General features: G+C 40.0%; 7 protein-coding genes across 12 annotated transcripts in view; 1 reads left to right on the plus strand and 6 right to left on the minus strand.

The window, feature by feature from the left end:
• Positions 1-1752: 1752 nt before the first annotated feature.
• Positions 1753-18996, minus strand: slc35b2 (solute carrier family 35 member B2). The gene is made up of 6 exons (XM_066677036.1): positions 18540-18996; positions 14778-14968; positions 13790-13950; positions 12634-12912; positions 7417-7647; positions 1753-6818 (listed from the first exon to the last, which is right to left on the minus strand). Exons 1-6 carry the CDS (start codon positions 18557-18559, stop codon positions 6393-6395), a joined length of 1308 nt encoding a protein of 435 aa, XP_066533133.1. The 5' UTR covers positions 18560-18996; the 3' UTR covers positions 1753-6392.
• Positions 18997-20895: 1899 nt separating this feature from the next.
• Positions 20896-35982, minus strand: nfkbie (nuclear factor of kappa light polypeptide gene enhancer in B-cells inhibitor, epsilon). The gene is made up of 6 exons (XM_066676515.1): positions 35331-35982; positions 31008-31110; positions 29445-29655; positions 27661-27749; positions 24383-24631; positions 20896-23560 (listed from the first exon to the last, which is right to left on the minus strand). Exons 1-6 carry the CDS (start codon positions 35666-35668, stop codon positions 23495-23497), a joined length of 1056 nt encoding a protein of 351 aa, XP_066532612.1. The 5' UTR covers positions 35669-35982; the 3' UTR covers positions 20896-23494.
• Positions 35983-43103: 7121 nt separating this feature from the next.
• tmem151ba (transmembrane protein 151Ba) lies at positions 43104-56172 on the plus strand. The gene is made up of 2 exons (XM_066676512.1): positions 43104-43232; positions 51942-56172. The coding sequence occupies exons 1-2, from the start codon at positions 43116-43118 to the stop codon at positions 53394-53396; spliced, it is 1572 nt and encodes a 523-aa protein (XP_066532609.1). The 5' UTR covers positions 43104-43115; the 3' UTR covers positions 53397-56172.
• Positions 56173-57753: 1581 nt separating this feature from the next.
• Positions 57754-64280, minus strand: tcte1 (t-complex-associated-testis-expressed 1). Of its 2 annotated transcripts, XM_066676513.1 has the most exons (6): positions 64124-64280; positions 63709-63765; positions 62297-62506; positions 61181-61752; positions 60412-60861; positions 57754-58020 (listed from the first exon to the last, which is right to left on the minus strand). In XM_066676513.1, exons 3-6 carry the CDS (start codon positions 62466-62468, stop codon positions 57847-57849), a joined length of 1368 nt encoding a protein of 455 aa, XP_066532610.1. In that variant the 5' UTR covers positions 62469-62506; positions 63709-63765; positions 64124-64280; the 3' UTR covers positions 57754-57846. The 2 variants fall into 2 exon arrangements, with proteins under 2 accessions (XP_066532610.1, XP_066532611.1); XM_066676514.1 differs by lacking the exon at positions 63709-63765.
• A 6658-nt stretch (positions 64281-70938) lies between these two features.
• On the minus strand, positions 70939-79766 carry rnf8 (ring finger protein 8, E3 ubiquitin protein ligase). 2 transcript variants are annotated; one of them, XM_066677734.1, is made up of 8 exons: positions 79218-79763; positions 76929-77057; positions 75915-76589; positions 74114-74176; positions 73930-74019; positions 73481-73588; positions 72516-72720; positions 70939-71232 (listed from the first exon to the last, which is right to left on the minus strand). In XM_066677734.1, the coding sequence occupies exons 1-8, from the start codon at positions 79341-79343 to the stop codon at positions 71084-71086; spliced, it is 1545 nt and encodes a 514-aa protein (XP_066533831.1). In that variant the 5' UTR covers positions 79344-79763; the 3' UTR covers positions 70939-71083. The 2 variants fall into 2 exon arrangements, with proteins under 2 accessions (XP_066533831.1, XP_066533832.1); XM_066677735.1 differs by having other exon boundaries at positions 71096-71232; positions 72509-72720; positions 79218-79766.
• Positions 79767-94323: 14557 nt separating this feature from the next.
• On the minus strand, positions 94324-107872 carry tagapb (T cell activation RhoGTPase activating protein b). 3 transcript variants are annotated; one of them, XM_066676943.1, is made up of 11 exons: positions 107784-107872; positions 103030-103071; positions 101774-101861; positions 101598-101651; positions 100986-101055; positions 100274-100434; positions 99178-99339; positions 98915-99024; positions 97597-97777; positions 96587-96692; positions 94324-96246 (listed from the first exon to the last, which is right to left on the minus strand). In XM_066676943.1, exons 3-11 carry the CDS (start codon positions 101801-101803, stop codon positions 95105-95107), a joined length of 2016 nt encoding a protein of 671 aa, XP_066533040.1. In that variant the 5' UTR covers positions 101804-101861; positions 103030-103071; positions 107784-107872; the 3' UTR covers positions 94324-95104. The 3 variants fall into 3 exon arrangements, with proteins under 3 accessions (XP_066533040.1, XP_066533038.1, XP_066533039.1); XM_066676941.1 differs by lacking the exon at positions 107784-107872 and adding an exon at positions 104814-104830; XM_066676942.1 differs by lacking the exon at positions 107784-107872 and having other exon boundaries at positions 100274-100431; positions 103030-103152.
• Positions 107873-125395: 17523 nt separating this feature from the next.
• The window catches only part of ppp2r5a (protein phosphatase 2, regulatory subunit B', alpha isoform), a 37123-nt gene continuing 18339 nt past the window's right edge, over positions 125396-144179 (minus strand). The window contains exons 3-14 of one of the 2 annotated variants that reach the window (XM_066676409.1): positions 138617-138813; positions 134762-134863; positions 133643-133735; positions 132791-132921; positions 132518-132577; positions 132188-132296; positions 130980-131033; positions 130830-130895; positions 130562-130681; positions 130073-130200; positions 129689-129790; positions 125396-128949 (exon numbers count right to left, since the gene is read on the minus strand). In XM_066676409.1, the coding sequence (XP_066532506.1) occupies positions 128727-128949; positions 129689-129790; positions 130073-130200; positions 130562-130681; positions 130830-130895; positions 130980-131033; positions 132188-132296; positions 132518-132577; positions 132791-132921; positions 133643-133735; positions 134762-134863; positions 138617-138813 (1385 nt within the window). In that variant the 3' untranslated portion in view covers positions 125396-128726. The remainder of the gene's footprint in view (positions 128950-129688; positions 129791-130072; positions 130201-130561; positions 130682-130829; positions 130896-130979; positions 131034-132187; positions 132297-132517; positions 132578-132790; positions 132922-133642; positions 133736-134761; positions 134864-138616; positions 138814-144179) is intronic. The other variant, XM_066676410.1, reaches the window with a different exon arrangement.

Below are 144179 nucleotides of genomic sequence, written 5' to 3' on the forward strand. Positions count from 1 at the left end.
TTTTATTTTCTGCTAAATTAATCAGCTTAGAAACGTGTTCAGGAAATATGATGCACGTCTGAAATGAATTTAAATACAGGTTCAAAGTTGTAAAAAAAATATTCTATTTTGGCTATTTTTGGCTACATCTGCTGCCAGTCAGTCACTCAAGTGTTAAAAAACAGGGAAAGTATACCCAGCCGGTGATTTGCATTACTGAAAAGCCTCGTGACTGTGGGGTTAGTGGGCAGGAGGAGAGCTTCAGAGAAACTAACCTATGAGGCAGTGGGTGTGAGGGTGCGCTTGTGTAGCATGACTTTACTTCAGGGACTCAGTGGTTAAAAGGTGAGATTTCACAGGTTATTATTAATTATGAATCACTCGCATCCAAAACAAGCATTTTACACATACTTCTAGCTTCATGAACCATCACAGTTATGGTAAATGAAATGTCTAAAAGGACAAAAACACCTATTAGTTTAACCTTCCAATGATCGTCTTCTACCATGTAGTAAAACAATTCATAATACATCATCATGGTTGAGACCAGTTTGTCTCCTTTTTCAGCATTCAGTTTGTTAGCCTTTATACTGTCAAATTCTCTTTATGAATAAGATAAATGTGATACTTTTTATTCAGATGTTCATATAGTATTCTGTTATTTTACAACTACTATATTATTTATTCGTCATTTATTATCAATCGTCTGCATTCACACATGTATAAACTCCCCATTCTTAATCCATAGGGTTTAATATGATGTCAGCTCACCCTTTGCAGATATAACAGCTTCAAATCCCTGTTCAGGTTGAGGCCAGGGCTCTGTGTAGGCCAGTCAAGTTCTGCCGCACCAAACTCACTCATCCATGTCTTTACGGACCTTGCTTTGTGCACTGGTGCACAGTCATGACGGAACAGGAAGGGGCCGTCCCCAAACTGTTCCCACAAAGTCAGGAGCATGAAATTGTCCAAAATCTCTTGGTATGCTGAAGTGTTGAGTTTTTTTTACTGGAACTAAATTGCCGAGCCCGAGTCCTGAAACGCAAAACCCACCCCATTATCCCCCCTCCACCAAACTTTACACTTGGCACAATGCAGTCAGACAAGTACCATTCTCCTAGCAACCGCCAAAACCGGACTCATCCATCAAATCACTTGGTGATATGAGGCTTAGTTGCAGGTGTTCGTCCATGGAAACCCATTCCACAAAGCTCTCTACGCACTGTTCTTGAGCTAATCCAAAGACCACGTGAAGTTTGATTGACTCTGGCTGATCCCAATCTGTCATTTTACGTGGCCTACCACTTCGTGGCTGATTTGCTGCCTTTCCCAATTGCTTCCCCTTTGTTATAATACCACTGACAGTTGACTGTGGAATATTTAGTACAGAGGACACTTCACAATTGAACAGGTGGCACCCTATCCTGTTACCACGCTGGAATTCCCTGAGCTCCTGAGGCAAGGCAGGGCAAGGCACGTTTATTTATAGAGCACCTTTCATACAGAAGCAGCCCATTCTTTCGCAAAACGTTTGTAGAAGCAGTTTGTGCATGCCTAGGTGCTTGGTTTTATACACCTGAGGCCATGGAAGTGATTGGAACACCTTAAGTTGGATGGGTGAGTTAATACTTTGGGCAACATAGCGTACTTACTTTGACGTGTTTTAGTATTTGAATGTGATATTAAATAAAACAAAGACCGTTACTGACATTATACAATAAGAGGGAAACAAATTTGTGTAGAAAAATGACAATGACAATGTTGCATCCAGTATTTAAATTAATTTAATTTGCCTAACATAATTAATACATCCTTTTTTAAAGAAAGAAAGAAAAAAAAATACATTAGTCAGATTGCATTTTCTCTTATTCTTTACATTAAACGTGGTGTTCACATTCCTCCAAAGACAGACCCAGAATCATCTTTCAAACATCATGAAACACTTCTAGACACTTTGGGCAAGAACCGGCATCTCTCCTGGAGAGTAGTACGCATCACACAAGACACGCAGTAAGACGCACGCCAAGACACAACCCAAATGAACACAAGTATAGTGACCCGCACAGTGCAGGCAGGAGGAGCTGTAAGCAGGATGCTGTAGTGTGCGACCAGCTTAACATCATGTATGTAGAGATGTCCACTTAAAAACATTTTCCTTCTAATTTACATAGCAACCATGAGTGCTAACCTGGCTGAAAAGAAAAGTGAGCATTTAGAACTCCCAGGGAACCCAGTTAAAAAAAAATACTTAAAATATTAAGACAAAATAATAATAATAATAATAATCCATAGCCAAGCTTCAATGAGGAAAATAATCATTTAAAACACAACACAACTTGAGTGAACAGGCTCTACATATCCATACTCACTCGACTATCCTCAGTGTAGGGCTGGGCAATTTGTAAATGTTCATAGTTATTGTGATAAATTACATGAAATGCTACAACCCACGTTGATGAGCCTGCTGAGGAGAGACCAAGGCTTTAGTAATCACACACACACACACACATTCGGGACCTGACACATCATGGCTTATTGACATAAGCAACATTTTTAAAACTTAAAAATTGAAAAAGCATCAACGTTTAACTAAACTTTTCCAGACCACTATTGCATCTACAGTTTAAATGATTATTTTCTAAACACGAATCACAGCCCTGAACTGTATTTTAGGTTTTGCGTGGGAGGCTTACTGTTGTAATATCACAGCACATGGATGTGTGGTGGCTTCTGATTGGTCTAGCTCCTCCACAGCCAGCTCATCGACACTGTGGTGTTTGGTTCAACTTCCCAACTTAAAACCTGCTGTTGACGTAGACCATACGAGCGATGTACGTGCCCAGAAAAGCAACCTCTCAGCTTTGCATCCTCAGTTACAAATTCAGGTTCCCCGGGGCTTTAAAGGAAAGAAGTAAATATTAAAAATCCCCTTGAAATACGTGTATGAACATAAAGTAAACCCTGGTGAAAGGAAGTGTATTTACAGATGCGTAACAAGAGGAATTAAATGTTTCTATCTCACGAAGCCTTTTCACACTGTTCAGAACCATGTGTATTATTCAAAAGTACGCTGACAAAATGTTTTTATTATTATTATAAACCTCCTTCATCAATACAGGCAGTTCACCCTTCTCATCAGGTGAAAACAGCAGATCACGTGACTACACATACCCACAGAGAGATACGGACAAATTAAAAATGCTGACCACTATCAAACACACACACACACAAAAATAAAAAACCCATAAATGTTTTCCACGCGGCAAAAATCATACACCTTTAACAGAATACACAAACTTTAGTGTTATGCAGAAAATTAACCCTGATTTAACAAAGGATTAATATAATCTTTTATACAGTTTAACGTGGAAGAATAATTTGTTATTTTCTCTAACCGCAGCTAAGTTTCGCCAACCGAAAAGCTGTTTAACATCAGCAGTGTATTTCCACAAAACTTTTACATTTGTTTTGAACTCAGAGGAAACTGTAGCAGCAACAGCAGCTTTACAATCTTAATATCAGAGTTGAAATAATAACCGAGAGTGACAAATAACATTAAAATGAACACGGTGGATCACCATGTCATCTCAGATTTGTTTACTGTAATTGAAAGAATTAACAGAAAAACTGCTGCGTCAAAACCCATGTACAGTAGAATCAAATCGGCAGTTTCGCTAGATGACGTATCACATTAATGAAATGAACAGTCACCATGGCTGCAGCGTTCAAAACAGATTCATACAGCCAGGGTTTCTGATGTCATAAACACAATCCACTTGCATTTTTAAGGCATTAGGGAATTTCGTTTCTTGGAAATAACCTCTACGTCTTTAACTCTGATGATCAGAGGTTTAACCCTAATAAGGTTATTGATGTTTCAAATTTGCACTTCATGCTCAACTACCTGATTAATTCTACCACAGGGGAGTTTTGAATCATTCAGTTTTCTGTTCTTTTTATGTACAGGGAAACAAATAAATAAAACAAAGATATTGTGCGCCTTATAAAAACGCAGTATGACACGGACACAGAAGATAGAGAAAGGTTGGCAAATACTGGAAAATTCCTTTAAGGGTCATTGTGGTTTTTTCCATATATGACAGAAGATACTGAAAAATTTAAAGGATAACAAAACAAAAACAAAAAACTCCATGAAGTTAAATAAATAAACGGTACCTGCTATAAATGGTACTGTGAATCCTCGAGGGTGAAAGGTTACGAACAGGAGAAATCCCCCTGAAACCAAATGAATGAACTAGCACCACTTGGAATGTACCACAAAAATTTCTGTAGGTATCTTGATACACAACGCTGTCCATAATTTTCTTTCCAGCAAACCAGGAACTCAAACGTTATCCGTAGAAAACATCCTTACACTAAGGTCTATTAAAATTCCATGTGCAAACACATACGTAACCGCTGTCAAGATGTACGCTACGCCTTTTCTAAGAATATTCCAACCACGACCCCAAGGCAAACCACAGTTCACTTTATCAGAGAGCAAATAAGGTGGTAAAAATGCACTAAAAACACCCCTCCCAATCACGAAAAAGGGATCTCTATCAAGTTAAAACTTTCACAACGATGTTTAAATGTTTCACAATGATATTATTATCATCTGCAAAATCCTACACCAAGCAAATTCCAGTTTAGAGTTCAGTAGGCACTCGTGGTCTGTGTCTGAAAATCATTTAGCATCGAGTCTACAGGCAAGAATCAACCAATCTAAAAATGTTCAAACAACTCTCTCAAACAATGAGGGGGAAAAAAAATAAAAAATAAAAAAAAGGAACAAAAAGAGAACAGAGCTAAAACTAAAAAAGGTACTGAGACGGGATTTCCAAACAAAATGTCACATATTGTGTACTTGAGGTCATTCTTTTTGTTATATTTATATTCAGGGAAAAACTAAACAGACCTGTCACAATTATTACATAAACATTTGATAATCATTCAAGCTGAAAACACGTAACACATGAACCATAATTACGTTTTTTTAATGGTTGGGTTTCAAAACCATGTATTTTTAATTTCATAAAGTGAATTTGGAGCACCTCGACGAGAGCAGGTACCTTTATTGGGCGGCAGGAAGGAATGATCATTATTTGATGTTTGTGATTAACACCTTAATTGGCGGTGGGGAGTAATATACGTTCACCTGAAAGCCACCAAGCAAGTTAGCAAACCAGCTAATATGGCAACGGCAGGTGTGTACATTATTAGCTGCACATGAACAAAAAATACATTTATATAAATGTAGAAGCCAATTAAAGCCTCATTAAAAAAAACTGAATAAATGTGACAGGCCTACAGATAATGTCAAACAAGTCTCATGAAATGGATTGATCTTAGATTGATCTCAACTAACAGCAACAACAAATAACTGAAGCCAAAAGCTTTGATGTTTGATTAAAGATGCTTATATCACGAATCAAAACCAATACGTTTCAACACTCATCCAATGCACCAAATATAACCTCAGACAAGTTGTGACCAGTAACCGGCTCAGTAAACACATATCGTTGATCATATACACTAACATGCGCACTTAAACTCACCCCTACAGTCATACATAAACGTTCTGTCACCTCTGGGAAAATGACATGGTTTGCTCATTTTCGAAGTGGGTTAACACATCACCTCTCGAGAATAAACTTCTGCACATTCGTTCATTTTCTGTAACAGCTTCATCTAGTTCAGTGTCTGAATCACTGGACTCAAGGCAGGAACACACCCTGGACGGGGCGCCAGTCCATCACAGGGCATCACACATTCACCCAGTCACTCTCACGTTCACATCAGTGGACAATTGTATACAGCCAATCCACTTACCAGCCTGGGTTTCTTGACTATGGGGATACAACCAGAGCATGCAAAAAAAAAAACCCATGGAGACATAGAGAGAACACACCAATCACAGACATATGGAGAAATGAACCCAGGACCCTGGAGCTGTGTGGCAGCGACGAATACCTGCAGCACACCATGCCACCAATCTGTGCACATTTTCATGCACAAATCCAAACTCAGGTTTTCTATTCCTTCTGTTAAGCACATAAATAGATATAGCGTGCGACCATTTTCTGAAAGTCTGATCCCTATATGGACACTTAGAAATACAGCAAAACATGTAATTTGATCATGTAAGGATTATCAAAACGTTTGCATATGACTGGACAGCTCTCACTGCTTCATTGAGTCATTTCTAAATCCCTTTTTCTTTACAAAAAAAAAAAATCCCTTTCTGTACCTTTTATATATAAGATATATTTCATATATAATATATACAAAGAGTAAAAACAAAGATGTATAAGACAGACAGAAACACGCAAACTCTAAATTAAAATAAAAATCCCCAAACAAGCTGAACCACTAAAAACGTGGTACAGATTTGTTTTACCACTGTCCTTCATCTAGACTTTCTGGACAGGCGTCTGTGTGGTGCGCTTGCTGCCCTTCTTCATGCGGCTGCGGGCGTAAACGCGAAGGAAAAGCGCGAGGAACACCACCGCAATGCCAAGGCCACCCACAAAGCTTACGGCGTGGCCATAAAGGAAGCAGGACAGCAGAATGGCAATGGCCTGCCGCAGGGTCATGATGATGGTGAAGGCAGCAGCTCCAAACTGGGCAATGGTGTAGAAGATGAAGAGCTGGCCACAGGCGGAGCAAACGGACAGCAGCACGGCATGAAAAGTGAACTCTGAGTGACGAGACATGAACGCCAGAGAGTCAAAGAACGCACCCTGCTCCAGCAGAGAACCCACAGTGAAGAGGCAGGAGAAAAGATTGACCCCAAACATCATCTGCACCGATGACATCTTATACTTGAACAAGTTGTCCTGCCAAAAATGAACAAAAATCACCGGTTAGCATCACGCCAACTACAAGCATAAATTAGCACACATACCCTGGTCCAGTAATCTTTAATAGACTTCATTACGTTGCTTCTGACACTGTAGGACCATATTATTTTAAATAAAGACACAACTACAGAAAATTACAGTACCATAAAAGTACTGTAAAGGCATTTACTACTGTTTATACTATGCAACCTAGTTATATTTATTTTCTTTCCTATATTCTTCCCAGTCAATCATAGCTCACCCCAACTGCTAGAACCCCTATCACACAATGCATGTTGGGAAAATGAAGGCTGTTTTGTGCTTTGTCCAAGTGACAGACACTGGTGTAATGTCTCTGGAGCTCAAAATGGAGGTGAAACTGCACACCTAGAGATGAACTAAGGCTGTGGCATGACTGGGTATTAAACTTTCAATCTCTGGGACAGGGCAAATGTTTAAGTTGTGCCAACTTCCCGTCCAAGTATCATACAATTACAGAAAACACATAAGCAAGTATGTTAAACATTACTTCACAATTTGAGACAAGAATGTGATGATTGCACATTATTAAATGGTAGAGCTACAAGTTCTCTACCTGCCAGTTGGACGTAAAGCTGTCGAACATTATGTATCCAGCGAGGATGATGACACCGGAGAAGGTGGTGACAGTGGAGGGATGTTTGTTGGTGGAACTGGAGAGCAGGAACATGCTGACACCCACTGAGATCAGCACAGCTGTGAAATACTCCCAGTATTCATAGCTCTTGTGTGAAACAAGTTTCCCCATCAGCATCACTGGAATGACTTTAGAGGCTTTGGCCAATACCTGTTGGAACCAGAAAAACAATATCAACTGCAAACTCAAAATTAACATCATGAGGTTAAAAAAAAAACCTTTCCGAATAGCGTCCATTTGGAAATTCTTTAATACTAATGTATAATACACAAAGTATGAACTCAAGAATTTATACCATGTTTTTAAAGACTTTTTACTCAATCATTATTTGTTTCCATTCCTTATGGCTTTAGCTGAACTTACAGCACTCACAGTGCCACCAACACTGGGAAGTTCACGACAATCATGTGCTTCCTCCAAAACAATTAATGGCAACGTCATTACACTACACTAATTTGATGCCACTGCACATGCCTGTGGAGAATGCCAACTGCCCAGATCTATCACACCAGCTCACAGACATCTGTGCTGGCCATTACTGTGCCATGTGATAATGGGAGGAAGTGAGCCATTATACACAACCAGAAACAGCAAGAAGTAGAAAGTATTTTCTAGTGCCGACAGTCACATGTAGCCAGAGAATCCTTTTAAAAGCTGCATTCAAATAAAAAGATAAGAGATTCACACAGAATGTTTAAAAGGCTTAAAAAGGTTTGTCTCTAAATAGCAGCAACACAGAACTCAAAATAACTTCTATATTTTTCTGCCATTTGCAGAACTTCTCATATCACAATCTTTACAAAATAAAGAAAAATAAAAACCCATCCCACAAATATAGCACAGACAACATAACAGCCAAAGAATTATGTTTCAAGTTAAAATAACTCAAGAATAGCATTTGATGTGCTTAGAAATAAGTAACTGTTTTCACCTTTAATTACTAAAATTGGTAAGGATTTAAGGTTTAGAATCCGTGTGGGTGTGTTTTGTTTTTTACAGCAGTTCTATATTTACAGGAACCAGAAAATTCCAGAAGGTTACAGAATAATAAACTTTTAAAGTGCCTCTGGGCGACACGGTGGCGCAGCAGGTTAGTGTCGCAGTCACACAGCTCCAGAGACCTGGAGATTGTGGGTTCGATTCCCGCTCTGGGTGACTGTCTGTGAGGAGTTGGTGTGTTCTCCCAGTGTCCGCGTGGGTCCAAAAACACATGTTGGTAGGTGGATTGGCGACTCAAAAGTGTCCGTAGGTGTGAGTGAATGTGTGAGTGTGTGTGTTGCCCTGTGAAGGACTGGCGCCCCCTCCAGGGTGTATTCCCTGATGAATGATTCCAGGTAGGCTCTGGACCCACTGTGACCCTGAACTAGATAAGGGTTATAGATAATGAAAAAATGAATGAATAAAGTGGCTCTTAAGGTTTCCGAACACTGTGAGAATTGTTACAGATTTCTACAAAGAATATCAAAGAATATTGGGAAACAGGTTTTTGAAGCTTTTTATCAGAGTTTAAGGACTGGCGATCTGGGGCTGTGTGAGGATTATCAGTGTGTGGGAACTACGGGCAGCAGACTGCAGGCAGAAGGCTTAAGAGGGCACCTGACCGTGAAGACAGAACAGGAACCAAGGAACGTGTGAACAGAAACACTGCCATGAGTACAAAAGATAAAAACAAACAGTGGTAACAAACTGGTTACAAAACAAATCCCAAAAGCCATGCTATGTATATCCCTGTAGTCTCAACTTCTACCCCTGCTACCACAGCCCATCTAGCTAATGCTAATGCTAAATCTAACACTGTGGCTCAAAGAGCACAGCACAAACCAGATCAAAATATCACACTCACTTCAGTTGCTAAATAGTTTTGAACAATTGCAAGGCCTCGGTGAGAATAACACATAACCAACACCTCCTCCCCACACTGAGGACGCAATGTGCATCAGTTGTTGGAGACAACAAAAACCCAAAGAACAAGCCAAACACTCCATAGCCAGTCAATCACCTGAACCTGCCAATACAAAGCTGCCCACAATCAGAAGAATCAGCTCAGCGTCCCATCTACTGCCTAATATCCCCACAATCCTCTACCACATGCAGCACCACAAAGAAATAGTCAAGCTAATCAAACAACAAATAGATGGCTTTTCTAACTTCCCCATCGTCATCAGTAGCTCCACCCAATTTCATCCAACGAAAGGGAAGAGGTCCCTCCATTTTTAAGTAAATTGGAGAATTGAGGTTTTCTGGGTCCAGCTACTAGAACGATAATATCAGCAGTGCATGTTTTCAAAACAAGCTCGGACCCTGGGCGCCTGTAATCTCGTCCATTCCAGTACTTATCAGAAACTGAAAGTACAGTGAGTACAAGTCAGATACTGTAAATGTAGTCAATCTGTAGTATGTTAAAATATGAGACCGCACAATGAACAAGCTACTAATTTATCTCTTCTAAACATTAGATCACTTTACAAAAAATGTCATTTAATCAATGCTTTTATTTTAGTACATGGGCTTGATTTTATGCTTTTAACAGAAACATGGTTGAATTAATGTAGAGCATCAATGATATTAAGTGAAACAGCTCCACCAAACTTTCTCTGTGCAGCTCTGAAAGGGGCACCACAAATATTCCTATTAATTGTTTATGGGCAGGGCGGCACGGTGGCGCAGCAGGTAGTGTCGCAGTCACACTGCTCCAGGGACTGTCTGTGAGGAGTGTGGTGTGTTCTCCCCGTGTCCGCGTGGGTTTCCTCCCACAGTCCAAAAACACACGTTGGTAGGTGGATTGGCGACTCAAAAGTGTCCGTAGGTGTGAGTGAATGTGTGTGTGTGTGTTGCCCTGTGAAGGACTGGCGCCCCCTCCAGGGTGTATTCCTGCCTTGCGCCCAATGATTCCAGGTAGGCTCTGGACCCACCGCGACCCTGAATTGGATAAGGGTTACAGATAATGAATGAATGTTTATGGGCCTTAGAAGTACAATGCTAGTTTTATTGATGAAATTAGAAAGGTTGTTGTTTATTTCTACAGATTTTGACCATTCCGTTATTGCTGGTGATTTTAACACATTGACAAACCTCAGGACAATGCTGCCAAGGATCTATGGGTCATACTGGACTCTTTTATCACATATTACAAGAAGTAAACTCATGGTCACACTCCGGATGTAAAGGGTTGCTACATATCAGTCTCTGTGAAGGATGTCACTTCATCAGATCATTAATGTGTGTTCTTTTTTATGAGGGCATCACTAGATTTCAAGGGCAGATGTGTGTGTTTCCAGAGATAGTTTACAACTGACAGCACACTTCCGTTTCATGAGCACTACACCACACCATCTATCTAACTCTGCTGATGCTCTGCTGGATAATATTAACTCAACCATTATGGATGAGACTGCAACAGTCTATGTCTATGACAGGCCAATGCCAAATGGTGAAATGCTCCTCCTGTTCAAACCCAAAAGCAAAAATGTCGCAAGATACACACAGAAATCTTCAAAAGATCAGCTGCGTAATACCAATACGATAATATGCAACATCTGACAACCCTATTTCTCCAACATCATCATAAATAACTTTAACACAAGCAAAATAACCTTTATTACTGAAAACCATAACATCAGACAAGGAGTTAGAATGTCTATACACACCAATGTAATCTCTCTTATATCCTATATCCTCTCATTCACCACGTAAAGACATCTTGGATAAAATGTAGGAGTGTCTAACAGAGTAGACAGTGAGTGGATACAGGATTTATAAACTCCAGCAGCACTGCTGTGTCTGATCCACTCGCACCAGTAATGTCACTGCAGCGCTGAGAACGATCCACCACTCAAATCATACCTGTGCTGTGGTGGTCCTCAACTTTGAAAATATTGAAAGGGGCAAATACATTATGCAGAGCAACAGACTGACTAGAGTCTGTAATTATACAATGATTATATGCTTCTGTATAGTCGGTAGCGCCAAGAGAATGAAAAGTGAGTGTCAAAACAAGGTGGTGGTGGACGTAATATTACTGAATGCAGCTCAAATGTTATTCACATCTTACTATTAAAAGTACCATATATTTTAAATACTATTAAGCAAAATGACAGCAGTAACTCCAGATATATAAGGAACAAAACTGTTCAACGCTGTGGGTGCTAAAACACAGACTGTCAGCTTTTATTTTAAAACAGCTCCACAAATAACCCACCAGACAAACCATGTACTACAGATTTAGCCCACTTTAGAAAATTCCACGTATCTGGATAGCTTTAAAAAAGCCCCATAAGGAAGTAATATTTAACATACGGTTGCACATCCTTTCTATGATTTGTGAACTTGAAGTGTATCACCTGACCCTGGGTATTTTCCCTGGTAATTTCTGCCACCCCACATGGCAGTGCTTTTATCATTACTTCCTCCTCTTGTCTGAGACTTCAGCTCTCTGTCTGTAATACTATACTGGATTTAAACAGAGTCACACGGCTGCAGAAAGGCATACAAACTTCTAGTTCTTCAGTAATGGTACACTGTGCTCAGAATCAAAGCTGATAAATTGCTTGTGCAGAGCGAGGGTTTTTCTAACTAAACATGATATTAAACTTGAACATATTAATGTCAAAATATGATTCAGAATCTAGCAGTTCGGTGGTCCCTCGTTTATCGCGGGTGTTACGTTAGCGAAAGTAGGGACGCTATATTTATACACTTTAACGCTACATAACCCTTTCCCATTCCCTTAATAACCATTAGTTTCTGAGGGTATATATGCACTATTTACTGTAATTCATAATATTTTATGATTTACAACATTCCTTTATTGTTAGAATTAATATTTTTAATATATTTGTATACATTTTGGGATTTTTACATGTAAAATTTCATCAAATATATATATATATATATATATATATATATATATATATATATATATATATATATATATTATATATATATATATATATATATATATTTTTTTTTTAATTATTATTATTTATTCCCCCCCCCCGCAGATCGAGTTCCGAAGAAAACCCGCGATTTATTTTTCCCATTAATATTTTCTAAAAACCCACGATGCACTGAAGCCGCGAAAGGTGAAGTGGCGAGGGACGACTGTATTGTGGGCTGTCTTGATACTGAAAGTGTTACCTGTGTTGGGAAGCTGATGTATTTCAGAGCCTCATACTGACACCAGCTGCTGAGGATGTTGGAGAGCGAGGCGAAGGAGTATTTGTACATGGGGGCTGCATGTCTGGGCTGTTTGAACAGAACACAGCAGAGTCCAGACACCGTCAACGCCAGGATACGGTTCATGAACACCAGAAACTGAGAGTCTCTGAAGCGTTCTCCTCCGCCCTCTGTCTCAGAGCCGCCGTAAGAACGGGTCATCACTCGCTCCTGCAGGACACCCCATGTCAGGTACGAGGCCTACAGAACAAGAGGAAGTACCACAGAGTCAAGAGTCAAGTCCATATTCAAGTAAAAGTACTGTCACTTGGTTTGAAGCAATTTTGTGGGTAAATATAGGGGTGTCCAAGCAAAATATACCCGAGAACAAGAATATAAAACACATGAGCAGTTATCAACATATAAACTGTGTACCACTATTTTACTCCCTGAACATTTTGGTCTGAAATAAAATGCACCAAAAACACAGGTGACGAGTCTCAAACCTGCACAACTGGTTCACAGAAATGTTTTCTAGAGGGGGGTCAATTAGTGTAGCACTGGGTTTCTTTTAGGACAGCGAGCAAGAGAGAGAGAGCGGCATAAAGCAGCTCCGAGTGAGGGAGAGAGAGTTTGAGCAAGTGTTTGTAATCCTTTATCATCGTGTTTCAGTAATAAATTCAGATGCTGAATGACTAAATATTTTCATGTGTTTTACACAAGAAGTGCTCCTGCACTGTGGGGTGTGTGTGTGTGTGTGTGTGTGAAAATCCTGACACCACTGTGTGTGCGTGCGCGTGTACTGTGCGTGGCTGATATTTTATTTTTAAATTAATTTTTGCCACGGAAAAATGGAATCACAGACAGTTCTCTGCAGAAACTGAAAAACACCCACACGGCAGACGCAGTTGTGTATTTACAGGCGTCAGTGCGTATATTATCGGTTGTAATATCAGCTAAAAATCCAATATCGAATTAATAACTAAAAAAAAACGATAATATAAAATCGGCCGTCGATATATTGTGCATCACTAATAAAAGTCCTTATTTTAATCATAAAATGCATGCAGTCTTTAAAAAGGTTTGACATATGGGGGAAGCAAACAATGCATCTTGGTGCATCATATACAACAGTCACCTGAAGTCCAGCGGCACAGAAGATGAGTTTGAAGGCCTGTCTGGCTGAGGAAGAGGATTCTGACTCATTTCTAGATGCTCCAGGTGCATCATCCAACAGCGTGGTTTTAGAGTCACTCCCAAATACACAAGCCTTTATAACAGGGAAGCAAAGACCTCGCCCTGCAAACACACAAGAAAAAATTTGTCTTTACAGTGAGTTTTCTTGAACTAGTTTTATAAAAAGAACATTAGTACACATTAATAGACACATATATTAAAAATACTATTTTACATGTTTAGAACACTTCATACATACAGTGTATCTCAATGTGTATGTAAAATAGTTTTTATATCATTGTTTATTGAGTTAATTATACACTTATACACTGTAAGTAAATATAAATAATGGTCATAAATATAGAATAAGCAAAAGCAATTATAGCAGAGATATAAACACTGAGGCTTTTTGGAAGTGGAGGTGGGCGTCCCTGACATAGCGCTAATCTGACCACAAAATTTTGGTGTGGACATCATGGCAGGAATATATTTGTATATATACTTAATGGTGCAGCAGTTACATTCTGGTTCCACTATGAATTTATGGCTACTTTAACAACATGGTTCAGTTTGAGGCAAGGTTTTGTTTTGATCGATGTGATGCTAATTAGTGATTCCTGTTTTCATTAAAATGTTAAACACATCAGCTTTGTAGGTCCAAAATGCTGCTTCATACTTCCACAAAGATCAGTGTAAATGTCACATGTAAAGGCCATAGCTGAATGCTAGATATCTTGTACATTCTTATCTGGATGCTGTGTCACAACACACAGATGTTTATAGTGTTGTTTGCAGAAGTATAAACCAGCCTTAAAAATTCAGACTTCAGACACCAAACGTGTACGTTTTGATCCAGAACATTTGCAGTTAAACCAAGTTATTAAAAAAGGAGAGAAGTAAAGAATATCAGAGGAATACTCCATTACATCATGACAGACAATGTACAACACCTGTCTCCAAGTAGTTAGTCCGTTTGAAGTATCCAATGAGGAAGTATCCTGGGATGACTATGGTAGCGTAGCCAAGAATGTTGAGGAAAAAGCGAAAAATCCACAGCTCCTGCCAGCCTTCCAGGAGGGGAGTGTCTCCGGCATCAGCTAACACACACACACTCAGACACAGCAGCACAGCTGGACACACACTGGACACACACAAACACACACATATGGTATATATTAAGACTCAATGACATGTTTACGCTGACAGACTTTAAGGTGTTACTGGACACTGCAAGTTATTCTGTCACACAAAGGATATATTCAACCGTACAAAAGCCTCTTTCATCACTTTATACATTCACTCTAAAACCTAACTCCAGTAGGTGTTTAATCACATTCCGGAAACTCATGCTGTTGGCAAATTAGAACAAGTCAAACAGGAACTGCTTTCACATACACAGAACTAGATCTCCCAGCTTTCGGAAATATTAAAAGCATACTACAGGTATGCCAGCAATGTACTTAAGAGTAGAACCATGAGTACTTTTAAAAAAAAAACAAGAAAAAAAAAAAGCTCCAGGACTTTTCCATAGCTGTCTATTGACACCAATACATGTGCATTCACATAGGTTTATACCTTGCACTGTTGTGGTTTAGGTGCGATAAGAAAAATGTTAAAAACCTGTGAATAACTTTGATGAATCACAGTTACCGTTTGTTTGCATGCCCCTGATCCTGTTTAGTTGATTTCATTTTCATCTGTTACAAAAATTGACCTCCAGAGAGGGGCCCGAACCCTTCACGCCTGCTGCACAGCAATAAGTGGACACTGTTTATTTTTTAAACTCCAGTTACATTTTGCATTTTATGGATATAGTCTAGGATTACTTGGAAAATATATTTACATTAAAATTAATTACAGGTTCAGAGACATGTTTGGAGATTCAAAGTTTTCCTCCAACAATGAAAAAGAGTAAATAACATGCAGAAATAAATGTAAAACTATGCCAAAGAGCAAATGTGTTCACATCTTTGAGTTTAGGAGAAGACTGGGTATTGGTTGAAAAAGGAAGGGAGAACTCATTGGGCTAAAGTCCCAAGGATACATTCACCTACCTCTGCAACACAATTAAAATATTTGACTGCTCTAGAAACATCATCCAACAAGTGCCTATAAAAAAAATAGTGTAAAAAATCGTGGAGTTGTCGAGTGTAACAGTCATTAAGAATGATGCAGCAGTATAAAAATAAAAAAACTCATTCTCTAAAGTCATAACAGCAAGCCCTCTGTGTGTGTGTGTGTGTGTGTGTGTGTGTGTGTATGTATGTATGTATTAAACATTCTTGGAGTGGGCCTTCTCCAAAGCTGGTTTCAACAGAGACTCTTTGTGAATGAGACTCAGGCCACGACAGCACCAACAGTCATCCTAAAAACCAAGGCAAGAAACTCTCTAACGTTTTTAAACTTTTTGGAAGCTGCTGTCTAATAATGGACATGTTTTGGTTTGATTAAAGACCACCACTAATGGCGTCACAACTAATAACAGAATGTTATTTTGGCAAAAAAAGAATACCGCCTTTATTTGCTTTAACATCTCTTCACATAGTAGAAACACAGTCATACTCACACACAAACTACAGCAAGTAAATAAAGACATTTTAACACCCATCCATTACATGGTTAATTTCTTCACATTCAAAAAATAACCTTTACAACAAGGTTTATTAGTTGTTATAGAGAGTTGTATGTCTATACACATGGAGCTTGAGGTAAAAGACTAATGTCTACACTAACGCTCCAAGATATTTGTTTCGTTTGCAATTGCAATCTTCAGTCAACAGACACAAGTTCTTTAAAAAGCAAATATCCGGATCAGCATTGTGTCAAACATATTTTAATCTTGACTTACGACATTTTATAAACATACTAATATATATATATTTGCCCATGTTTCTATTTGTAAATGTATACCATTAGATAAGCACAGCACCAGTTCTTCAAACTGTGTGAAAATTTCCTGGTAAATGAGCAAACAGAGATGGTCCAAAATTACATGGAAAAAAAATAATGATCAGATTTTGACTAAAATACGGCCCTAGGCACCATCTTGGAGATAACTTGTACTTGGACAGCCACCGTATCTCAGACACTCAGAGTCCAACGTCAGATGTGACCTTGTTACAGGATCACTTCTATTCAGCATAAAAAGATTAAAGTTACTCAACCGGACGTGTTATCTGCTGCAGATTTGTAAGATATAACTAAAAATGAAACTGGGATCCTGTAACATGAACCACAAGATCTATGAATATTACTTTAAATTAGATTTCTTCATTTTAAATCTTCCCCTATTTTCTCCACATTTCAATAATTGCCAGTTCCACAGTGAGATAAGGGTCTCCCACCAGGTTCCAATCTGAGACAAACTACGAATCATGAAGCTCCACCACGTCTTTTCTAAATACTGCTGATACAACTCAAATCTGTGAGAATATTAATCGCCCCATTATGTTGTGCTACAAGGCTACCATGATCAATAGCACTGTGCTGGGTGATGGGGAAGAGGGAGGACCGTCCAAACCAAAACAGAGAGGAAAGACAACTGTGCTCTGTTGAAATATCTGGCCTCGGATAGCTGTGGCGTCACTAGGGATCAAACTCCTTATCATTCCTTCATGATGAGGCAAACACTTGGAAGAACAAAATGTATGCACAGGTATTCCAGCCATTTTTAAAAACACACCTCACCAACACTAAATCCTAGCTTAAACACAAAGATAATGCATAAATGTCATGTCCAAACAGTGGAAGGTATTAACTGACTAATTAAATCCATGAGTCAGTGACCACAATATTTCTATATTCACCAGGACTTGAGTTAATAAAACACGCATTCGCAAGCGGGGAACTCCATGACAAGTCATTTTAAACACAGAGTTAAAGAAAAGATAGCTTTTATAAAATATTCAAAATAGTGTATGAAGCCACAGACTTCTGGGACAATTCGTCATTCTGTTCAATAGTAGTGTCTTTGTGGACAACATTTGTGTTCAGTTCCAGGACTGAGTGTATGTTGTATTACCAAAAAACAAATGGATTCAAAACTACTACTACTACTACTAATAATAATAATAATAATTTATTATTAAAATGCTATGGAATAGGAAATGTCTCCTATTTTCTGCAGATAGTTTTCCTTCATTAACTTACTGTTCTGAAACAGTTTTCCTGTGTATATAATAGGCTTTAACCTTATTTTAAATACAAATTTGTACATTTAAATACATTTTTGTGGGACACACATCGCAACCCAACTGTGGAATCAGAAATAGCAAGTTAGTCCGATTGAATTAAGTCTTGTTTGTTTTCTGCATAAATAGCCAACAATGAGTGTTTAAAAAGAAGATAACTAAATACGTAAACTGTTACAGGGTGTGGATAAAAGTGGTACATTTTACGTCAAAGTTGATTTTTAGCTAGATACTTAGCTCTGAACACTAAGGTTTTGTCCAATCCGCTCACCTGTGTACTTCGTAGGACGCCTAGCTAGATCGTTTAATAAAGCGCTAGAACCTTGCACCCTACGCAGTTACCCTAGTGAGAACACAGTGGATTGGACAGCGGCCCAGCCAGCTAAGCTAAGAAGCAGAAAAAAGGAACAAAACCTCTTTCAACATTCACAGCCCAACTACCGAGCTGAGGCAACTTTTTGCGCAGTATAAAACTTTTTAAATAAACAAAAGAGAAAACGTCAAGCACGACAAAGTCCTTACCTCCATAAAAAAGATGTCATTTTTCCACAAGAAAGTTTAGTTTTTGCTGGCTAGTGAGACAGCTAGCCTTAGTTACAGCGCTACACAGCCACGGCGACGAACACAATTAATGCCGTCGGCTTTTAAAAGTCTAAATTCTGTTGAAGTTTTTCTGGTCACAGACAACGGTTGACTTTGCCAGCTCATCAGACAATTAACATAAACACGCAGTACAGCTGTGTGTTTCACACAGAGAGCCGACAAAGATGACCATCCTCCTGCACTAGCAGCTCTACTCCAGCATTAAACAGCCAACAGGGCTCCTCCGCATCTACACGGCCGAGAGAGACAGTCACATTAAATAAGGTTGTATTTTCATTCATAACCAGTCATACGTTCTGCAAAACGCTACAAAAGACGGGGAAACGACAACAATAGCTCCGCTTATTTGAAATTCGTTCGATTCCTAAACATTTCCACGATATATAAAGCTGCGTGACTTTTATTTTGAAGTTCGTTTAGTTCAAGCGCACGAAAATGAAGGAGAGTGAGATTTAAGTGTTTAAACGTGCAATTTTATCATATGTTTAATTCTAATAAAGTTTTATGATCCTGTTTATAACGCAATTACCCTGTCTGGTGAAATAAATTAATAATATACCGTTATTAACTATGGTTTATTATTAAGTATTAAAATGGCAAGTTTTATTTATGTTACACCGTTAATATAATTCTGGTATTTATTCTAAATTTTGTATCGGATTTATGTCACCCAAACTCAAACAAACCCCTGTTTAACACTTTAGCAAACTCCCTAAATATTACGGTAACGGCCATAGCAACAAACTGGAATGCTTTATCAGACAAATGAAATACCATAGCAACGGCCCTCACAACCACCTGGGATACTATAGCAACTATCATAATGTGCAATTGCTTGTACACTTATTTGTAGAACATACAACGAAATACATCTTCCGCATTTAACCCATCTGTGGCTGTGAACACACACACACACACACACACACACACACACAGTAGTGCACTAGGGGCTGTGAATGCACCCAGAGCGGCTGATTATAAATATAATCAGCCGCTAATATATAAATAAATGTATAAATAAATATATGCATATTTATTTATACATTAGGCTAGTTTTAGCTACATTGTAAGCACATTTGTACATAACAAGGTCTGTGTCCAAAACTGTAAAACATATTTTAACAGTGTCAACATCAAATGAAACCTTACAATACGCCTACAGGAGAATATTGCAGCATACTTGCTTCAGTTGAATATTTTTTTTTCTAAAGAGGAACAACCAGACAGTAGTTTTCACAAGACCCTGCTAACAATCACAGACCACTAAGAGTCTGAACAACAACTTAATAAGGATCATGTTTTGTTCAGAGTCCAGTTTTAAATACTAGATAATATTTGGTATAAATATATTTGTTTTAAACACAAATTGCATAATTGTTGCATAATTAGAATGAACAGTCAAATAATGTCCTATATTGACCTTTCTGTTAAAATGTTTTGCAAGACTTCACCATTAGCAGGAATCAAGGGGAAAGTTTCTTACACCCAGTTACTTTATCTGCATAATACCTGCTCCTTTCTTGCTTATTAAAAACTTGTTGTGCCGTTTTTTTTAATGAAAGGAATTAATCCCAGAGTGAGCAGTTTAAATGAATTAAATCAGGGTCACATTAAAAAAAGTTATTGAATGCCTCTCAGAATGGTGGGTCAGAGAAAACATGGGCCCTATGAACTCATGATGGACTCATCACCAGTGAAACAAGATCCCTGCATAATGAATTTTATTTAAGTTTTATAAAATATTTAAATATTTGTTGCTCATATTTGCAAAGGAATTGTCATCTTGGAGAACTCTATTACTCATATAAAATTCTCCTTATTGTGCACCAACTCTGTTTTGCAATCATTAAAATACAAAAACTGTCAGCAAGGTAAGCCTTTGCACAGGTAACGATTTTCTACATGTTATGACTCGATATTCACAACCCCAACATTTATATTTTCTATTAAAGTGATTAATAGTGTTTTTCATAAAAAAAATACAAATGTATTAATAGATATAGGCTGAATATTTGAGGAAATATCTAATCATGGTTTAGAGACAATGGTTTTATTTATAGAAAGCCCTATTTTTGGGTGATTTATTTATTGATGTGTTTTGTTGCTTCTGATTGGTCTCAGCTGTGCTTAAAGTACTAATATAAGTTCTAACATCATGGCTGATACATGAGCAGTTGAAAATTGCACTGTCCAAACTGTGAATGGGAAGTTCGCCCTAGTTGTAAACAACACAAGAAAACAGAATTTTAAAAAAATCCTTTATTACAAAATAATTTTATGGGATTATTTTCTGAATAAAGATCTGTATAATTCTGTACATCTTGTAAATGGAGATAATATATGGCATGAAAACAGCAACAAAACAATGGCTATGAAACCCAGAAATGTTATTGTCAGTAAAATGTTTCTATATGAACATGCTGCTGAATTCCTATTGATAATTTGAATATTCACAACCTGTTCACTGCTGAAGTATTGTAAACAACACAGAAATAATTATCCACTGTTCTACATACAAATTTGCTCAAACATGTAGTTGAATTCTGTAACATAACTTAAAACTGAGTATTAGATGAAGTATACTGGGGAATGCCACCAATTTACCAAGTTTCTGTATAATTCAGTGTTTGAGATGTAAACAAAGTCATTGAGATTGTTTTGGTGTAAAGTGACTGACTATACATGTTTAAAAAAAAATTTAAAAAAATAAAAAATAGTAAGTATCAGGTACATTATTCACCAAACGTACAGCAGATGTGAATATCTGTGATATATCATTATAGGACTGTGTAAAATAAGAGCATAAGTCCTAGAGATAAAATGAATCTCATGAAAACTAAAAATATACAAATAATATAATATACATAATCCCTACATAAATTACTGAATAGTTACTCTTGAGGATTGTTTTTTTTCTGAGAGTGTAGAGATGTTAGACTTCTTTATAGTGGTGATAGGAACTAGGCGTCTCCACTTCTAAATACAGCATTTGTGTAACAGTTTTAACAGTCATATACATCGTCATGAATTGGTTTGAATTTATGTATGCACAGATGTCTGGTTCCCATCTCCACCAATCCGAGTGACCTTAGGGTCCACTAGAATGGAACGTTTCACACCAAACTGCTCTCTATAACTCTGTTTACGACTTAAAAATTCAACCAAGCAGATTTCTTTGGAAAGTCATTGGAATTCTATAAAGCTAGATTTCACAGGGGAGTGGCTTTAAAAGAGTTTTACACAGAATTCAGATATTAAGGGAATTCTATACAAAGCAGTATTTATAGGTTTAAAAATGGGAGCTAATTTTAAAATAATCACACTACATTTTATTCCTTTCAGGTAAGGTATGTCAAAGCCAATTATTTGGAAGATACAGATCACAAATAACTGACAGATAAAAATACTGTCATTCAGAATGTTCAAGTCCAGAGCACAGAGCCACTTACTTTACATAAATCTGAGCATAGCTATTTACAGCTTTCACAAATATCAAAATGTGTTAATGGACTTCACAGAGCTGCTCCGAAGACCGGAATCTTTTACAAGCTGTAAAAAGGAGCATTCCACAATCAATTCAGAATTTAGCATCAAATTTGCATGACATCAGTTTTAGAGGAAGTCAAATTAGCACCCCCCCCCCCACACACACACACACACAAGTTACTCTGAATTACAGGTCATATGACTTAGCGACTCTGGGATGAGGAAGTGAAAATCATTCTTAAAAAAAAAAAAAAAAAAGAAAAGAGCCCTTTAGTACTTCAGTGAATAAGTATGTACTTCAGGACACAGTATAAATAATGAGGTACTGAGCTGGTACCGTACACTACGACCGTACACTACCATTCAGAAGTTTGGAATGTTTTAACAAACCGGTTTTTCCAAAAATAAATGAATAAACTAATTGTGATGTTAGTCGTTTCCCAGGTTTCAGGACAGCTGGAAATAAAAACTGCAGTAATGTAATACGCAGTCTAAAGTGATTAAGGAAATACAAAATTTACTGAAGAAGTTTAAGTTAATTTACATATTTAGTCATAAGAAAATTAACGTTCCTTTAAAAACATTTAAACCTAGACATGGACTAAATAGAATTATAAATGAATGAAAACCACAACGTTACACAGAACACCTCCAATGAGAATCCTGTGCAGTCCATGACTAGGCTGTAGTACCCTGTTTGGGTAACTGGCCCCTAAATGGTGATCTATACATCCAAATACTAGGTAAGAAATTTGACAAATGTTAATATATATTTAGAATATTTTTTGTTACTGAAATACTGTATAAACTAAAATATTGGTAAGCAGTCTGATAATTACATAAACGTTCCAAAGGTAAATATTGTATAAGACGACAACAAAAACCATTACGGTATGTGATTCCAAACTTTTGAACAGTATTATATTTCATGATCTGAATAATATAAAGTGGTTGTTAATGAAAACTGGGGACCGATCAGCAGCTGGCCTGTGGGAGGTCTGAGTGGCTTTGGGAATTTTAAGTGCTTTACCAAAGTAGTGTATGCTTCATTTCTAATTTTCTGTTTGTGTACTTGACATAAACAGATGACCAGTTATTTCATTATCACCACTTCTATCTTTGCAATTGTTATGTATAATATTGGTTAAGAAATATCAGTAAAAATATCAGTTTCAAGACCCATTCTTCATTTCATTATTATTGTAGATTCAGTACAGAGTGACAGTTCCTGACGATCAATACTTCAATCCGAATATAAATTAAAAAACAACACACAAAAGCAGCAAAACAAATGGGGATATAGAAAGGGACTGAAATACAAGCCACAGTTTTATCGGAGGTCAATTATTAATATTAAATATGCTCTTTCTCCCATCTAGCCAAATGTCTCAGAAGTTCATGCCAACAGTTCTGCCCATGATTTGAATGTCATCAAATGGGAACAGTGCAAGTATCTGAAAGACAAAAACAAATGTTACTCTAGAATTCCTACCATTTTATAGAAGTTTACAGAGATTTTACAAAAAACATTCTGACCTGGGTTACAAGTTAATGCATCATCTCGCTCTTTACACTTGCATATGTTCTTTTCACAAATATAGAAAAGTGTGTAAAGTCATTGCTGATGTAACACTAAATCATTTACTGTTACTTAATTTGCATGTTTCAGAAATGTTTAGTTAGGCGCACACAGTGGTAACACCCTGTTAAAAAGAGCTGTATTCATAAAGCTATTTAACACTTGCATAAACCTTTCAAGACAACTGTGAAACATTTATAAATTCTATACATTTATTTATAAGTTTTAACAACACATTCTGAGATTAAATGACATCAAAATGGACAAAAGGAAGCTTATGTATACTGAGGTTTGTCGGCTAATTTCAGCTGTCAATTTACATTTATACACAATCCTTATTTAAAAAGTGGCTCCAGTCCACTCTACGTTTTACTCTATGGTTAAAGGAACACTAGGTAAAAGTGTTTGTGTGTGTGTGTGTGTGTGTGTGTGTCTGCCTAGCGTTCTTTTAAAGAGCCTTGCGTATTACAGTAACCTGAGAGCAGAGTTTTTAATCATGAAATTACTGTGATGCTAGGTATGAGTTAAATCCCCTACCTAAGGTGGAATTTCTAATAGCCACGTAATAATTCAAGTAAAAAGCAAGTCAAGCTAAACTGCTTGACATCACATATGCCAAAAACAGATTTAACTTAACACTGAAACGCCTTAAAACGTCTGCTCGGGCCATTGTCCTGTACGAATAAAAAATCCTTACATCATCATTGCCATCTGCGAGGTCCAGAGCCGTCTCATCCTCCAAGTTGCGGATCATTTTGTCTGCTCCTGCCTGGCAGAGGCGTGTTGTGATGGTGGCATCCTGTCGGCCAACGGCAAGGTGGAGTGCAGTGCAGCCATTCAGCATAGTTGCGTCTACGTTAGCGCCTCTGTTCAGTAGCAGAGTCACTGCCTCCACATCGTGCAGCTCCACGGCTATGTGCAGTGCTGTTTTCCCACTTGTTCCTTCCTGAGGAAACAAAGAAAGTCAGACAGGTCAGAAAAATAGTTGCAAAGACATACATGAGTGAATTCATCAAGTTAAATTGTGGACAGAGTTAAAAGTATAATCTCCATAGAGTATGTGAATATCACTCTGTGCGATTTGGGACACTCTTGAGCAACTGCAAATGAGCCTAATGTCACCATGTTTAGTGCCAAGCAAGAGCTAGAATGGTATAAAGACTCCAGCTATGTCGGGGTTTATAATGAGTAGGCATTATAACCTCATTATTGGGCCTCATTCATGAAACGCGAGCAAAACGAATTTGCACGTAAATCGTTCGCAAATCAAATTTTTCTTAAATATCCGAATTCATCAAAATGTTCATAGGTACGAATAAATTTACACCTGTTCCCGAAAATGCGTAAAGTGTGTATGATGTTTGAAAGACGCTAAAAGTATCATCTGACATGACTTTAAATAATGAACTTTAAATGTTATTAAGTTAAAATGCATGAACTAAATAAATAAATAAATAATAATCCAATGAAATTTCACATAAAGTCCTCTTTATAATACAGACAGAGCAACTTCCAGTAGCTAAAAAGCATTTGCTTGCTGAAATATTTTTTTTACTCCTGTATTCAGAGTTTCTTAATGTGAACCACTGCAATATAAGAGTTTAGAGTCTGTAACCTGTGTTAATAGCTGATTTTAATAATAATGATAATAAAAATATATTTATATAGCGCTTTTCAAACACATTAAAATACATTAGCAAACAGTACAAAACATTAACAAACAAGCATGATTAGATTAAGTTAGAGGAGTATTAAAAGCAAGGGAGAAAATATATGTTTTGAGGTTTGATTTGAAAAAAGAGTGAGTTGGAGAATGTTGAACCAGATCTTGAGGAAGCATGATCACCATACCCATGGAGGCTGGAGGGTGGGACAGTGAGCAGCTTGGCTAAGTAAGACTTGAGAGTGTGAATGGGTTTGTAGGGATGAAGAAGAGCAGACAGGCACGAAGGAGAAAGGTTAATTAGGGCTTTGTAAGTGAGAAGAAGCATTTTGAACTGAATCCTGTACTTTATGGGAAGCCAGTGAAGAGGTTGGAGAACAGGGGTTATGTGTTGTTGAGAGCGAGTGTGAATGAGAAGGCAGGCAGCAGAGTTCTGAACAATCTGAAGTCTGTGGACAGAGGAAGAGCTTATGCCAAAGAGAGTTGCAGTAATCTAAACAGATGGAGATGAAGGCACGAATGAGGATATCAGCGGCAGATTGAGAAAGAGATGGCCTGATTTCGGCGATATTACGCAGATGAAAATATGACGTTTTGATTATAGAACTGATGTGAGCACTTTGTGAAACAGTCAAGGATGACACCTAGATTACAAACCAGGGAAGAAGGAGATACACCTGAGTAATCAATAGACAGAGAAAGGGAACCTACTTTATTGAGAATTGATTTGGAACCGATTATCAAGAGTTCAGTCTTGTCACTATTTAACATGAGAAAGTTGTGATTCATCCATTTCCTGATTTCTGATAAACAGGTTTCTAAGTGGTTAAGAGGTAGGTTTTTAATAGACTTAATAGTACTAAAATAAATCTGGATGTCATCCACATAGCAGTGAAAGCCAAGATTAAAATGACGCAAGATATGTCTGAGCGGAAGCATGTAAACAATGAAAAGAAGGGGCCCAAGGACTGATCCTTGAGGTACACCTCGAGTAACAGGAGAAATGTAAGAAATATGACCAGAAAGGGAAATGGTCGGAATCATCAATGCCCAGCTCCTGCAGGCTGGACAGAAGAATGAGGTGACTGTGTCAAACACTGCACTTACATCTGATAGTAAAAGAATACAGAGAGATCATCCAATATTATCTGCTCAGATAATAGCCTCTTAAATCTCATTTTCTCAGGTGCCTAAAAACTTTTGCACAATACAGTTATGCCTTGCTGTGCTTTCCCATAAGTGAGCAAAAAAATATACATAGAACGAAACTTAAAAATGCAGATTTGATTGCACTTCAATAAAATTATTTTCAGAACATTTGTTTCCTTTTGCTTTTTGTTTCCTTTTTGCTGCGGCTCCTCAATCTGAGCTCTTCCTTTTATGGCGGTCATTTGAAATTCATGTGTGGGTATTATGATAATGGTATGTTTATTGCAAAGAAATGTGCACGCGCTCCCAATTTGCGAACATTTGTTATTCACTAATATGCACACGTTCTACTGAAAAATTTGGTGTTCATGAATCTGGGGGTAAATTTTCGTGAATTTTTTTCATGCATTACGAAGTGTGTTTGTGTTTTTTTTACGAAGGTTTCCTGAATGAGGCGCCTTTAGTGTTTTATTAGTCTGATAGTGACATTTATTCACACATTTGTTTTTTATCCATCCTACTACAAATATATTCTGTATCTGCATTTTTCAGTATATGTAGTTTAGGGAAAAAAATAAAACATTTCTTAGCTTATTAAATATTAAATGTGCTGTATATGATTCTGGAGAATAACATATTTGAACTCAACAGTAAAACAAACACACCCTTTCCTCCGTGCTCCTTCAGGAGCTCTGCCCCCCATATTCACATACATTCAATCATTCATTGTCTGTAAGCGCTTATCCAGTTCAGTGTCGAGGTGGGTCCGGAGCCTACCAGGAATCACTGGGCGCAAGGCAGGAACACACGCTGGAAGGGGCGCCAGTCCTTCACAGGGTGAAACACACTCACACATTCACACCTACAGACACATTTGAGTTGCCAATTCACCTGCCAACGTGTGTTTTTGGACAGTGGGAGAAAACCAGAGCACCCGGAGGAAACCCACACAGACACAGGGAGAACACACCACACTCCTCACAGACAGTCACCCGGAGTGGGACTCAAACCCACAACTTCCAGGTCATTTGTAGTGTCTCCCGCCCCCCCCCCCATCCTGTGCATGAGAATGAATACCCTGTCGGTGTGTTGTGTTTCTCTGTCTGAGCACACATTTACATAACCAAGGCTGAGTACAAGCATAAAAATGTGCTGTAACTCACCTGGATATTCAGGTCCACACCTTTCTTCATCAGGAGTCTCATGAGGCGGTGATGTTTGTAAAGTGTGGCAACATGCAGGCAAGTGAGACCTAAAATATAAAATTTTAAAAACATGACTGTCAATAATATCTTAAGCTCTGAATGGCATATGTAAAACCGGAAAATAAAGATTTAGTAGGGATGGACATGAATAATTGATTATTTGAATATTCAAAATAGTTTTGAAAACCAACAGCAAATTATATTTTTATCTTATTGCAACAAACGGAAACACGTGGAAATCACAGTCCTGCTATTTTGGCACAGCATAAAGAAAAAGGTAGTCCAATATAGGTACTCCGCAGAACCCACAGAACTGTTAATAAACAACTAGCTGGTCAGAATGCAACAGACAGAACCTTAAAGGTATCAGATTCTCCCTCTGCGTGTGGTCGGGGGATCTGTGGCAGACACTACACTCTGGCTAGCAAGCTAACAGCTCTGCTGTTTTGCCTTGACACAGCACTTATCAACATGTTATGTTTCTTACCAGAAGTCTACAGGTTACTGTAATATTCTGGGTTACGTTCTTTCATGAACCCTTCAGTTAGTACAGTCACAAAACTCAAAAGGCTAAAAGCTTACTCACTACTGTAGTAGCTATCTTTCAGGGTAAACATACAGAGCGTTTTTAAATAGCACATTTTAAACGTAGTGTAAAAAATATACGAAGTACAAAGAAAACTCATTCCAGACTGCTGTGATGTTGTAAAGAAAAGGAATGCAATTTTTTGTAGGTAGTATTATCAATTAATACCATGAAAAACTGATGATCAAATTGAACTGAAATGCCCATCCCTATTTAACAGGTCAGATAATCCCAAAACACCTCAACTTCCCCAATTATAGCAGTGTTTCCGTTTCTATTTACCAAGAAGACTGTGACAAACGTAAAACAATTCCACTTTCATTGAAATCCTAGCATTACTGTGCACAATGTTCTCCTTTCGGCGTGACTTGCTTCGACACTCAGAAACACACAAAACAGGAAGTAGGTAGCACTAAATAAAGTACTTGCATTATGACATTAGACTACATTCTCGGCTGCTTACAAGGCTGTGATTGATGCCCTAAAAAAACATCCCTTTGTCCAAACCTGTTTTTATTTTCTTAGTAGTAGTACACGGTATGGCTTTGCGTTGTGAACATCCGCTCAACCAATTTCTCTCATGAAATGGATGATATCAAAGGGGAGTTTGCAGCTTTTTGCTGTAGTAAAAGCCTGGACCCAATGGCAGCCACCATAACATTTGTGAGGTCAGGTAGTGATGTTTGATGATAAGATTTGGCCCTGTAACTCATCCTCTAAATATTAAATTATGTTCCATCCCTCCAGAGAATGCAGATTTAGCAGAGCCTAATGCAAAGTTATTTATACCCTTGTGACCCAGGCTTGGCACAGAGAATGGCGATCTTAATTATATAATACCTTAATGCAGCTATTGTAGAGTTTCTCATTTGTTCCATGTTTTCAGTGGGTGAATTTAAAGGTAGCCTAATTCATTTAATATTATAGATGTGTACAAACATACAAACACACAGTGTAAGTTGAAACCTCTTTGGGAAATTTGACAAATTTAACTAAATAAATAAAAAAAAAGTGCCAGCATTTACACAAGCCACATATTATCCTTTAACCAGGAAATTAACAGTAACTGCATTTCTTAGAAGATTAAAATAACATGTCATTTGCCCAGGGTGTGACCAAACTTTTGCATACAAAAGGACATAAACAATGGTCATACCTCTCCAGTTCTGCATGTCATATACTTGGGCCAGTCTGCAGGGTGAAACATCCAAGATCATCTCATTGGCGCAGTCCAGTCTGCCGTGCTCACAGGCTACATGCAGTGGGGTATTTCCATTCTGGTCCTGTAGCTCTAGACACACCCCATTCTGCACCAGGTCTTTTACTATAGTGGACTGGTTCAGATAGACTGCCAGGTGCAGCGGCGTCTGAGGAAGGAAGACAGAGAGTGTTTGTATGTGTCACTCTATAATAGCACCACTGACACTAAACTGATGACATGCTAACACTATTCCCACAGCATGACCAAGTGTTTATGAACTCCTGCTTATACTATATTTTTTGGAAAGGTGTTTTTATATCTGTGCAGCAGTACTTTTCTGGAATAGCTGTATATTAGAACCATGCTGTGAGAATTTGATGCCATTTAGTGCACTTATCCATGATGACATTGGTGAGGTCAGGTACTGGGGTCTTCAGGCACTACTACAATGCAGTGGTACACAAGCAGTTCCAGCAACTCCAGAAAACACAGATCCATTGATTTAACCTTAATCTTCCATTTAAACTATGAGCTCTATCCATATAAAATAAAAAATTGTGAACCGTGAAGCCTAAATAACGCTTCTAATAATTGTAAAAAGTAGTACACAAAGAAGTTCAGACCTGTTACACACTAACACCCTATGCTCCACTCATCTTGACCAGTATCGTCTGATAACAAAATTCAATTCAGGAATAAGTTTAGCAGATTCCACCTAAACAAGACGACAATGCACAGTTTACTCAATACAGGAGTGCACGTTGTCTGTACTGATGTGACTAGTGACTAATATAACCAGTGCCTCGTCGTGATTACGTGGATGTCGGTAACCTTGGCTCAAAACAGCACTTCCATTAGTCACAGCCCTAAATGCTGACTGCAACAGATTTGCCTTGCCACTCAGTTTCCTGCTTTTTTTTTTTTAGCATGCTGCATGAACGCCAATTCCTCAACAATTTCACATATTGTAGGCCCCTTCAGGCAAGAATGTGAACTTAGTAGAACCGTCACAGGCCGTTAAAGGCTTATCCTAGACCATACACATATTATACATATTCAAAAGTCTTTTAAGAATAGTTTAGATTTGCTAAGCCAAAAATATTACTCTCTCTCTCTGAGAATTTCATACACTTACAGAGCTCATGGGGAAACTCAATTGTTTTATTAATTTTGCATCATTGCATCTAGTCCTATTCAATCTACAGTACAATTAGCCCTTGCCCATTTATTAATTTTAATAAGAATATAATGTTTCAGCCCAGTTCAGTCAGAACAAAGGTCATTTATATATCATATATATGTCACAAATTCAGCTCTAAAGAAAGAAATAAGAAAAAAACACAATTTGGCAGGCATTTAAAAGCCTTATTACCAAAAAAAGTGTAAAGCAACACAGTGGCTAATTATTTTTTAAAACTTTGGGAGTGGAGGATAAGTTCCTCTAACAATACCAGTAACAGAAAGTGTATGGAAGGTTAAGTAAATCTAAAAGGAGTGGAGGGGGTGTCAAATATTTACCTGATACAAGTTATTCTGAATGTTGAGGATTTCTTTAGGGTACAGTTTTATCAACTCGTGAGCAAGTGTCTTCCATTCGTGGATAATGGCCAAGTGTAGAAGTCTGCAGAGAAACAAAAAATGTCATCACAAGTGAATTTGTCATTTCACAGTGAAATAAGAGGGGGAGGACCCTGCACAGACAAAGGAAAGTATTTCACAATCACTGATGGAAAGAAACATGATGTAAATAAATTCTACCAAGAAATTTTTCACACCCTGCTGCAGCATGAGCAACGTGCTAGGACATTAGTTGCAGAGGCCTAGTCATTGCGCAATGCTGGAACATCTGATAGCACATAGCAGTCAAATATGGTCATCACGATACTGGACACATGCGCTTTTATGGAAACTGGGCATAAAATCAATATAGAATTTGGCTCAAAAAAGTCTGAAAGACTTCAGATGAAATATCACTGAAAAGAGTCAATGGAGACTATTCATCAAGCACCAAGAGGAAGCTTACACAATGACAAAGAGTACAGGAAATAGTACAGCAACAAAAACACATGACTCTCGGGCTGTCTCTTCACTCAAAAACCTACATTTAGCTGATGTAAACATAGCACAGTTATCAGTAACCCAGAATCTGTGATATTAAACTTCAGGATTAACTGACACATTAAATCACAAGAGGAGTAACAGATGTTGACAGATGTCAGTATGTCAGAAAGATTCTAGACACCCCTTTAAATGAATGAGCCACTATTGGTGGAACAAGCATATGCACAGTTTTAAATGGAATTATGCACAATGCCAAGCATCTAGGCTTTATTTGGAGAAATAAAACTGCATTAATATAGCGTCATCCAGCGTTAACACCTGATGTACCTAATGTTCTGGTACTTGTCATCAAATTCTCACAGAAATATTTCCACATCCTGTGTAAACCAATACAAAGGCTGTTGATGCAGAAAAGAGCAGAAAGTCCTTACTAGTGATTAAACAACAACAACAACAACATTGGGTGAGTGTGAGGGGGGGGGGGTCTACAAACTTTGGCTACAGTCAATGTCAACCCCTGCTTTAAAGCTTTTTAGCTGGTAATGAGCTAAAAGGAATCCTTTACAGTTTGATTTTTGTACCAAAATGATAAAAAAAAAACAATGTATTTTTCTTTCAATTTGTCTGTTATTTGTTAATTTTGTTCAGCTCAGTTTTTAAAAATAAACGATACTATATACACACACACACACACTATAGCCTTTGTAGTGCCATACATCATTACTGTTCAGACGTTATATGTGATGTATTTGTTTGACTCCTTTGCTCATCAATATTATGGAGAAGGATACTGGATACGTATTTATTCCACATCTGTTTATGCCAACAGGGAAAACATGTCTGTCTTCCTTACGAGTAAAAACCTGTTTCACAGTTACAGTAACGTACAAGGAAACAGTTGCAAAACAATACTGGGAAAAAAAATCCCAATCAATTCATGAAATCAAGAGACTTACACAAACAACAGAGAACGTTCTCATTAAGATAAGCACTAGTCAACGGGAAAATCAACGGGATTTTCTCAGGAAATTTGTCAATAGTCCTAAAATGGAATTCAGAACCTGAAGTGAAATAAAAAAAATTCTCGCCTGTAAGGAATGTCTGGGGAATTTCATTTGGTTTCACTGCTGTTGCTGGGGAGTAAAGCACAAAAAAAAAAAAAAAAAAAATGTTTCCTCATGGCCCAGAAACTGAGACAGCGGAAATAAAAAGAGGTCATTCTGCCTCAAAAACACACAGGTAAAACACACCATCACATTCATATTCTGTCATCAATTAAGAGGTTATACTTATTATTTGAAGAGGTATGATCAACATCAAGAGACTTTATGCATATATTAGAGGCTACAGTGACAGAGAAAGGAGTGGACTCAAGTGGTTTTTGTGCACTAAATTACACATATTTTAAAAGAGAATTTTATAAATGTTACATATGAACCCCTGGATGAAAATATAATCAAACCCTAGCTTTCTTTTTGCACATTTTAGCAAGAAAACAGCTAATTTTACTAAAAATAATGACATTACATCCTCATACTAGAACTTAACTCTTGAAATGCTGCAATTTTTTGTCAAAATACGACATGTTTGTAAATTGTAATACTTAAATTTATCTTTTTAACGGGCTGTTATACAACATGCATCACTTATTTTGGGCCGATTTGTATATTGTCTGAACATTTTACCTTTTTTTCTATCATTCAGTGCGAGTGTGTGTGTCTGAAACAAAAGTGCTTTTTCTACAAAGGGAGGTATGAGAGTGTGTTTCCAGCCGAGTGCTGGGGAATTCCGCAGAGCTGTTCGTACTTCTGCTTTCTTACGCAGATGCACCACAGATAAGAGATCCAGTTTCTAGACCTGTGTGATGGCCTGCAGTATTCTATCACAAAGCCATTTAATGACACACGATAGTGAATCACCAAAAGATAGTTTTTTCTTAAATGCAATTAAAAAAAAAAAGGTGGAAGGGGCACATATTGTGCAGTTACTGAAACTCATTCAACACAACAAAAGTCAAACCTCCGTGCTTTATCACTGAACACATTTCATCCATCTACCCACCTATCTTTACCAGGGGGTGCCTGGACTTTAAGTCCTTAGCTGCCAAAGTGCAAAGTGGGCTAAGCCTAGAGTCCTAAAATACACACTCAAATAAGGAAATTGCATGTTTTAGCTTTTATAATATTACACATATTAAATGTTAGCAAGGAGCTAACTTATAGACAGGAACAAAAGACGTCCTCAGTGGCTGACATCGGGGTAGCATCCTCACAGCATGACTTTGGGCCCTGATCTATACATACACACACACAAACAAACCACAGAAATATGGGCACTTAAGTATATTCACCCAAAACCTCAACAGTGAAGTATGTACAAAAACAATCTAATTAAAAACAAGAAAAATATAAATGCCTAGATACTTCTATTAACCCTAAAAATGTCTAATAAAAGTATTTCTTCTTCTTCTCCTTCTTCTGACAGACTCACACACACACTTAAAAAAAATTATAAAGAAAACCAATCCTCTGCAGGCTATTGTAACTCCCAGTCAGTTTAAGGGCAGCTAGTTTTAGATCTTCCAACGCAGGAGGAGGAGGAAAAAGATATATACTGGTTATTTTTAGCCACAGAGACCGTTTTTAAAAACCTACACAAGAAGACAGAGCTTTCCATTGGCACTTCCAACACTTTGTTGTAAAGAAGCCCATGCCCAGCCACGCTGAGACTACATGAGATCACAACACCTAAAACAGTTCATGCAACCTCTAAATATAAAACAGCCACAGCCTGCTGTACTTTTTTTGGGGGTGGGTTTGAAACCAATTTCAGCCTCTGTTTTTCAGTGGAAGCCTTTCAGTGAAAATGTGTTCAAGTTTCCACACTGTAACACCCTTTGACCTGCAGGGGAGGATAGTAAGTAGTTCTATGTAGTCAGAGTATTTGATATGGCCTCTGGACTTCCACCTGCATACTCAAATAATAATACTCAAACTTTAATTCCTGTATATTTATAAAGAAAGCAATCAACCTTCGACTTAAATCGAATGTAACCCTTAACATTCAGAACCTAATTCATTTTTTATGCTTTATTTCATTCTTTCCTGCATGTTCAACTCCTGTTCTGCCTTTGTCTTGCTCTGTCTGTCATCTTAGCATTTAATTTTAGACCATCACTAAGTATTCTATAAAAAAATAATGAATTTAAAAAGAGAAGAACAGAACAAACTTCAGTTCCCATGTTGATACATTAAGCACAGACACAGAAATTCCACTGTAAAAGGGGGTTTCTATAGGGAAACTGCAATTGCAAGAAAAAGAACTGCAGGATTTTATAATATGTGTTCTGTATAATACAGAAGTCATTTCCCTTAAATCATTTGCCATGAGTTAGGGTCTCACAGTTACGACTATTTCACAATAATTCAACAATATACAAACAGCTAATTACTGTAACTTACCATCTCATAATTATTACTTGCCAACTCGTATTTATGACTTAGCATGTCAATTATGACGTAGCGTATCGTATTTATAATTATCTCATTGTTATCTCAAGTGTTATTATTACCTGCAATGACTTCGCATTTCATAACGAGATTCGGTCTTATCTCAGTATGGAGTTCTCCAAGTCATTATTATGAGACAATACATCATCAATATGATCCCTTAAGTCATATTTGTGAGAAGCATTGACTCTGTAAATGGCTGAAACGTGCACCCTGAGTGTTACTTGTATCTCATAGCACGGTTAACTTAGATTTAAACTTCAAAACCTACGTGTCTCCTTCTGGTGTGACAGTTTTTAAAAGGTTTTCCTCTTCCTCGGTGCACTCCGCAGGGATCTGGGGGCTCTCCGCGCACTGTTGCTTTTGTGAAAGGCTCCAATCTTCCAAATATTCGCTCAGACTGTCCATTGTCATGGAGGAGGAACCATAAGCCGAGTCTAGCCGCTCGTCCACACCGCTCGGCCGTTCCTGCTCCCCGGTCACGGAGCCCACACACTCTCCGCTGTATGGATCATCTCGGTTAAGAGACCTAAAAGAGTCGATACCGGAGTCCGTCCGATTCTCCTCCGACAGGTCCAGCTTACCCTTCTCCCCGATGCTTCTCGCCATTATTTCCCGAAGAAAAAGTGTTCTTTTATGGTTGATTTTATGAAGGTTTCAGTGCTTCACCTGAAGAAGGAGAGACACATCACCGCGCCATTGTGGAACCGAGCGAGGACGACTTTTCTTCGTTGTTTCTCATCCCCACCTCCAGCTTCTTTTCTCCTTCCAGACTAAAAGCACCGACGGGCTTCCACACGCCACATCTGTAACTTTTAGACAGGGAAATTAAAACTCATGAACGGAATGAGCGCCAGTCCAGATACAGACGGTCACGTAGCCACAGCTTCCGAAGACCGTTAAACACGGTTAGAGCTCGACTTCAAGCGAGTGAAAGAAAGATAGGCAGAGGGCGGGGTTAACAAGGACAGGGGCGGGAAAATATGTGGGTTAATGAGGGGGCGTGGTCTCCTCTGAATGTTTGTGTTGCAGTGGGGAATTCCCCGCCACTGATCCACAGCCGCCTCGGTCTCAGCGAACTGGGAACTAACCTAGGAATATTCAGAGCAAAGTTGACCCTCACTGACTGTATAAATCTAAATAATTAAATCATTTAATTATATAGAAAGGGAGTAAACACCGAATAATTATTCTATAGTAAACTCTTTCCCTTTCTCCTGCACCCTTAAGTGTTTTTCCTTTTCTTAGGCCACTCTGAGAGTAAACATCATCTACAGAGTCAAATCTGGACCAGAAAAAAAAACAGTACTGTAATACTGTGACCATACATCTGAGTTTAAAAGCATTTATAAAACAACATTTAAACCGTCACTAAGCAGGTCCCTGTGCGACCAGCAGGGGGAGCTATAGCGCAACTACAGAAACACTACATGGCCCAAAGTTTATGGACAGCTGGTATTACTAGGAAGATTGCTGGAGGTTTTTAAACTTTGTATGTGGGAATGTTGCTGTGAAGATGAATCACTGGATTCAACCTTAAAGGCTAAGCACCAGAAATATGAAAGTGTCAAACAAATAAATACAGTGGAATTTGAGTTCCTAACTTGTGTTTATTGATAGTCAGAAAACATGTTATTTCTTACTAATTTAAGGCATTGTAGTGTCACACAGCTCCAGGGACCTGGAGGTTGTGGGTTCGATTCCCAGTGGGTGACTCCCCGTGTCTGCGTGGGTTTCCTCCAGGTGCTCCGGTTTCCTTCCACAGTCCAAAAACACACGTTGGTAGGTGGATTGGCGACTCAAAAAAGTGCGTCCGTGAATGTGTGTCTGTGTTGCCCTGTGAAGGACTGGCGCCCCCTCCAGGGTGTATTCCCGCCTTGCGCCCAATGATTCCAGGTAGGCTCTGGACCCACCGCGACCCCCCCCCCAAACACGGTAAGGACACTTACTTCGCCTGTTTTAGTGGGTGTTAGTTACGTAGCTGCATTACGGAGGTTTATAGTGTCGGATGAATTCGAGTTCGACTTCGATCACATTTACAAGAATAACGGTACCTCTACATTTGAGTTTAGCTTATTGCTAGGCTATTGTCATGAATAATGTTGGTTATTTAGCTAGATACTGTCATAACAGTCAGTCATAACGGGGTTTTACCGCGGCGTTGTTCAGCTGTTGTCCACCAGTGACGTCACGGTCGCGTTCAAGAATTTCCGTAGCGAGCTCGGGTTTTTCCGTCAGTTTAATAAAATTGTCAGTTTTAAAGCAAATTAAGCTGATATTTTCATTTTAATTCATACTTATATCTGTCAGTAACTACAATAATGTGAAATATTCATGGAGGTCCATTAAGTGGTGCTTAGCCTTTAAGGGCATAAATTATGCTGATGTACTTAAGTTATTTTTGTAACCACTAATTTGAAATAAATCACTACTAATATCTAATTTAAATTGTGGCACTTAATATATACTGAGTATACTAGTTATTTTCACCATTCTTCTAATACGATGTAAATGCTAAGTGTAGTATAATTATATTTAATTTCATGTTTGTTCATTTGTTAAAGTCTGTTTGGTCATTTGCATTAATGACTTTTGTTTTCATTTTTATATTTATATTTTATTCATAAAATTTAAGCACAATTTGAATGTGTTAGTGAGTTCAGTTGAACAGTTCAGAGCAATTTACTTAAACTGTATTAGAAAAGTAGTCAAAAACGTGACGTATATACTATGTATATTTTAAAAGTAACATAAAAATGTGCAATTATTTGTCATTTTACAACATACAACAAGGTGCCTTGCTCAAGGGCCCAGTCCTCTAACCGTTAGGCCACGGCTGCCCAACATAATACTAACATAATAACATGAATGTTTATACTCCAGTGTGTCCCATTTTATTGACCAGTGCTTTTTTATGGAGATGATGTTGTGTGTGTACATTTCAATGGCTGTAATAACAACAGGTGCAGCTTAAAGTAGCTGAATTCATTGCTCTATACGTTTGGACATTTAGAGATATAGTGTATATAAATAAATTGGCAGTCAATTCACAGCAAAAATGAAGGCCTTTAAAGCATTTTACATGGACAATTTACCTTTCTTATTACACAGTGGACTTGAGGAATCTTTTTCCTCACTGCTTTATGGTTTTGGCCTTTGTATTAAAATTTTAGAGTCAGTAGTGTTTGTTACACAATTATTTTTCCTGATTTTAGCTGTCAATATCAGTGGGGCCAAGTCTGTACTGGCGGCTGTCGTCTGTAAATTTGGGTAAGACATAAGATTGTTGATAATGCAAATGACAATTGAGGGAAATGTAAACACAACATGCACTTTCATTATCTCCCAAGGTCATAGAGATTTAAAATCTGGCTCATAAGCTGAATGCATCCTAAGCTTGAAAAGCACAGTACCACACACCTCTTCAGCTTCCATTCACACTTTGTTTAAACCACCACAAGCATCAGCACCTCTCTCCCCAACTCTGACTGCCTCCCTGCACTGGAGATCTGTGAACACGAAGTGCCTACACTTACAGAGACAGAAAGTGCTAAAGGGCCAGACTCAGTCTGAGTTTCGTCTTCCTGTCTGAAGGTCTGTGCTGCTGCCATCTCCAAGAAAGACGCCATTAACAAACTAAATGGCTAAAGACCCATTGCTCTGACATCTGTAGTCATTGTATCCTATAATGGACTTGTTTGCCTGCCTCCACCTGTGAGTAGATTACTAACTTCCACACAGGCGGTGGTGAGGCTTGGAAAATTCTCGGTAGAAACACTAACAATCCGCACAGGTGCCCCTCGAGGATGTGTACTCTCCCCACTGCTCAGTTTACTGTACACAAATGACAGATGAAACCACAGTCATTGGCCACATCCAAGCTGGTGAGAAGTCTGCTTATTAATTTATTATTTATTATATAGTGCCTTTTTAGACAGCCAAGGATGCTTTACACTCAACACTGCACAGAGCACCATTCCATTCAACATTCAATCCACACACACACTCTTAACCAGGAATGACCGTCCACCTGGAGGACTGAATCAGGCACTAGATTCACCCAGGATAGAGTGCCAGTCCACATCTGGGTAAACACACATTCACTCATCCATTCACACACATACAGACATTAATTCACATATACACTCATTCACTCACACACTTCTCAGAAGTAGCCAATTCACCTAACCTCCATGTTTTTGGACTGTGGGAGGAAGCGTGGGACCCCAGGGGAAACCCACACAGACACAGGGAGAACATGGAAACTCCACCCAGATGGGACTTGCTAACCAACAAGCCCTCGTACTTCCCGGCTTAGGTCCTCTGGAACAGTCACAACAACCTGGAGCCTGACTTTTTCAGAAGCGTGAAGAAGACAATTAAAAAAAAGCCCTTAATGCCATTCAACTTTCTGGTACACCTTCAGAAAAAAGTACGGTAGAGGTACATTATTGTTACAAAAGGTATAAACAGTAAATTTATCTTTAAGGTACAGCAGTGGTGTGAAAGTCCAGTTGTGTTCCCTAAAGGTACATTACATTCTCTTCACCAGAAGGAGAGGGGAATACTTGTAAACTTTCAATACAGAACTGTACAAAATGAAAGAACATAATACTAGCTCTGGAGAGTATTTTGGGAATATGAATCAACACAATTTAAAAATTTACAAACGGATACAGTTATGTTCCCTAATTAAAAGTACTGAATTTTTACCCTTGAGGTACCTCTGGGGTACCTCTTTTACCTCTGACAGTGTAGGCATTATCACTAGCTGCCTCAGAAGTTGCTGGTTCAGTTCTACACAGCCATTATACTGTATCATCACCTCCTTCAGCTCTGAAATATCTGAAAAATCCCTTAAGCCTGATACTGATGACATTTTCCAACCAGAAAACAACCCAAAGATGTGTCACACTAAGAATTAACCCTAAAGACCCAAACCCAAAGAGGACTTCCAGAAGGGAACCCAGTTAAATTTACTCATTAAGGGAAATTTGTTTTGCAGCCAGGTAACACCTAAAGAGAGTCATTCACTCAGAACCAAACCCAAAAACGTCTCCCACTCAGAACCAAGCCCAAAGATGTCTCTCACTCAGGACCAGACCCAAAGACATCTCTCAATCAGAACCAAACCCAAAACATCACCCACTCAGTACCAAACACAAAGACGTCTCTCACTCAGAACCAAACCCAAAGACGTCTCTCACTCAGGACCAAACCCAAAGACGTCTCTCACTCAGAACCAAACCCAAAGACATCACCCACTCAGTACCAAACCCAAAGACATCACCCACTCAGTACCAAACCCAAAGACGTCTCTCGCTCAGGACCAAACCCAAAGACGTCTCCCACTCAGAACCAAACCCAAAGAGGTCTTTCACTCAGGACCAAACCCAAAGACGTCTCCCACTCAGAACCAAACCCAAAAATGTCTCTCACTCAGGACCAAACCCAAAGACATCTCCCACTCAGAACCAAACCCAAAGACGTCTTCCACTCAGAACCAAGCCCAAAGACATCACCCACTCAGAACCAAACCCAAAGACGTCTCCTATGCAGAACCAAACCCAAAGACGTCTTTCTCTCAGAACCAAACCCAAAGACATCACCCACTCAGAACCAAACCCAAAGATGTCTCTCACTCAGGACCAAACCCAAAAACATCACCCACTCAGTACCAAACCCAAAGACGTCTCTTACTCAGGACCAAACCCAAAGACGTCTCCCACTCAGTACCAAACCCAAAGACGTCTCTTACTCAGGACCAAACCCAAAGACGTCTCCCACTCAGAACCAAACCCAAAGACGTCTCCCACTCAGTACCAAACCCAAAGACGTCTCTTACTCAGGACCAAACCCAAAGACGTCTCCCCCTCAGAACCAAACCCAAAGACTTCACCCACTCAGAACCAAACCCAAAGACGTCACCCATTCAGAACCAAACCCAAAGACTTCACCCAACCAGAATCAAACCCAAAGACGTCTCTCTCTCAGAACCAAACCCAAAGATGTCACCCACTCAGAACCAAGCCCAAAGACTTCACCCAACCAGAACCAAACCCAAAGATGTCTCTCACTCAGTACCAAACCCAAAGACGTCTCTCACTCAGAACCAAACCCAAAGACGTCACCCCCTCAGAACCAAGCCCAAAGACGTCTCCCTCTCAGAACCAAACACAAAGACGTCTCTCACTCGGAACCAAACCCAAAGACGTCTCCCACACAGAACCAAACCCAAAGACGTCACCCAACCAGAACCAAACTTAAAGACGTCTCCCACTCAGAACCAAACCCAAAGGCATCACCCACTCAGAACCAAACCCAAAGACGTCTCTCACTCAGAAACAAACCCAAAGACGTCTCCCCCTCAGAACCAAACTTAAAGATGTCTCCCCCTCAGAACCAAACCCAAAGGCATCACCCACTCAGAACCAAACTTAAAGATGTCTCCCACTCAAAACCAAACCCAAAGACGTCTCCCCCTCAGAACCAAACTTAAAGACGTCTCCCACTCAGAAACAAACCCAAAGACTTCACCCAACCAGAATCAAACCCAAAGACTTCTCTCTCTCAGAACCAAACCCAAAGATGTCACCCACTCAGAACCAAGCCCAAAGACTTCACCCAACCAGAACCAAACCCAAAGATGTCTCTCACTCAGTACCAAACCCAAAGACGTCTCTCACTCAGAACCAAACCCAAAGACGTCACCCCCTCAGAACCAAGCCCAAAGACGTCTCCCTCTCAGAACCAAACACATAGGTGTCTCTCACTCGGAACCAAACCCAAAGACGTCTCCCACTCAGAACCAAACACAAAGACGTCACCCAACCAGAACCAAACTTAAAGACGTCTCCCACTCAGAACCAAACCCAAAGACGTCACCCCCTCAGAACCAAGCCCAAAGATGTCTCCCTCTCAGAACCAAACACATAGGCGTCTCTTACTCGGAACCAAACCCAAAGACGTCTCCCACGCAGAACCAAACACAAAGACGTCACCCAACCAGAACCAAACTTAAAGACGTCTCCCACTCAGAACCAAACCCAAAGGCATCACCCACTCAGAACCAAACCCAAAGACGTCTCTCACTCAGAAACAAATCCAAAGACGTCTCCCACTCAGAAACAAACCCAAAGACGTCTCCCCCTCAGAACCAAACTTAAAGACGTCTCCCACTCAGAACCAAGCCCAAAGACATCACCCACTCAGAACTAAGCTCAAAGACGTCTCCCACTCAGAACCAAACCCAGTGATGTTTACTGGTTTCTTTTTGTTCGGATCCACACACCAACAATATCAGCAGCAAGCTGTTGTACTTCTGTGTCTCCTAGGTAACGGGAGGCATGGGCTGCGTAGTGTGGCCGACAAAGAAAGATTTTATATCAAGAAAAATATTTTTCAATTTCTTTAGCATCTAGAAAATGTTGGTAGTTTTAAGTAATTTTATCTACATTTATAATATTTTATGAAGCTTGAAAATGATGCCTTTATTCTGTTATTAGTAGAATTCCTCTCTCAAAGCGTTTATAATGTGTTAGATGTTTGGTTTGTCACTAAACTGTGTACAGAACATATTTGGAGGACAGAAGGCTGTTGGGAAAGCGTTAACATTAATGACAATATTATATTTATTACAGATCAATAAATGTATGCACAACGCGCGATCGTCTGCTTCGCTCGAGCACCTCCCCCTCCTCCCCTTCAGCAGCGCCGTCGCGGACCCGGTGCGCACGTGCATTCAGCTCTGCGTTGTTTTCACTAATTGCTTTTTAGTGCCGTGCTCTTAGATCCAGGCTTTTTTTTTTTTATCCTGCACGCGCCTTTAATTAAACCTGTGATCGTCGAGTTGGTAGGCGCGTGAAGTGCAGGAGGTGCGGAAAGGTGCACGAGGGCCACAGCCTGCGATGCAGCGTCTGTTTTCATGATCTCCCTTCTGCGCGAGCTGCAGTAGAGCGGCATTAGCACATGCAGCGCGCGCAGCGCTCGCGCACTGAAGGATGCCCGGCTGTTCTACGCTGCGGCGCGAGGATGTGGAGCAGCTCGTGATCCAGTCATGTCCCCCGCATCGGCCGCCAACGCCGCGGGCAACGGCAGCGCGAGCAGCCCGGCCACAGCTCCGGGGCACGAGGCGGAGGTAGCGCAAGAGGAGGCGGAGAGAGCCCGCGAGGAGGTGAGAGGCACTACGCTGATTATCGGGTCCACCTTAAGTAGTGCAGCAGGTACATTACAGTGAAAAGATAGAGGGGACGGGATGAGAGAATGGGGAGAGGGAGAGTTGAGGGATGAAAGAAAGGAACGGTGTGGAGGAGGTAAATATCACGGTGACAGATGTAAGGAGTAAGAGACAGACTGAAATAAGAGGAAGAGGGAGGGAGAGGGAGAGAGAGAGAGAAAAGAGCGAATGAAAAAGGGGCATATCGAAAAAAATGAGAAAAAAGGAGGGAGTGGAAGGATGAGAGGAAACGGAGGAATGAACAGAGAAAGAAAACGATAGAAGAATGAAGAGAGTGATAAAGAGAAAACAGAGACAAAGAAACCCTCCTTGAAATGAAGAACCAGAAAGTACCTGCTGCATCATTTAAGGTGGAAGGGGGTAATTCAGACTCGTGATACTCGTAAGTTTCTGGGTGTGATTATGAGATGCACTCTTTGTGTCCTATGGGTTCACCCTTTCTGCTTCTCTCGGCAGTTACCTTGTTTCACGCAGTATCTCTTTTCAATGAATGAGAAAGAGAGCAGAGAGAGTTAGAGGCTCGGTTCTGCCTGGTTTACTATCAATTTATCTAGGGCTGGACAAAGCACGGGTAACTAAATTCACATCATCAGGCAAAGCATCCGCAGTGATCAGGACACTGTTATCAATGCCCAGAGACAGCCTGTTCGGCTGTACTGTACTTACACTGGAGGACAGTGTTAGATTCATAATGTATTGCAAATCCAACAAATAGTTTTCATTCATTCATTGTCTGTAAGCGCTTATCCAATTCAGGGTCATGGTGGGTCCGGAGCCTACCCGGAATCTCTGGGCGCAAGGCAGGAACACACCCCGGAGGGGGCGCCAATCCTTCAGACTCACACATTAACTCACACTCACACCTATGGACACTTTTGAGTCACCAATCCATCTACCAACGTGTGTTTTTGGACTGTGGGAGGGAGGAAACCAGAGCACCCGGATGAAACCCACGCAGACACAGGGAGAACACACCAAACTCCTCACAGACCGCCACACGGAGCAGGACTTGAACCCACAACCTCCAGGTCCCTGGAGCTGTGTGATTGCGACACTACCTGCTGCACCACCGTGCCGCCCTCCATCAAATAGCATAGTATAAAAATATGGGTTAAAATGTTGGAGCATTAAAACAAAATCTGTCTTTGATGTAATTCATTCATTATCTGTAAGCGCTTATCTAGTTCAGGGTCACAGTGGGTCCAGAGCCTACCTGGAATCACTGGGCGCAAGGCGGGAAAACACCCTAGAGGGGGCGCCAGTCCTTCACAGGGCAACACACACTCACATATTCACTCACACTTTAAAGTTGCCAATCCACCTACCAACGCGTGTTTTTGGACCATGGGAGGAAACCAGAGCACCCAGAGGAAACCCACGCAGACACAGGGAGAACACACCACACAGACAGTCACCCGGAGGAAACCCATGCGGACACAGGGAGAACACACTACACTCCTCACAGACGGTCACCCGGAGGACACGGGGAGAACACTCCAAACTCCTCACAGTCACCCGAGGCGGGACTCGAACCCACAACCTCCAGGTCCCTGGAGCTGCGTGACTGCGACACTAGCCTGCTGCTCCACCATGCCGCCCTGTCTTTGATACAATGCATCGAATAATTTCAAAGTTTGTTATTAAAAGACTGTAGTTGGCGTCACCTTGTGGAGAATATTACGCTAACTGCGTGAGTGAATATGTAGGTAGGCTGTGAGTGAGATACAAGCTAGTCCCGTGAAAGAGAATAAAATAATTTTTATGTTCAACATTCATATTTCTGTGATGTTTAATAATTCGGTCGTAACTGGATTAATATTTGGTGGCTTTTTAAAATAATTAATTGGCAAAAAAAAAAGATTTTAAATTCATATATGTTTAGTAAACATTTTTGGTTTCTGAATTTTGCTTCTATAGTTAAAGGCCTCTTTCGTAATGTTCAACAGCACAGGAAACCACATAAAGAAACCTGTCAGAGATTACTGAACAAAAGGCTCAGGAGTTAGCACATTGCTAAATGTGGCTAATAGACTTCCCCTGGTCGTTAGGCTGTTAGCATAGCTACATTAGCCTCGTTTGCCCCAATGGGAATTTAAAGAACAAAACATCAGACACCAACTGCAGTGGCTGAGCCACTCTATTACTCCATTTGTAAAACTATTTCCTTCATAAAGCTATGTATATTATAAAGGAGGAGGAGACTGTTTGAAAAAGAGGAAACTTCATAACATTTAAGATTGTTAAGCCTTCAATGAAAAGGCTCTGCATCATTTTTTTTTAAATGTTTGAACAGACAGCTTTGTTTGTAGGGCTTTCTCCTTTCTAAAAAGCCTGGTTTTGTATAAGTGGAAATAACAGCCTGAAGGCATTACTGAGACGGCCACAGAGCAGACAGAGCTTTCCAGATCATGCAGATATAATAACAGACTTACCTGAACAGAGTGCCTCACTACAGGCCACTTTAAATGGGCATCACTGTTGGTGCCAGACACTGGTTCCTGATTCTCGGAAACAGGAACAGCTTCTCCCGAGACATTCACACTCCACCGTCTCCAGGGTTCTCAGAGAACACTAGAATAAACAAACAATATCCAGTATGCACTGCTTCTGTTGTCAAAAACAGCCTGTTAAAAAGCACATGTATTTCTTGTGCATTTCACTTTTCTCTGCCCTGAGGTCCACTAATATTCATTTATATTGATTGCTCTCTGTGCCTCTTCATTAGCGTCTTTAAGACAGATGTAGAGTCATACACACATTTTAAAACTTTTGTTACGTTGATATATTGTTACGTTCTTATAACTTCAGTGCGAGTGCGCAGAGAATAATTGCTGAAAGAGGAACAGGGGATAGATGGATGGATACATTTTAAAAAACCCTATACAGTACTAATTACAAACACTTATGAATGGAGCAGCAGTTGAAAACCATGGTGTGATCCTCTCCTGCTGTGAAAAGAAAGATGAGCCAGCATCGGGAAGATGCAAAAATTTTGCTTGTGCTGATGAATGTTGATTTTTACTGCTACAGGCAGATGGTGAGGCAGGACTTGGCAAACACATGATTTTTATACATCCATCTTGCTTTGTGTTCAAGTGGGTAGGGTGGGGGATTACCACCATGAAGACTTTTATTTTACACCTTTCTTCAATGTGGGAAGACATCAACTGCTTTAGTTCACTTTTGCTTATGTATAATGAATTGGTTTAATTTGGTTTCGACCAATCAATTCACTGTTAGCAAACAATGATTGGCAGTACACTGAGGCACAATACAATAAGGTACATGGGCAACAAGGCAGTAATAAGGTAGATGCTATTAAGGTTCTGTAACTATAATGGAACCCCTTTTGGAGCTATTAAAATGTGGTTTAAAGACAACGACAATCCATAAAGGTGAAGAACCGTTTAATCATGAAATGCTTTTTTGGTTTGTTGTGGTTCTAAAAATATTAAATACATATATATTGCCCTTTCTTTTTCTATTTGATTATAATTTTTATTAAAAAAAATAGTGTATAGCACCGTAGGACATAGTGAGTGACGGCTATGAAACAAAGAGATGAAGCGACTTAAAATGATAATTTCTTCAAATCAAAGCCAAGTCAAAGAGGTAACCATGACAACGATGGAGGGGGTTGGGTTTGATGTTTCCTTTCAATGCCTTAGGCCACTTAAAAACAACAAACCTTCTCGTTCATTGTTTTTAAAGCTGTTTTTTAAAATTTACTCAGTAAAATATATAAATGATGTTGAAGCCAAATTTTTGTAACTTAACAGAAGGTGGCAAAAAAATTTATTGAATAGGAGTATTTTTAATTTTTTTTGTATAGGGTTTATTTAATAATTTCTATAGATTCATTCATCATGTCGTTTTATCATAATGTAAAGACGAGCTGGTATTTTTAAACTATGTTAAAAATGGCAAATGATAAAGATAGAGATATAAGTTGTTCTGAATTGTTTTGTATGACTATAAATTAAAATGTTAGCATCATTTGGATGCATCTTCGTAACCTAATACTGTCACAATGATGTACTTTTTTGTAACTCTGTTTAAAAAAATCTTTCAGCGGAATAATACGCCATTTTAAATTAGATTTAAAACAGGCCTTGTGTGTGTATCCAACACAGTCTCATCAAACATATAAGTGTTATTCCACTTCACCTGTAAATTCTGTGGCCAATTTGTGTCCATGTATAGGTAGAATTTCTTCAGACTGGTTCTGAACAGACAAATCATCCTTAAAATAAAAAATTTCACCAGATGCCTTTGTGGAGTGTAGCACAAACCCAGGCAATGTTCCTAACACATTTAAAATCAGGTCAAGTATTCAAGTTATTCTGGAGGTAACTGGGGTCTCCCTCAGACCTAGAGAGATCTGCAGTCTATCAACTGTACCAGATAATGAGGTGCTCTGCAGAAAGGTCAATGCTGGTCCATTATCAGATCATCATTCAGTCATGGTCGAACACGTAGCAGCTCTGTTCTTCTCACAATGATAATGCAGCAGTCAGGCTGTTCCAGCCACCTGAAATCCTATCAAGAATGTGATACTACAAAACATCTCTGGCTGTTACAAAAGATCCATTTTAAAAGACTCTTTAGGCCTTGGTGAAGCAGGGCTGGATGTAAGGAGCTCCTGGAGCTGTGGGGCATGAATGGAGAAATAGATAGACAGCAGAATAAGGCCTATTTTACATCAGACACAGCACATGTGGCAAGCCAGAACCACTCTGCAAGGCTTAGTATTTTGTTTTGCCAAAAAAAAGTGAGGAACAATCCTTGTTTTAAATGGACAGTTCCTTGCTTTTTGATTGGCAATATTCGATCTATATATTGAATGATTTGTGAGGAAATCTGTAAGGCAATGTTACTGTTAATGGATAAAATATAGCTGTTTTATGTGTTTCTTCTATGTTTAGGACATTTAACATTATTGTCAGCATAGTATACTAAGAGTTTCACAAACTTGGCATACAGTTAGCATCATGCTACATGGAGTATTAGCTTTATTTGGAGAAATAGTGGGACTTCTCACTCAATTCTTTTGTGAAATAATTGCTAACCAAAGAAACGCAGTGTATTGTGTGACTGTTTTATGAAGAGGAAGATGGGGTTTTCTACCCTACCTGAAGTACTGCATGCATTTTTCTTAGTCAGCAATATTCAGTGAAGTGCTGATTGGCTCCCAAGTGGCCCAGCTTCCTTAATAATGGTCTGTGGGAGACCACAAGTTTGATTTCTAATCATCCAAGGCTGGGGGTTTAAGAGATCAAATATTTTCCTTCTCTACACCCTGTCTCTCAGCACGATGCTAGGCAATGTGTCTTGTAGCTGACATAACTGAATTAGGCACTTAATGCCCTCCTCCAAGTGTGTTGAGGTCAGAGCCAGAGTGGCTAATCTGGAGATTCGGGAGGATTCCCGATGGGCTGGCTCATGTCAATCCCGAGTTTGGCATTCATTCTCCATTCAACTATGCATTAATTCTCCATTCATCTGACAGCGCAGCCCCTACATCGCAGTAGATTATATGGGTTCTACCATCTGTTGGAATTCTCCCCTCCCAAATGTTTAAGTTGGTTGGACCCACAAGTTGTATTTTCTGGAGTGGTGAAATTACACACAGCAACAGAATAGCATCAGTCAGTGGTGGTGGAGGGCAGGAAGAGGCCAGGTGGAGCCTAAAAAGCAAGGATAAAAAAAAGAAAGGTGTTTGAAGAAGATGCTGCCACGTGTGAAATTAACAGACCTGTTTTCCAGAGGACAGACCCCAGTTGCAAATAATTTAATAATAATAATAAAATTAGTAATAATAATATTTTTTTTCTGATTTAAATGTGACTATGTTATCTTACCAACATACACATATACCCAATAAAAAGGCATTGTAAGAGCTAGCTGCTGTTTCATTTAATCAAATTCCTCCTCCATGGAAAAAGTAGGCCGGGTCTGGGCATGAAATTCCCGGGTTGAGAAAGGGGCCCACTACGGCCCCGGTTGAAGTCCAATGGCATTATGTTTGTGGCCATGCAAAAATATGTGTTGGAGCTTCACATGTCTCAGAAGACGCATGTTATAATTCTCGCCCTCACTGCTTATTCGCTTCTTGTGATTGAGGGAGATGGAACTGACTATGACTAAATATTGGGAAGAAAATTCAGTAAAAATCCCCCCTCCCCTCGAAAAAGTACCGTATTACATTTCAATGGAACAGAATAACAAAAATGAATAGGAGCCGCAGGGTTTATATCACTGAGCTGATAAACTCTAGCAGCTAAAATAATCTGCAGAAAAGTGGGACACAGCCTTCACAGCTCTCTCTTTTTCCGGCTCTTGCCTTATCAGAACCAGCAGCACCTCTCAAACCCAGAATGAATCCCCACCAAAAAACCCAGCAGAAATCATGTCAATCCATCAGTTCAGCCGTGGGGGAGAGGGAATACCGCACTGGCTTTGTCTGACGGATTAGCTGCTTTTCAGAGCAATCCAGAATCGTCCTAACAGCCACTTCTGATTTTGCCAGGAAAATAATACGGCTAATCTCTCTTCAACTCCACTGGATAGTAAAACATATCTATTTTCCTGGTAATATTTTACTCCTTCTTTTCTTCACGTCACCTGGTATCTATAAGACAGTAAAATGCCTTGGTGATTTTATTTTAGTGCTGCATGAACACTCTTAATATGCTTTTTATCTTAGTGGAACAACTCAACATATCATAAGCTATTATGCTAATCACTAATCTGTGGTAATTACATGCATGAACACTTTCACTAACAGCAAAGAGCATATTAATGTGGGTCTAAGGCCTTTCGCTACATCCCTAATGAGACCAGTGTTAATAAAGTTCAGTTCATTTTCATGTGCAAAACAGTTTGGATAGTTGTACACAAAGAGCAAGAAAATAACTCCCATCTTATGATACTGAAAAAAAATGAAATAAAAACGGGAAGCAGCTGGAATTCTCAAAGGCATTGACTGGCCACCGCTGAGTCCAGCTTTTAACATTATTTAATGTGTCTGTGATTACTAGGGTGACCAGACATCCTCTTTTACCCGGACATGTCCTCTTTTTTAGACTTAAAAAAATGTCCGGCCGGAATTTCACAAACGTCCGGGATTTTGTTTTTCTAGAACTTACATAGAACTTCGAGAAGCGTTTCACTCACAAACTAGTCCCGCTCTCCCCTACTCCGATTGGTTCGCTTGAGTGAGAAGGGGGCGTGGTGAAGTAGCCTAAAATCTTCTGATTGGACGGTCTGACTGTAGAGCTACCGTTATTGGTCTATAACCTTCTCTGTAAACATTTAATTGGTCAGTCTGCACGTCAGTAGTCATCGTCGTCACTCCACCCCGAGACGTGTCCTCTTTTTCACCATCTCGGATTTTCACCCTAGTTATTGTTAGGATTGAAAAAGTAAACAACTTCTAAGACTGAACTTTGGAAGTGTGGTGGCACAGGTCTTGAAAAACTGAAAACTGTTCTTCTGAAAAGCAGTGATAAAGACATGTATATATTATTTGTTGAGGATTTGATGTTATTTTTGGGTTTTCAGCTATCTTTTTTTGTCCCTGTTATTTTTGTTTAATAGCTGTACATTTTTCTGCGTGAAAGTATTTTGCATTAAAAAAAAAAAAGTACTTTTAATTTAAAAAGTATTTCTGTAAACTACCCCCACTTGCCTGCACCAATGGCTACAGAATAGCATCCGTTCCTCCCATGGCTAGAGAATAACATCTGCAATCTGGGAGTGAAAGCTGAGATCACAGGCCTGTAATGTGAGACTGTGACTGTATTGTATTTGCATGGTGTATATTTGTATATAGGGACATTGTCATGCGTCTTTTCCCATCGTTCCTCTCATTGTGGGGTTCATGTGACAAGGTGGGGAGGATAATTATGGAAGCAGAGCATCATTTATTTAAAGCATGCTGCTGTGTAAAGAGCACAACACAAGTCATGCTGCTTCACACTCATGGAGCATCATCCTAAAAGCACATCAACAGAGAGCCACTGCCCAAGCTGGCCACATATAAAATGTACCATACCCTTTCAGTTTAAGTGGCTTTTCAAGATGTTCATATCTGAAACACCATATCTTGCGTACAGTGGACCTTGAGTTTATGTCTGAAACAATATCTCTGGTACCTCAATGTCCTGAATCAACACACACTGGGTTTTTTTTAGTTTTGCAAGACTATATTTATTTATGTTTTTGTTCTGACCATGCTTCCTCTGTCCTGGGACAGTGCCAGCTCAGTGACTGGACAACTGTGAGGAGCTTCTGTTGTTTCCTCAGGCTCACTGTGCCCCAGGGTGAGGCAAGATGGCCCATAATTTTTGGTTGGAATTTCAGCATTTTCTCTGAATGAATAAGCTTTCTATCCAGGATTCCCAAGAAGCTTTTACTCCCTCTATTTCAAACAAAGGTTTTCCACAATCATCTAGACACAGTGTTACTCAATGTGTACTACAGAAACGAACAAAGCTTTGCATTGCTGTGGAATGTAGCTGGCATTAAATTTAAAATATTATATCAAGAATTAAACTGAATTTATGTGAAATGTAAAATTACACCATTGTGAAAACAAATTTATACTCACATTTTTCTTATCTTCTTTCCAATTTCCAATTGCAGCAAAGGCCTCAGAAGCAGTCCCTGAGCAAGGCCCTATGTCGTGAATCCCACTGGAAATGCCTCCTCCTGACCCTGCTCATGTACGGCTGTGTGGTGGCAATGACCTGGTGCTCTGTTACAAAGGTGACACGCCTCACCTTTGACAGCGCTTTCAAAGGGAAGTCGATGATGTACCATGAGAGCCCTTGCTCAAATGGCTACATCTACATCCCTGTGGCCTTCCTGCTTATGCTATACGTGGTTTACCTGGTGGAATGCTGGCACTGCTATATCCACAGTGAGCTGCAGTATAAAGTGGATCTGGAGAGTATCGCAGAACGAGTACAGAGGATGCAGCAGGCCACTCCCTGTATCTGGTGGAAGGCCATCAGCTACCATTACGTTCGCAGGACGAGGCAAGTGACCCGCTACCGCAACGGAGATGCCTACACAACCACACAAGTGTATCACGAAAGAGTCAACACGCATGTGGCAGAGGCTGAATTTGACTATGGCAACTGTGGGGTGAAGGATATATCCAAGCAGCTGATGGGATTGGAGGGATTCCCCATCACAAAGCTTCGCTTCACAAAGTGCTTCAGCTTCGCCAACGTGGAGTCGGAGAACTCCTACCTTACGCAGAGGGCCAGGTTCTTTACAGAAAATGAAGGCTTAGATGATTACATGGAGGCACGTGAAGGGATGCACCTCAAAAATGTGGATTTCAGGGAGTATGTGATGGCTTTTTCAGACCCTGACCACTTGCCCTGGTATGCAAAGCATTGTGTCTTCTGGCTGGCAGCATCTTTGACGCTTTCCTGGCCTTTGCGTGTTTTGATGGAGTACCGAACAGCATACCTCCATTACCATGTGGAGAAGCTTTTTGGCTTTGATTATGTCCCTGGCACTCCTTTGGACGATAGGCCGTACTGCAGGCACATCCCTCGGGTCAACACCATTGACAGCACAGAGCTGGAATGGCACATCCGTTCAAACCAGCAGTTGGTGCCCAGCTATTCCGAAGCTGTGTTGATGGACCTTGCCCAATTATCAGCCTGCAACACATATTCCTCCCACAGGGTCCACGGCTACAGGCAGAACTGCGAGCGTTGCCACAGGGCTATCAGCAGCTCATCTATATTCTCCCGGAGTGCCCTCAGCATCTGCAACAACAGCAGCAGCCCTCGACTGCCCTTCAGTGGCAGCCGCTTCTCTTTGGGACGACTCTATGGCTCCAGGAGAAGCTGTTTCTGGAGGAGCCACAGCGGCAGCCTGAACGATCAAGTCTGTCCCACTGAGAGCACGCGATGCCTGGCAAGTGGACCTGGCCCCGAAGAAGAAAATCCTCCTTTACCTCCAGACTATCAGGATGCGCTATATTTCCCAGTGCTAATTGTGCACAGAAATGAAGGATGTCTGAACCATGATCACCGCTCATTGCATCGCAACGGGTCCTGTGTGGAGACGTCTTTATGACCCAGGCTTAAGAAATTTCATTGAATGCAAGAGCACTCGTTTCATCTTGACCTCCAAATCGAATACAAGCACCTCCATATTTTTATTTTATTTTTTTTGGCCTACAGACAGCCAGTAAAATCAAGAAATAACAGGTTCACAGTGAGGAATGTACCTTCAGGGACTGTGTTTGGGTCAGAATGAAAACTCTTTCCCAGATACGGATAATAATGAAACATATTCTCCCTTTAGACTTTACTTACAAGTGAATGAAACTGGAAAGAGTGAAGATTTCTTCCAGAGTTGCCCGTCTGGGTCAACAATATCAACATATTGCTTGATAACATTGACTATCCTTTCAACAAATACAGGTCCATCACATGCACAACAAGAATATAATTAAGAAGAGTGCTGTGTTTCTATTGCTGTAGGCAACAGAGCAACGATACAACAGCAAACTCCTATACTCTCTTGTCCTGTCCTGTGTTAGCTTAGGTCTTAATACACAGAAATATGAGAATAAAGTAAGTCCTGAACATTGGGAAAACTGTTAAAATGTCTTAGGTTTTTTAATACATTTTAGTGTAAAAACAAACAGTCTAAAATGCTTTGGGTCAATAGTGAATGTTAAACGGTGTGAGGGAAAAAATGCACTGTTCCCTAGCAGGGCAAACTGCAAAGTCAGTTTTGTAGCTATAATGCTGAATAGGTGAAATGGTATATTCTAGCCTTTGGAATGACTGTTTTTTGAAGCTGAATTGCAAAAAAAGTTGACCTTTTTTCCTCCTCAGACCATGGCAAGGTTATAAAAACAGACAGTTTAGCTTTCTAAAGCATTTTACCTCAAGTAATTTACATTTAATGCATTGTCATTCTCAGAGAGAACAACCAAATTGTGCAGCAGATAGAGAACAAATGCAAAAATATGCTGGACACGTGTAAATATCACATCTCAGCAACTGTTTTTCTTTCTTCTATTTATAGTGATCGAGTCAGTGCTATGAATAATTTAGCGTAGGCCCGCTAAAGGACATGGGAAGTTCAAATGCAATACATCACCTCAAGAAATTTTTGGATATTTGCTGGTGGTCATAATTACTACTAATAAATTAGCTTTTGCATCGTTTTCTGTAGAAAATGTTTTGTTTTCATAAAAGCATGAAACTGTTTTTCTTTACAGTAAATTAAGTGCCTAAAATGTGTTTTTGCAGCCGGTTTAAGTGCTTAGATGTTGCACTTGTAATGTAGATGAGCAAACATCATTTGCTTAAAGCCGTGGGATCAGATATATCAGCATGCAGAGCAGTAATTAGGCTCAAACTGAAGAAGGAAGAGAAAGATAAAACCCTGTATTGATAATGTAAAAACAAAAAAATCTATTGTAATGCAAATTTTTATACATATTGGGCTTCAAAAGTAAACATGTTAACTCTGCTGCCAATATTGAACACATCCTCTTACACTTATGTCCAGATTTTTATACACGTCTAATATTCAGCCACTATATGGGGCATAAATTGTGTAGAAGTTTAACTGTAAACACTTATGTAATCCATAAAAAATGGATTGTGCACAATTGGACATTCAGAAGCTGCTGAGCATGAGCTTAAGGTCACCAGGTCCAGCACTGGGTGGTGGAGCAGTGGGTGTGTGTTCTATTAAGTGTAGAAGCTCCACGTAATACCTTTGGGATGAATTGGAATGGTGTTTGTGATCCAAGACCTATCACCAAACACCAGTACTTGACATCCCTAAAATCCCCTTGGCTGTCATTTGCTCACAGAAATGTCCTAACATTATAGTGTAAATCCATCTCAGAAAAATAGAGACTGCCATTTTAGGGGGTGATGATTACTTATGAGTATTCATGACAGAACTGTCCACAAACCTGGTCATGTTGTATAGAAGTGTAGAAAGCTTTACTATAGAAGATTGTTTAATGAAACTGGTTTATTAATGTAATTAGAGCCAATTTTGGTTTGTCCATTCACCATGAAATACAGGGTTTATTCAAAAGGTAATGATGTGTTAGCGGGACTGCCATTATATCATACTGTTAGCTCACTGTGTGAATTATTTCACTTACATCCTGTCCGACATAAGTAAATTTGTACCATACCATTGTATTCTGCTGATGGTGTAATAAATAATTTAGGCCAAACTGTTGGGCTTCATGTAAATACTAAAGTAGACAAGGGCTCAACATAAAGCACAACTAGGCACTCCACACTCACTGTTAGAACAACTACTGACTCTAATGCATGCTCAGCTATTGTACAATGTCTATTTGTGCTTACACAGGACTTTTTAAAAACGTCTTTACATTGTATTGATTATACCAAGTAGCTTCAACACGAAGCTTTGTACAGTGATGAATATTACTGTTTATCAACTCACACTCAGGTTTCTCTGCTTCTGTTTTGTGTACCACATTGTAAATACCAATTAACATTTTTTATTATAGTGGGGAGACCATGGGAGTTGACTAGTCCAAATTATAGCTTAGATCCACTGATAGTAGCTGGGTCAAAAAAATTTATTGGCATAATTTCTCATTTTACTTCAAATATATCCAGCCATACAAGGTATGTTTGGTGTCTTAAGTTTGCTTCTTCACTGGAATCATGAGGTTAATGTAGCTAACAAGTAATGGAAGTGTATACTCTAGAAATGACCTAGATTAATTGCATGCCAATTAACAACTATTGCTTCAAAAAGAATTCTAGTACAATGGGTTTCAATGCAAGTGTTGGACCAGCCAAATGATTTTTAATGTACGTTATACATATTGCTGTCTCCAAACTGTATATGATGGTTTCATGGCGTGATATCAAATAAAAATGAGAAGGTAAACATGCAATGTACTTTGGTCCAGAATTATAATGACAACGTGTCATACAAAAACACAGTAAACCCAAGTAAATAACATGAATGTTGTGCAGCTAGCACCATGATATTAGTATACAGAATCTTCTGCGACTTGTTAGCTATAGCTTATTAGCATCATAGAGCTTTAGTGCAAAGCTTCAAACTCTATGATGAGTTATTAACTGCTTTTGATGAGTTATTAACTGCTTTTGGTTTTGGTTCATGAGCAGCCTCTTGCCTAGATATGAAACACCAATGTCATTTTTGGGGAAGAGGTCAAAAAACAGGTTACAAAACCTGACTAGTCAACAGCACTGAGGTAAGATACAGTGGGCGCTATAGATTTCCTGTCTAAATTATGTTTGATGATTGTAAATCCTTTATGTAAAGGTTTCTTCGTTCCAAAAAGTTGGTGAGATCTTGAAAACAATTCTGGTGGATGATCAGAGACAATTTTTTAAGTGTGGGTACGAGTGGTAGTTTTCTTTTTACCATTCCAGTTTGGGTTTGAACAGTTAAGTGTCCATCTTGATGGTTTAAGCAATTGTTATTTGGCAGATATTTAGTAACCTTTGTATCTAATTGTGATGTGCTAAAAATGTGTGCACAGTACATTTATTTCTTTAAAGGAGAGTTAACATGGGTAAAATATACTCAGTGTTTTGAATAAAAAAAATTTAACTATTTGATGTTAACACTACATATACCACTGAACAGTCACTAGTTTGACTGTGATATACATAGCGATGATATATTAGTCACATAATCATGCGTCACTTTAAAGTAAACTGAAATCAAGAAACAGACATTACGACTACAATTACGACTACAATACTATTATGAATACTAGTAATTTTTTGAGGCCAAGGCACTTATCCTGTTGAAGCCAAGTACACAATATTATGAAAAGTAAATATAGAATGCGTTTGTTGTTTTTTCTGTGACAACAACTTGGTGGAACTGAGGTCTTCTGTGAAACTTCCAAAAGCATTTCACTGCCTACTGCATATTTCCAGAACAATCCGAATAACTGCTAATAAACAACTTGTGAAGCCCTGTGGATGGACACTGTGTGGAACAGCATGTATTCTGTTTAGAAAGGTTCACATGGATTCTGTAAACACAAGGCTGCCTTTACAGAATGTGACATTCTATAAATCTGAGGCCAAATACATGTATCAAAGTTGCAGCAAAATCAATAAAGCAGTATCTGTTCTAATATTAGACGCTGTTGTCTGCTTGAACAAATGTATTGGGTTTCACTTCTTTATTTAAATTTTTTTATAACTCACTTATTTGCATAATCCAGCAGTCACATTTGGGCCAAGTCTTCACCTCTAGTGATTTAAACACAGTTTGCGATGAGCGTTTGATAATGCAATGGTAATTGGTTGGGTTCTCAATCAGGTTTGATCTCCAGTAGAAAACTATGGAAACATATGCCAATCACAACTCTTTAGGCAAAATAGTGTATGACCAATAGTCAACACTATTAAGCCCTTTCCCCTTTTCTCAGTTTGCAACAAAAAAAATGTAAACTAAATTAAAAAACAAAAACAATTATGCATAATAAGATGAGTATTTAACGCTGAGGTTTATTGGTTTATGTAGTGGCCGCAGGGTCTTGTGTGCGTTTGCGGTGGGCTTTATTCTGGTTGTTGTGCAGGACCTTGCATATGGAGTACTCACTCTCCAGCCCTACATCAGTGAGGCGGATATCAAATTCCAGCAGAGTATTGTTATGAGACATTCCCTCCTCCAGAACCTTCCCGCCATCCTACAACAAAAAACACAGCACATTATTTAAAGAGCTTGTTAAAGCAGATTCCAGTCATTACTGTACTATACTGTGCAAAAGTGGACTGCACCGCAATGGTGGCTCATGCCAAATCTCTGGGGAGGGTTGGGTGGAGGGAAATGGTTGCGATGATGGCTTGTTCATTGGGTAAATTAAGAGTTAGCCATTCAGACCATTGAATCATGAAACAAACTTGACACTGTCATCTGACATTAGAGTTTTATTTCTGTGGATAGCTTGTTTAGAAATACCACCAGCAAGCAAGCCCAAGGTTCATAAAGCTAAAAACTGAAGAAATTAAATTAATTAGTGCCCTATTCACTATATACTTAACTAGTGTGCAATGTAGGGAATAGAGTAGTGGGCCATTTGTAATACGCTTCATGTTTTGTATGATAAAAGCATGTTGGGGCGAGTCCCCTTGGAACCCATAGAAAATGAACTGAAGGCTCTGCAACTTTAAAAAAAAAAAATAGGTTGATTGGACTGTGATACTCAGAGGTCCAACACAATCTGGCAGAGCTTGGTTAATACAGGGCTGTGGCCTTAATGTGGTAGAATGAAAGAAAAAAAATATTTTCCTTTTGGTGTCATCGCCCTGAAGATCGAACTGCCCATGCCACAATCACTATATAGTTTGTTTAATCTGGTGGTGTGCTGTGAGTGCTGTGGTGCTTTGTGATTGTGTCATATCAATGACTGTGGAGCTTTAGCTTTTAGCTTTTTTAGTCAAAATTGCAGCATTCTAAGGTCAGAATACAACGATGACTGAGCAGATCAAATTCTGCATTCCGGAAAAACACAGACTAGACACTGCTGTTCCAGCAGGCTAGTGTTTCTTGACAAAGGAGCCAGTGCTTTCTCTTGAATGAGGCAATTATTTCTAATACAATTTGCTTTGAATGAGAAGAAGAAGGCGGAAATGAGGGAGTAAAGACCCCAGTGAAGAAGCTGTAGAGATGATGAGACCCACAGGGAGCAGTAATCCCCTCCACAGCTCAGCGTGTTAGTGCAATTCTGTCCCAGCTCCATGAATAATTGAGCATGCATTACAGTCAAAACGACAAGGATGAATCTTTTCATGTTCATGTCTGTAAACTGAGCCACTGCAAAGAGCTGACTCTGTACCACCTTAAATACAGGATTTTAGAGTGTACAGTATATAATCTGTTTGCTTAAGGCTTAGCATCAGTTTTCAAACACAGCTAATCTAATATCCTTCTAAATTGAAAAGTCCAGTTTTAAAAATTCCCCACACCCTGGACAGAGCACCAGTCCCTCACAGAGCATCACACATTTACCTAGTACGTCACTCACTGATACTTATGGACACTTTTGAATAGCCAGTCCACCTACCAACATGTGTTTTTGAAATGTGGGTGGAAAACAGAACACCTTGAAGGAAACCTACACACCTTGAAGGAAACCTACGCAGCCAAAGAGGGAGAACAATACAGGGTGCTACTGAGCTGCCCAAGTCTCTTAACACTGTAGGGTAAACTATATATTTATATTCCTAGACATTCATTCATTATCTGTAACCACTTATCAAAAAATTCAGGGTGTGTCCAGAGCCTACCTGGAATCATTGGGCGCAAGGCAGGAATACACCCTGGAGGGGGCACCAGTCCTTCACAGGGCAACACAGACACGGACACTTTTGAGTCGCCAATCCACCTACCAACATGTGTTTTTTGGACTGGGAGGAAACCGGATCACCCGGTTGATCCGGTGAGAGGAAACCCACACGGACAACACACCACACAGACAGTCACCCGGAGCGGGAATTGAACCCACAACCTCCAGGTCCCTGGAGTTGTGTGACTGCGACACTACCTGCTGCGCCACCATGCCGCCCTATTCATAGACAGATTTAGTCTATTTAGTTCAGGGCAAATTTCAAATTAGAATTTAAAAATGGAATAAAAATACTTCTATGTTAATTCCTGCACCCAATAAATATATCAGAACCAAGCCAAAAGCAATTGACATTAACATCGTTTGGCAATTCTATATTAAATATGGACATCTGAGGCTTATGAAATACAGTAACATATAGTGACTTTGTTTTACATTGACTCCTTCAGCAGACACCTGACACTGATTTCTATTTGTAATAAGTAAACTGGTTAGACCATTGCTTGTATTCACTGTCACTGATATATCTAGAAGTTAGAGAAAGAATGTAATGATGCTTTTACTCACAAAATAAAGTTTGGTCCCATCCAATGTAATCTTAAATGTAAGCCCATTTTAAACTTCAAACATCAATTTTGTTTTGGCAGATCAATTCTTTTGGTTTAAAAGGAAAAATGTCTGGAATTTTGTTTTTTCACCGAACTAGCACTTAAAATATAGAATATCACTTACCACTCCCAGTCTGTTGCAAGACAGGTTGAGGCTTTTCAGTGTTGTGTTCTGCACTAAAGCATCAGACAGTGCTATGGCTGTGGGCTCTGTGAGCTTGTTGGCTCCAAGATGAAGGGTCAGCAATGACCTGTTCTTAAGAAGGGCCCGAGCCACTGCCTGACCACCTTCATCCCCCAGCCGGTTCAGTCTCAGGTTGAGGGACAGAAGGGTGGTGTTGGTGGAAAGAGCATGAGCTATAGCCTGGGCTCCTGGGCCCCGGATCTGGTTGTTGTAAATATCAAGGCGCTTCAGACGGCTGTGCTTCAAGAGCTTCCCAATGGCTCTTGCTCCTCTGTCCCCTATGAGGTTGTGTGCAAGATCGAGCTCCAGTAAAGAAGGATGGTCCAGCAGGGAGCTCACCAGCGTCCGGCACTTCTCATCATCCACTTTGCTCTGATTTATTCTGAGAACCTGTTGGGGAAAAAAAATAATAATAAAAAATCCAGCTGAATAGTACATATTTTAGTAATTGTATTCTGGTCTTGGGGGGGGGGTGTTCTTCAATGATTTAAATGGTTTGTAAGAAAGATGAAAGACGCTTATGCACAAATCAGGGCAAAATAGTCATAGCTGAATTGTCAATATGGTAAAAAATTAAACAAACCTAAATTCTTGATTATTATTATTATTATTACTATTAATTGTATTAATGTTTTTTTTATTGGGCACATTTGTGACGTCTTATATGTGTAAATAAAGCATTAGAAAAAGAAGAGACATCCATTTGAACCTTTAAAGACTTGCAGGACTTCAGGGCCTTAGCCAGTGATTCACAGTCACGGAAAGTAAACTCAAACAGATTCCATTCAAAGTTCATGCCACAGCTTTTAACTCCATAAAGCAGCTGCAGTTCCTCCAGGTTGGGCAGCTTATCCAACAGGATTCTGAAGTCAAAGTGGTCCATAAATGGCCCGTCACTGCCCACCTCCTCGCTGACAGAGTCTGAGGGGTCCTCGTCCTCAAACTTTGCTGGTTCTTTAATAGGGGGAAGGAGTTGAGATATTCTCAGCCTTCTCACATAGTTTTGACAAAGCGGCACCTCGTCCAGCACTACACTGAGGTCAGTGACGCCCGGAATGAAAAGTTCAATGACGTTTTCCAGATGGCGCTCAAAGAACATGCGTTTCCAGCTTTGTCCATATTCAGAGATATCTCCTATGCCCCAGCGTTCCTCACAGCAGCGTTTCCAGAACCCCTCATCACTTATCAAATTAGCGGTTACACTCAGAGGCAGAGATGGAGACAGTTGCTCCAGGACAAAAGCTTTCTGACTGGGCAAGAGCTCATCAAGAACAGGCTTCTCTGGAATACATCAGTGCATAACCATAAATCAGTAACAGCTAAAACACTGGAAAACAAATCATATCTCAACATCCTTCAAAGTCTGGACACACCTCATTTTATACTCTTTAGACTTCTGTTGTGCCTTTAGTTAAGGAACAGAATACGACCATAAATTTTGTCAATTATATTTTTTATGTTGATTTCTCAAATCTGTCTTCAGTCCAGTCTTTTCATTTTAAACTTATATTTTTAAAAGTTTAAATATATGCACTATTTCCCCTTGAAAACATGAATGTAGGTGAACAAGTTGTTTGTAGATTTAGTGAACAACAGTACAGGCCCTTTTTATTACAATGTATACCAACTACCAGCCGAATGTTAAAATATTTGTGTAATATGAACCATTAAAAGTGCTTGTATGTATAAAATGTATGTGATGCTACTCCTGTACAGAACGAAGAACAGGGCTGGAGATGATTCTGAGATGATCCAGAACTCAAACTGAGAAAGAAATTGAGACTGGAATGCCATGTAAATGTACCAGTTGTAGAATAAATATTACTTTCAAAATTCTTCACTATGTGCTGGAGACACAGGTTTGTCAGTAAGGGCACCACAGCGAGAGACCATTCTGGGTCTTCAGCTATAATTCTGCGCATTCTCCTTGGGTCTGCAGCAGGGTTCAGCTTTGCTACCGGAGGATGAATGCCAGCTGGAGCTTTGCTCTTGGACATCTTTTTGGCTGCGATGTTGAAGTCTCCAGATGGGCTTTCTGTTTAGGGGAACACACACAAAATTAAATAAACATTTTTAAATGTTTACATATCTTTACATACACATTTTTAAATATCTAGTCTAAAAACAGGGTCTGAATTTTTTTAACCCTCTTGAATATATCTTTTGCTGTCCAATTAAAAACATGTATCTCAATATTTGTGGATTTTTAGTTTACTAGCTACATCATTTGAACACATCAACTGAAAAATTAATGATGAATGGGCCAATAGAAATGCTCCAATAATCTTTTTAGACTGACTTGCATTTAAAGTTGACCGTTGTTATTTTGGGAGATACATATTTTCATAAGTTTGAATCATAGGTTTGATAATTTTTTGTTAGAAAAAAAAGAAAAATTATGTACTAAAACTTTAAAGGCTAAGCACCACTTAATGGACCTCCATGAATATTTCACACTATTTGGTTACTGACATATATAAGTATGAATTAAAATAAAAAATATCATGCTTAATTTGCTTTAAAACTGACAATTTTATTAAATTGACGGAAAAACCCGAGCTCGCTACGGAAATTCTTGAACGCAACCGTGACGTCACTGGTGGACAACCGCTGAACAACGCCGCTGTAAAACACCGTTATGACTGACTGTTATGACAGTATCTAGCTAAATAACCAATATTATTCATGACAATAGCCTAGCAATAAGCTAAACTCAAATGTAGAGGTACCGTTATTCTTGTAAATGTGATCGAAGTCGAACTGGAATTCATCCGACACTATAAACCTCCGTAATGCAGCTACGTAGCCGAGTATAATCTGAGACACCGAGTTTAGCGAGTCAAGCTAACGTTAACTAACACCAACTAAAACAGGCGAGGGGGGGGCAACGGTCTTTTAAACGTTATTCCTTGAATTAGTAAGAAATAACATGTTTTCTGACTATCAATAAACACAAATCCCACTGTATTTATTTGTTTGACACGTTCATAGAGCTGGTGCTTAGCCTTTAAGTTATTTTCAAAAGTATTTTTATGCTTCTGTAAGGCTCATGTAGAGACATCAATATAGGAAAATTAGGTCTAAAAAGGTTTTAATGTTACAGTAAATTATATACACTTTTTAATAAAATATTAACTCTTAAGAAAAAAAACTAAAGTCGTTTACATGTCTAAATGATTATAAACTTTAAAAAATGGTGTGTTTTACTGTTAAACGCTTTATTCTAGAGAAACTCACAGAGCCGGAGACGGTGGTGGTGAATGGAACCAGACGATCTTGGAACTAGTCAGGTCTCTAAAACCCAGCGCAGGATAAATATATGAAGGAAATGGATACTCAAACACTGCCCTGAAACGTGTTTTAGGAGTTTAATTAAAGTGACACGCATCTATTTTAGCAGCTCATCAAATCATATAACTGAACGCTATAGTGTAATATAAATAACAAGTATAAAAATAGTATTCAAATAAATTCAAGCAGCTGAGGGCAGCTAACTTTATTAACTTTTTAAGGCGAAAATATGAGGAAGGCGATACATGAACAGAAGATATGATTGTAATACAGAACTGAGAAATAAGCTGTTTGTTAACTGAATAATAAGAAATAACCTAAAATTAAAATAAATCTGCCGTTAGAAAACGGTCCTCTTTACCTTCAGTTCTGCTTTCACTGCCAGAGTTTCATGTTGTCGTGGTAACAAACACTGTGCTGTGATTGGCTTGATTTAGGAAAGGGGCGGGACTTACCAGAAAACAGGTGGTGGTGGTGGTGGTGTGCTCGCTCATGGATCTAACTGGTTATTTTGCATATATTCTAGTGTATATTAAAAAAACACATGGTCATTTAAACAAGGTTAAACTCCTGATTATCCTGGAGTGGGGTTTAATTTGTTCAATTTACATGTCATTCTTTGGACTTCTTTCAGTTTCTATTTATTTATTTTTAAATCAGCAGGCATTTTCTTTCATTTCTATTTGATTTCTAGGTGCACATATGATTTATGAAAACGGCATCTTTATTCATCTGTACACATTGGTGTCCACATCAGTGAAGATCTCACCTGGTCCTACAACACATGCCAGATTATCAAGAAGTCCCAGCATGGGAGCAACTTCTACAGGTGTACAGTTGGGAATATCCTCGTCAGCTCAGTCACAGTATGGTACGGAAACTGGACTGTTCGGGTCAGAAAATCTCTCCAGTAGGTGATCGAATCTGTACAGACCATCTCTGGAGCAGTGTTCCCCTCATTACTGGACATTTACCATTCCAGGACCATCAGGAGAGCGCTCAACATCATACATGCAATATACATATACATCCCCAGCACAGCCTCTTGTACCATCAAGCAGATGATAAAGAGGTAAGTATTCAGAGACAGGCAGACTCATAAATAGTTTCTATCCACAGTCCCTTCCTACCACTCTAAATGACTGAACTTTGGAAAACATGTAACATTTACACACAACATTATTAAACTATACTCATTTCACAGACACACTAGCACTCTTGCAGGTGCGGCTGTGGAAAATAGCCTGTGGAAAATAACTGTTGAAATAGCCTCTCCTCTCTCACTTACCAGACTCTCCTCCTCCTGGGACATACACGGAAGTGCTTATACGCAGATGTGCAGGTAGCCAATCAGAATGCAAGTGTCAAGACACAAACTGTGAGGCCAGCCCAACTTTTGGGTGGAGCATCTGTGGCAGAGACAGTGGGATCAGATTATTTACCATTGGACAATAGAATACATGGCTTGTGTTTGTAATCTCTTACACTCTGAAACAAAACAAAAACAAGTGTAATAAAACGATTGCCTATGAATATCATTCAATATTTACTGCCATGCCTTTGGCACAACACCACAGCAATGAGCCAGTTATAAGCTCTTCTGATGTGTCATTTATTTTTATTTATGTCTTAATTGGTTGTGTTAGTGGAGGACTGGCAAAGTAGAAAGTTCAGTGTAGAATGTAACCGCCCGTTTACTGTGCAAATAACAATACAACTCTTGAATGTTGAGTATGTTGCATGTACAAGCAATTACCACTCAAAAGGATGAAACTCAAAATAAGAACATGTCCTTTGTGAGAACAAAAGGCGGCACAGGTGCAAAAGGAACCCAGACATCAGCCTCCACTGCAGGTCTGAAAAACATGAGAAACACATGAACGCAGCTCTCTGTGTCCAGGAGCATGACAAACACCAGCACTCCTCATATCCTCACTTCTTTAGGTGAGAAAACAACCAGAGATTTCAATAAACACTTAAGTCTCACTTTAGCAAAAAACAGATTCACACCCTCAGTCTACAGCAGAGAACCAGAAACATCACAGAAACAACTCTTACTGTTTAAGCCATGTTTTATACATCTGACATTAAGGAATAATAATGTATAGAAGGCTTTAGTGTGAGCTACAAAAGGATATTAATGCTAAGATTATCTCGACTTGGAGAGAGAGTGTATGGTGTGATGCTTGTTCTTACACTTAAAAATATCCGTTGTGCTATCTTTATGATCTATAAATAAAAGTAGTGATCAGTATCTTGCACGTAGGTCGGCTAGTTTCAGAAAGACCTTTACGTTAACACAGTCAATGGTTTTTGAACTTTAAGTGTGACATATGTGTGAGGATATGGACATTTTACAACCCCTTGGCCTTTTTACATCTCTTACACATACATTCCTCATAATTTGTTCTGTTGTTTCTTGACTTTAAATATATTGAATTTATATAGAGCCAGTTTCCAGATTTACAGTAAGGCTACGTCTAGACTAAAGCAATTTTACCATGTGGATTCATCACTGTCATTGCCATTAAGCCCGGTACCAGGCCCTATCAATGTCAGAAACCCCAAAGCCAAACGTTTTATTGATAAATATGTAGGTTTGAATATATTTAAGTGTGAATATTGCTGTGTTTTTGTCCATTTGCATTTGTGTTTTCTTAGAATTACTGGGATGAATGGTGGGATAAACTGCAGTTAATTTCTGAATTACATCCTCCAGTAAACAGATCTAGAGCTGGCTCAGAGCTTCAGTGATTATACCGTGCTTAATTGCACTTGAAAGAAATGCTAATTTCTGATGGTCTGAAGGGTCTCCTCCAGTAACATGCACTCAGCTCTATTTCTGTCTCTCAATTCAATTAGGGACATAGAGTAAATCTGGCAATTAGCAAAATGGTGGTGGTGTGGGAGGGGGTGGCGTCATGGCAAACTGAGCTGTAACAGACACCCACATCCCAACCCCCCCCCCCCCCCACACACACACACACACACACAAGTGAAGACTTGGGAATATTTGAAAAACTGTGAGAATGGAAAAACACAAAGAACTTTGAGTACAAAGGTGTGAAAATGTCTCTAATCTTAAAAAAAAAGCCACACATGAAGCGTAAAGCTTTGGTGTGACTGCTAGGCGTGAAAGCACCTGAAATAAAACCAATGAAGCTCAGCTCAGACGTTGATCCTGTGAAGGTATTTTTAACCACTTAACAGTAAAGCCTTGGAGCCTGCTCATTTGCTCACAATTTAAAGAATGTCTTCAGGAATTAAAAGGACTATAACTAAATAAGTAAAGAAGTATTTGTTTTTTAAATATAAGGGTGTGTTGTCAACATTGCTCAAGGTTCATAATGTTCAGTTCAATCCACAGAGTGCATATTCAAAAGCTAAGATTATAAAATAGCCATTTTTGTAGTCAACTTTGAACCATATTCATATGTCTGTCTGTTTAGAAATTAGCACTTTAGCACTGTCTATTTGCAGTAAAGCTGTAAGAAGTGTTTATGCCCTGCAGTTTTATACAAAGTACAGTACAGGGCAGTGCCACAGTAAAACAATTAGTTTAATACTCGAGGCTAAACTAGGGTCCTCTTTTACACGGACATGTCCTCTTTTTTAGACTTAAAAAAGGCCGGACGTAATTTCACAAACGTCCCGGATTTTGTTTTTCTAGAGCTTACATAGAACTTCGAGAAGTTTCGTTCACAAACTAGTCCCGCCCTCCCCTACTCCGATTGGTTCGCTTGAGTGAGAAGATGGGCGTGGTGAAGTAGCCTAAAATCTTCTGATTGGACGGTCTGACTGTAGAGCTACCGTTATTGGTCGATAACCTTCTCTGTAAACATTTAATTGGTCAGTCTGCACGTCAGTAGTCGCCCCTCCCCCCCGCCCTCTTTTGGTGTCTCTTTAGGTTTATAGACGGTCAGGCAAAATCAAATTACAACATTTAGGTACACTATCGCCCACAAATGATAAAATTAGTCTCACAGAGAAAAAAATGCATCTGCCCTTTATATAATTGAATGAAGGGATATTAATGTGGTGCATTGTGAAAAACATGTATGTCCAAAATAGTAACTTCAAAGAGAAGGAAAAAATATTAACTTTCAGTGAAAGTCAATGTAAAAACATTTTAATCCAGTTATTTTGGAGCATTTCTGTAAGTCCATTAATTATTTTATTTTCACGCAATGTGAAGGACAGCTGCTGAGTTCAAATGATGTAGCCTAGTAAACTAAAAATGTTTTTCTTTGGACAGTGATGAACTATCAAATAGGTTTCAAATAGGCTTTTAATAATTAGGTTGAAATATCCTTAAATAAGAAAAAGAATTAGAAATGCTTACATCTCAGGCAGCTAATGGCCTAGTATCAGATATTCTGTACTAAATTTAAAACATGGCTGCCCACATGTAGAGGACATTATAGGTGGAGCGTAAACTGGAACTTTCAGGGTCTAAAAAGCAACAAGTTTCATACTACATACTACATTTTGGTGGTAAAATACTAGACTACAATAAGGATCATCTACAAAGAGTTATTAGAATATAGACCTCATTCTCCAGCTCTTACCCTAGGTGGATGACAGACTGTGGCTAAGGACATGACGTCCTGGATATTACTAAAGCCTGGCTTTTCATTACATAATTAGCAGCCTGTCCACATAGAGGGGATGAGTCACTTGTATCTGTGCAGCCTGGGCCCTAATTATCGATTAAACACGATACGGCAGAGGGAGTGTGAAGGAGCTGGAGTTAGCTGAGGGGGAAATATCACTGACTTCGTTCTTTCATGACACATCAGGTCTCTGTGTCCTGAACGTGACCCTGGGCCTGGCTTCACTGTCTCACTTCTGAAACAGCAGCTGACACAAAACTGCTACCCTTTGCACTTGTGTGGAGGGAGCTCTAGAAGCTGACGGTGAGGCGTGTGCTCTTTGCGTCAATCCCCAGTGGTTGAATCACAACTCTAACAAACAGCTGTATTCAACCTAAGTGCGCTGGGCAAGTCTGTGTAACACAAAGCATTATAAGAATCTAGATTACAACATAGACTGGTTAGTCAATAAAAGCCTGGTTGTAAAAGCAATGCTCTAATACACACTCATGTTAAAAACGTTGGGAGAAATTGACCCCTGTGATACTAATTTTAGACCAGAAACTTCTGAAATGGTCTGAAAATATTTTAAAGATTCTACACAAGGCCTGGTCCATTTTGAGCGATGAACAAAGGATCATCACTTGGACAAAAGCTGTGCCATTGAGCAATGCAAGTGTTTAAATGCAAAGAGTTTGCAGGTATTTAATGTTCTACAGCAAATAACATTACCTGAATATTCAGGAAACCAGGGTGAAAATATCAAATGGTAAAATACAGTTGGGAAGCCCCTGTGAAGTTGAATAATTGTAAGCATTGTAATTGCTTTTAATTAATTGTAAGAAAATTAGAGTCGGATACATTCATTCATTCATTGTCTGTAACCCTTATCCAGTTCAGGGTCGCGGTGGGTCCAGAGCCTACCTGGAATCATTGGGCGCAAGGCGGGAACACACCCTGTGGGGGGCGCCAGTCCTTCACAGAGTGGGATACAGCACGGGTTTATTCATTCAGTGGGTGAGGGCCTGGCTTTAGAGTAACTTTCTAGTGGGACACATCTATAGTCCTCATGGTGCAGCTTTGGCCAGCACAGTTATAATTAATCTGTCATTCTTTCTGATCAGAACGGTACCATCATCATAACAAGCTGCCCAACAGTAGCCCTCTGGCTTGAACCTGATCAGAGATGACCAGTGGGTGGAAGTACAAGTTTGTTTGTTTATTAAATACATAAAATGACAAATAACCGAATATTCTTCTTGTATTCTCATAAATCTATATAAGGAAATGTTAACTCACAATGTCCATCAATACATCATAGAAATGTACAAGTTTTGGGGATATATTACTTCACTGGGTTTAAAACAAATAACATGCTGCTGCCCCCATGTGTTCAGTATTACACATCTGCACATTGTTTAGAGGAAAATGCCAATTACAATCAATAAACATACAACTGGGCATCATAAAGCTACACATAATCACTGTCATTTTATTAAATTTTTTTATACATATTTACTTATATTGCTCCATTGGAAGACACATGTGAATGAATTCAGCTATTACACCTGCTTACACAGCTCATGAAGGCCTTGTTTAATCGCTTTAGAAAAGCATCGACCAATGACTCAATAGAATGCGATTCCTAACATGCCCAATATCAAGTATGGACTAGAGATTGGACTAGGTTATAAAGACCCTCAAGCACTGGGCTATGAAGCTGTGGAACTATCCAAGACATTGGGGATGATTTGGAGTCATGTTTATGCTACAGAATTAATCATCCAACATCAGTATCCGTTCATCCATTATCTGTATCCGCTTATCAAATTCAGGGTCACGGTGGGTCCAGAGCCTACCTGGAATCACTGGGAACAAGGTGGGAATACACCCTGGAGGGGGCACCAGTCCTTCATAGGGAAACACACACTCAGACATTCACTCACACACACGGACACTTGAGTCGCCAATCAACATACAAACGTGTTCTTGGTCTGTGGGAGGAAACCGGAGCACCCGGAGGAAACCCGGGAGACACCGGGAGAACACAACTCCAGATTACACAAATAAAAGAAAATTTATTTATAGAATGATACACCACACTTTTTTATAGAATACACCACACTCCTCACAGACAGGCACCAGAGCGGGAATCGAACCCACAACCTCCAGGTCACTGGAGCTGTGTGACTGCGACACTAACCTGCTGCACCACCGTGCCACCCCCATCAGTACCTGACCTCACTAATTCTGAAACCATTAAATAAATACAGTAATTTTTCAACACCTAGAGTAAACACTCCCAGAAAAATACACTGTTACAGCAGCAAAAGGGGAACAAACTCCAGATTATTCATTTATTCACTGTCTGTAACCCTTATCCAGGTTGCAGTGGATCCGGAGCCTACCTGGAATCACTGGGCGCAAGGCAGGAATACACCCTGGAGGGGGCGCCAGACACTCACACCTACAGACACCAATTTTTGAGTCACCAATCCACCTACAAACGTGTTTTTGGACCGTGGGAGGAAACTGGAGCACCCAGAGGAAACCCACGCAGACACGGGGAGAACACAACTCCAGATTACACAAATAAAAGAAAATTTATTTATAGAATGATATACAATAATATTACAAACAAAGAACAAAAGACAAACAGAAAAACAAGAACATTTCACATCCGTGAGGGTGTGAGTGCTTAGCTAGAGCCCTGGTTGGTTTTAATCACCCTATGAGGAAGAGTCACCGGAGTGGACACAGTACTGAGACCTGGGGTTGATCAGGTAGCCCTCTGTAGATGTGTTAATGAATGGATCACTGTCACTGCTGCTGCCGTCCTGGATCACAACCACTGCCACAGAGGGAGCTTTACTCTTACCTGTGTGCACAAGAGAGTCAGTCAAAAGCTCTATTAAACACAAAGTCAGCCGTTTAGTCCACATAGACACAGATAAAAATGGCCAAGATGGAATATGATTCCCTGGCAATTATTTATTCAGATTATGCCTCTTCCTTTTCTCCCCATCTTCTGCACAGTTTATTCATTGCCAACACACTACACAATGCTACAAAGATGGGAGGGTTAAGGCTGAAGGCTACCAGACGCCTGCATTATCTAGCATCATACTGAGTGAAGGGACAGAGGAAAGGCCACCCTACACAACCAGAGTGTGAGAAACGGAGCAGGAGTGAGGGAAAGGGACACTAGTGAATCTTTAAACAATAACAGGCAAGAAAAACAAATGACATCTATTTCATTATATTTTATGCAACATTTCATCCGACTCGGCTTAATAAAGGACACAGGGCTTTTCCTTTTCTCAGCGAATGAAAATGTAGACTACAGTTTTAAATTAACAAAGAGAAAACACACAATCACTTGAAGAGGAAATTCAGATGTTGTGTTTTGTTTCATGATATTAAATTATGAAGTTCTTTCATTCACATTTTATTATAAAAACAGACAGAGCGAAATGGCTAATGTTTTGATCCCTCCTTGCCCAATAAAGGGTACAAAACCGAAGACTTTCTGGGTTGGATGGTTGTGCACAGAATTAAGGCTTGCTGGGAAAGCCTTAAAGGAACACTAAGTAGTATTTCTACCTTTAAAAGACAGCTTCAAATTATTGTGATGCTCTACTGACCTATAACAGGGAGAATAGAGCACCTCTCATTGCTGTACTGATCCAATGCTGGTTTATTAGACTATGCAACTTCAGAATCACATAGCGTCAAGGAAACATAAATAGGTTAGAAATGTTTATAGCAGTATATCAGCATATGTAAACCTTGGTCATTGTGTTATGGTAAACTCTTAATAGTCGTAATTGAAATGACGGGATTGTTTGGACATGACAATGCTTAACGGGAACATAATTCAGTGCATTAACACGTTAATATTTGGAGATCTGGAGCTCCTACTAACTCACAAAGTGTGAAATAAAACAACACAGTCAATTTTTGGTCATCTGTCAAGTCTGAGGACATGGGATAAAAATAAGTCATTCTGATTTTGTCCTGTGTCTTACATCGATAGCAGATTATTCAGAGTAAATCTTGTTATAACTGCTTTGCAATAATTCACTGACTCACTTGATTACACATATGGCAAATGCTTAAAAAAAGTCACCTGCAGTCACATACTGTGAACGCACCTCTCACCTTTCCTCTCCTGGATCAGAGCCTGTCTCCTTTCCCTCATCTCGGGGCTCAGGTTCTCCACCATGCGGTCGATGCAGTTGTCCAGCACCAGAGAACGAGTCTGAGAGACGATGGACTGTCTGCAGATCGGACACTCATCCTTTCTTCTCCTCCAGTCTGTGATACAGTGCCGACAGAAACTGTGCGCACAATTCAGTGTCACAGCCTGAGAGACAAGACAAATAACGTATTTAGTTATGAAAGCCAACATATAATTAGTTAAGTGTAACTAGTAACTAGCCATTTCTCCGACACCAAATCTTAGCACATGTCCTGTTAAAGTAGGGGTGGATAACACTGCACAAATAAAAAAAAACATGATAGTTAAAAACGTGTTCACAAGGCACAATAGGTATGATATTCATTCATTTATTCATACATTCATTCATTATCTGTAAGCTTATCCAGTTCAGGGTCCAGAACCTACCTGGAATCATTGGGCGCAGGGCAGGAATACACCCTTAAGGTGGCGCCAGTTCTTCACAGTGCAACACACAAACACACACCTACCAATGTGTGTTTTTGGACTGTGGGAGGAAACCGGAGCATCCGGAGGAAACCCACGCGGACACAGAGAGAACACACCACACTCCTCACAGACAGTCACCCAGAGGAAACCCACGCAGACACAGGGAGAACACACCACACTCCTCAGTCAGTCAGTCACCCGGAGGAAACCCACGCACACACGGGGAGAACACACCAAACTCCTCACAGACAGTCACCCGGAGGAAACCCACGCAGACACCGGGAGAACACACCAAACGCCTCACAGACAGTCACCCGGAGCCGGAATCGAACCCACAACCACCAAGCCCCTGGAGCTGTGTAACTGCAACACTACCTGCTGTGCCACCGTGCCGCCCCGGTATGATATTCAGTTTTTCTGAAAATAAAGAGTGTTCTAAAATTAAGAACAGCCGTACCTCTATGAAAAGCTCAGAGCAGATGATACACTGCAGTTCATTTTCCAGCACTTCTGTCATCTGTGTAACAACCTCCTCCTTCTGGGCTTTTGCTTTCTCCTTTTCTTCCTTCAAAACACAAAGCAATTTTTTTTCAGTCAAACCAAATCCACTGAGAAAGAATCAATACTATCTCAAATACAAATTATTCAGGAATGTTCGTTTAAATCATTACCATAATAATTATGGCTGTATCCTTCAAAAATTTTCAAGCTGTTAAAAAAAAACCTGATGTCTAAAGGATGCCTAAATTAATAAATAAATCTGAGGACAAAACAGTATTTCCTAATTTATTTAGTTTCTTCACATTCAGTCTTTATTCCGTGACAAAGTGTGAAATATCTTTAAGACTACACATTGAAGATGATCTGTGTAAATTAAATTCAATTTCCACATTTCATTGGGATCACCTTAGTAACCTCTAATTCCTTGTCTTTGGCCTGAAGAACCTCCTTAAATCCTTCTCTCGCATGTTGGAGTTCTTCTATCACTTTTCGGTGCTGCAACAGGAGTTAAAGAAAACAAAATAAAAATGAATAACCGCTAACCTGTTTTCTACAAAGGACACAAAAACATCCATTTTCCATTTCTCACCTCTTTTAATGCATCTTCCAGTTGTTTCCTCAGACCATCTTCTTTCTGATGGCTCTGCTCCACCTTAGAACAAAGAATATTTGTTGTAATTAACTGCTAGGGCAGGGGTCGGTAAACTTTACCACTCAAAGAGCCATTTGGACCCATTTCACACAGTAAACAAAACACTGGGAGCCACAAAACCCTTTTGAAATTTTAAATGAAATAACACTGCGCATAACAGGTTTTGCCTTTGTGCTGTGTATAAACAAACTATACTGTGTTACATTTATAAAGTCAATGAACGACTGCAGAGAAAATGAAATAACATTTCTGCATGCAACAAAACATTTTTAACTCCGAAAAAAGACGTTGTGTTGACGGTTAAGTAAAATACTCAATGTCTATTTGAATCCTTGTAGTAATGGGGGGAAAAAAACGCCAAACTATCCACTAGCAGCAAACAACAACGCTGTCCTCTCTCTGCGTGCCGTCATTATGTCATTATTTTATTGGCGCTGTGCAAGTTCAAGAAACCGCACACTGGCGGGTGTCGCACATTGGAAGTTGTGACGTGTATTAAGAGCGACAAAATATTTTAAATATTAATATATTTTAGATGTTACAAGATAGAATTACATTTTGAAAATGAACTAACCAAAATAATATACATTTTAATTAAATACTCAGTAATTATTTTCAAAAGCTGAGCCGCATCAGAGGGATCAAAGAGGCGCATGCGACTCTGGAGCCGCGGGTTGCCGACCCCTGTGCTAGGGACTTTAAAAATGAGAGAGAGAAAAGTAATAACTCAATAATACTCCAACATTGTGGTTTTTATTAAACTGTGGTTTATATTCCATATGTAGGAGTTTTATTCACAGAGACTAAGCCTACAGCCCTCTGTCTGCCCAGGACTCAAACAGTTGTATAATATTAATATAAAAACTCACACAATTTGTCATATATGCAAAACAAAGCACAGACCAAATTATGGCTCCTGCTGCTTTAAGCTACATCTTGTCCTTTGTTTCTTTTTATAGATGACCATGTCATACATTATCAGAAACATATAAATAATGTATTACAGAATACCTAAAAACTCAGCATAATTATAGTGTAGTGTTCTCCCCGTGTCTGCGTGGGTTTCCTCCGGGTGCTCCGGTTTCCTCCCACAGTCCAAAAACACACGTTGGTAGGTGGATTGGTGATCTCAAAAGTGTCCGTAGGTGTGAGTGTGTGAGTGAATGTGTGTGTGTGTGTTGCCCTGTGAAGGACTGGCGCCCCCTCCAGGGTGTATTCCTGCCTTGCGACCAATGATTCCAGGTAGGCTCCGGACCCACCTCGACCTGAACTGGATAAGGGTTACAGATAATGAATGAATGAAAATGAATTTTAGTGTATTGTGTATGCAATTGTTTTCATGTGTAGTGTTCATGTAGCTCATTATAGCTAAAATACAAAGTAAGATATGGTTATACCTCACTGAGGACACTATGATATGAGAATATGATTATATCCATTATTTTTCACAGACATATTATCAATATTTTCATATTGTACTTTACCAAAGGCAATATATAAATATTTAGAATTCTGGACTATGTCTTTTTGATTAGCATAACATTATATCATTTATATAAAAAGGGTACTTTATTTACAGGACATTTTAGCCTAGTAGCCTTCAGCATTCAGGTCAGTGTTAGAGGACTAGATCATATCCATTTCTTGTTTATTTGCTTTGATATCCCATCCAGTTTTTCCTGTTAATAGAGTTTTACATATACAACACAATGCATGACCTTAGTTAAGAATCTCTCACCTCTAGTCTCCTTTTCTCCTCACAGAAAGATTTTTCTAGCATCTCCACACGCTGCAAGGCCATTTCCTGCTGAGTGTTCAGCTGGCCTCTTAAAAGCTCCACCTGTTCCTGCAGCTCCTGCATTTTCCTCTGCTCCTCTGGACCCATGTTTTCTTGCCCCCCTAACTCAGCTGCCTGTTTCTGAGTGGCACCCATTCGCTCCTTCAGTGCTCGTAAGTTGTTGTTGTAGCGTCTCAACGTGGCCAGCTGCTGGCTGCTGTCGATGCAGTTATTTGAGCATCCAGGGGAGTCCTCCGGCCCTCGGCTGGCAGGTAGAAGCCTCGTATTCACAGACACTGCTGACGTAAATTGGCGGGCGCTCGATTTATCTGCAGTGGAACCGCGAAAAAGCTTGCACTTGGAATCCAGTGTAGTTCCTGCTTCAGTCTCATCAGTGCCAAACTTCCGTTTCGAATTTTTGGGCTTAGGCACAGATGCATTTGTCCCAGATTCTGCGCCAACAGCCTTTGTCAAGAACTTTCTGATCTTACAGAGGCTGCTGTGCACCAGGATATATTCAAACTCAACTGGATTTTCATTTAAAGGTACTCCAAGCCTAACAATGTCTCCCTCCTGCAGGAAATGAGGTTTGCGAGAAGGAATACGTGTTCCGTTCACCCACACTCCATTTATGCTCTGAATCAATAGAGGAAAAATAAAAGAAGCAAGACTTATTAAAAATGTTCAATTCTGTGATTCAGCAGGTGACAAAATCAGCACAGGTTGCTTCTATTCAATCACTTCAATAGCATTCAGCATTGTTTTTAATACAGCTTCGATTGTATACATTATTTACACTGCAATTTTTCAAAACCAGAACATGAGTACATCTCATTTAGATCTGAAGATCTCTCATTTCCACTGCAGCAAAAATGAAGAAGGTAAAATTAACAACTCATCACAATCAAGAGTACAAGATTACTGTTAAACATGAGCAAGTTAATTAAATAAAAAAACTTATTTATAACACTGTACCTGATTGTCAGTGACCGACCACTGTCCATCATCACACTGTTTTAGCATACAGTGGTTCCTGGAGATCATCAGTGGACAACTTACTGACAGGATCTGATGAGTGACGTTCAGGCCACGACCAATAGTAACCTGAATAGAAAGTTAATTAGTTAGTTTGTATTTAACGCCATATCTGCCCATAGGGCCATGTTCGTGGCAAGAAAGGTAGCAAGATGTAATTTATTTACTAATACAGTCTTATTTTAGATATGTTGAGGCTACCATCAATTTAAGTTCATCGTGTGTATTGGTTAAGTTTTGTTACCTGAATAGAAAGAAAGAAAATGGTCATTCTATTAAAAGTGGACAAATACAGTCTACAGATATTTAAAGAATATTGAGGTCACCAGTCTTCTTCTCAATAGGCCCATGGTGTGGTGGCCATGTATGACCTACCAGGGGATTTATTTGATTTGGCTTTATGCAATTGCCAATGGTTTATTTGCGAAGGAAATACAATAAACACTACCATACACACAAATGCATACAAAATTACAACATGCTACAAGGAACAATATGAGCAGAAATATTAATATGCTCAATAATATTTTGTTCTTTATTTGAGAATGTGCATTATGTCCATATCAGTTGGCTATATGTAACTTTGCTGCAGGCTGTGGATAGAGGTCCCCAAAGATCAAAGGTTCCCTGTTTTAGACTATTCTACATGTCCGGAAAATCCTTGGTATTTATCAATGTTGTGTGTGTTGGGCTGGTCCCAGTGTGCCAGACTGAAAATAGTCTGCCATTTAAAAGTATTTAGCCAACAGTGTCCTGTGACCACTGAAGGACTACAGCTTGAAACAAACTGCAGCATCAGACAAGCTACGGTCACTACTTTTGCCTCTATAAGGTGGACAAACACGGTATGCGTGTCTAACGCCCCATACACACATGCACAGTAACCCAGAAATGTCCCGGGACTACAGAAGCTGTATGTGAAAATGTCCATATTGTTTGTCCCAGGCATTACCTGGACTTCTTCCTGCTAGCACCCTAGTACCCAGTCCAGGTAATGTCTGGGGGAGTGCATGTGTGGACAAAGCCTCTAATGTTCCAGAGAATGATGCCGTACATCAAAGACACTGGCCCATGCCTAAAGCATGCAGGACATTTTCAGCTTTGAGAATGTGTAGGACACAGAAAATCTCCTGCTGTTCGCTACTTGTGAAAAGACAATTCCAGGACTTAATTATCCAGTTCATATGTGAAAGTAGCTTTACAGAGGGGCCAGTGAGGGGGCACAGTGTTTAAAAAAAACTGACAGATAATAACATAACACACCAAGAAAAATACCTACTCTGCGGTAGTCATGTAGTAGACGTGCAGACTGACCAATTAAATGTTTACAGAGAAGGTTATCGACCAATAACGGTAGCTCTACAGTCAGACCGTCCAATGAGAAGATTTTAGGCTACTTCACCACGCCCCCTTCTCACTCAAGCGAACCAATCGGAGTAGGGGATGGCGGGACTAGTTTGTGAACGAAGCTTCTCGAAATTATATGTAAGCTCTAGAAAAACATTCCGGTTTGTGAAATTCCGCCCGGACATTTTTTTTTAAGTCTAAAAAAATCTCCGGGTAAAAGAGGACGTCTGGTCACCCTAGTAGAACAACAAACTGCTGTTGTATGATAATTCTAATCGATGAAATCAATAGTGAATGTAAAATATTAGTGTGTATATCTCTCTAAATATACTTCTTTTAATCTAATAAGAAGTGATTGGTTATAGACTGAAAATAATTGTATGAATATTCAGAAGGAAAATAGAACTATGGAACAAATATAATACTAAAAAACAATTAATATCAAATGAGCCACAAATGTTTACAAAATATTAAAAATATAGAATATGAGCGATCAGGAATAACTCCAGAACTACAAACAACCTCATGTATGTCTAAAAATGTCAATTAAATAAATGACGATGCCGGGTTTAAGGTGTTTAACTTTTTTGTAGTGTTTTCATGTAGCTAACTATCACTGACTTGCTAAGAATCGCAGCTAACGTTACCTATCAGTAATGATCCATAAAATATTTATACATGTACTTCAGTCTACATCTGCTTAAACACTTGATTGTGCTTAAATATGAAAATACGTCTCCATTTTGTCTCAGTTGTACGAATTTGAATTCACCTGTGTTAGCCTTTCGCTAATTTTCTCCGCTCCACCTTAAACGGCGCTTTAAATAATGTCGCCACTTAAGGTGGAACAGACTACTGCAATAGAAGCTGGAGAACACGTACCTCTGAGTTTTCGTGCAGCCGCAACCAGCCGTAGTCTTTTCCAACTCGTTGTAAACACCATATTTTATCTCCTTCCGCGGATACTTCTCCGTCGGGACTGTTCTGCTTCTCGTCGACCTCCTCCATAATTCACATAAACGCAGGATTTAAATGTCTACGGCAATGTCATATTCACAAAGCCGCTCTCAACAAACGTTCAACTTCAGAAAAACGCACTGAAAGACATTAATCTAACTGCAAAAAACACCTTATTATACAAAAGATAGACGAGCAACCCCCCAAGATCAACATATTATAACATTACAACATTATTCAATTATAATATTAGATCACAGTCCTCCATCGTTTATTTACTTCTGTTCTGTTCAGTCTGAAGGCGGGATATCAGACATCACGAAACCAACCCCAAGCACAAGACTTTTGTTTCTTATTTTGCTTTGTATTTCAAAATAAAAGCCTTAAAATATAACGTTAAATGTCGCCTTTCAAATATCGACTAATCCACTGAAAGCCAATCTGTTAGAGTTCATTTATTTCTTAGAGAAAATATCATAATGCTTTAAAAGTGCTGTGCCAACAATACACAAGCATATCCTGAAGACTCCGGAAAGACTTTTAAATTCTAAAGACTCACGACCGGACTGGTTGCTTTTGTGTGTGAAGCTTAAGTAAAATGCTCATTAGCATCTCAAACACGCAAAATGGAGAGCTTAATTTCGAACTGATCTTAATATATTTTAATATAAAATAAAATGTTTTGTTCAAATTGTCGCTGGTGTTACCCCATCATGAAGCATTTATTTGTCATTAATTAATTTATTTAATTTTTTATTAATTAATTAATTTTATTTTATTTTATTAATTAATTTATTTTAATGTGACATGTAAATATATTAAAAGGAAAAGGTAATAATCATAATACAAATTATAATAAAAATACATTTATTATGTAGAAATAATAAATTAATATAAAATAAAAGCATGACAATTTGGATATGGAGATAATAAACATACATACATACATAAATGAATAAAAATACAATAAAATACAATATAATATAAAAAAAACGTATTACATGCAACACTTACAGTCTGAATCTAACCATCAGACCATTATTCCAGTTGTCTTGAGGGTAAATGTGCTTAGCATGTGGTGGACAAAGCTGAAAAAAAAAACTCCTTTCCCTAATTTCATGAAATTATGGTTATGATTTTTAGGATGTCCACTTTCTAAATGTAGGACTGGGTGTGACCCATCTGCTGCTGCAGTTTATCAGCCGATACATTTCTCACGGGTCAGTTTGACCATGTATCTGGGTGGAGGATCATTAGTTGTGGTAGCAGCTATGTGGTCAGAAACTGATAACTGTTGAAAACTAGAGGATAGGGAGCACATACATTTCATGAACAGAAATCCCATTTATAAAGTCTCTAAATAAACAAAAGTGCAGCTTTCTGAAATAGTGGTAATAACCCACAATAAACCATAGAGGGCGCCAGATACTTTATGTCCATGTCCTGCTACGGTTTGCTTGTCATTTACTCTATATGTATCTCAATATGGCTGATATTTTAAGTAGATTTATTTATTTTAATGAAAGCTTTCAAATTGTGTCTGGCACGATTTTGGAGCAATAAATAATTTTCTCCTCCAAAACAGTTTAAATTAAAGTAATAATTTATTAATATTACTTATATTCTATAGAGTGCAACTCACATGAGGTAAAGAATATTCATTCATTCGTTGTCTGTAACCCTTATCCAGTTCAGGGTCGCGGTGGGTCCAGAGCCTACCTGGAATCATTGGGCGCAAGGCAGGAATACACCCTGGAGGGGGCGCCAGTACTTCACAGGGCAACACAGACACACACACGGACACTGTTGAGTTGCCAATCCACCTACTAACGTGTTTTTGGACTGTGGGAGGAAACCGGAGCACCTGGAGGAAACCCACGCAGACACAGAGAGAACACACCACACTCCTCACAGACAGTGACCCGGAGGAAACCCACGCAGACACAGGGAGAACACACCAACTCCTCACAGACAGTCACCCGGAGGAAACCCACGCAGACACAGGGAGAACACACCAACTCCTCACAGACAGTCACCCGGAGGAAACCCACGCAGACACAGGGAGAACACACCAACTCCTCACAGACAGTCACCCGGAGGAAACCCACGCGGACACAGAGAGAACACACCACACTCCTCACAGACAGTCACCTGGAGCGGGAATCAAACCCACAACCTCCAGGCCCCTGGAGCTGTGTGACTGCGACACTACCTGCTGCGCCACCGTGCCGCCCCAGATAAAGAATACAATTATTTTATTTTAAATAAATAAACCTGTTTACTCCATAGATCAGGACCCCTGCATAGGGGTGGAGTTATATTATATAGGTTTCGTGCAAATCACTGGCACAGCCCTGCCACTGAGTCGTTATAACAGTTTCATAAATGAATCATTAGAATGACTGACTGTGCCTTTAAGCACATCTTTTGCGTTTATATATTAGTCATAAATGCAGCTTGTTTGTTTATGTAAGAGTGTGTATTTGTGCATTTAAAGATTTGTTGCAGCTGAGGCTACATTGAGTCCTTTGAGACTTAAAGAGAGGGCAGCAACTATAAATGATTAATATTAAACAAAGCCACATTTGAAAATAGCCAACAGAATCATGTGTAATGTGAAAAGCAGGGACGGCCCCTAAGGGTAGCTCCCCCCCCGCCCTTGCCATATGAATAGGCTTCGCTAGAATTCACACTTAATATATTCTTAGACATCAAGGATTAAATATGCTGCCTGGGCCTTCTCTTCATGAGTAATCTGTCTTCGAATGAGTTTTTAAGTGAGTGCAATAAATGACAAGGCATTTTGGAATAACTCACTGCTAAAGCAGCAGGGATCACATAGGCCTCACATAAGTGAGTAAATAGGGTCATATACTGATGATAGGAATTAATCACTTCTGGAAGTGCATACGTCAGTTACACAAGCTCACTGTTTCAGAATGCAAATGCTAACGTTCTGAAGTCAAATAGACAAGGATTGTCCACACACGAGGTCTTAAATGAAGTGGACAATGAGTGGACATTATAATATTGTCAAATTTATCAGGTTATTTTGTAAAATGAGTGCCAGTTGCTTCATTTATTTTCATTTGTTTGTTCAGTCATTCAGGAACCCTCATTTCCAGAAAAGTTGGGAAAAGTTGTTTTTTAAAAATGCAATAAAAGAAGAATATTATAATTGTCAGTTTTCTTCTGAACCTCAATTTAACGGACAAAGTCCAAAGGTTTTTTCACTTGATGTTATTGTGTATTTCTGAAAGTACATGACTAGTGTATTTTTATAGAGTTAATAATTCCATTTGAGGATGCAGTATATGAAGATTTTAAAAGGAAGAAGCTGAAGTACGCAGATTGTGTGGCTGAGGTGAGAGAACGTGGGTGGCACTGGTATATAAAGACTGGTGGAGAGGTGGTAGGGGATTTGTAGCCAGGTTTGCCACATCCTTGCGTGTGCTGTTCAGTTTTATGGGACAAAAAATAAGGGCAGGTTTTAAGGTGTTATCAGAAGTAGCTGGAAGGTGTTCTAAGCACAGGCTAGTTGGAGAAATGCACTATACAGGTTGAATGACAGAAATGTGTTAAGTACATGAAGGACTGAGAAGGTGAGTGGGTTGGTGTGTCATTTTATTGTGTTTATGGAAAATATTTATCATATAGTCCCTGCCCAATCAAAACCATATATCTCCACTTTTGTCCATTTTTAATTTACTACATCATTTGAACACTGCAGCAGTCCTTCACACTGTGTAAATATTTATTGATGAACAGACCAATAGAAATGCTCCAACATTACTGTGAATAAAACGTTTTACCATTGACTTCCATTCAAAGCTAAGAATGTCTTTTTTCCTTTTCCTGTAAAGTTGCTATTTTGGGAGATACATGTTTCTGCATAAGGTCCTCTGGTGTCACTAAGCACACATTAATGGTGCCAGTAAAGCAGACTTGGAGAGTGGTGGGTTTGAAATGCCAGACCTCTTTTTTGTTTAGACGTTGGAGGTGTCATTGGATTATTAAATACCCCTGAGAAGAAGCTGGTGATGTGGTTGCTGGTGGGAAGAGAGTAGGCTGAGGCCTATGTGAAGCGCTAACGGACTAGCATATATCTTATGCTGTGTAACTGTAAATAGAAACAAATGTTTAATTTGATATCTGTAATACTAAATGAGGACAGAGTCAAAATAAGAGGTTTAATAACATATTTCTAAAAAAAGAAGTTCATTTTCAAGTTATACTATAAGGAGGCGAATATAAAAGTTTATTTTGCTAATATTCCGTAGCGTCCTGCCTGCCATCACCACTTCTATCAGCTGGGACTGTTGAGCTTGGTGTCACTGCTGCTGTACAGTGTCTAGTAAACTGTTATCAATGCTTCTAATGTCAAACAAGTGAGACTGTTTATTATTGCTGTTGCTTGATGCTTAGCAGCCTGCAATCACTGCTGCTAGCAGCAGCTAATATTGACCAAGTTAGCCCATTTTCATTTGCGCTGCTTGCAGCTACTGCCCTATTATCACTGCTGCTGCTGCTGATGTTGACCAAGGGAACCTGTTATCATTGCTGCTGTTTGGCTGTTAGCATGTTGCTATCAATGCTGCTAGCTGCTGCTAACTGTGAGGCAGGGAGACCATTTTCAGCATTGTTACTCAGCAGCTAGTGGCCTGCTAAGACTTCCCCTTGCTGCTGTTAATATCTGTTGCTGGGAGCCTAATAGTATGTAAAATCCATTTGCATTACTACTGTTGCCTCTGAAGGTGCTACAGAATGTTTTACAAAAATAATGTTCTACTTCTTCTGAGGCAGTCCTCCTAATCTGGACCACGTGAGCCCATGTTCATCACAGCTGCTTGGTTTCTACAGTGAGTGTCAATTTAGGGAGCTTTTTTATCTTCACAGTTTGGTGCTGCTCACTGTCTGGCTACCTGTCCTCACTTTAGTAGTTTGTGTATTTTTGTACTGCTGTGTTTGTCGTCTGGTGTTCTTTGCAGCTACCTTTGTAAGTCCTGTGTTTTTGAAAAGTGGTATATAAACGTAAATGCGCCCCTCCAGGGTGTGTTCCCACCTTGTGCCCAGTGATTCCAGGTAGGCTCAGCACCCACCGTGACCCTGAACTGGATAACTGGTTACAGATGACAGAACGCCTGATTGAATTAATTATTACTACTACAACTATTCATTTTAGTCTAGATTTGTAACTTATGGTGCATCACGAAGAGAAGAATCATACAATGGGGAACATTTTGAGCAGCTGATGGTTTTCAAACTTCTGCATATGACTGTACACTGTAAAGCTCCTGTATGTAACAAACAAAAGCTGAAACCTGAAACTGGCCGCCATGCCATTTCACTTCAGCTGTGTGCGGTTTCCTCACCTCTCCCACAGTGCTGTTTAGCATTAATGCTCTGCACTAAAGGTTACCATGATAGTTTTCCAGCTATATCGCTGTCTTTGGGCCTTCCAAATGCAGCATTTTCAATGTTCACGTTATTTCTGAGCTGCAGCACTAGCTGTGGTTTAGTGTGTTCCTGTTATTAGTTGTTATATCCTCAGTGCCAACAACTACTTTCAAAGAGTATATTAAATTGCTCTCTGCAATGACCTGTTCTTGGGAACCTGCATTCTAAGGGCAGAAGCTATGAGCTTGCTCAGATGCATGAACTGCCCACTTGCTTTGGTTTATTTAAATAAGCAAAATAGATTTATAACATTTATAACATGTTTTCTAGGTAACAATACAGTATTTAAGTAGGATTCTTTCGGGTAGCTGGATAACTTAAGTCAATTGTCTGTTAAGTCACTCAGTAAAACATTTCATCTTATTTGTGGGCTTCTGTGTATGAAATGCAACTCTCTGGATTCATTGCACATTGTCACAAGCCAAACATTGTACCTTTATTTTTTACTACCTTCCTCCAAAAGTTGCATATTGAGGTTTACTCAGTGCTGAGCCTGGAGTAACAACAACACCTGCTCTATTCGCCCTATTTGTCACGATTTAGCAGAGACGAAGAGGCGGAAGTAATTGCAGAAACAGTCATTTAATTTTACTGAGAAGGACAAGCTAAATTAACCACAGGTGTTAACTATGAAATGGGAGGAAACTGGAGCACCCGGAGGAAACCCACACAGTCACGGGGAGAACACGCTTAACTCCTTACAGGCAGTCACCCTGAGTGTACCAAAAATACTCTAAATACATGTTAACTTTATCATTACATATGCTTTTAGAAATAATAATCACACCACACACTTTTGTTAGGGTGTGATTTATTTCAGGTCAGAGGAGCATTACAGTGATAGTGAAGCTATATTTTTAAGGTAAAAATACTACCAAGTGATGCTTTTAAGGTACCAAAAGTGGTGTGAATATTATTTCTAAAAGTATAGGAAATGATAAAGTTAACATATATTCAGATGTTTTTGGTACACTCACAGTGACTGTCTGTGAGGAGTTTGGTGTGTTCTCCCTGTGTCTGCGTGGGTTTCCTCCGGGTGACTGTCTGTGAGGAGTGTGGTGTGTTCTCCATGTGTCTGAGTGGGTTTCCTCCGGGTGACTGTCTGTGAGGAGTGTTGTGTGTTCTCCCTGTGCCTGTGTGGGTTTCCTCTGGGTGACTGTCTGTGAGAAGTGTGGTGTGTTCTCTCTGTGCCTGTGTGGGTTTCCTCTGGGTGCTCCAGTTTCCTCCCACAGTCCAATAAAACATGATGGATTGGTGACTCAAAATGTCCATAGGTGTGAGTGAATGTGTGAGTGTGTGTCACCCTGCGAATGGCGCCCTCTCCAGGGTGTAATTCTTTTGTTTTTCTATTATTACTATTACTTTTGTTATTATTATTATTATTATTATTATTATTATAATTTTTATTATTATTATTATTGCATTTTAGATAAAGGCTTTCACTCAGGGTTATTTAGTACATATCATTAACCAAAATATTGTAACAAGTACTGAGAGAGAGAGAGAGTGAGAGAGGGAGCGAGAGAGTGTGGGTGAGAAAGAGCGGGTAAAGAAGTGTGAAAAGGGGAGAGAAAAAATGCAAAATGTAAACGTCAGTGAAAGAAGGAGAGTACATGAAATAGAATGGGCAGAGAAACAATATAATAAATAAGTAAATAAAAATGCCAAAGTAAGTGTGAGAGGTTAAGAGAGAAAGAGAGAGAGAGAGAGAGAGAGAGAGAGAGAGAGAGAGAGAGAAAGAGAGAATGAATAACTATTGTAAAGGTTTACATCGCATAATGTGGGCTAAGTGCACATGGCAAGAATCAAAAATACAAAAATACTTTTCTGAAAGTCTTCTGTGTGCTATATTTGGGCCATTTTGTCATTCAGTGACAGGTAGAAAGTAACAGACTTCAAAAGAGAGGATGAGAGGTGTAATGGTTAACAGGAAGCACTGTGGAGGAGGCATAAAGGTGAAAAACCTGCTGCAGTTTAGTGACACATTTATTCACTGTAGATGAAGAGACTGATCAGCGTTAATCTCCGGAACACCCACTCATTTCAGGATGAAGAAATCAAATAGATAAAATGTTGTGAAAATGATATAATAATACAATATTCTTAAACCCTAATGTAAAATAATGTGAACTGTAAATAAAATAAAGTAATCTGAATGTTTATCACAAACCACCACATTCTCCATTAGAGCTAGTTTGGAGGAGGACCCTACTGCTAGTTGGGTTACATCAGACAAAAGACCACCACACAATACCCACCCAGAGAGGAGAATAATTATGTCTTTTTGGATTTAAAGGTGACATTCACGATGTTTAATATAAAAAAAAATGTCATAAAATTCTGAGGACATTTCTTCACCAGATCTCCAGTCTGTTTGTGTGGTTGACTTGGTCTAATGTGTTTAAAAAGCCCACGTGTCTGCAAATGGGTAAAAAACAAAGTGTATCGTCAGGTATGCTAGGCTTTCTCTCTCTGCTCATGGCAGAAAATCTGCATTTTGGAGGATATTAGATAAGGAAGAGATCTGCGAAAGTTGAAAAGCATGAACTGAGATGAGGATATTGCTCTATTCCTGCACCATAGGTGGGTAATATTTACTTATTTTTGTTGTAGATGGAACAGACTCTAAATTTGAGAGAGCAGTAATTGCAAAGTACAGAAAGTAATCACAGACCAAAAGTGCTACAAAACTGAACAGCTTCCGAATGTAAACAAACCAGAGAACAGCATTTCCCTACAATTGTAGACAAACATCTAGACAAAAGCCTAGACAAAAAGAAACAAGTAAAGCCTTCATGTGAAGCAACAAACCAACATATTTAGTGAAGAAAAATTAGAGCTGAGGTTTATATTTATGATTAATCAAAATTTACTTTCCACTTTTGACGTTTGGTTTCCTAATCCATTTTTAAAAGAGATCTCCATTTTGGAGATTAAAAGCTAACCTTGCTATCACACGTGAAGTCAGGTCAAATGTACTTCTATAGAACCTTCTACAACTTGATCTTGTCACAAAGCAGCTTTACAGATGTCCAACATTTAAACAGAATTTTAAAATCCAACACTAGAAGTCAACAGGTACCTATATATTTCATGTTTTTTTCATTCATTCCCAGGTCGATGAGATGTAAACACAGACATTGTATGACTCAATGTGAACTATAAAAATGAGTAAAAATTCACTGTGTAATTGAATGTTATTTGCCTTTTAATATTTCAATCCCAAAGACTCAGAGTGAGACCAGTTGTGATTTCTAGGACACCCAGTCTTGGATGGCTGAAGTATCACTGGTAATTGAACTTGCTGTGACAGTTTGGAACCCCCATAAATAAATAGATGCAATTATTTTTATGGTGTTTAAGAAACAATGGTCTTATCCAGACTGATTTACAAAGTGCCTCATCATCATCTACTCACAGAATACTTCAGAGTACAAACAGGATTAAGCCAAATACCACTGAAATAAGACACAAATATAAACATCACTGGTGTAATGTCAAAAAACTAGTGTTGGTGGCAGGGAAAGTGAAGCAAGTTGCAATTCATGACATTTCAACACAATTTAAATTACTGCAGTAAGTGCAGGATAAGTGGTCAGTTAAACAGTGCACAAATGGATGCGTTTAAAGCCAGCGAAGGCTGTTAAGGCAAATGAATGCTGGTGAAAGGGTGTTCCAACATCTCAGTTCCAGGATCATAAATTCCCATCATGATTGGACGGGCCGGTCTATTCTTGGCTTTGTAGGCAAGCATCAGGAATTTATATCTGAGGCGTATACAGAAGATCCACATAAATACATTTTGAAAGACTGAAGACTAGCCCTGCAGCTGCAGCCTCGATGATCTGAAAAGGCCAGATAATCCACAGAGTATAACCAGAAAGACCTCCTGAGAGAGAAAGGGTCAAATCTTGCAAAAGTTGTACGAGAGAAACCACAAAAATATACAACACACTTTTTGTTATGAAATTAATACAATTTAATTGTTTTGTTTGGACATTCTGCACTTTGTTTCATTAAGTGTAGAGAAATAATTTATTTTTGAGCATACATCTTAAAGTTGATTTATACTTTAGAGTCTGTGTTATACACAAGCATTCTTATAGGTGCCAGCCAACATAGTTCAATGTAATATAAACATGTAACTAGCAGTGAATGTGTAAACAAGTAACCATGAAAAAAGCTCATACTTTGTTGCACAGAACCAATCTAAGGGGGAAAAATGTAATTGTATAATATAATTGTATAATATAAGGGAGTCATATCATGTCATATAAACATGTGTAACAGCAAAATATCTTCTGAGAACCAAACCTCAGACCTATTCCTTTTTATTGTTACGTTAAAACCAAGCACACCATTGTTTTTCTTGTGAAATTCCCAATAAGTTTGATATGTCACATGACCCTCTTCCCATTGAAAAAACAGAAGTTGGATCCAAAATGGCCGACTTCAAAATGGCCGCCATGGTCACCACCCTCTTGAAAAGTTTCCCCCCTCCCATATACTAATGTGCCACAAACAGGAAGTTAATATCACCAACCATTCCCATTTTATTAAGGTGTATCCATATAAATGGCCCACCCTGTACATTACATTTATAAAGTGCTTTTCAAGAACTTCAAGTCACATGATTATACAAGTCACAGTGAATATAGACAATATAGCAAAAGACAGACAACATAACAAAGAAAACATGAAAAACAAACATTTATGAAAGTGGGAGGTGGGAGGTGGAATGCAAGGGAGAAGAGGTGAGTTTTTAAGCTGTGACCTAAAAGAATAGAGAGTTTGACTGCTGGATTTGTGAGACAAGAACGATCCAGAGACAGGAAGCGACTCTGGAGAAAGCCTGGTCTCCACCTATTTGTGATATAGTCACATACATAGGGGACTGCAATTTGTGACATGGTCGCATATTTTTCGACATTTTATGCGACAATATCACAATTATAAGTGAATGGGTAATTACCATAGAAACCGTCATATCCATCCGCCGTGTTATGCGACAGTAACACGACAACTCCTCCTCATTAAGACGCCATTACCATCCGTTAATACCACGGTCTTATTTTTATTTACGGAAAATGTAACCTTACTATTTCATAATTTGCTAAAATATCGACACAAATAACGGCTAGAGAAATGTCCTTTTCAGTATTAACCTTCCGAAAATTAGACAAAATAACGTTAAGTGAAAGAAATGTTCTCGTTAGAGTTAAAGCTAAAGTAGGACACCAATAATAAGCATTGTTTAGGAGAAATATTATAATAAAATACGTTATGCCTTTTTTGGAATAAGAACCTATGTCGTGTAATTCGCATTATGCCCTTTTCTATGTTGTGAGTAAGGACGCCTGTAATGAGAAAGAGTTTTCGTGTCACTGTCGCATAGTGTTTCTATGGTAATTACCCATTCACTTATGCTCATGATATTGTTGCATAAAATATCAAAAATATGCGACTATGTCAGGAATTGCAGTCTCCTATATATGTGACTATATCACGAATAGGTGTGAGACCAGGTTGTCTCCAAGGCTGTGAAGATTAAAAGAGGGAGTGGATAGCTGGTCAGTGATGGAAGATCTAAGGGTGCGGTGTGTCCATAGGGCTGGAGAAGATCTGAGAAGGAAGAAACGTAGAAGTTTATTTAAGGATTTGTACATTAGCTACAGGATTTTAAACTGAATGTGGTATTTAACAGGGAGCCAGTGTAGATTAGAAAGGACAAGTGTAATGTGTTGATGTGAGTGGTTGAAGGTAAGAAGATGTGCTGCTGAGTTTTGAACCATCTGGAGCTTTTGGAAGGAAGAGGAATTAATGCCAGAGAGCAGAGAGTTATAGTGATCAAGACAGTTTGAAATGAATGTACGAGTTTTTCAGCAGCAGACAGAGAGAGGAATGATCTAATTTTTTGCTTTGTTTTGTAAGTGGAAATATGATGTTTAACGTGAAGGTCAAAGGTGGAATCAATATAACTCCCAGGTTACAAAATGTTGTGGAAGGAGCCACAATCAGAATTATCTACCAATTTTGCTAAATAATCTTACTTTAAAATGAATCTAACTTAATCAATACATTCTAAAATGTCTTAACATAATAATTATTACACACATCAATTAGATTGCACACGCCAGGACAAGCACTGTCCATTTTGTGCAAGTTGTTGGCTCTAAAATTGAGCGCACCACCTCAATGCATGTGGTCACAACAGTTATGCAATGGCACAAATAGTGGTATACATAAGAGGAACCAAAATATGCTTTTTAAAACACCTCGATTGTGCTATATTTGGGCCATCCACTTCTTGAACCTCAGAAAACCGAGCAGGCAATCGTTTGTTGCTGTAATTTCAAACGTAACTCCTGAATGTTGGGTGTCTCTGGCCTGTCTAATATCATTAATGATGAAAAAAGGGTCACATATCCAACCAAGCATTGCAGCTTGTTACAGTTCATTACTGAATAATTAACAGCTTACAGAGTAATTGCTGCTGTGTTATGCAACATTAAGGCCTGTTTGCAAAAGTTACGTAACACGTAAAAATTCACAGACCCAGATCAAGTCTAAAACTAGACTACGGAAGAGTTTACAGAGGTAAATCACCAGTAGAATTTCAGTTTAGTTCAGAAGGAATTGGAGTTTGACAATACTGGCAATACATAATAAAAAATAAATGTAAAAAGCAATACATTATCTATATAATTAACTACATAATTACATTTCAATAAGATTAACTGCTTAACGTCCTTCAGGAGCAATACAGTATCTATCTATATTTATCTATCTATTCAATTATATAAGCCAAAGTAGTAAAGCCAAACACACTTACACACTATAAATGATACAATGTGTAATTATTAAAGAATATATATGGTGTATATATGAGGAAAGCGGTTTGTCTGCAAAGGCTCTAGTTTATCTCTTTGTGTGTTTATTCAGAGGTGACAGTTTTCACAGGAACACAAGCACCACATGCAGAACACTCAATGACTGCCTTAAACAGCTGCAGGGGCTGATCACACAGTGGAGCAGAGATCAATGACAAAGAGTGTTCCTCTCTGCAAGAATAGTGAGAAGAATGATAAAAGCAGCCACGGCATTGAAATAACATCCTTGTTTCTACACAAGTTGAAGTCCTACAAGTTGTCCATTTATCAGCGCCACTGACCGTATCAGTGCAATGTGTAAATCTACAGTGCATATAATGTCTTTCTGTGTGTAGGTAGCATTGCCCACTCTCTAACCTTCAGCACATTATTAATCAGCACTGGTGATGTTAACTCCTCCAAGCAGGTTGAGCTTCAGTGCATTTCTGTTGCATGCAGTTTGAAAAGATGTGATTGAGTTTCTAATTGAAATGGGGTTTTACCCTCCCAGCTTTGGACAGAACTTGGGAAATGGTGCCTTTTAACATCTTAGCTAACTAGCATCTTCATTTTAGCTAACTTTGGAAGATTTACAGTTGTCGACTTGTCCTGGTCAGTATTATGTATTTAAATGATCATTGTAAATAGAGTCATTGCTTCAGCAGGTTTGAACCATCACACTTTGCTCACTGATGTTGCACTTTGTCTGTCGTTGATGAGCTAAAAAGAGTGAGAGGAAATGGTGGCACAGACTTCAGTGAAAAACCAAATCTGTCTCATGATCACAGCGCACTTCCTCTCTCTATAGCTCTTCAACAGAACAGCCTGTTCTCAATGAAGGTTTGTCGGCGATATTGCACAACACATGAAGATTAGAGAGGACAAGGTTTATAGCCTTTAGTCTGCAAACTGTTTCTTTTTTTTTATCTAAACCTGTTCAAATAAATATTACACAAATTATTTCCATATACCCGTTGTCTGTTTCCTTCTGTAGTTTAAGATCTGGAGCTACAAGGCTAAAGCAGCTAACAAGACACAGGATCTAGTGTAGTGCTGCTACACTTTTGTCAGTTTTTACAGCAGTATTTCAGAAATAACCCAAGTTTTTCAGAGACACCACCGTTTCCGTCACAGTTTGAAGCAGGTCTATGATGACTTAGACATAAAGGTTACACTATAACTCTACTTTTAGCTCTGGAGGACTCAGACATGGTCTGATATTATGCTCAATGCCAAGTGTCAGCTGGAGAGGTATAAAATCCCACATCACTGTGCTGTGGAGCAGTGGAGCTATAGTCTCTGCAGTGACAGAACACCATCTGTTTTCAGTGTTTTTGTACTTGAATGCAACCAGAATGTAATGCTACATTTTCCAGAAGAATCAAAGCTACTGCAGAAACGGGGTAAAACCTCCCAATTCATACTTCATTTCAGAAGAAAGGTTGAATAAGCATGAGGCTATAAACCTAGACCTTACAGTGTACAAACAGTCATTAAATTTTTCACTCACATCACTAATACGAGCTTATATTAATATTAATAACTATCCATCCATCCATTATCTGTAACCCTTATCCAGTTCAGGGTTGCGGTGGGTCCAGAGCTTACCTGGAATCATTGGGCACAAGGCGGGAATACACCCTGGAGGGGGCGCCAGTCCTTCACAGGGCAACACACACACACACACATTCACTCACACACACGGTCACTTTTGAGTCGCCAATCCACCTACCAACGTGTGTTTTTGGACTGTGGGAGGAAACCGGGGGCACACGGAGGAAACCCACGCAGACACAGGGAGAACACACCACACTCCTCACAGACAGTCACCCGGAGGAAACCCACGCAGACACAGGGAGAACACACCACACTCCTCACAGACAGTCACCCGGAGGAAACCCACGCAGACACAGGGAGAACACACCAGACTCCTCACAGACAGTCACCCGGAGGAAACCCACGCAGACACAGGGAGAACACACCACACTCCTCACAGACAGTCACCCGGAGGAAACCCACGCAGACACAGGGAGAACACACCACACTCCTCACAGACAGTCACCCGGAGGAAACCCACACAGACACAGGGAGAACACACCACACTCCTCACAGACAGTCACCCGGAGGAAACCCATGCAGACACAGAGAGAACACACCAGACTCCTCACAGACAGTCACCCGGAGGAAACCCACGCAGACACAGGGAGAACACACCACACTCCTCACAGACAGTCACCCGGAGGAAACCCACACAGACACAGAGAGAACACACCACACTCCTCACAGACAGTCACCCGGAGGAAACCCATGCAGACACAGAGAGAACACACCAGACTCCTCACAGACAGTCACCCGGAGGAAACCCACGCAGACACAGGGAGAACACACCACACTCCTCACAGACAGTCACCCGGAGCGGGAATCGAACACACAACCTCCAGGTCCCCGGAGCTGTGTGACTGCGACACTAACCTGCTGCACAACCGTGCCGCCTATTTATAACTAATACCTTGTTATTAACAATGCATATTTACCCTGAATTAGATGCTGAATTTTCTAAGAACCACTCCGTACTTTTTGAACTGGTCATTTTAACATGTACTGAAGTTATTTTAGAATTCTTTTACCTCCGTATAGATTTAGTATAGTATTGTGATGTGTGAAACAACTCCAAAAGCAGGTGTAAAAAATGAAGGGAAACCATGTTTATTGTAGTGAAAGCAAGTGGGATTATAACAAATAAAAAACACAAACATATTTAATAATTAATATACAAGTGCCATCATAAAAAGTGCCCTAATAAGCCAATACATTAAAAAAACTCTAAGAATAAACCTTTTGTTTTTTTACAACTATTTACATAGCTTCACACTGGCAATATTTCAAACATATTTTTTACTTTAACACATTAAATAGCTTTTACAAAAAACACAGCACTACATAACTCTGTCAACTTGAGACACTTGCATTGTGTTATGTGCCCAGAGCGTAATGCCCTATTGAAGCTGGATTGTTTCTACACGGGGAGGTGCCACAATTTAAATAACTGTCAATGACAACAGGAATTTTTAGTAAGTAGCTTTTACAATTGAACTTTTTTAACAGTCTGAGGATTGTAAATTAAGTGATTTTAATACAGTTTGCAGTTTTAATTCAGAATATGCAGTGTGCAGTTTTGAACTAAAAGAATTGACGAAAAGAATTGGAGTGATTTTATTTCAGTTTGAATCTGCAGTGTGTGTGTGTGTGAGTGCAGTTTTTACAGTGTGACATTCATAACGGGACAATTTCAGTTCTGATTCGGATAAACCTAATATTTGTTAACAGACATGGCTGTGTTGACTGCTGTGTGTGTTAATGGGCGGTTTCTGTTGTTTGATTCTGACATGAATACACTTTACCCTTGGCCACTCAGATTCTGTACAAACCTTCCTTTAGATAAACTCATCCAGTTCCAGTGAGACATAGTAAAAGATAGTTAACCATTTACACATAAGACTCTTTTGCATAGGAAAACTCCTCAAACACAGGTTGGCTGCATCTACGGCTCACTTTTTCAATCCTGGTGCGAGCTACGGACTCAGACATGGCTCTCTGTCTGAATGATCCCTGCTGATTCACGCTGACGTCTGAGAGTCCGGCTGATTCCAAGTCCATTAACTGGACAGAAGGGTACGAGTCCAGGATGCAATCGTTCATGGAGATGGGCCGAGACTTCCTGGCTTCGCAGACTGTCATTTTTCGGTACTGAGGCGGTGCTGGCATGGCTCCAGAAAGAATGGCCTGCTCATAGGTTGGTGGGCAGTTGGGAATTCGACTGTCCACATGCTGGAAGACCTCAATGGCGGACAGTGGTCTCTGGCGCCTCATAGGCTCGTCACAGGCTGTTTCGTTCTGTGAGTCCTCCTGAAGGGTCTCGCACGAAAACGCAGGGTCCTTCTGAGAGTCTGCCTTCTTACAGCTCCCCCTAGTGGTGGAGAAGCTTCCCAGGCTTTTAGCTCTCTTGAAAGGAAAGGACTGTCGCCTCAAGTCCAGGTCTGCTTTTACAGCATCTGCTCGGGGCTTGGATATGGTGTGGTTTTTTCTTGCACTGCCTGGGGAGGGCACTGGGGAACTGGCCACCATGAACACAGAGGTTTCAGATACGTTTGAAGCTGCACTTTCCAGAGAGCAAGAGGAAGAGCAAGAGCAGGCCTTTGAAATCGGTGCAGAAGCGCTACTGTCCATGTTGAGGCTGCCAGCCAGTTTCCGGTTCAGTGGCCTGTGGCAACTGTGTGGGTGTAGGAAGGAGTCATCTGAGATTTGCTTCTTCAGCGGCTGATCTTCAAACTTCTCTCTGGCTGAGGAACAATCGTCTTGACTCCGTGCCAGACCCCGAAGGCTCTGGATAGCTGCTGAGGGGAAAATGCTGGGCTCAGAGCAGCGCCGGTTGATGGTTTTGGTGAACGTCTGGAAAATGGCATCTGAGGAGCAGGAGGGAACCGGGGTACACTCGATCCTGACCTGGCTGTTTCCCAGAGCTCCATCCTCCTCCACCTCCCGCATCACCAGTACTTCTCCACTCTCTCCGTCTCCGTCAGGGTCTGTGCTGTCATACGCTGAGTCATGTTGGTGCGACGACATGGAGTCTGTGTGAATATAAAAGTTGTAATATTGATGTTTTTAAGATTTGCAACTTACAAAATTCACATATAACAACTGCTTATTCTGGGTGTGCTATAAACTTTTACACGCCAAATTCTGAGATGCCTCAGCTGATGTTTCTAAAGAGACCACTAGCCAAATTAGTGCATTACATTTTCATATAAGTCGTGATATGAATGTGAAGGCAAGCTGCAGATGTCCTGAAACTATTTTGATGAACTCAAGTGACTCATTTAGAGTTTGATACCCAAGAAGAATCGTTTCATGTATCTTTAAATGTAAGAATCTCAGTGGCGGTAAATGTTATGGTACGGACTCCTGTACCTGAGTTATCTCCCAGCTCCTCCTCCGGGTCCCAGAGCAGAGTCAGGATCTTTTCTCCAAAGAGTTCACAGCAGTTTTCAATAAGGAACTGGGTTAGGGCTGTCACCTAAAATAGAGAAAAAGATAGTAACTTTAAAATTATGCTGCTTTTGGTTATGGTACTCACACTATACAGTGAAATGGATATCTGGGGGTTTTCCTGCCCTAGCCCACCTGACATTCACAAAGATCTGGGGGGAAAGCACAAAAATAACCACAGTCCTCTGAACTGAAACTGAGAACACCAAAAGGAAAGGGCTTGTATGATAAAGCAGAGCTTGAAGAGCTTTTTAATGGATATTTGTGTGTAAATATAGTCGGGATTACACTGTGAAAAAAAGTTGTCGCCTTGAACGTTTACCTTTCACCTTTAGTCAAACTATTCTTTAAATAAATGCAGCTGACACATTCAATTATTATCTTTATTTATTTCTCCCCCAACAGCCACCGACTGAGACCTGATACTGAAAATATAGAAGGGCGAACCTTCCAAGAACAAGATGTTCTTGATTAATCTAAGAAAATCCACTAAGATTTTGAGGTTGATCTAATTTCTTTTTTTTATAAAGCGGCTTGTGCAGAATATATCCTGTGCATTGTTGCACAAATTGCCCTAAGTTAAGTTTGTAGGCCTCAGATCTGATGCAGATCAGATACGGCTAATTATTTCCTGTCAATGTCACGGCAAATGCAGTGCCATCACACGTGTGTGCTTATGTAGCATTTTGGCTATGCCGTTGTAGACCACCTTCTCAGAGACATTTTGTCTTTAACGCATGTTAAGATCTTAAACATAAGCAAACAAAACAATCTTGTGCCATTTCTGAAAACTTCAATGTGGGTTTTTTGTGCATCAGAAACCACAGCAGAAGCAAGGCTCCCAAGCTTTGATCTGAAGAGCTTAGTAATACTGAAACTCTGAGATTCAGGTGTTCTGAACCCTTTTACAGTGAGAATGCAGGTATTCTAACCTTTTCCACTTTGTTGACATCCAGGGCCTGGCTTTTGTCCTGAAGAAGCGTTGGTGCAATGCAAATCGCTAGGTTATTGGCGTGCATATTGTTACTATCTGATCGCTGAGTGATTTGGTGGAGCAGACAGAGCAGATACTGCAGCACAAGGCCATTGGCTTCAGGCAGTTTTGCAGCCATTCTAGACAAAGACACAGACATAACCATTATTTTATCATCCATTTCTGTAGAAGTGTGAACCGCAGCAGACACATTAAGATAAAAACATTGCATCTAAAATTTTCTTAAAGCTATGACAAGGCATATTCATAAACATTTCATGTATTACATTCTCTGAGAGGCATCTGGTCCCTATCATCACCACTGCAAAACAATTCTAATTTTGTAAGTTTCTCTAGAACAGAGCATTTCACAAGAGACCGAACCCCCGTCTATGACTTTGTATTTACATATCCATCTAGAAACCGTCTCGCATTATTAATAAAGCTATGATATTGCTCAAGGAGGGCAGACAAACAAAGTCTAAACAGGAAGAGACTCAGTTTGTTGCCCCTTTTTTCTGCTTATTCAAATGTCTTGTCTTGTAAGCATGAAAGGTCAGAAAGCAGAAGTGGCATTTGACTTGTGGCTCTTCCCTAATTTACTCTCTCTGTGAAAAGTCCACTTGAAAGCCCCTTTTTCTATTCCCCTTTTGGTTTCACTCAGTGAAGTTTGGGGCTTTCTTGAAGTACGCGTTGCTGACTAACTGTGCTTTGTTTGTTTTGTTTATAAAAACTCATTACTCTGTCCGGCCACTTTATCAGAAACCCCTCTGTTGTAAATGCACTGTGCTGGTGTGGAGTTTGAAAGAGGAACTCTTCTGCTGATGTACAGTTTGCGTGAGCCCTTCACCAATGATTGTTGAGCTGTTGAGGTGACATGACATAACATGTGTCTGTGTGGGTGTGTGTGTGTGTGTATCTCTTGGTGTGTGCGCATGTGTCTGTGTGTCTTGGTGTGTTGGGAGGGCCTAATGACTTTAACACAATTGTTGTTTCACTGGGTTGAGAGAGGTAAAAATATCCGTAAATACACCAGCTAAAAATATCCGTAAAAGTCAGCTGTGTGGTTCAAAGGTGGCTGATGATGAATGGAGGGGGGGGGGGTGATGAACTGTGAAGCTACAGATGGACTACAGTACATAGTGGAACATGGCAGATCTGTCAGATAGGTGTTTCTAATACGTATTTGGTGAGTAGAATTGGCCTCTAATAAAGTGTCCAGTGTAGGTAGGGAGTGTATTAAAGGTGAATCTTGTGAGCACATATTAGCTGCTTACCTCCTCAGCTCATTCTGCTTCTCCTCTGAATCCTTTTTCTCCAGAGCCTCCATCCACTCGTCATAACACTCTGCCATCAGCAGACTCCCTGGAAGCTCCCTCAGGAAAGTCTGCATTAAAACCACATTCAATGAACGGTTATTCATTTGCTGAGCCGAGGAGTACAGATTCTAGGAGTGAGTTACGAGGCAGTCCTAAGATGATTAACTGAACCACAGTTAATGTTATGATTATTGACATCTATTTACAGCTTTCCTTTTTACCTTTAAGAGTCCCACCAGAAGAGCCACAGGCAGAGCATCCATGTCCACTTCAGCACCGGAGTCCAGCTGATCTCGGACAGTACTGAGGTTCTTACTGTTACAGGGTTTTCTGAAAACCCACTCAGTGGATGGACCCTTCCTCCACAGCAGCACCAGCAGCTCCTGGACAAGAGAAGAGGATAACGTTGACCAAAAGCTCATATATTAACGGTTTGACAGGTTCGTGATCAGCTATCAGCTTGATAAGGCTTAATAAGAGATGTCAAATATTCTTTCTGGAGTGTTTGATGTGATGGTGCGTTGCAGCTGTGCTGCTCTGAGATTAGGTTACAGCTCTGACTTGGAGTATGGATTAACTCTGCTCTACTCTCACCTTGGTGCTGACTTACAGATGAAAACAGAAGAAAATGTATTTCTTATAGATTAGATCTGAGGTAAAGCTACTGCACAGCTGTGGTGTCGCTAAGTCCTCGTGGCTGTATCTAATGCACTCTGAGTCATACACATACTACTTAACTTTAAATCCATATGATATTAGTCCTGTAAATAAATGAAAGAGATTTTATCGTCTCATTAAGTCCGAATCACATGCACTTTTTAAAGGTTAAATTAAAGTGGAGGTCAGACTGAGGAAGTCACACCTGCTAAATTATAGTCAGTCTATGTTATGCTATTTATAACCATTAAATCCAACTATTTTAAGGTGGACATTTTACAACTGTGTGCACAAACAACTTACTGTACATGAGCATTAGCTCATCTCACCAAATGCTAACTGTGGGCAAACGGGGTATCGAGCCCTAAAGCACTGGGCTGTGGAGCATCCAGTGACTCGACTAAGTTCTGCCAGATCCTCACCGAAACACTCCACAGTCTAGTGTTAACACTTTTCTGAAAATTAGAAGCTGTTGCTGCAGTAAATTTGGGCAAACTCTCTATTAATAACATTAATTTCAGAAGGGTGCCGGATGCCGACAATAAAGTGTAATGCAGAAAGAGGAAATGGCTCTGCGGGTGGACATTTTACCATGAATGAATATAGAGGAACTGAAAGGCTGAAGTAAAAATGTGTCCATAAAAAGGCAGGTGTACGCACCATGATCGGTTTGGGCAGGGTGCCGTCGGTAGGCAGTGGCTGTCCGAACAATTGGTTTTTCCTGATCTCTGAGCGAGTGGAGAGGCCAGTGTGAGTGGCGCTCCGCTTCAGTCTGAAGGAAAATAAACCTCTTTTAGGCCCAACAGTGCCTTCAACATCTGCTGAAAGGAAGGAACACAAGACAAGAGTAAATATGCATCCGTGTGTGGTATGCATTGTGTACTGCCCACATTTGAGGACACCTGGTCATCTCACATTTCTTCTGAAATTAACAGCAACAATACTGAGCTCTTCAGTCCTTCTACACTTCTAGGAGGGTTTAAACTAACTGTTGGAACGTTGCTCTGAGGGTGTAATAGTAGCCATATGAGGTCCGGTACTGATGCTGGATGATAAATTCATGAACAGCACTCCAACAAACCGTCACTATACGCTATAAGATCGTTTTTGAGCTTCAAAGACAAATCACTTTTAGGTGTTCGCTCTTTACTTTCCTTTTCATTTACAACACTTTCAACATCTTGCTACTTTCTTAGCTGTTTCTCCTTCATTTTTGTTCTCTCTCTCTCTCTCTCTCTCTCTCTCTCTCTCTCTCTCTCGCTCCCCCTCAGTTTCATTGTTGTTCTGTGGACGGCCCCTAACCACAGGTAAGTAGTGTTTTTGAGAATGTGTTTGTGACCGTGTGTGTTGTGAGAAAATACGGTAAACTCACTGGTGCTGCAGTTCTCCATGTTCTGCTCCTGTTTGCAGAGCTCCTTTGGCAGCGCTGACACTTTGTTGCCCTGGAGAACATATAGTGGTGAGTACGTTTGCAGAAAAGAGGTAGATAGATGCATAGATAGATAGATAGAGAGAGAGAGAGAGAGAGAGAGAGAGAGAGAGAGAATGAAAGTGTGTGAGCTACAGGGGTGTGTGTGCTTGTGCATGCCCAACATGTGAGAACATACACATAACCGCATTCACGTTGCAGTACACGCCACACCAACACTCAGGGCGCCTTTTCAAACCAACAAACGTAAGACTTCATTATGTGGCCTGTACATAGGGCTGGATTATGAACTGATTTTATATCAAAACAGACACCTGCTCATAACCACTTTAACTCTTCTTGTAAGGCTTTACGTTAGATATTGGAACATATCTTTGAGGATGTCATGACACCCAAGGGTTTTGTTTGCATTTTTTCAGAAATTACGAGAGCTGAGAATTAGTTGAGTTCACTAATTAATGTTTGTACATGTAGTGTGTGGTCTTCATTTTGTTGTGTGCTCATTTAAATGATTATGTTCTGAGGAACATTAGAAAAATAAGGTCTGATACTCACATTAAGATGCAACTCAATGACAGAGTCCATTCCACCTCCAGTTAGAGTTTTATTCTGGAAGAGACCATGACAATAAATCAATATAGACGATATATATTTATTGTGACATTAACACTCAACAGGAGAATGAAAGACAGCGGTGTATAACTGTAATGAAGGGCAGAGACTGGACTCACAGTGGTGGTGGTGGTGCTCAGGACCTTCATGAGGACTCTGGGAATTGGAGGAGTGCAACCTGTCCTCTGTCTTGCCTCTACCACTTTCCTGTTTTCATAGGCAGAGTCATTTTACTTGTAAACACTGTGGTTTAACACAGGCAACGCCTTAAACATTTTTTGCTTGTTTAAGATTCAGGCATGGAACTACTACAAAAATACAGAATATGATATTATTAATATTATTGTGATTATTATTGTTATTTTTATAGAAAATGATAATTATAGAGTAATTTATTTTGACAGAAATCCAGTCACTTCACAAAATCTATAATTAGAAACAATCCCATCCAATCCTAAATATAATACACACCCATAACAGTAAGGGGCTTAACAGTAGCATTTATAATATAATACTGTAATAGCACTACTAATCAGTGTTTTATCAGCTCCTAATTTAAGTATTAAATATAAAAATATAGAGAGATATAAGGAGGATAGACATGCCTTAGTTTGGGATATGTCTCAATGAATAATTGCATTTAAACAATGAGAGTTTCACCAAATTTGAAACCTCCAACTACTCTTTACACTGTGTTATTATCTAATGTCCTCTACGTCCCAAAGCCTTTATAAAAATAACACTACGTCAACTTTCATTCAAAGGTAAGACAAGAAGGTTAATTTTCCATTATGAAGACACAAGGTTTGTTCAGGGAGCATGAGTATAACTACCTTCAATGCGGACCAACAATTATAATAATAAGAAAAGCAATAAACATATAATAGCCACTTTGAGTCCAGAGTCTATGATAAATGTTTTTGCCGTTTTGATACGGACAGTTAAGAAAATCTACTGTTCTGACAATATGCAAATCCCAATAAGACACATTATTTTACAGCTCAGCTACAAACTATAAACTTGATTATGGATCATGGATTGAACCAGAAATCATCGCTTTGGTGCCAACAACTGAATAATGAACATAACGTAGTGAACCTCAGTGCAGGTCTGAGGTCTTTGTCAAAGTGGCACATGGTGCAATGAGAATTCACCAGCACTCGTTATGCACTGATGAGTGTGAATTGTTGCTAACCTTAGTTCTAGGTTTTATGCTAAACTGTTTGCTTTAAATGTAGCTAGACCTCATCCTTAATTCTCATTTTTTAAGATGATTGTGTACGAAGTTATAAACTCTTTAAATAATAATAAAAAAAATGCTCGAAATGGCTAAATGAAGTACAGTCAGTATCGTATGATAAATTAGAGCTCATACCTGTGAAGAGTATCTGCCCAGCGTTCTTTAATCTCAGGGGAACTGGAGGGTAAATAACAGCATGGTTTTAGTTACTCCACATAGACACGTTTGCACACGCTAGTTCTAGTTGAGGTAGAAGTGCCTCCTCTAGGCCCTGAAAGCACTCGCCCTCTTTTTAAATGAGAGGAAACTTCAGAGACACATGGGTACAGGAAGCAGCGTCATGGCAACACAGCCACTTCCTCTTTTCAGAGAGAAAGTTAGCAGACAGATGGAAAAAGATATGAGTACCTGAGAGAGGTGTGAGGGTTTAACTGGGACAGGAGGAAGAGAGTGACACCGTGTGACGTATTCAGTGTGTAAAACAGGACATTCAGGGACTGAACATATTGCAAAAACATATCTCACTGTATTGAGACCGAACAGCACATGACTAGGCGGTTACATAGTCTGACTCTGACTGTTGTTGGGCCCTGTCTGCAGTACCTTTAGTCTGGGGACAACACTGGGCCATGTTCTGTAGGATTTACAATTTGAAGTTGTGTTAATTTCATTCACACACTTTTATGTTTCAATTATTAAAATATAAGGTACAAGTAAGCACTTTTCATCCTGAAATAAATACATATGGGAAGCCCATATGTGGACCTTAAAGACCATGGTGTACATTTTAGAGTTCATTTACCCAGCAACTTTCTGACACTTTCTGATCATGAAACATACATTGAAAAGAATTTATATTCATTCATTCATTATCTGTAACCCTTATCCAGTTCAGGGTCGCGGTGGGTCCAGAGCCTACCTGGAATCATAGGGCGCAAGGTGGGAATACACCCTGAAGGGAGCGCCAGTCCTTCACAGAGCAACACAGACACACACACACATTCACTCACACACCCACACCTACGGACCCTTTTGAGTCACCAATCCACCTACCAACGTGTGTTTTTGTGCTGTGGGAGGAAACCAGAGCACCCGAAGGAAACCCACGCCGACACAGGGAGAACACACCACACTCCTCACAGACAGTCACCCGGAGGAAACCCACGCGGACACAGGGAGAACACACCACACTCCTCACAGACAGTCACCCGGAGGAAACCCACGCAGACACAGGGAGAACACACCACACTCCTCACAGACAGTCACCCGGAGGAAACCCACACAGACACAGGGAGAACACACCACACTCCTCACAGACAGTCACCCGGAGGAAACCCACGCAGACACAGGGAGAACACACCAAACTCCTCACAGACAGTCACCCGGAGGAAACCCACTAGACACAGGGAGAACACACCACACTCCTCACAGACAGTCACCCGGAGGAAACCCACGCAGACACAGGGAGAACACACCACACTCCTCACAGACAGTCACCCGGAGGAAACCCACGCAGACACAGGGAGAACACACCACACTCCTCACAGACAGTCACCCGGAGGAAACCCACGCAGACACAGGGAGAACACACCACACTCCTCACAGACAGTCACCCAGAGGAAACCCACGCAGACACAGGGAGAACACACCACACTCCTCACAGACAGTCACCCGGAGGATACCCACGCAGACACAGGGAGAACACACCACACTCCTCACAGACAGTCAACCGGAGCGGGAATTGAACCCACAACCTCCAGGCCCCTGGAGCTGTGTGACTGCGACACTACCTGCTGCGCCACCGTGCCTCCCAGAATTTAAATTAATCAGTGTAAATATTTAGTAGTGCAAAGGTACACAGCAGGTAATAATAATAATAATACAATATATACATATATAAAAAGAACTGTTGCTTTTACCCAGTTCAAGGTTTCTGGAGTTGTGGGTCAAATCCCTGCCTTGGCTCACTGTCTGTGAGGAGTTCACTGTGTGTTTCCCTTCTGTATGTGTAGGTTTCAACCATGTGATTTGGATTCCTCCCACAATTTTAAACACAAGTTAGTTGGTAGATCGGCCATTCAAATGTATTCAGAGGTGTGTGTTCGTGTATGAGAGTGACTGTGTGAACGGGTGGTGCCCTGTTATGTGTTCCTGCCTCGCGCCTGGTGATTCCAGGTTGGTTTAGTGTTAGTATTTAAATGTGCTAGACATCAGCTTAGGGAGGCACTAAGAGAATTTTAGACTGTAAAAAAGTAACTTTAATATTTACTCTGGGTATGTGCCATCATCATCATCTTCTTTACCACTTATTCCTTTTCAGGGTCACGGTGGTGTGTATGTGTACAGAATACAAATAAAAATATGTATATATATTGATTAACTTGTTAATTGTTAATTTGACCTCCTTACAACTTTTAACTTGTGACTTCTGTGGCATTTGGCAAAAGTCCCTGTTTCTTTTCCTACACAAGGTTGATTTTACGCTAAAAGCCCTCATGTGATGTGTGGAATATCCCCATCACGGTCAGTTGACATGTGACCTGTCCACTATCCAGCGACACTCTTCCTGTTGCAGAAATTTTAAATGTTTACTTCTGCTTTCTCTGGCTTTATCTATGAAGGAAGCTACTATGTTGCATTATGAACCGATGCAATAGATTCCCCAGTCAAAGTGTAATCATCAGGGGAATCTGATCTGAACCACAACAACAATATGTGTGAACTGAAAAACACTTGTTACTGCCTGAGAAAAATGAGCACTATATAACTGCACCTTACTCAGCATGTTGTGAGGGAGTATGGATTAATGTGGATTTTTGAGAAAAGTCTGAAAGATTTTAAATGCCGTAATATAGTTCACAAATCAATGTGAAAGCTGTGTGTATTTTTATAAAACCCAGTCAAATCTCTTTAAATTCATTAAAAAAATAAACATACAAAATGCTTTCCACCATTCCAGACATTCTCACAGGTCAACACTGGGCCCTCTTTGAGACTGAAAATGTACACAAGAGCATTTCTGAATATACTTCAGGGACCTGGAGTAGACCCACGCCGGGTGACTGTCTGTGAGGAGTGTGGTGTGTTCTCCCTGTGTCTGCATGGGTTTCCTCCAGGTGACTGTCTGTGAGGAGCGCGGTGTGTTCTCCCTGTGTCTGTGTGGGTTTCCTCCGGGTGACTGTTTGTGAGGAGTTTGGTGTGTTCTCCCTGTGTCTGCATGGGTTTCCTCCAGGTGACTGTCTGTGAGGAGTGCGGTGTGTTCTCCCTGTGTCTGTGTGGGTTTCCTCCGGGTGACTGTTTGTGAGGAGTTTGGTGTGTTCTCCCTGTGTCTGCATGGGTTTCCTCCGGGTGACTGTCTGTGAGGAGTTTGGTGTGTTCTCCCTGTGTCCGTGTGGGTTTCCTCTGGGTGACTGTCTGTGAGGAGTGTGGTGTGTTCTCCCTGTGTCTGCATGGGTTTCCTCCGGGTGACTGTCTGTGAGGAGTGTGGTGTGTTCTCCCTGTGTCTGCATGGGTTTCCTCCGGGTGACTGTCTGTGAGGAGTTTGGTGTGTTCTCCCTGTGTCTGCATGGGTTTCCTCCAGGTGACTGTCTGTGAGGAGTGCGGTGTGTTCTCCCTGTGTCTGCATGGGTTTCCTCCGGGTGACTGTCTGTGAGGAGTTTGGTGTGTTCTCCCTGTGTCCGCGTGGGTTTCCTCTGGGTGGCTGTCTGTGAGGAGTGTGGTGTGTTCTCCCTGTGTCTGCATGGGTTTCCTCCGGGTGACTGTCTGTGAGGAGTGCGGTGTGTTCTCCCTGTGTCTGTGTGGGTTTCCTCCGGTTGACTGTTTGTGAGGAGTTTGGTGTGTTCTCCCTGTGTCTGCATGGGTTTCCTTCGGGTGACTGTCTGTGAGGAGTGTGGTGTGTTCTCCCTGTGTCCGCGTGGGTTTCCTCCGGGTGACTGTCTGTGAGGAGTGTGGTGTGTTCTCCCTGTGTCTGCATGGGTTTCCTCCGGGTGACTGTCTGTGAGGAGTTTGGTGTGTTCTCCCTGTGTCTGCATGGGTTTCCTCCAGGTGACTGTCTGTGAGGAGTGCGGTGTGTTCTCCCTGTGTCTGCATGGGTTTCCTCCGGGTGACTGTCTGTGAGGAGTTTGGTGTGTTCTCCCTGTGTCCGCGTAGGTTTCCTCCGGGTGACTGTCTGTGAGGAGTGTGGTGTGTTCTCCCTGTGTCTGCATGGGTTTCCTCCGGGTGACTGTCTGTGAGGAATGCGGTGTGTTCTCCCTGTGTCTGTGTGGGTTTCCTCCGGGTGACTGTTTGTGAGGAGTTTGGTGTGTTCTCCCTGTGTCTGCATGGGTTTCCTTCGGGTGACTGTCTGTGAGGAGTGTGGTGTGTTCTCCCTGTGTCCGCGTGGGTTTCCTCCGGGTGACTGTCTGTGAGGAGTGTGGTGTGTTCTCCCTGTGTCTGCATGGGTTTCCTCCGGGTGACTGTCTGTGAGGAGTGTGGTGTGTTCTCCCTGTGTCCGCGTGGGTTTCCTCCGGGTGACTGTCTGTGAGGAGTGTGGTGTGTTCTCCCTGTGTCTGCATGGGTTTCCTCTGGGTGACTGTCTGTGAGGAGTGTGGTGTGTTCTCCCTGTGTCTGCATGGGTTTCCTCCGGGTGCTCCGGTTTCCTCCCACAGTCCAAAAACACACATTGGTAGGTGAATTGGTGACTCAAATGTGTCTATCGGTGTGAGTGTGAGAGTGAATGTGCAAATATGTTTTGAAGCAGTTATAGGGCATTTAATTTTAGATTTATATGCCTCTTCCCATTCATATTCAGAGGAGCCAGGTATCAATGGAAATAACATGGCCATACTGCGGACAGATTTTCCTAAATGACCTTAACAAGATTAATACTCTCTTGCCATCTCCAAACTCACCTGAAAGACACCAGACAGAAGGAAAGTGACCAGGCCAGAAGTATGGTGGCCTTTAGATCAATTTCTTCATCTTGATCCTCCCCTTCATCATCCTCACATCTGAATCCACACACCCAGAGGTTCTCCAGATCAACTCTGTGCTTCAGTCTGTAACTAGTGCTGGACCTGAAGGGAAAACATCAGACTTATAAACCGTCACTGTCTGATCAAAATCTTGTATCTTCAGTATAACTTATTTTACTTCTTATTAATTGTATGTTTTATAACTGTTTTCATTAACATTTATTGAAAGCTGAGAATGTACTTCCTTCTTCTGTAAAGTTACTGTAGAAAAGAGGATTTATTCTGAGAGCTTTGTTTTGCAATATTACTGTGTTGCTGTGTATTCCACTGTTATTGTTTCTAAGAAAATGGAGGTCTTGTTCCACATTACGTGTAAATACAGACACCATGTTGTATGATTTAGCTGCAAAGCAAGATGTTGACAAAATATTGTGTTAAGTGTGGTTTAGAGACATCATTTAAATTAAGTGCAGGTGTAAGTGTTGGTTATGAACAGGATATTACTGGTTAAGGCTGGACGTATTTGTAGGAAAGGTTATAAGGCAGGAAATGTCTGATTTAGGTCAGGTTTAGATATAGTGCAGATTAATAGATATTAAACCCATTGTTTCTAATTTTACTGTACAATTTATTTTACATATGCCAATATCGATTTTATGTTTTAGGAAGTGACAGGCTGCATGGGGGCAGCACAGTTGTTTGTGCTACAGGCGTAGTGCGAAAAACCTATATGGAAATATTGGCACTGAGAATGCATTAACGGTGCCAGTGGGACTGGGTACAGCTTTAGTGAACAGGGAGTCCAGATTTGGGTGTGGATTAGATTTAAACTGAGCTTGAAAGGAGGTGGGTCTGGGTCAGCAGATCTCACTATTCAGCCTTCTGGAAGTGTGTTGTGGTTCATTGTAGAAGAATGTGTGTCTGGCTTAATGTGAAGCTCTAAAGGACGAGCATATAATATTTTACATTCTATCATGTATCTTTCAAATGTATTTACTTATTTCGACATCATTTAAACATGGATCTATTGCATTTTGGATATAAAAAAGTGTATTGTTGATAGAAGCATCATGTATCATCAAGTATCATCTGTGTAATAGTAGTAGGAGTAATAGTAACATCAATGTGAACGTTTTAAATTATATTAGATTCAAGTGACCTGCCTGTAATTACTCATTCAGTCATTGTCTGTAACTGCTTATTTAGTTCAGGGTCGCGGTGGGTCTGGAGCATACCCAGAATCACTAGGCACAAGTGATCAGATATGTACTGAGCTGGAAAAATAAACGTTAAACCAGTTTCAATAAATCTAACAGCTGGCAAAGTGAAATCAGTAAAGTTTAAAGCAACAGTAGATATTTTCTGTGGGAATAAATCAAATCTAACTGGAACATCAGATCATGTGAGGCAAAAAAAAGAACAGAAATACACACATACTGGCACTGTAAAACACACACACACATGCACAGCTGAGAATGCCACTAAGAGGAAGTCACTAAAATTCAGTCTTGTACACATCACATGAGAAACCTTTCAGATTAATTTCCTGCGTCTGAACGGCAAACGTGAGAGACATGAGATGCCTTCGGTTCAGCTGCTGTGGTAAACCAGCTGTTAGAAAATAAATTAAGTGCTAGTGCACTGCATAATTGCATATCTGTGTACATGTACATTCATGATTTTTAATTAAGAGTTTGTTCCCCTTCAGCGTAGAAGCAACTTCTGCTTCACTCGATATGTCCCTGAAAGGTCATTGTTGAGAGAATCTGATTACATTCAGACCACGAGACATTGGTGAGGTCAGGTGTCGATGGACGCTGCTGCTGAATGCTTAGCACTGGGTCAGTAACACCACTCCATCTCATTCCAACTGAACCAAAATGTGGTAATGAGCATGGTGATTTAGATAGAAGGCACAGTAATGCACTGATTTAACAAATATTCTTATGCCTGAATACAATCAAATCCTAATGTAAAGTGGGGCTTACTTGAGCTTTGCGATGACCAGGACATCGCTAAAGAGAAACAGGTGTCTTTCTCTGGTCTTCAGTCCCTCAATTGTCCGGGCAGTGTCATCCAGAAGGAGCTCAGAGTCCTCCGAGGTCAAACCCAGCACAAAGGGGCTCTGCTCCACAGCCAGGGGGAATGGAGATTCCTCTCTTAAACACAACAAGAAGAACAGCTCTCAGGCTCAGGTTAAAATAACTCCATATTTATGCTTCTGGGGTGGGTTATTTGGGCAGCAAGTGTAAAGGTCTGGTCTTGAAGCTGATGATGGAAGCATGGGCAATTTGCAAGTATCTCAGCCACAAGTGTCTCAGCGACTTTGAGAGGGGCCTAACTGTAACGGTCATAGGTTTTTAATCAAAGCTTTTTCAAACCTGCACGTCTTGTTGGTTATTCCCTGTGTACAGGGGTTAGTACTTTCCAAAATTGGTCCAAAGTAGGACAAACAGTTTTGAGTATAGGACCCCAAATCACACTGATACATGTAGTGAGTAAAGGCTGGTCCCACAGAACAGCTACTGAAGCCCCAAATCCTGAAAGGCTAATGCTGGTAAAAAAGTTTTAGAAAACACTGTATTGCAGATTATTGTTTATGGGAATGCGTAGCTGCAGACTAGGTTACATTTGCTTTTATATCATGCCTTTTATACAGCCAGGTGCATCTGTATAGGAGATCTGTGAAAGCACCAGGATGCACTATGGGAAAATAAGCAAAGCAGCAAAGGCAGTGTGATGCTATGGGAACTCTTGGATGTTGGCATTCATGTGGCTATTACTTGGTATACTATGTACCTAAACATTGCTGGAGTTCCATCAGGGAAATGCAATCCACCACACTGCAAAAAAACCCATTTCAGGTATGGTTTGGGCACTGAAAATTATTCAGTGTTGACTTGGTCTCTACATTCACCAGATCTCAAACTGATTGAGAAACATTAGAAAACAAGTGTGATACATAGAAGTCCCACCTCATAATCACAACTAACAGAGCTTAGATCTGAAGATCTGATGTTAAAGGAGCAATCTGTAGGATATTTACTGTACTTAGTTCTAAAATGTCCAGGGTGTGTGATCACAGATTAAGGAAACAGTCAAAGCTAAAACGCTGCTGTCTCTCATAGCATTGCTGAAGCAGTATATTCTCCTTGAGAAGTGCCCAGTCCTGAGCGGAGCTCCTATGATTCCGCCCTCCGAGGTCCTGCCTGTGTCCCGCCCTCTGTCCAATCATTTTACAGTCCCCCCGTGTGGCCAGGTCTACAAACAGTGTCTCACAGCCATGAAATGACCAAGTGAACAGAGTTAATGTTATATTTTACTGGACCCAAGAAGCCCCACTGCCCTTCTAAAAATCTCCATGACCAGAGACAGAGTAAAATGAGAGGAAATATTGGCCTTGTGTTTGAAAAGTGGAGGCAGTTTACAAGCAGCAGCAGCACAATCTACAGACACCTACGAACATATTAAATTGAGTAAACCATAGGTTGTGTGTTTTATATAAAGAAAGTGAGGCACAGCGATGTTTGAAAGGTGCCCAGACTGTGTTTTGTGTTTTTTCTACAAAGTAGGTGAATAACAATATGATGGAAAAGTGTAAATACCATTGTTTGTTTTAAAGACGTTGATGCAGAGTCACGTGTTTGTCCGTGGTGTGTGTGTGTGTGTTTGAAACAAATTAAGGAGTAAGAATTGTTTGAAAAGCCTCGCATATTCACCCATTTAAGGTGGGACAGAGAAATCAAGCTTGGTAGTACACAGCAAATATAAGTGTGTTACTAGTCGGTAGATGTTTTAGTGACATGATGTGATTTAAATGGATAAAATGGGAAATAAGAAGTGTTTCAAAACTAGTTTTGTTATACATCCCAGAGCTAGCTTTAACTTTTAAGGTGTGTTTACGATGCAAATGAGTATAAAATAAGAAGCTAAAGAAAACAAAGCAAATAATATTAAACAAACCCATTTAAGGTTGAACTAAATGCTTGAATACAAAAACTGTGAATAATTGGTTGAATAATACAATAGGTTTGTGTATTTTAAATTGATAAAGTGGAATAACAATTGCTTCAAAACGTCTTAAAAGCTATCGCGGCTCTTAAGGTGGAACAGAGAATTCAAGATGCTGGGGCATAACGCTAATAAGACGCGTAAACTAGGGTGACCAGACATCCTCTTTTACCCGGACATGTCCTCTTTTTTAGACTTAAAATAATGTCCGGGTGGAATTTCACAAACGTCTGGGATTTTGTTTTCTTAGCGCTTACATAGAACTTCGAGAAGTTTCCTTCACAAACTTGTCCCGCCCTCCCCTACTCCGATTGGTTCGCTTGAGGAGGGGGCGTGGTGAAGTAGCCTAGAATCTTCTGATTGGACGGTCTGACTGTAGAGCTACCGTTATTGGTCGATAACCTTCTCTGTAAACATTTAATTGGTCAGTCTGCACGTCAGTAGTCCTTGTTTACGTCAGGCAAAGCTCATGTACCTTCCCCTGATCTCGAGCAGCTACGCCGAAACGTAGATGTAAGTTCTCGCGAGAGCTCATCCGAGACGTCTAAACGGACATGTAAGGTGGCATGAAATGTTTGACTACGAAAATTGTGGCTAAGATCTATCTCCTAAACGACATTTATGTTGGAAGGGAAAATCGATAAGAAACTCTAGCCTTTTCTAGTCGAAATATTTAAGGTGGATTTGGACAGTAAAGGCTTGTAAATACAGGAAATGGTGGGCGCATGTTCATTTTTTTGCGTAGATAAATGCTTTAGTGAAATGTGTGAAATGTTTTTCTGTGTAAATGTGTTGATTATGGGACATTCTTTTTCCCTCAGACTGGCTCCTACCCGAGCTGCACTTCTGAGGAGGAGGGAGACGGCTCTCTCCACTGTTTTGAAACTGTGTTATAGTTCCGATTTTAAACGCTTGGTGTCAATGTTACAGATTGCTCCTTTAACAACTTGGTGTGAGATACCTAATCTTCAAAAGGTACCTACAAATGTTATGTTGAGTACACATTTGAAGTCTGGGCATGGCATTTAATATATATAAACATGTACATTATCACAGAGAGAACCAAAATAACACTCTGTTTTACTGCTTCAGAAATATACAGGGGTTAGACAATGAAACTGAAACACCTGTCATTGTAGTGTGGGAGGTTTCATGGCTAAATTTGGAGCGGCCTGGTGGCCAATCTTCATTAACTGCACATTGCACCAGTAAGACCATGTGCATCCAATGGTTCAAACATTGTGTCCTGAAGGTGGTGCCGTGTATCAGGACGACAATGCACCAATACACACAGCAAGACTGGTGAAAGATTGGTTTGATGAACATGAAAGTGAAGTTGAACATCTCCCATGGCCTGCACAGTCACCAGATCTAAATATTATTGAGCCACTTTGGGGTGTTTTGGAGGAGCGAGTCAGGAAACGTTTTCCTCCACCAGCATCACATAGAGACCTGGCCACTATCCTGCAAGAAGAATGGCTTCAAATCCCTCTGAGCACTGTGCAGGACTTGTATATGTCATTCCCAAGACGAATTGACGCTGTATCGGCCGCAAAAGGAGGCCCTACACCATACTAATAAATTATTGTGGTCTAAAACCAGATGTTTCAGTTTCATTGTCCAACCCCTGTACTTACTGCTCAGGGGAAAAATTTGGCTGTCGAAATTTGCACAGGACTACACACACACACGTTTTACAATCAATCAGACTACAGCAAAACTAGACACATCCCTATGCAAGTAAAATCAATTCACATCAAACTGTGCATACAATTTTTGTCTAAGTTATAAATGCATATATAGAGTGAGGGTGTGTGGTACCTAATGGGGGACCAGGACATTCCCAGTGCTTTCCCAAACAGCAGTGTGGGAGCTGACCGCCTCCTCTGGGCCAAACTCCGCAGGTGCTGAAAGAAAACACCACGATACTGATTAAACTGTAGCTGTGTTACTGGGAGAAAAAAAGCAAAATAATAGAGAGAGAGAGAGAGAAAACGAGATGAGTAAGGGAAAGAAACCCACAAAGGAGGTAAAACTGTGGATTTAAAAGAGATGAAAAGATTTTGAGATGAAACCCAGCCAAAGAAATCAAGAAAGTGAGGAAGAAAAATGATTGACTTGTAAAGACAGATAAAAGTGTACAATGCTAAAATAGTACCAGCTTGACTAGGGTTCAGTTCCCTGCTCAGGCAGGCAGAATACTGCCACTACTCCCAAAGACTCAGCATAATAAAACATTTAAAAACAAAACCAATAAGAGTCCTTAGGCAAGACCCCTAACATCACATTCACTAATATCTGTAAGGCTTCTGTAAACACCTCTTTATAAAAGATGCACCAAAGGCAGTCAGTGATGCGGAATATTTGTATATTTATTTTAATAATCTTAGGTCTTAGAACCAATCTATTGAAACAAAGTGTGTGAGAGAGAGAGGGTGAGAGAGGGTTGTGTGATTAAGATGATTCAGAGTAATTACTCAAAGTAAAAGCTCAGCCTACGTGTCCACAGCCTGCTTCAGTACTGATTTCAGTAAAGCAGGATTCTCACTGAAGGATTATCTCTGAGAACCTAAAGGCTCTGAAGATTTAAAAAACAAAACCTGGCAATATGATGGTGGACATTTCACCATAACCAGCAGAAACAGAGCGAATGAGCCATTACAGAGGGTTTCAGCTGCCTCCAACTCTCACAGTTTCCCCAATTACCCTCTCTGGGCTTTTCTAAGACTTTACTGCCCACTTCTGGCCAAAGGGCTGATTTCTGTTTTACCAACTGAACAACTAAAGGAACAAAGCTGTCTGTTTGTATTTGTGTTGGTAAGTGACAAATAAGCCCATTAATTTCTGTGTCACCGCCAAATAATTAAAACGAATTTGGCTGCGCTGCTGAATCTTAATTACAGCTCGTCCTCTCGTCCGCACCATTGCATTCTGGGACAGTCATTCAACCCGGAACAATGAGCTCTTGTCCAGGAACAGTCGGAAAAAGAGTACAGGGATTACAGCCAAGGAAACTAAGAACAACACATGACATTATTTTACTTAATTTAAAACAAATGCCCATGTCAAAGAAAACTTATCACATTTAAATATTTGCATAATATTTTTACATTATACATAAGTGTTGATATTGTTTAAAAATTGGCTGTTTATGCTTCAAAACACTGCACATAGATGGAAGCTACACTATTCGACCATTAACTTGTGTACACCTGCTCCATCCATCATTTTCTCCAATATTAAAAGGGAGTTTGGTCCTCTTTGCGGCAGTAACAGCTTGTAGTCTTCTTCACCGGGTGTTGGAACATTGCTGTAAGGGCCGGATGGCATTTAGCCTTGACAGCATTAGTATGGTCAGGTACAGATGTTCTGTGATTAAACAAGATGATATTATATCATGGTGACATGTGTCACAGTCACTTTATAAGGTCTGTAAAGTTTCCTACACAGCTTTATCCTTCACTTTAAATCACGATGTACCTAAGTGACCCTTACTGAACATTCTCAATGCAGTCACATGACAGTTTTGAATTTGTGTACACGTCGTCTCATTTACAGAACGACGGTGTGATTGCTGAGTACATAGAGACCATATAGATGCTTCGTTACAACATTTTCAGCCATTCAAATGCTTTAGAAACCTGTTCTGTTATATACAACCCATTCTGATCACATTTCAATAAAGACATTTTGAAATTCAAGTTACGTTTGGATTTTAACCCCAAAATTATTACAGAATGCCTCAAGAAATGTCAAACAAACATGTTAAAAATGCACACACGTAATGTAAAGGTAGCCTACGATCTATAGTGTAGCTTCTAAACAATTTGCAAATTGGATGCAACGTGAAATTTTTAAATCATTTAAAAGTTCATGTAACTCTTCTGTACTAGTTCAAATTTTAACATCCTGGGTCAGGGGCCAGAAACCCACTGTGGCTCCCTTCAGCCTTGACACAATGATGTGTAAATTAATAAGCTGTTTCCCATTATTATGACTTTATTAGATTTTATATTAGCACTGAAATCTGTGTAAACAGATTTAGCAGGTGTAGAGGGCTCAGGATGTGTACACACTGGCTCTGCATTTCTTACCTATAAACCTATTGGAATCTGCAAAGAAAGTTTAGTGGGAGAGGTGGCTCAACTGGCTCTTTTGATCGCAAAGGTTACAGACCCGTTCTAGATCCATACACACAAGTACCATTTAAGTATTTTGTATACTGGTGACAGACTGAACAATACTACAGTGTTTATAACACCCTTTCCACTCTCATAAAAAAAATTGAAAACATTTAGAGCAATTCAAATGAACCAAGAACCTTGAATTGGTTAAAAGTGATTGAATGAATTTGTATGTAATGTATTTAATTTGTGGCCTATACTGAGACTGTAGAAGATTTTGTTTTTGATTGCTTGTTTCGTATGGAGGAAAGCAGTACTCTGAAACAGGGCTCATGTTCTGGAGTGCTGTCCATATTTCCAGACAAATTATTCAAAGAAGTGAACTGAAAAACTGACCGCACTTATTAAGGTCTTATTAAGAGAGAAGTGGGTTAGGTGGCACAAGCTCAGCAGAACACAAAGGCCACATTAGCACTGAGACATGTTCCATCTAAGAAAGTTCATCCCTATTTGTTTCTAATATGATGAACACTTGCGCCTCGCTGCCGTTGTATGTTTAGCTGAACCCATGTGTGCTTTTAGGTCCTTTACACCTTTATTTGTTGCACAAAACATGGGAATTTCTTTTTTAATTCATCCGAGAACTTACATTTACGTTTCGGCATAGCTGCTCGAGATGAGGGTAGGTACATGAGCTTTGCCTGACGTAAACAAGGACTACTGACGTGCAGACTGACCAATTAAATGTTTACAGAGAAGGTTATCGACCAATAACGGTAGCTCTACAGTCAGACCGTCCAATCAGAAGATTCTAGGCTACTTCACCACACCCCCTTCTCACTCAAGCGAACCAATCGGAGTAGGGGAGGGCGGGACTAGTTTGTGAACGAAACTTCTCGAAGTTCTATGTAAGCGCTAGAAAAACAAAATCCTGGACGTTTGTGAAATTCTGGCCGGACATATTTTTAAGTCTAAAAAAGAGGTCATGTCCGGGTAAAAGAGGACGTCTGGTCACCCTATGTATGACGCTGTTTTCTATAAACATGGCATATTTGAAATATGTGAAAATTATTTATTTCTGATGCTGTTAAGCCTTACTTATGATTACTGGTTTATACCAGATTCCTCCCGTAGCTCTAAAGTACTGTACAAAGTCAAAGCATACTTTATTATCCCAAAAATGGGAAATTAGTTTGGTCAAAGTGCAGCACATTTAGAACACATAGACATATAATTAGGTACCCTCCAATAAAAACAATAAAATGAATTAAACAATGAAAAGGAATAACAGTGTTACAAGAATGAAAAATACATTTAGTTTCCTTGACCTGTGTTTTCCATTAAACCTGTACTCCATTAGGTCTGAGTCTTTGTTTTTTTATGACTGATTCTCACCTTTACAACAGAACAGAGTGAAACACATGCTGATCGGTATGACCTATTTTGGAATAAATGAAGCATTGAAAGTCTAGGCTCAAAATATTCATTCTATTTTCAGAAAACATTAGGTGGCTTACCCTGCTAGTACAAACAACGTAGGCTAACATTTGTTGTGATTCAGTTGCTTGCAGTTGCTATGTTGGTCACTACCAGCGTTTTTGTGTTTTAATTGCATTTAATTTGTCTAAAGAACACATCCTTTACACAGAAACACTCCAAACATGTTCATTAATTCATTCATTCATTATCTGTAACCCTTATCCAGTTCAGGGTCGCGGTGGGTCCAGAGCCTACCTGGAATCATTGGGCACAAGGCGGGAACACACCCTGGAGGGGGCTCCAAACATGTTGCTTTTTGTAAAAGTACTTTTTCTGTCTGTAATTCTGTTTATTGTGTGATATTTGAGATATTGTGGTTCAGACACTAGTTTGCTGGTCAACCAGAAAGACCCTTTGGCTGTATTATGTTGTTGTTGTTGGCAAAATTACACTCCTATGTGTACTAATATGTGTAGTCCCTCAAGAACAGCTGTCATCTGGATAAAGTTAAAATCACTCAGCTTTAAGAACAAAATTCAAAAACGTGTGCAGTGCTCAGTCAGTTCATATTTACTTTAACATGACTAATAATAAATTATGAAACTAACGTCTCAGTAAGTCTTACAAAACTTTAACTGTTATTTTGAAATCATTTATGCAATCAGACTCCTGGGTATTGCTACTCAGTAAAGCAAGATTTCTATCTGTGGATGGTGTACACTGCATATCTGAAATATCTGAAAGCTAAGGTACACACATTTATCACTCCGGAATTATTCAGCTTCTTTAAAATGAGGTGTTCTATTGTGTACACCCTGTTTGAATAGTCTCTACAGAATAAAAGTTAAATAAATGGGACAGTTCGAAGCACCTGCACATGAGCCTTCATGCCAAATGCAATGGAACTCGGGTCTTTGGAGTGATGGAGACCCAGTCAATACATATCAGATTAATTAGAGCAGTGTTTGTGATCTGGAATTTATCATCCCACATCAGCACTTGAATCCATTAATGCTTTTGTGGATTAATGCAATCAAATCCTCATAGAAATGCCTGTGCAGATGTCTGCAAACCTTTGGCCAAATGTTGTCAGCTGGTGTAATGATAATGAACCTGACCTCGAAGCCTGTAGTCAGCATTTTAAAATGGGATGTTTCACTTTGTATAAGTAATAAAAAGTCATCTTTTGATTTGAGCTTTAAACCTTTTCAAGTCCAGGTTCCAGTACAATATTATAATGTCAAAGCACACTGTCTTTTCACTTTTCACCACTCATCACAAGCCTCTTCACTGAAACGGTTATGTCTGATTATTGAGAAACTCTGAAACTCAGAAACAATTCTGAGGTTTTTTTTTTTCCAATGCAGCCTGCTATGTATAGCGTCACTGTAAAAGAAATCAGAGCAAGTTCCTCTACAATCAACCACTTCACACCAAAACACTGAATGATTTCGTTTACGTCTGAATTCTGGAGAAATTTTGAAAAATCTTTGTTCTTCCCCTTTAGCGAGATGTATTTGAATAATGGTGATCCTCTCAGAAGAAGCCCAGCTATTCTAAGCTTAGCGGTTACACTACTGGTATCACTGTGCTGAGAGAATAGGTAAAAGATGTACCACACAGCAGTTCAGTTCACAAGCCTGAAGTCACACCTCCTGCTACGATAAATAAAAAGACTTCAGACACAGACTTCTCTATATATTTATCTATATTTTCACACAAAATATATAAAATCTCTTTAATGTGTTTTGCAATATTTCTCAATGCCTGTACATTATTACGATGATTTGTTTCACTGCACTCAATGACCCCAAATGCAATAGATTTATAGAAATATTATACTTTTTTTTAAACATTTAAACATTTTAAACAAATTTGTTTGGAAATTCCCTTTAAACTTATTCTAAGTCGGTTTCAACAGCAGTTCTCAATGTCCATTAATTTTCATAGAAACCTTAAACACAGAAATATGGAAAATGTCTAGTTTCCAGGTAATCATGCTAAATCTGTCAGACTAAACAATGAGCTACATAACATTATCATATGAGGAACATCTTCCACAATAATATCGCCACAAAAGGAGAAGGCAAAAACTTTTCGGTGTTAATTAATGGAACAAGACTCAACCATTCCGAATGGTTGGTTCATCATTAACTGTAAACACAGTGTGAAATGCTCCTGATGAAATCAAGCTGTATAAAAAAATCTCTGTTCCAAGGTATAGTTTAAGACTTTTCTATTCACACACAATGGCACCAAGCCACATGTGAAGCCAACCACTTCTTTTAAAACTGCTGCTAACGTAACCCCACTCTACAGTTCAGCACACTGGGGTAGAGAGGCGACTGCCCAGATCTGTCACATCTGAAGCATGTGCCAGCTAGCATTGTGCTTGTGTGATGAGAGAAGAATCAGAGACCATCCTAAACATCCAGAGTCCAGAGGACTCTCCAAGACCGAGTGAGGTAACCTCATGATGACAGGGTGGCAATAAAATGTTGCAAAAACAAATGCTGTATTTATATTTTAGACGTGGAGGCGCCTGGTTCCTATGACCACTGTAATGAAGTCTAACATCTCTACAATTTCAGAAATACATTCTCAAAGGTAAGTATTCAGTAATTTATGTAGGGAATATAGACCACTGTGTCACTCCGAAGCCCAGAGATGTAAAGCTTTGTTTTAAAAGTGATGGTAAGTTCCAAGCAGCTAAAAAGTGGTGAGTGCTAATTGGGGGGAACTATTAAGAAGGTACTGAATTTGTTTATTTTTAAGCGGTTTAGAGCTTAGAGTCAAAATCAATCAATCCTTTTATACAATATCCATAGCTACTCGGCACAAGACAGTGGACACAAGTAGGTAAAGATCTACAGCAGCAAAGACTTCTGTGTGCATCGGAACAGCAATAATAATAATAATTGTCATAAGAAACATTAAAAGTGATGGAAATGTTGGTGCATATAGAGTGAGTGCTGTATTCTTCGTGTGTAAAGCGGTTGGCCATACTCACTGGTTGAGTTGGAGCTGCAGCATCATCATAACTTCCTCTCCTCATTGCAACAAACACACTGACACAGTACCAACAGCAGAGCAGAGTGTGGAACTCATCAGAGACCCAGCCTTCTTCCAGTGAACTCCTCCACTCCTCAGACCTCTCCACACAGTGTTAATGAGGCTGGAAACAATGGAGGCCTGGTGGGACAAAGGAGTCCAGGAGAGGGGGTTCCGCTTGACCTGGTGAAAAATAATGCCACACTGAATGGGGACAAATTACACAGTTACAAAATCTGATTTCACAAAAACGTAATAAAAATGCTACACAAACTGCTTATTAACTTCAAAACTCTGCACATAATGCGTATATAAGAGTATAATATGCAGAATAATGTATAATATATATATAATACACAGAAGTATTTTAATAAGTACTTTACATTTAATAATACACACTTGCACATGTCTAAAACAGTCCAACTCGTGTGTACAAAACATATTCTCTATTCCTTCAACCATTTTTTCTTTGTCTTTTCCATTACTTTAATTTCTGTGATAAGGAGTTGGTCACTGTTTGAACAAAACCTCGTATCTCCCTTTCTGTCCATTTATGACATAATTTCTATTTCATCAGGTGCCTTTTACAGTCTGTTAAAAACGTATAATGAAAGATCAGCAGAAAGGCTACAAAACATGTTTCCATTAACTTCCAGTGAAAATGTATTTTTCCATCTTCCAGCAATGCACTTAATCCCATAAACCCCCCCCCCCCCCCGCTCACCCTCAGGAGGAAACTCTCTGCTCTGGTTTCCAGGCGGCTGGGCTAGTGATTATCCAAAGACAATACAGTGGGAAAACATCACAACAGCAACAAGACAAACATGATGTTAGAACAAGACCAACATGCTCTGGAACAGGGCTCTCCCACAGTGTACAACAACACTGTACCGCTATGTAAAACAGTCAGGTCTTTCTATAGAAATGTTAATGGTAAATATTGGTAAAGATTACTGTAAATCAGACAAGATTCATATAAACTATAAACTCGAGAATTCTTAAACCTTTTTCAGTGACAATGTCATTTGGTAATATTTCATAATTATTTTATTAAACTAAAGTGAGTGCTTTAAGGAGTTAATGACTAAATAAAACAAGTTTTATTTAAGCATTTACCCTGCAACAGTTGCAAAGTTGAATTATACTTTGTTTAGTGTCTAATAACTGGACGTGATTGCTGGACATTACAAAAAATCACAAAGATGAATAAATCCAGAATATATGATGATAATGAGCCCTTATGAGACAAATCTCTCTCCATTTTCTCATCTGAGTGGAAACCACATTTTATCAGTAAAAACACTCAAATAAATGTAAATTTCGTCTGAACTCTAGCTGCCGGACGTAAGCTGACGTATATGCTACACCTACACATGCATATACACACACACACACACAAAGAGAGAGAGAAAGAGCGGGAGACACTCTAACATTATTTTGGTGATCACTAAAAAGTGATTACACAAGTTTTCATGACACGTGGGTTAACAAATGCTACAATGAGGAACATTACATATTCAAACATATTAGTCACGTGTAATTATTAGTAAATCCAGCCACTTTAGGACTCACACATCGTGGACAAATCCTTTAACTATGTACACACAGGAAAAAACGAAATTAGATTAGATGCTCTGGTGATCATACGTACTGCCAAGCTTTGATCAGAGGAGTATTACAACTGCTCAGCGCTGGGGTGTGGAGCAGTGGAGTTCTCTGGAATAATGGTGTTCCACCCAGTAACTCTTCCTTCTTTTTATTTTTTTAAAAAATCTCTCTTTCTTTCTTTCTTTAAATTATTCTGTCTTTCGTAAAGTGATTTTTCTTGCCTTGCAATCTCTATATGTCTTTCAGGAAATGAAAATCTACTTTTATAATCTGTGTTTAGGTCAATACTCATCAGCCTGAGGTGGTTCCACTCAGATCCTCATCGCTGCTGACCACATGAGAGCGAGCATGGATAAAACAGCATAAAAAAATTCAGTAAAAATTGAGAAAATTTCTTAAATGTCATGGTTCCGAGCCAAACAGTTCTAAACTGAAACAATTTTCCTTTGTATTTATACACAAAATTAGCTCAAAAATACAACTGAGAGCTAGAAAGAAAGAAAGAAAGAGCATTTTATTTAATAAACTAATTCCCTGATTAAAAATTTAAAACAATTTCAAATTCTTCTGATAAAAAGTTGCTGTTTGTCTTTTTACATCTTTTCCTTTATGAGTCAACCTCCATGTTTTCATCTGACAAGTTTTAACCTTTACTTGGAAGTCTTTGCACCACAGTAGGAAATATGCAAATGATGTCTTTTATTTTGCAAATTTCACCAATGCAAAACTCTACACTGTTTTGGTTTCAAGAATTACCGTCACTTTTAAACCATCAGCAAGCACATGTTCAGCTGTTTCAGGTAATTTCTGAGCAGTGAAGTAAACACTAAACAAGGCCTTACAGAAAACCGTACACAGAGTTAAAGTCACTGAACAGAAACGTACTCAGGCTGAGATTTCAGTGACGACAGAAAAATGCTGTAAAAACACCAGCTATTAAACAAAAACGATATTATTGGCTGGTGTTTTCATGATGTGGTGATCAAAATCTGTTAAAAAAAAGTGCAGTAGAGTCGCAGTCACACAGCTCCAGGGACCTGGAGGTTGTGGGTTTGATTCCCGCTCCGGGTGACTGTTTGTGAGGGGTGTGGTGTATTCTCCCTGTGTCTGCGTGGGTTTCCTCCGGGTGACTCTCTGTGAGGAGTTTGGTGTGTTTCCTCCGGGTGATCCGGTTTCCTCCCACAGTCCAAAAACACAGGTTGATAGGTTAATTGGCGACTTAAGAGTGTCCGTGAATGTGTGTGTGTGTGTCTGCGTTGCCCTTTGAAGGACTGGAGCCCCCTCCAGCGTGTATTCCCGCCTTGCACCCAATGATTCCAGGTAGGCTCTGGACCCACCGTGACCCTGAACTGGATAAGGGGTACAGATAATGAATGAATGAATGAAATGTGCAAATAAGGAACTCTTATTTCTTTGTTTATATAAACTTTACAAATTGAGTTAATGTCACTTTACATATTCATGCATATTCAAATTAGTAAATGATATTACTATTATTTAAGGTTGTGGCTGAAATGCTGGCTTTTGTGGGAAAGTGTTTTAATGAGTTTTGAACATTTCTTTTGGCAGGAAACAGCAGAACACTGAGAAAACACTGCAGCTGTCTTTTGTGAGTTTTTTTTTTGTTTATGAACGCAGCTATGAGCAAAAACACATTAACACATTTCATTAATGTGTTTGAGGATGCGTAAGATCTGTATAGAAAAAGACATATCCACAGTACACACACAGATGGAGAGATGATAATGAGGAGGCCTGGCAGCCATCCCAAATCATAAGACCCATACAGCATTTCTCCAGGCTGTTCACATCATTATATAATTACACTGTACACATTTTAACTGCAACAGTGTGGAGAGAAATGGCCTCTGTGAAGCTGGGTTTACTGCTGAAAAACAGAGATGTTCAGTTAGTTGATGTTCCCCTTTCTGTTTACGTTATTAATCAAGAGGAAATTACCTCACAGTGTTCCCTACAATAGCAATGCTTATCAAACTGTGTTTTCAAAATGAGCTTCAGTAAACAAGCGAAACATACTGACACTTTTCTGACACTGACACTAAAAACATATTCCATTTCCTTTTCAGTGTTTGTAATATTCAATCATTGAAGTCAAAACAGAGTAATCTGGAGTGGTTTGGTTTTAAATGTTCTAGAGACATTTACTGAGTCAGAATTGCTGGCAGTGTTGGGGATAGAAACCAGACACCCACCTCTCAAAGCCCCTCACAGAATGTAATTGCATGAATCATATTTTAAAATTCACTCCCTTCTGGAGAGATTGTTTGAAGGGAAACTAGTCCTCAAAGATATAATTAGATTTCCTGAATTTTCACCAATGGGCGGCACGGTGGTGCAGCAGGTTAGTGTCGCAGTCACACAGCTCCAGATTACGGGTATTCAGGGGTGTTCTCCCTGTGTCTGCGTGGGTTTTCTCTGGGGGACTGTCTGTGAGGAGTGTGGTGTGTTCTCCCTGTGTCTGCGTGGGATTTCTCTGGGTGACTGTCTGTGAGGAGAGTGGTGTGTTCTCCCTGTGTCTGCGTGGGTTTCCTCCGGGTGACTGTCTGTGAGCAGTGTGGTGTGTTCTCTCTGTGTCTGCGTGGGTTTCCTTCAGGTGCTCCGGTTTCCTCCCACAGTCCAAAAACACATATTGGTAGATGGATTGGTGACTCAAAAGAGTGTGTGTGTTGCCCTGTGAAGGACTGGCGCCCCCCTCCAGGGTGTATTCCCACCTTGTGCCCAATAATTCCAGGTAGGCTCTGGACCCACCGCGACCCTGAACTGGATAAGGGTTACAGATAATGAATGAATGAATTTTCACCATTTTTATTACTCCTTATTAAGCTCTTTAGACTAGTGTGGTTCACTTTTGGAGGACGGTAGGATGGATGTAAACAGTCAAAATGAAGCTTGATTTTTCTCCTCTCTCTAGGTGAATTATTTTAATGCTGTTAATCTGAGGCGGTTTTGGTAAAGACACCAGGTCTTGCAGTCGTTAGTATTTCTGTTTTATTTCTTTTTTTTTTTTTTTTAATAATTTATGTAAGTGGATTTTCATATACATTTTCCCATAATTAAAACTAAGTACTTAAACTTAAAATGATCTGATTTTGCACAGTACAGTATGCAAATGACATCTAATTTGATTGTCTTTTATTTTAAGTCATGGAAACACTTTAAATTTAAGGTTTTTGTTGTGATTGGGGCAAACCTAGCTAACACATGACACAAATTAAAAAAAGAAGCAATATTGAAAACCAGTTCTGAAGCAGTAGGTAGAAACATAAGGTTGCATTTATTTCATTGGTATTCAAAGTCTGTTAAGGTTCTCCACACAACTGGATTTTACACAGACAGGAATGCTACTCTGACAGAGAAATATCAGAGATACAACACAGAACAGGACCTTTAACAACTGAAGAACAAAACAATTCTCAACTGAAAACACACACAGTCTTTGCTCAGCCCCCACACAGTTAGTAGGTTCCACTTCCAGGGAGCTTACAGACCATGTGTGGTCCAGTCAACCCCAATTTACTCACATTCACTTAATAAAACACTGAAAAACCACATGGCTCTATGTTCATTTCAGTGGAAAAATACCCCCCACACAAACAGCCCATTTTCTGCACTAATACTGCTGCAGGCTGCGATCCCAAACACCTCGGTGTCCAGGTTCTGATCTGTGGTGCCAAACATTTAACAATGTCAGACCACTGTTAATTACAGTCTATGTCCAAAGGTTTGTTGACACGTATGATTACTGAATTCAGCTACTTTAAAGTCGGAACCATTGTGGGCACAGATGTTTAACTGTTCACACACAGCTTGTATAATCTCTATTGAAAAACATTGAACGGAATGGAAAATCTGGGAGCAGCTTTGTGTGATCCTGAATTTACCATGTTCAGTGTGAAGCTTGGGCTAGACTTTGGGCTGTGGAACAGTGTAACTGTGCTCTCACACAGTGACAGATCCCTGTGCAATGAGTTGGAGTGGTATTTGTGATCCAGAACTAATCAAACAACATCAGTACATGACTTCACTTATGTTTATGACGTGTCCGAATGCAACCAAACACCCACAGCCATGTTCTAAATCTGAGTAAGTTGTTACTGTTATTGCCGAAAAGGGGGAACAAACTCCATATCAACACCCTTCAATTCAGTAGAAATGTTGGATGAGCAGATGTCCACTAACTTTGGCTATGCAGAGGTCACGTTAGCCCTGCAGTGGCGCCCCTAGTGAGAAAAGCCTTTTCTATGAAACAGACAACAGGTTCAAGTTTCTAAAATGTAGCATAATCTAAACAAGGACACCTTGTAGAGCAGTTCCTGTGTGTATGAGAGTGTGTGTCAGACAACACACCCCTTGTAGTGAAATTCCTAAACGTGAGTATGTACGTCAGTTCCATGAGGTGCTTTGCATCTAAAAATATTCAAGTAATTTCACCACAAACCAACATTTATAATGGGACAACAGAGTTCTTAAATGCGCTAACAAAAAAACAGACATTCTTAGTACAAAGGCATGGTCTTAAATTTCAAATCACAATGGAAAATGGTAAAATCGTTTCCTGTGGACGGAGTTAAATCAATAACTGTGTACATAAAGACTGTATTATTTTACATTATGACCTATATTTTGTTTTTATAATCACTGCAACAGGTATCTAATAAGCCGAGATTCATTATGTTACGACAATATTGGGTGATTTCCCTTTTAGGTACAAAAACACCATGTTTTTAGGAAACATAGGACTAGAAACATTAAACAGCTGCATGGAAATCCATCATTAACTCACTTCTGGATGTGGAAAATGTTAAAACAGTATCTGGTTCTCACTCAATAGTTTCTGGTGCTCACTAGATAATATCTGATGCTCGGCAGTTGTTTTCCGATAAAAGGTGTCCATACTTAGTCCCTGATATTAGTCTACACTAATGTACATATTCTCACCCAAAGCGATGCAGGTGGCAAATCACCAGTACTTAGTAATACTACGTTATTCACTGTGGTTAAAATGCTAAATAAATATATCAAACCAACAATATTTCTGGAAATAGTATGTATTAATTAAAGATTCAAACAAAGCACTGAAATGTGACAAATTAAAGACTAAAGAATGGGGAGACGTGTAATTTTCTAAAGTATTTAAGCAAACATTAAATAAAAACTTGTACAAACCAGATCCAGCAAAGGCAGGACAAGCCTAGAGTACCCCCACTGAATGGGGCCATGTTTTCCATTCATTTTTTAGTAATTTTTAATACGAAATAACAGTTTGAACACACACACACACGTGTTTGAATCTTGAATTACAGTTATATGTTACACAGAATTGCTTTTAAACGTATATTTGTACACCTAATGTCACATATTTAGGACGGATCTAATGTACTTTATTTTGTTGTGTAATTGCGCTTATATTAGCATTGAGGTGTATTTGTTGTTCTCATTTCCAATCCACCTAGACTACATTAGCCACGACGACAGTCTGGGTTGGTGACATAACATTTTACACAGGAAACGGTATTAATTGAATTAGACAGAGGTCTGAGGAGGTCTTTTCCTAAATTATACAGCTGTAGTCAGAACATGGGTCAGTTTGGAAGCTAGCTCCTGTAAACTGTCTGCAAGGGACCATCATCTGTTCGAACACATACCTTGCCGCTTCATCAGAAATCCCACCATTTGTGCCTTGGCTGGTGTACGGTTTGTGTTAGTCTCTTCTAGAGCTTCATCAATAATAGGTTTCATCAGACAGCTGCTCTTGTCTGCCAGGAACATGTGTGAAGACCCAGTGACACGGCTCTGATAAATCCTCTCACACCAACACCACAAAACTGCAAACACAACCATGTCAGTACTAATGCTATGCTGAGAATGGACCACCAGATCAAAAGTACACGCGTTTGGTATAACATAAAAGAGCACTACCCCTTTAAACAGCAGACTATGGTTCCACTCTCAGATCAACAGTAAGGTTCCTTGGGCAAGACTCCCAACGCCACCTACACCTACAGCTAAAACCAAGTTGCTCTGAGTAAGGCATGTGTTTCTAATAATGGACATACCAGGTGGGTGTCTTTATTAAAGTGAGCTACACATTTTATTGACTTTATTATTAAGGTCACTAGCCAATATTAACTGTAGCTCCTTGAAGCAGATGATTAATCACAACTGGAAACCCTACATAGCCCACCTTCATAAATCATTGAGTTCAATTCATATGATGCTACCGATTTGTGTTTTGGTCTTTGGACATGAGACACCTGACCCAATCAGGATAAAGTGCAACTCTAAGAGCATGCTCTTGCACTGTCAAGCTCTAAATGAGGCCGTGTTAAATGTGAGGAAGTTAAAATCTCTCTGATCATAAACAAAAAATATATATCTATAACACGACTACACTTTAACATCCAAAAATATTCCAAATACTATATTATTTTTCTGCCAAAAAGAGAGAAAAAAGTAGATGTATATAGATCTATATAGGTTTTCTTTATGTATTTGTATAGGTTTTAAAATGTCTCTACGGATCCAATTCCTTTGTGTGCTGCTGGTTTTAACCCCTTGTGGTTGAAGTATTTAAAGCAGTCCTGTGTCATTTGGCACATTGTGGGTTTATGGAGCAATGGTCAGTGTTAATGATGTCCATAGGGCTGATACTGCTATGGTCCTCTGGCTTGCCGTTGTTGTTGTTGTTGTTGTTGCTGCTGCTGTTCAGGAGGCTGTGGGTGTTATTCTGGTTTTTGGGATTTTTGCTAAGTCTCAGCTCCTCCAGCTTCTTCCACATCTCCTCTCTCTCCTGTTCCTTCTTCTTTTCTCTGAGAAGAGAAGGCAAATTTTAAAGACCCCTTCAGAGTTTAACATATCAGTGTGGTTTTGTTTATGAGCTAAAAGACATATCATGCACTAAATACATAGTCAGTATTTCTGCAGTGTTCACACAGCCAGGATTTCTTACGTCATGAACCTCAGATTTATTCAATTTGTGGCTCTTGAGCTGCAGGTGAGCAGCAGAGGGGAGGGGAAACAAGAGGAATAATATTTGTGAATAATCAATGATCAGAGGAGGAATTTAGAGGAAACATATTATACACATTTTGCCACAAAATCCAAAAAGGTCCCTGTGGATTTAATGAATATTCTGTGATATTACTTTGGTCAAAATACCCCAAGAATCGAACTCCACAACACCGTTCAGCCCCGTTCAGTACGGCTGGTTTCAGCGCCTGTTCCACAGCTGTTCTGTGCTCTCACACAGACACAGAGTCCAGTGCAGTGATTGGAGAGACTTAGAACAGGAGGCAGGACTATGTATGTGTACACTGCACTAAGTTACAATGACTCATTTTTTCCCTTTGTTTAAAACGGGATAGTTTTAATTTACAGTGTGTGGGTTGGTGGGTTCCAGATGTATTTTAAATAATATGTCACCCTTAATATACCTTTTTACTAATTCCAGTGGTTCACATAATAAATACAAGCCCTGCCACAACAACATTCATTTGGTCCCTTGCCTGCTTCAGCACGATGCACCCACACACCCCCAGATAGTCTCACCTTTGTCTTTCGGCTTTATACGATGCCGTGAGCTCATCAAACAGTTTGCTGTTCATCTCCATCAGTGTTTTCAGCACATTATACACAAGAGCTACAATTGTCCTGGAGAGTTTGAAGCAGATGAGAAAAAGATTGATTTTAGTTGATTGTGTGTTTTTGTATGCGCTTTATTTTATTACACAAACTCTAAATGAGTAACCACCTGTGAATTATTATCAAATTATACTTTCATTTTGAACATTGCTACTTGCTTTTGTTCATTTGTGAGTGGCTATAGTTTGTGGAAATATTTGTGCTTCTATCCCACTGTGTTTATAAAAGTGCTTTATAACAAAAACTATATTATTATTATTGTTATTATTGCTATAATAATAAAGTACGTACTGGTTCCAGTGTTCTTTAGAGATCCGGTACAGACTGCCGAACATTATGGGCAAGATCTTGTCTATGTTTTCCTCAATCAGACTCAGGATGTACTCATTGTTCCAGAAATACAGCGAGCGCTCGGCCACCTGTGGGAGACAGAGTGCTGTTTCATAGTAAAACATACAGGTCCCTGTATACATATGACTTTTGCAAGTAATCCCTCAAATACCCAGCTATTAGACATCAAAAAGCTTGTTAATCAATGCCTAAAAGGAAATAAAGTCACTCTGAAATATTGGTTCTAGGCCATTTAAGGGTTAAACATAGGACAAATATGAGGCAACTGTAAAGCAGTATATAAAACTACAACAGAAGAAGAACTAGATAGAAGCACCCACACTGAAAACACTGTGTCTGACACTGAAAATTCAAAACAACAGCAGAGGTTGTAGTGAATATCTCTGACATACCATTTCAAGTAGTAACATATTTAAGAGCTGAATGAACCTGAAAATGCGGACTGGCCACACACTTGGAGATCTGCTTAAACAGAGGCTCTTCAATCTTTTTAAATTGAGTCGGCTCGATGACGTCCAAAACCTCCTCAATTTCTCCCAGAAACATAACCTGAGGAAATCAGATGCATGTGGAGACATAGCAGTGAAAATAAAGTGAATGAAAGAGGTGCACTGGAGTAATATTGAAGTACTCTTTATCGGAGATTCTGCAGAAAATAAGAAGGAGGACTGAACAGTCTGAATCCACTGATTCTCACCTCTTTCTGGCTGCAGGTTCTGGGCCAGAATTTCAGGAGCCCCCGGATCACCTGCATGAAAACATACTGCAATAGAGTGACTGTGCAACAGAGATCTGTGAGCTTTTTAATACTGCCTTTAAAAAAATTAAACATAGTTCACTGTCTTACTGGCTCTGTGAGTGTGGGGTCCTTCTCCAAAAACTGAACCACACAGTAGGCCAGCTAAGAAAAACGAAAAGAGCAGAGGGACATAACATGAGCAGGTCAGGTTTCCCATTTAAAGGTTGAATTTTACATTAAAATAGTGCAGTGCTAAATGCAGAACATGTAAAAAAAATAAAAATGCAAAAGCAGCATTTAAGGTGGAATGGACACAGCCTCTGTATGTTTGAATACATATTTATTTTGGTACATATGTGAATTCAAGGCCATACAAAAGGCCTTAAAATTAATGAGTTATATTTAATGTCAGAGAACTGGGCCGTGTCTCGTGTGGTAGGGAATGGTCTTTGATCATGAAGTGAAACCAAAGCCGGTTTGGAAAGGGGGCCATGGGGATGAATGCTATCCACAAAGAGGGGGGGAGGAGAGAGAGAGAGAGAGAGAGAGAGAGAGAGAGAGAGAAAGCGAGAAAGAGAGAGAGAGAAAGTGAGAGCGCAAGAGAGAGCGAGAAAGAAAGAGAGAGAAAGAGAGAGAGAAAGAGAGAGCGAGAGCAAGAGAGAGTGAGAGAAAGAAAATGTCTATTCATTTACTGTTTATATTCATTGACTATTAAAATGTTTATTTTCATTAGTTAACATCTTTAAATTGTGTGTTATTTTTGCCTGATATGCGTGTATCATGCCAGACAACAAGAGTGCTATTGGCCTATTGGGCTAATTGTCCAACAAGCTTAAATATCCTGCTCTGTGAAAAACCCTACAACTCTCACAATGTCTTCAACTGATTCACAAGGGAGTACCTGTCCTTTGAACAATAACTGCAAATCTGGCACTAGATGGCGCCAATGTCCATAAATCTGGTTCAGGGCCAGAATGAGAGGTACACTATTGGTCCAAAAGTATACAGACAGTCCTTCTACTCAGGGAATTGTAAGCTCCAACTCATCCAGCAGCTCTTCTGAAATGTAGTGTATAAATAGGGAGGTTTTCTTCTCCCCGGGGAAGGCTGTAGCCTTGATTTTCTATTATTTCAGAAATAATTTGATAGTATTAAACCATAATGAATTTCAAGTTTTTCTATGTAGACTATGCTCGCTGAAGGTCGACGTCTAAAATAGCTAATTTAATGAGCGCAGCTTCGTTCAAAGGGGTGTCCACAGACATGTGGACATACTGTATGTGTTTGTGTGTGAGGAGTGTGTGGAGTGTGTTTACCTGTGCGTGGAACAGTGCGAGTCCCTTGGCAGTGTGCATTGGAATGAGTACCTTCATCAAGAACTGCTTGTGTTCTGCCTTCAGAGGCAGTGCAAAGCCATTGATGATGCTGCAAGGTCAGAAACAATGATTGCACCCACACACACACACACCTGGCTATCTTAGTGTTGTCTTATTATTGGAGGCATATTAATAGGAAAGCATTTCATGATTATTAAACAGTAAATCATTATTATGAGAAACTTAACAGCTGAAAGTCAGGGAAATATTAATTTCAGATTCATTACCACTGCATGTTTTGGGGGAAAACAACATGAAAAACAAACCAACCTGCCCAGTATCTCCAAGAGTTCAGCCACTCCATTAAAGTGATCTGTCTCATAAATAAACCTGAGGAGTAAACAAAAGTACAAGTGGTGCTGTGGTCAATGGAAATAGGAAATGAAAGAATGAGAGAGAGAGACACACACACAAATAATCTCTACATTTTTTAAAAGGTTTTCAGACTGTCCTAACGTTGTGTGTCATGTGATGTAAGCAGTATTTACAAGTTAAACATAAAAAGTGCAGAATCTGATTACGTTTCTCCAGAGTGTTTATTACCGTAAAAAAATGTTGTTTATTTGTTTGCGGATGAAGGCACGGAGGCCGAGGAATTTTCCATAGATCCGATGAAGGATGGTCTTTAGAAAATCTCTCTCACGGGGGTCTTCACTATCAAACAACTCCAACAACTGAGAGAGAGAGAGAGAGAGAGAGAGAGACAGAGAGAGAGAGAGACAGAGACAGAGAGAAAGTGAGAGGGAGAGAGAGAGAGAGAGAGAGACAGAGAGACAGAGAGAGAGAGACAGAGAGAAAGTGAGAGGGAGAGAGAGAGAAAGCAAGAGAGAATAAGAAAGAGAGAGAGAAAGCAAGAGAGAGAGAGAGAGAGAGAGAGAGAGAGAGAGGCAGACAGTTAAATTGTAAATATACATATCTTAACCTTTTATTCAGTCAAATTTTGATGATGATTTGAAAGATAGTAGCTTGTTTTACAGCGGTATCTTTCCACCCCTGACAGCAGTGTGCTATTTAAAGCCATGGCGGGAAATGTGCATCATGGAAAATCAGCCTTGAAATCCAGCCGGACCCTTACAGCTCAGAGGAAGAGTGAGTGAGAGTGAGAGAGAAAGAGAGAGAGAGATTCCCACCCTACAGATTTAGACTGGGCTTCAGACTGGGCAAATGTCACTGTGCCAAGTACAGACGTCTAATCGACTGCCAATCGAATCTAAAGTTTCATCCAGGACTCTGTTAATTACAACAGGGTTCAGTATTGAGCTTGTGTGACAGTATAAAGCTTACTGCATAACACTTCACATAAATCAGTCGGTAAAACTCCAAAGGCACAAATTCCAAAATACAGACACACACACACACACACACACTGACCTACAGAGACCCACAGAGACCCACCTGTAGCACAAACTTCTGATCAATATAACGCTTTGCGGTGCTTGGCTGAAAATCTGGATTTTCTAAGAATCGGAGGAAAAACTCATACACCAGCTGTGGACACAAAAACAAAACAAGTCATAAATATCGTAAGTGCTGCTGCAAAGTGATCAGTGCATCATTGTGTAATTTCTCAAAGAGATACTGTCTTTAAAAAAATACAAAATATACAAATATATTTTACTTTCATTACACTGTAGTAGTTTATTAATTTATGTTTAATTAAAACGAATAGCTTTAAAATTGTAAAAGTCATCTATCCAGCAATCATTAAAAAAAGCTAATTAACATTAAATAATAAATAGATAAATAACATTAATAATTTGATGATAATTGTACCAATTTACTATAGTCTTCAGCTTCAAATTAATAAATATATACAGGGGGTCCTCGACTTACGACGTTGATCCGTTTCTACGTCACGTCGTAAACCGATTTCCGGTGTAAGTCGGAACATACGTACATACTGTACGTAAATAACACACTGTAAGCACTTGTCCTATCCTAACACCTATCCTCCTCGGTCCCGAGCCGCATAACCGTGTATTCTTCCGCCACGCCGTGCACACGAAGTTTACGACATTTACGATGCAAAACCACTTAAGTCGAAACAAGGCTTTATACAGTAAATGGGAGATGTGTCGTAACCACGAAACATCGTAACTCGGGACTGACGTAACCCCGAGGACCTCCTGTATATGCTTAATTAGCCTTATGCTAACATAAATGTTTATTAATCAGTAATATATTTAATCACTGACAATAAATGATTAAATATAGACTGCGTTAAGTGGATAACTGCCACTTTCACTGAAACATTCAGGCAAAAGTCGAGGAAATTACACGTGTCATCAGCAGGGATTTGAAAAGGAGATTTATTTCGGTTCACTCAGTTCCGCTTTAACAGGCTCTCTGCCAAACAGTAACATCAGACGTGTTATTCCATTTATAAACATTCATTGCACCTCATTCACATTCAAACACAGATATCCCTGCCCTTTAAATCACTGTAATCAGTAATATACACAATCATTCCTAGACCCCGTTGAATCACTGTCTTATATAATATTACAGCTGTACCTGCATGTGGGGCCAGGAGGCTTCCAGTGTGGGTTCATCTTCTTCTGGATCAAAATCAGGGTTTTCACTAGGAGGAAGTGTTCTGAACAGGTTACTGCTGATCTGTGAATGAACAAGTGATATATATATACTCTGATTAGTCCTGAGGATTGGTTAGAAAGCGCAGGCAGAAAAGACTGCAGTGAACTGACGTGGGTCAGTATACTAAAGTATATGGTCATATAGAGAAGCAATAATCATCACGGGTCAAAGTAAGTGTTCTGTTCTATGTGTGTGAAAAGTGAAAGGCTGCATCTACAGGATCAATGCATTTGAGGTTCAGTGATGTTGTTCCTAATGAAGTGGCCAGTGTGTTTCTAATAAAGCAGCCAGAGATGAATGATGGCAACACAAAAACCGTGCATGTAAGTGATGATAAAAGCGATGCAGAACAAAGTGTGGAGTTGCGCGGCATATTAAACACTCAGCTTCCATTTCAAATGCGAAGTGAGAAAGAGCTTTTGGGAAGGTTATCGCCATGACAACCTCGGCCTATTTTTAGCATCTGGAAATGAGAGGAGGACGTCGACACCTGAGGAGTTGTGTATGCAAAATGGCAACCAAAAATACAGCTTCAACAATCCAGCTGACAGTGGGAGAGTGTGTATGTGGGATTGTGTTATAGCTGGGAGAGGGTGAGAGAGAGAGAGAGAGAGAGAGAGAGAGAGAGAGAGAGAGAGAGAGAGAAAGAGAGAGAGAGAAAGAGAAAGAGAGAGAGAAAGAGAGAGAGAGAGAGAGAGAGAGAGAAAGAGAGAGAGAGAGAAAGTGAGAGAGAGAGAGAGAAAGAGAGAAAGACAGAGAAAGAGAGAGAGAGAGAGAGAAAGAGAGAGAAAGTGAGAGAGAGAAAAAGAGAGAAAGAGAGAGAGAAAGAAAGAGAGAAAGAAAGAGAGAGACAGAGACAGAGAGAGAGAGAGAGAAAGACAGAGAAAGAGAGAGAGAGAGACAGAGACAAAGATAGAAAGAAAGAGAGAGAGAGAAAGACAGAGACAAAGAGAGAAAGAAAGAGAGAAAGAAAGAGAAAGACAAAGAGAGAGAGAGAGAGAGAGAGAGAGAAACAGAGGCAGAGTAAAGGAACAGCATCTTCCCCTCCCTTAATATTCACACCTGAATCCTCCCTTAAGCAAGGCACCTAACCCCCACCTGTGGCACTGTGGCTGGCTGCCCACCGCTCCAGGAGTGTGTGTTCACTGTCCCCAGTGTGGGTGTGCCAAGATTACTCACAATGTGTGTGTGTGTGTGTGTGTGTGTGTGTGTGTGTGTACCAGAGTGTGTCTTCACAACAGATGGGTTAAATGTGGATTGTCAAAAAGATGAATAAAGTGTCTCTTCTTCTGCTACCGTGCATCCTTCAAACTTAAAGCCAACGAGTCACAGCTACGACAGACAAAAGCTATTCTCTGATATTCCGTTCCCTACAGCGATGCACACTGCCAAGTGTAAGGTTTGGCAGAGGAGGGATAACGGTCTAGGGCTGTTTTTCAAGGTTTGGCTTTATTTCCTGGGAAGGATGATGTTGATGCTACAGCAAACAAAGCAGCTAGACAGTTATATGCTTCCAAATTTGGACCAGTTCACTGTTCCTGCTCCAGCTCTGACTTTGACCCTGTGCACAAAGTGAGGTTCATAAAGACCTGGTTTAACGATGATGTTTACATTGAAGTATCTCCAGCGTCTGGGTCAGAGTCCTGACCTCAATCCCACCGAACACCTTCAGGATAAACTGATCCTTCACTGTGAGCCAGGCTCTCACACAACACCAGTGTCTGAAGCTCACAAATGCAGCGTTACACCGCATTTACACCGTTACCTGCTCAGCACCCGACAGTGTTAACAGCCAAGGACAGCAACGACTACAAATAATCACCAATCCCTCTGAGTCATCTCACATCTCCTTCAAAGAGGATAAGCACCCCTCCCACTCGCTCTCTCCATTCTCCCCCCCTCCCCTTCTTCTCTACACTTTCAAACACAAACTCTCTCTCACCCGTGTACACACACCATTTTCCTAATTTCCCCTTTTTTCTTCACCCTACTGTTTACTGCTGTCTCATTCCTTCATTCTCCCTCTCCAAACAAACCCATCTCTCCCCCTCCTTCCCTCTTTCTCTTCTTCCCTCTCTTTCTCCAGCCCGCCCCTCTGCGTGAGTAATCAAGTTCCCCTCTTCAGCGTTCAGACTGACTCAGTAATATTATGTGAGTGATGTACTGAGTCAGTCTTACGGCAGAATGTGGGTCACAGTGTCATTGGGTACACTGAGCATTGAGTAACGAGGTGTAAAAATGCATCACTACACTGATCTGAAGGGAACAAAACAACTGCAATGGTTTCCACATGTTAAATGTAATAGTAATAATTGGCCATGTTCAAAAAATAAATAAAAATATATGGAGAAGATGAGATAACAGTCCTGCAAGACCTTGGGTTACAAGAAAAAAAATCCCATTAGTCAGAGGTAACCAAATCAAGCTCGACTTCTCAGAACGAATGGTCCCCAGGAACCAAACCTTAACATCACAGAGTGTGTTTGGAGTTATTTGGATCACGAGAAGCAGAACACAGCTGAATTTTGGAGGTGTCCCACGTTATCCCAGCAGACTACTTAAAAGAACACAGCAAAATGTGGTTTATAGCTTTGCAAAATAGTGTAAATATACAGGCAGTGTGTATGACGGTGAAAACCCCACAGAAAAAGCCTTCTGTTCCTTCTATTTTTACTTATATCAGCAGCAGGAATGAGTTGTAGCCTTGAGATGACCAGCGCTGTAACGTATATCAACACTGGCTTCTATCACACTTCCTGCAGCTGTAAATGGACAACAGAGGGCAAGAGTACATCTAAATTTACAAACTCACACATTGTGAGGGAGGATCATGGCTTTACGTCCAGGATCGCGTCATTGGCCATATTTAGCCTTTCATTCTGTGATGGAGCTACAGTGAAACCATGGAATGTGGCTACACATAGACATACTTCTCCTAACTATGTACACACACACACACTAACACCACGTTTCTCAAAAATCTGTGTCACACCAAACCACTCTCAGTGACAGTTTTTACATGCTAGCTACACAAAGTTGGTCTTATAGTTATGATTGTATCTCACAATAAATGGAGTGTGTGCATCCTGACTACAGACACTGTGTGACAGCTCACACTCCTCAGAAAGTCTCCCAAAGCTGTGTGTTTAGAGATTATTGTCATAACTGGAGATGTTTTGTTAGGTGGCAGAGCAGAATCACACTATGGCTGACAGAAGTGTGTTTACTCTGAACTGATGGCTTCAGGCACAGAGCCAGTGAGACTACAGGAGGAGCTTTCTAAAAAAACTTAGTATAAATCCAACCCAACAATCTTCACCCACCAAAAACGGTGAACACATGCATTTCAGTTAATCATACCTATTACTAACTGTTCTGTAAATCGTACATATTGTTCATTCTCTAATAAGATTATATTATGTACCTGTAACACACTGAGTAAAAAATAACACTGGCTATTCAGAATCAAATGTGAATAAATCAGGCTCTAGTATGAATTACCCCATAACTCATGAACAGTTTATTAACCTCTATAAGTTTTAATAAATACTGCCGTGCCAACTGTTATAAATCTGTTTGGATAATTTAGTGATTAATCAGGTTCTTTGAGCTCAGTAACTAATGGTGAAAGCATTGACAAAGTAAAAGACTTCCTCTATCCTCCTCAGGGGTGGGATTAATACTCTCAGTGGGAGGAGCAATGATATTGGGGTTGGGGGTGGGGCTAAGACGCACTGGCAATTAATGGAAATAAATCATATGGTGCAGTCTTACCATGTTAATGATTTCTGGGTAGGAGGAGTCCACCAGAACGCCACGATTAGTGGATACATATTCCACCAACTCATTCAGAGTAGCTCTCTTTATCTCTTTACTCTTCAGATCAGTGACCGTGTCAAGGAAATCAAACAGCACACAGCACTGCTGCAGTTTCTGCACAAATAATTCCTGTTGCTCTGTGGAAGGAGCATCTGAGGGAAAAAAAACACACACACACAAAAAATTCAGCATTTAAAGAAGATCTAAACCATATCATACAGTCATACAAAAAACATGTAAATCCCTGATCAGCTGAAATATTCTGTTGATTTTCTAAGCAAAATGAAGTGAACGCATTCTCTACAGAGTTCAAGATGTTGGAGAATAATTCCTATTGTTCTCAGAGCAATGAGCTCATTGCCCCAGAGCCTAGATCTTAACCTAAAAAGGAAATGTAAATGTGTTTTTTAAATAATAATAATTATTATTATTATTATGGGACCTGGAGGTTGTGGGTTCGAGTCTAGCTCCGGGTGACTGTGAGGAGTGTGGTGTGTTCTCCCTGTGTCCGAGTGGGTTTCCTCCGGGTGACTGTCTGTGAGGAGTGTGGTGTGTTCTCCCTGTGTCGGCGTGGGTTTCCTCCGGGTGACTGTCTGTGAGGAGTGTGGTGTGTTCTCCCTGTGTCGGCGTGGGTTTCCTCCAGGTGACTGTCTGTGGGGAGTGTGGTGTGTTCTCCCTGTATCTGCGTGGGTTTCCTCCGGGTGACTGTCTGTGAGGAGTGTGGTGTGTTCTCCCTGTGTCCGCGTGGGTTTTCTCCGGGTGCTCCGGTTTCCTCCCCCAGTCCAAAAATACACATTGGTAGGTGAATTGACGACTCAAAAGTGTCTGTAGGTGTGAGAGTGTGTGTGTGTGTGTTTTGCCCTGTGAAGGACTGGTGCCCCCTCCAGGGTGTTTTCCTGTCTTGCACCCAATGATTCTGTGTAGGCCCTGGACCCACTGCGACCCTGAACTGGATAGGGGTTACAGATAATTAATGAATGAATGAATGAATGAATATTATTATTATTTTCATCGTTACACAACCTATAACAAAATTGTGTCTTTGCATTAATCACATCCATGGCAGTGAATACACACACCAAGAGCTGAATGTGAATAACTGAAAGTGTTTGGCATTACTTGGGTCAGGAAAAGATGAAAATACAACTTGTGGGAAGTATACTTGCAAGCCTCCTGAAAAATGAAAGCCCTAATAAAGACAATCTGTGGACAGGAAATACAGTGGAAATGACATTATATTTAGTATTTGAGGTCATTTCCTAACACTTGCATTTTATGCTTTTTTTCTCCTGAAGCAGATTTTTTTTTTTTTACTAATTTATTCTTAATTTTACTTAATAATTATTTTAGGTGGAAACTAATTGAAAGAAATATGAAAGTGGTTGGGAAGCTTTGCACAGAAAACAACGAGCAGGTGAAAGTTTCCTCTACTGTAACAACAGCAATAATAAACAAACCTCAATTATTTATTACTCTCACAACAACACAACAGTGTGCAGCATGGATTTCAAGTGGACCAGACAGTGATGTATCTGATGTATAAATAAGTTTGTCTGAATGAATGTCTGCCTGCAATTACACAGATCTACTTTCACATTGTGTTAAGAGAAAACGTTATTTTCCAAAACATCTTGCAGACGCAGATGTTTTCAAACATCTGCAATATTCTAAATAATAATTATTAAAATACCAAATTCATAGATAGAACATGAAGCCCCAAAAATGTGTGGTCACCCACTCACCTCATCTTTTATTTGAAATGAAAAGGTACTAAATGAGAGTTAGTTCTTCTTTACTGTAGTAACATCTTCTGAGAAGACTTTACACTGAATAGCAGAATGATTTGATGGCACTCAGTCAAATACATACTGCATTAATAAGGTCAGGCACAGATGTTGTACGATTAACACACACACACACACACACACACACACACACACACACACACACACACACACACACACACACACACACACACACACACACACACACACACACACACACACACACACACACACACACACACACACACACACACACACACACACACACACACACACACACACACACACACACACACACACACACACACACACACGACAAAAGACAACACATTTCCACTGGATCCACTGCCCAGTGATGTCAGGAATCATACTCCTCTAGTCCACACATAGCATTGTGCATGGTGACCTTTGATTCCTGTACAGTTGTCCATTATTTAGACAAAGAAAGCACAGATTAGTAGTTTATTCTATCTCTTCCCTTTGATTTATTGCCCCCCCCACTGAAGGTCCAGTGCAACCCACAGTCAAGGCACTGGCGACAGGTCCTAGCGCTGGATCAAACTAATCAGTGCAGACCTATTAAATAAGTTCAGGCCTGTGGACAGGTATTGATCGAGCAGATCAATGTTTTTATTCATAATCCTGATTTGTCTTTAGGCCATCATTCAGCAGCGTCACAGTCCTGCTCTGTGTTATGTAACCCTTTCCATTTCAGCCTCGGCAGGACACTGAGCCACTGGATAATGTTCACTGAGCTGTGATCGGCTGCAAAAAACAACACAATGTTTAGGACACAGTACTGTGCCCAATGAGATGTGGTCTTTCTGTTCCACTTCAGAAACACAGCTTGCTACACTCTCAGAAAAATCTGCTCCTGTGGTGGTACCTCTTTGCGGTCACTGTGGTGCTAGCCTTAAGGGTAGATATTCAGTACATTTAATTAGGGATTATAACTGTGCCATATTCTTGAAGATTACTTGTAGATTGATGACCAGATGCATACAAGGCATGGATGGACAGACAAACGGACTTATTAACTGCTGGATGCATGGATGAATGAATAGTACAAGGAGAGACAAAAACAGACAAATTGTGATAAAAAAAAGGCTGTATTTGGACAGAGCTGAGTAAAGTGTAATGTACAGCAATTACACAAAAAACAGATCAATATGTTCCGTCTGGGACTTATCAATCACAGGATTTATCAATCACATTACCCATCAGGCATGCACGTACACACACACACACTCCACTACAGTTGGGTAAGTCCAATTTACAGTTGAATTTATAGTATCATTTTAATCGTCGTGTTGCTTTCAAGTGCACACACCGAGACGTCACTTCCATGAGCAGGACGCTTAGCTTGTTGTACTGTTAATTATGTTTCAGTTTTTCCAACTCAAGTCTTGTTGGAAACAGTACTGCCCTCCACACAGTAGACAGTGTATCTGGTGTGTATTTTTATGGAAGAATGGGATTTGTGGGACAGACTCTCTTCGCCAGCAACCTTCTGATGGTGAGAGTATAGTGTGAGCATCATCTCCAATTACTCATGTAGTTTGGTGATAGTCACATCCCCAACAGGCCACGAGGGGTAAATATTGTGTAGAGTGAGCAGCGATTCCAAGTTGTGAAGTCTAATCTTGCGTTACCATACCATGACATTATCTCTTGTTAGAGCATATTTACATCTTGTTGTTGAGGAGAAGCTTTATTTCACTTGGTGTTTTTCTGAATGTGTGCTCAGTGACGTGCCTGGGCAGAGTACAACACAGTTCAGTTCAACCTGCTCTCCTTTTTGCTGCTTGGTTTCCAATAACAAAACCTCAACACTCCATAAACAGATGCTGAGCTTTAGCTGAGCAAAGCAACCAGAGACAACTGCGCTAACCTAACCCAGCACTACGGCCCTGCGTGTGTTACCATTTACAACATCACCGTCATAACCCAGCACTACGGCCCTGCGTGTGTTACCATTTGAACATCACCGTCATAACCCAGCACTACGGCCCTGTGTGTGTTACCATTTACAACAACACCATCGTAACCCAGCACTACGGCCCTGTGTGTGTTACCATTTACAACAACACCGTCATAACCCAGCACTACGGCCCTGCGTGTGTTACCATTTACAACAACACCATCGTAACCCAGCACTACGGCCCTGCGCGTGTTACCATTTACAACAACACCGTCATAACCCAGCACTACGGCCCTGTGTGTGTTACCATTTGAACATCACCGTCATAACCCAGCACTACGGCCCTGTGTGTGTTACCATTTACAACAACACCATCGTAACCCAGCACTACGGCCCTGTGTGTGTTACCATTTGAACATCACCGTCGTAACCCAGCACTACGGCCCTGCGTGTGTTACCATTTACAACAACACCATCGTAACCCAGCACTACGGACCTGTGTGTGTTACCATTTACAACAACACCATCGTAACCCAGCACTACGGCCCTGCGCGTGTTACCATTTACAACAACACCGTCATAACCCAGCACTACGGCCCTGCGTGTGTTACCATTTACAACAACACCGTCATTACCCAGCACTACGGCCCTGCGTGTGTTACCATTTACTACAACACCGTCATAACCCAGCACTACGGCCCTGTGTGTGTTACCATTTACAACAACACCGTCATAACCCAGCACTACGGCCCTGTGTGTGTTACCATTTACAACACCGTCATTACCCAGCACTACATCCTGCGTGTTACCATTTACAACAACATCGTCATAACCCAGCACTACATCCTGCGTGTGTTACCATTTACAACAACACCGTCATAACCCAGCACTACATCCTGTGTGTTACCATTTACAACAACACCGTCATAACCCAGCACTACGGCCCTGTGTGTGTTACCATTTACAACACCGTCATAACCCAGCACTACGGCCCTGTGTGTGTTACCATTTACAACACCGTCATTACCCAGCACTACATCCTGCGTGTTACCATTTACAACAACATCGTCATAACCCAGCACTACGGCCCTGTGTGTGTTACCATTTACAACAACACCGTCATAACCCAGCACTACGGCCCTGTGTGTGTTACCATTTACAACAACACCGTCATTACCCAGCACTACGGCCCTGCGTGTGTTACCATTTACTACAACACCGTCATAACCCAGCACTACGGCCCTGTGTGTGTTACCATTTACAACAACACCGTCATAACCCAGCACTACGGCCCTGTGTGTGTTACCATTTACAACACCGTCATTACCCAGCACTACATCCTGCGTGTTACCATTTACAACAACATCGTCATAACCCAGCACTACATCCTGCGTGTGTTACCATTTACAACAACACCGTCATAACCCAGCACTACACCCTGTGTGTTACCATTTACAACAACACCGTCATTACCCAGCACTACGGCCCTGCGTGTGTTACCATTTACTACAACACCGTCATAACCCAGCACTACGGCCCTGTGTGTGTTACCATTTACAACAACACCGTCATAACCCAGCACTACGGCCCTGTGTGTGTTACCATTTACAACAACACCGTCATAACCCAGCACTACGGCCCTGTGTGTGTTACCATTTACTACAACACCGTCATAACCCAGCACTACGGCCCTGTGTGTGTTACCATTTACAACAACACCGTCATAACCCAGCACTACGGCCCTGTGTGTGTTACCATTTACAACAACACCGTCATAACCCAGCACTACGGCCCTGCGTGTTACCATTTACAA

This window comes from Hoplias malabaricus, chromosome 7 (genome assembly GCF_029633855.1).
Source record: "Hoplias malabaricus isolate fHopMal1 chromosome 7, fHopMal1.hap1, whole genome shotgun sequence".
NCBI lineage: Eukaryota > Metazoa > Chordata > Actinopteri > Characiformes > Erythrinidae > Hoplias > Hoplias malabaricus.

Excerpts from the sequence above, each read along its gene's own strand:
- slc35b2 (XM_066677036.1), bottom strand. The coding sequence starts at position 18,559 with ATGACATCTTTTTTATGGAG. Across the intron at positions 14,969-18,539 it reads ATGACATCTTTTTTATGGAG|TGTGTGTCCAGCTGTGCTGC; the intron begins GTAAGGACTTTG and ends GTGTGTGTCCAG. Across the intron at positions 12,913-13,789 it reads TCTGTGCCGCTGGACTTCAG|GCCTCGTACCTGACATGGGG; the intron begins GTGACTGTTGTA and ends CTTGTTCTGTAG.
- nfkbie (XM_066676515.1), bottom strand. The coding sequence starts at position 35,668 with ATGGCGAGAAGCATCGGGGAGAAGGGTAAGCTGGACCTGTCGGAGGAG. Across the intron at positions 29,656-31,007 it reads TTCAGAATAACTTGTATCAG|ACGCCGCTGCACCTGGCAGT; the intron begins GTAAATATTTGA and ends TTCCTTCCTCAG. Across the intron at positions 27,750-29,444 it reads TGACATGCAGAACTGGAGAG|GTCTCACTTGCCTGCATGTT; the intron begins GTATGACCATTG and ends TTTATATTTTAG.
- tmem151ba (XM_066676512.1), top strand. The coding sequence starts at position 43,116 with ATGTCCCCCGCATCGGCCGCCAACGCCGCGGGCAACGGCAGCGCGAGC. Across the intron at positions 43,233-51,941 it reads CGGAGAGAGCCCGCGAGGAG|CAAAGGCCTCAGAAGCAGTC; the intron begins GTGAGAGGCACT and ends TTCCAATTGCAG.
- tcte1 (XM_066676514.1), bottom strand. The coding sequence starts at position 62,468 with ATGTCCAAGAGCAAAGCTCCAGCTGGCATTCATCCTCCGGTAGCAAAG. Across the intron at positions 61,753-62,296 it reads CATAGTGAAGAATTTTGAAA|AGAAGCCTGTTCTTGATGAG; the intron begins GTAATATTTATT and ends GATGTATTCCAG. Across the intron at positions 60,862-61,180 it reads AGTCCTGCAAGTCTTTAAAG|GTTCTCAGAATAAATCAGAG; the intron begins GTTCAAATGGAT and ends TTTCCCCAACAG.
- rnf8 (XM_066677734.1), bottom strand. The coding sequence starts at position 79,343 with ATGGAGGAGGTCGACGAGAAGCAGAACAGTCCCGACGGAGAAGTATCC. Across the intron at positions 76,590-76,928 it reads GGTCGGTCACTGACAATCAG|AGCATAAATGGAGTGTGGGT; the intron begins GTACAGTGTTAT and ends CTATTGATTCAG. Across the intron at positions 74,177-75,914 it reads AGGAGAAAAGGAGACTAGAG|GTGGAGCAGAGCCATCAGAA; the intron begins GTGAGAGATTCT and ends CTTTGTTCTAAG.
- tagapb (XM_066676943.1), bottom strand. The coding sequence starts at position 101,803 with ATGAAGGTCCTGAGCACCACCACCACCACT. Across the intron at positions 101,652-101,773 it reads TGAGCACCACCACCACCACT|AATAAAACTCTAACTGGAGG; the intron begins GTGAGTCCAGTC and ends GGTCTCTTCCAG. Across the intron at positions 99,340-100,273 it reads CCCTGCCCAAACCGATCATG|GAGCTGCTGGTGCTGCTGTG; the intron begins GTGCGTACACCT and ends TCTCTTGTCCAG.